The sequence below is a fragment of the Callospermophilus lateralis genome, unplaced genomic scaffold (assembly GCF_048772815.1).
Source record: "Callospermophilus lateralis isolate mCalLat2 unplaced genomic scaffold, mCalLat2.hap1 Scaffold_101, whole genome shotgun sequence".
Classification (NCBI taxonomy): domain Eukaryota; kingdom Metazoa; phylum Chordata; class Mammalia; order Rodentia; family Sciuridae; genus Callospermophilus; species Callospermophilus lateralis.
In genome coordinates this window covers 2,515,839-2,642,646 of record NW_027510272.1, presented here as the reverse complement: position 1 = coordinate 2,642,646, position 126,808 = coordinate 2,515,839, and the positions used below count along the sequence as shown (strand labels likewise).

General features: G+C 38.8%; 1 protein-coding gene, 3 long non-coding RNA genes and 2 pseudogenes across 4 annotated transcripts; 3 read left to right on the top strand and 3 right to left on the bottom strand.

Moving 5' to 3' along the window:
* Positions 1-18,503: 18,503 nt before the first annotated feature.
* LOC143639948 (uncharacterized) lies at positions 18,504-22,937 on the bottom strand. The gene is made up of 3 exons (XR_013154820.1): positions 22,860-22,937; positions 19,322-19,375; positions 18,504-18,589 (listed from the first exon to the last, which is right to left on the bottom strand). It is a non-coding gene; the product is annotated as an uncharacterized LOC143639948 (long non-coding RNA).
* A 3,203-nt stretch (positions 22,938-26,140) lies between these two features.
* LOC143639949 (uncharacterized) lies at positions 26,141-27,811 on the bottom strand. The gene is made up of 4 exons (XR_013154821.1): positions 27,754-27,811; positions 27,541-27,618; positions 26,466-26,535; positions 26,141-26,187 (listed from the first exon to the last, which is right to left on the bottom strand). It is a non-coding gene; the product is annotated as an uncharacterized LOC143639949 (long non-coding RNA).
* A 6,080-nt stretch (positions 27,812-33,891) lies between these two features.
* On the top strand, positions 33,892-79,360 carry LOC143639956 (protein O-mannosyl-transferase TMTC3-like; annotated as a pseudogene).
* Positions 79,361-87,129: 7,769 nt separating this feature from the next.
* On the top strand, positions 87,130-92,108 carry LOC143387588 (pyruvate kinase PKM pseudogene; annotated as a pseudogene).
* An 8,691-nt stretch (positions 92,109-100,799) lies between these two features.
* On the top strand, positions 100,800-110,658 carry LOC143639941 (nucleolar complex protein 2 homolog). Its single transcript, XM_077107964.1, has 18 exons — positions 100,800-100,834; positions 101,082-101,253; positions 101,337-101,462; positions 102,192-102,194; positions 102,275-102,392; positions 102,470-102,560; positions 103,888-103,966; positions 104,100-104,210; positions 104,726-104,842; positions 105,506-105,703; positions 105,867-106,006; positions 106,603-106,714; positions 107,701-107,802; positions 108,883-109,026; positions 109,146-109,259; positions 109,806-109,941; positions 110,203-110,295; positions 110,552-110,658. Exons 1-18 carry the CDS (start codon positions 100,800-100,802, stop codon positions 110,656-110,658), a joined length of 1,998 nt encoding a protein of 665 aa, XP_076964079.1.
* A 461-nt stretch (positions 110,659-111,119) lies between these two features.
* Positions 111,120-115,368, bottom strand: LOC143639950 (uncharacterized). The gene is made up of 3 exons (XR_013154822.1): positions 115,281-115,368; positions 114,673-114,723; positions 111,120-111,195 (listed from the first exon to the last, which is right to left on the bottom strand). It is a non-coding gene; the product is annotated as an uncharacterized LOC143639950 (long non-coding RNA).
* Positions 115,369-126,808: the final 11,440 nt, after the last annotated feature.

Sequence of the window (126,808 nt, the reverse complement as noted above, 5' to 3'; positions counted from 1 at the left end):
TGCAGGTCCCAGTGTGGTTAAACTGTGGGGATGGCACAAGGTCATGCAATACAAAACCTCCCTGCTGGTGTCCAGGCTGGTCCTGATTCAGACTTTTCTTGGCAGAGGCCCGACACCCTGGATAGGCCCCTTGTGGGTCAGATGCTGCCACTCCATGCACTGGACAGCAGAGGGCACCATGCATCCCTGCCTGGGACAACCACTGCAGGGCCTCAGCCTCAGGCTGGAGGCTCTGGCCTGAGTGTCACCTACCCTCCCTGTGAGCAGGACAGGACACACCCCAAATCATCCATTTAGCCTGCATGTGAGACTCCAACCCTCCTCCCAGACACCCTTGCATTTCTGACACAACCCTGGCGCTGGTCACTTGGCATACGGGTCACCTCTGGTTGAAAAATGGGAAGTTTGGGCTGGGTCAGGAAGAACAAAAATAGTATCAGTGAAGATTAATGGGTTTTTAAAGGGGGCAGCAGGCAGCCTTCTTTCCCTGCTGGAGAAATAAGTCATGGTTTCTGTCAGTCACAAGACCTGGCAGGAGACCAAAATTATATCCTCACCTGCAATTAAGGAATTTGGCTTAGGGGAGGGGCGGGAAATCAACCCTCAGCCTGCCTCTGAGGTGACCTGAGAACTGGGCAAGCTTCTAGGACTGGTCAAGGCATACTGCAGTGACCTCCGGTCCCTCTAAAGGGCACAGCAGACAGCGGTCCACAGCCAGAAAGGGGAGCAGGGAGCTCAAAGCCCCATCAAGGCTCTGGAGCACAGCTTTTCCCAGGAGGTCACACACCCTCTGCTGAGTCACAGGACGGTGGCTCCTCACCCTAGGAACTAGACAGGTTCAGGACTGTGGGACTCAACCTGCCCTGCTTCCCCAGGGCTCCTGGACTAGGACAACAGAGAACCACGTGTCCCTGGAGTTACCTCATGCGGTCCTCACCTGAGCAAAGAGTGTGCCATCCGATACCACAAGAGGGAGGAAGCAGCACCCTAAAGCACCAGGAGGGCGAATCTAACACCCCAAGTCCAAGGGCAGTGAGCGGGAGGGAGAGGCAGGCTGTTGCATGGCACACGCTCTGACCACTGACCCACAGAGACTGAAACGCCAGGTCAGCAGAGGGATGCTTGTGGGCACGAGATGCAAGGGACACACAACTGGAGGGACCGGCTAAGGACTCGGGCTGCAAGCGCAGCATGAAGTTCCAGGTCCCTGTGAGTGTGCCTGGCACCCATAATGCTTGCTCACATTAAGTGACGATTTTTCTAGGCCAAGCCTATGAAAAGTGGGAAAGGAGAAAACCCTCCCAAACTCTCCTGAGAAATAAGGAAACCCAATCGGACTAAACTAGAGCATTATGAAACTGAAAATTTCCACCTAGCGAGGACCTGTTCCCCCAACACAAGCAGAGATCTAGAAACGGGTGCAGACACGGGAACATGGCCATGTTCTCCAACCTTTGGCTATGCAGCTCCGGCTGTGCATGCAGGACAGAGAGGGGACCCAGGTTCCCTCTCCAGGGGTCACCACTGTGGCTCTCAGCTTGGGCAACAGTGAGCTCAGGTGCCCTCAGGCCCAGCCTGGGTGTCCTGCCCGGGGATCTTCCAAAGGAATGGAGGGTGGGGGGACACTGTGAGCCTCCATGCACATCCACCTCCTCCACCAGGCACGACAGGTAAAGGGAAGAGCCAGGTCCCTGGGGAAGCTGACTGAGGTGCCAGCGCTGAGGACACACAGATTCTTCCAGTCAGCGGGTCGCCATTGCTCTGTTCATGATCCCAGTGTGGTTCAAACACACTGTTTCTCTCTCTCTCTCTCTCTCTCTCACTGGGGCTTGAACCCAGGGGTGCTCTACCACTGAGCAACATTGCCAGCTTTTTTTTTTTTTGAAATAGGTCCCACTAATTTGCTGAGGCTGGCCTCAAACTTGTGATACTCCTGCCTTGGCCTCCCAGGTCACTGGCATTACAGGTGTGCCACACCATGGCCCAGAGGCCTAAGGTACCATCACTCTGCAAGAAGCTACAGTGAGAAGGGTTCTTTAGGTTGCCCTTCCCAGACAGAGCCCTTGACTTCAGGAGCTTTTTCCACACCCAAGAAATCCCTGGGGACAGAGGCTCTTCATGGGGACCGACAGGCTACACCTCTGTTATTTCAAAAATAGGAGGTATGAAGGGCCTGGAGCTCAAAGACCTGACATTCCTGCTTTGGGCCTGGCTGGCCTGGACATCTATCCTTCTTTTTGCCAGAACAGGGCCACTGGCCTGCCTGCCTCTGAGCTGCCTTTGCCCCCGAGGCCTACACCCCTTCTTAGTCCACTGCTCTCTGCCATCGCAGTGGATGCGTGAGATGGAGTTGTGGCCAAGGTGCAGCTGGTGCAGGGCCGTGAGGCCAAAGAGGGAGCCGCTGTTCACTTCCACCAGGCTGTTGTGCTCGAGGTGTCTGCAATGACAGTGCCCGGAGTCAAAGGGGTCCGACCTTTACCCAATACCCAGAGTGTGCCTGGTCAACGCTCCGATCAGACACGGTGGTCACACTGAGGGTGTAAGAGCACATGGGAAGCATGGAGACCCCCTGGTGTGCATACACATGGCGGAGAGAAGACAGGCAGACCCCAGTGGAGGGTCTCCAGGCCAAGACATACTCAGAAAGTTTGGAAGGGCAGGGGATGTTAGCCATAAGTCACTTTCAGCTAAGTCAAAGTGAACCAGGCAGATGAGTGGGCAGAGGAGCTCTCAGCAAGGGCAAAGCCAGGAGAGGAACAGAGAGAGAAGGGGAAAAGGGAGGCAGCCCTTATCCTCATCCACCTGAAAAAATCCACTGTGCCAGGAGACATGGCATTAGCTCTGGGGTCCAATGACTGTATGATTTTTGTTTTTCTGGTACCCAGGATTGAACCAAGGAGTGCTTAACCACTGAGCCCCAGCCCCAGCCCTACTTATATTTTTTATTTAGAGACAGGGTCTCACTGAGCTGCTTAGGGCTTTGCTAAGTTGCTGAGGCTGGCTTTGAACTCACGATCCTCCTGCCTCAGCCTCCTGAGATGCTGGAATTACAGGTGTGTGCCACTACTCCCAGCTCCATGACTATAAGATTTAAATCTTGATTTTGCTATTTTGATGGCTTAATGAGTCTGAACACCTGCGAAATGGAAATATCCAGAAGAATCCACCTCATGGTGCTGTATGGAGAGGGAATAGAGAATGTACCTCGGGGTTGTGGGCAGTGTGAGGATCTGGCTCCCAACATGCTCATTAAGTATGCACCGTAGGTCCCTGACTTACAGTATTCCAACTTGTGATGTCCACACTCTATGAAGGTGTGAGACTAACACACATTTTGCAGAAACTCCGCTTTGAATTCCGAATCTAGATCTTTCCTAACTGGTACAATCCTTTCTCAATGCTGGGAGTGGCAGAGAGATGGCTCCCCCTCACCCCTGTAGTACCCAGAGGAAACAACTGACACTCTACCATGTGTTGTGCTACAAGCTAGGATGCCCTGGGGACTAGGAATTAAGTGTATTTTCAACTTATGACATCCTCAGCTCACAGTGGGCATCTCAGGATATGACCCCAATGAATGAAGAGCATTCATGTGCCATTTCCTCACTTCTCAGAATCCTCACCAATGACAGCTCTGCCTAGACACCTGGTTTCTCTCATGGAAGTTACCGATGCACATTTTGCTCTTTTTTTGGTACCAGGAATTGGACTCAGGGGTGCTTAACCACTGAGCCACACCCCCACCCTTTTTTATATTTGATTTAGAGACAAGGTCTCGCTGAGCTGCTTAGGATCTTGATAAGTTGCTGAGGCTGGCCTCAAACTTGCAATCCTCTTGCCTCAGCCTCCTCAGCCACTGGGATTACAGGCACACACCACCATGACCGGCCCTAATTTGTATTAATTCGTTCCACATAAAAATGAAATGGTAGAGCCTCACACTGTTTTCTTCTGAACATTCTCTTAATCCTCAGACCATCATCAACTTAGAACTTCAGATTCTAAATGACAGACTTGAGGAAGGAAGAGTGTTCTGGAATATGCACGACAGAGCTCCAGCCCAGCTGAAGTGGCAAAGGAGGAGAAGCCACTAGCATCCTGGTCATGCAAAGCAGAGATGCTTCTGCACAGTACACTGTGGGTCCCTGAAGAGAAGAAGCCCACAGGGTCAGAGCCTCCCTGTGCACATTACACACACACACACACACACACACACACACACACCCTGCCGAGTTTCCCAGCCAGCGAGCCAGCGGGTATCTAATGCAAAAACATTTGCAGTCAGGGCATCTGATGGGATCTCCATATATGGGGCAAGCGCAGCGGGGGACCCCCCATGAAGCACACACATTCAGCTGCTGGCTCTAGTACTAGAGAGCCTCAGGAGACTGAAAGGACTCTGGGTGGCCTGGAGGGGCAGGGAAAGACACATGGAGCTAATGGGAAAGCCCTGGTTTCCCCCAACTATTTCTGGAGCATCTCGTGACCCAACCTCCTCAGCATCATGGAGACCTTCTCCGCAGACAGCCCAGGATCCACACCCCACTGAGCCTCAACAACTGTTCTCGTCAATTTAAACCAAATTTCCACTACTGGCTTGTTTTCTTGACATTTATTCTTCCAATAATAAAAAGAAGTCAAAAATCAATCAATTAATCAATCAATCAAGAGCCAAGCATGGTAGCACAGGGTTATAATCCCAGTGGCGTGGGAGGATTGTGAGTTCAGAGCCAGCCTCAGCAACTCAGCAAGGCCCTAAGCAACTCAATGAGACTCTGTCTCTAAATAAAATACAAAATACAGCTGGGGAGGTAGCTCAGTGGTTGAGTGCCCCTGAGTTCAATCCCCGGTACCAAAAAAAAAAAAAGCGAGAGACCATCATAAATCAACCACCTCGTAAGATTTAGGAGATAAAAATTGCCATCTCCTGCTTACCGCCTTTAGCCATGCTAACTTCCTGCCAAATTCAAGAAATGTCGAGGATGCCATCAAGCCTGAGGTACTTATTTTACGGGTACCTTTAAAAACAACACTAAAACCTCTGAGATAAAAAAACAGAATGAATGCAGCCTAAGCACTAGCCACGCCAGCTAACCAGCAGGATTCCTCATGTCATCGAGGAGGACACTAGCATAAACCTGCACGTCCATACTCAGTGGACCTCATCCCTGCAAGATGAGGTGGCCCACCGGCCCCAGACCCAGCTCCAATCTGCTTTTACTAGGTGTTGTCATAGGGGCATTAATTACAGTTCATGCAGAACTTTACTGGGGGCAAGGTGGGGGGGGGGAAGTAGGGGTTGCATTTGGTGCTAGGTCCTTGGGGAAGTTTGGCCCCCATAAAAATTGGGCTATAACCTTAATTAAAGTGCTGGTTTCTGTACTCACAGTTGTGTCAGCCTGGGTAACTTGAATGCTTTTATAGGAAGCTGGGTGATCCTGTTTTTGCTCAGGCAAAGAGTTAGCAGCGACCGTGATAGGCCATCGAATGCTCCTGACTCCAGGGATCCAATGCGATTGCTGGCCAGGTTGCTGGAAGGAGTCAGGAGAGAAAATGTCACAGCTGTAGGAGACCTTCCTCATTCTTTTACAGACACCAGACCCATCTGGATCCGAGCTGGGAAAACACGCTGCTAAGACACACCCAGAGGGACAGGTTTCCTGAGGAGATGTCTGTTATCAGGAGGCTTCAGAGCCTGCCCTGACTCCCAGATGGGGAAGCACTGCAGGTGGCAAGACTGTCCAAGGTCAACCTCCACTCAGCCCAGAGCACACAGCACCTGTGGCTAGTGGGCTGAAGAGGGCGGGAGTGACCGTCAGACACCTCCACCCCCAGCCCTCCTGCAAACCTGCCAACCTCAGGCCACACCTGGCCCGCCACCCAAGGCCCACAAGAAAAGCCCTACACAAAGCACAAAGTCAGCTCAGAGGCCAGGTCAGATTCCATTCCATGATTTGGGGAAACAGTCTTTAATCCTGAAGTGGGTCTCATTTTTGGACTTACATAATAAGTAGGTACAAGCCAATTCCTTTAAATGATTTTAAATACCCGAAAGAAACCCTCTAGAAAAATATGTGATAAGTGAAAATTACTTTCTATTTCACAGAAAGATTCTCCTCCATCTAAAATAATCCTGTGACCTTGTGGAAACAGTCCTGTGTTAAACACTTAAAGCACAATTCTTTACCAAATTCACCAGTACATTACTGCTTTGAGAGCATTCAATTCAACATCTACTATGTTCTCTAGATGTATATTCATACACTGGTTTAAGCCATTTGCAGAAAATCAACATAAACCCTTAAGAACGTTTGAACTGACATGCAACTTTAAGACATGTGAGTTTTAAATTGACAGATGTTTACATCTTTCATAATGGAAATTATCAGAATATACTCTGAAAGTTAAGTGATTCTTCCACAGAGCAAATTTAACTTGACCTCCTAAATGGTACAGATTTGACACACCATTTAGAAGGCTAAAAGAAATACTGATTTACTTCTTCTCTAAAGCAATACTGTTCAACAAAATTATAATGCAAGTTACACATGTAATTTTGAATTTTCTAATAACTATGCTAAAATGATAAAAATACAATTTTTAAAACATTTACTAAACATGTCAAATATCATTTCAACATGTAATAAATATCTTTAAAATATTTATTCTTTTACAAATTGTACTAAGTTTTCAAAATCCAGTAAGCATTTTACACTTACAGCATATCACATTTTCAACTAACCACAACATCCTGGTCCATAGTCAGAATGTGGCTAGTGGCTACACTATTGAGCAGTATACTTTTTAAGTAATATTTTGAGATCTGACATACCACTCTGTTTATAATTAGTTCACATTCATGTCTCCTTTTTAAACTGAAATGGCTGCGACTACAAATATAAGCAAAACTATTAATTCACTGGATAAATCAGGATCAGATCCCCCTTATCTGGGGATCTGGTTAACACACACAAGGTAGTAAATGGATTATTCCTTACTATGTCTCAGGTAGACTTCAGAGATGGTGCTGATCAACAAGAGCAAACACAATTTGTAGCCAAAACACAGGTTAAACACCAAAACATTTTTATATCAAATCATAACACTGCCTTAATTATAGCATCCCTTCCACTCTCATTCTTGAGCACATACTTCTATGCAATTTATTTATAATATTGCTCTCTAAATTTGATAAATTTTGTCAACCCTACAGTCACCATTCAAAAATAAACAGAACACTATATAAGACACAAATGAAAAAAATCAACCAGCTACTTTTAATACAATTTGTCAACAATTTGTTAAAATCTGAGTTCCACTGACTTTGATTCTTCTCACAATTTCAATTAATTTACTGCTAAGAAATTTCCCAAGTCATTAGGATATTTGCTTAAAATGTAAACAATTCCAACAATGTGCTTTCTAGAAAATAACAACTACAACCATAGCTTAGCACATAAAATTTGTCCTTTAGGCAAGTTATTGAATAAATCCAACAGATACAACTATACTCCTGTTTTACATTTTGTAACACCATATTCAACAATTTCTAAATTTGGAAAATCAATTCAGATTGCACACAAGCACTAACTTTAAAACTTAAAACCTTACAGGTTTCTACAAAATACTTGTGAATAAATATATTCCACAGAAAAACAACAGAAAAATCAACACCACTCAAACAAATCTCAGCAAGAAGCACAAGATCACTATATTCATAAGTACAGAATATATGATACATGCTAAGAGTATTTTTCTCCTAATTTAATTTAATTCACCTAGGCAATTTTTGTTTAAAGCACTTGCAAAGCTTTAAGGAAGCAAACATAGCTAGCTAGCCTCTTCTGCTGCACATACATACAAGGATAATACATTCATCTCCTGATATTATTCCACCATTTAGAAATCAAAACAACAAAATTTGATTCTTACCTGAAGTTAGGAGAGGATTAAGGGTTATTTCAGCTAGATCCTTCTGAATTCTGTTAGTGAAATGGGAACAGACAAAAAGGATTTGAGACAGTCTACAGAATAACCAGAAAATCAGAATGCCCTCTACCATCATGCAGGTAAATGCAAGGCTGGTTTTGCCTTCAGTAATGCTAACATGGCTGCTTCCTCTTTGTTCTCAGAGGCATAACCCAAACTCCTTAACAGAAAATTGCAGCTTTTTTCTCACTTGCTACTGTAAATAGGTAAGTCACTTACACCTGATTTGAGAAAGTCCTCCACTACTTCTAAACAAAAGGATATAAAATCTATTTTAAAACTCTTTTTACCAAAGAAATTCTCTTTTCAAGCTTATATGCAAATGAGGCAAAAACGGAAGGAGGAAAAGCACTAGAATATTTTTGACAATGACTTCAATCCATTTTTATTGTGGTAAAAATTAGAAAGCTATTGCAAAAGCACATTAATAGTTTTATCAATATTTATCTGTTTAAAAAAAGTTTAAAATTTACAAATATCTTTACCAATGAAAAACTTCCAAGGACTATTTTAGCAATCTTACTTAACCATTTATTTTCTCTGATCTTAGGTTCAGCACGTAAATTTAAATTTCATACTCTTGGAGGAAAGAGGGCCTTAAGGTAAGGGGAAAAAGAGCATTTCTCTGATTTTCTTGAAATTTACAATGTTTTCAAAAGTTGTTTAATGTTCTCTCCACAAGATTACAACACACTGAGAAGAATTTTAAATTATTTCAAAGACTGCTGCTATTCAATATAATATTCTCAAGTTCATTAGTGTTTGATTAATGGTGCAATGAAGGTGAAAATATATAGAAAAATAAGAACATGAATCACTATAAAATGCAATAATTGATCAGTTTTTATATTCTTTCTTTTAGTTGTGATCAATGAAAAACAACAAAACATCAACATTAAGTAATGCTATAGGTGTATTTTATGTTTGATACAAGAGTTCTACTCAATACAACCACTATCACTGATGGAGTCCCATTGATGGATTTTTTTTGCCATCATATAAAATAAAAGTCAGCAGGAAACAAATAATCTTGCACTTACAACCAACAAAATGTTTTTTCCTGCTGTTGATTTTCACTACTATGTCAAGAACATCCACGAGTTTTAAAGATGTGCAAAGTTTTAACAGCAAAGTGACACCTGAGATTGTTAATGGCTACTTTTCAGTTTTATTTGTTCTCACAAGAACAAGGAGGGATAACTATAACTACAAAAAAATTATACTTATTATGCAGGATTTAAAGACTTGTTTGTAAAACTAAGCAAATTTAAAATCTGCTTTCAAAAAATGCCAAGGCCTGACATTCAACATTTTTTAGCAAATATAAACTTTTTTGATCATTTCCTTTCATGAAAAGTGACACATTTCCTTTTATGAACCTGCCACCACAGATGCCTGGACTGACACCCAGGTGGACACGTGCTAATTTCACTCAAGAGTATAACTCACAAAAGGAAACATCCCCAATGTACCATCTAATTCAGTTTCACACATTTTCCTTGCCAACTCCTTAAACTGTCAGGATGAGAATTCAGTCTCTAGGACTCTTACTGAAATTACCAAAGTACAGAATAAGTTTGCTTAGAAGCATAATTTTAGTGAGGACGTTTTCATGCTCCCTAAAGGATGACAATTCATTCAAGTACAAATAAAATTGGTCATGAAGTATTTCTGGAGTATTGTTCTTGATGTAAAAATAAAAGCATCCAATTGCTTGGAAGACAACCTGACAATGTTACCTTTTAGCACTAGTGGATAACTTAGCAGTGGTTTTGCTAGAGAGTGTGGTGCTCTTCTTCCGATGGATGGCAGAAGGTTCTTTCTTCATGATCTTCAGGCTCTGGAACAGCAGGGTCTTGCTGGTCCAAATCTGAACTACCACTGCTGGTACTAGGGCTGTCATCATCATCGGACATTTGCTTATCACTGGCCATCTTCATGAAGTTATCACTTGGAAAACTTTTTTAAAGAGAAAAGGGAAGAAATGTTAATCTAAGAAATCAATCAACAGCTTTTCCTTATCTTAATATCATTCCCAAATTGTATCTTTATAAAAAGGCTTCAAAAGTGCTCGAATTTATGAAAATGTTACTGGGGATAGGATGAGTTTTACAATGCCAGCTCTCAGGGATTGTCCGAAATCACCCACTCACATTTTTTTCCATTCCTTGGATAATCTATCAATTGTCTACTTTCTCAGAAGGCATGAAAAAGATTTGCCGGGGAACTTAAGGCAAGGAGTATTAACAAAATATGACACAATGTAAATAACAGATTCTTATGAAAAATGTTAAAAAGTCACTACAGGTCTAAATATTCACAGACTGACATGGGTCAGAGCTACCAAATTCCCTTTCCCAGAGGAAAACATTCCCTGTTAACTGCTCATATGCTTATTTAAGGTGAACGTAAAACCTATGCACTAAAACCTTTAAACACAATACTGGGAAATTTAAAACTCAACTAACAAGCCTCCCTAGCTTTTTCCAGGGCCAGCAGTGAAGATTCATCCAGCTGCCACCATGGGAAAAGCAGAATCCAAACTGCACTTTCTGCAAAGCTCCCCATGTCACCAAGGTTCCTTGCTCAATCTTTACATCACGGGGGACATTTTATCCAAAATTAACGAAAAGAAGGGTAAAAGCCCAAGGAAAAACAACAAAGCCCCAAGAACTACAACAAATGACTGTGCCCTCATAGGAGAGCTGCTGCTGCTGTCGCTGCTGCTGCCGGTGTCCACGCAGCTCCGAGGCCCTTTGTGGGGAAGGCTGCCCACGGACAGAGGGCGGCCCCAGCCGCCAAATAACAGGAGCAGCCAAAAGGCCCCGCACCTCGTGGACACCGGTGGCGGGGATGCCTGGCGAAAACGTAGCTGCCGCTGCCGCCGCCGCCGTAACTGCCCACACCCCAAGACCCCATCTCCGCCGCCCTACCTTGCTGCCTGAAGGAAGCTGCTGCGCCCCTACTGCCCCCCACGCGGACCCCAGCCCCGCCGCCTTACCTCGCGGGAATGAAGCAGTGCCGGCACCGCCCCGGCTGAAGCCCACGCGGAACCATCCCTGCTGCCCTACTTCCTGGCGGGAACAAAGCAGCCGCCACCGCTACCACAGCCCTAGCTTCCCCCAAAGCCGACCTCAGTACCGCTACCTGAGAAAGAGGAACCAGGCGGAGGCCTGAACGAGGCGGCCACCTGAGGAGAAGGAATGAGGCGGCGGCCGGAAGGAGGCGGCAGCCAGAATGAGGAAGGCGGCCGGAACGAGGAAGGCGGCCGCCTGAGAAGGAGGAACGAGGCGGCGGCCGAGGCCGCCGGAGGAGGAGGAGGAACGAGGCGGCGGCCGCGGCCGCCGGAGGAGGAGGAGGAACGAGGCGGCGGCCGCGGCCGCCGGAGGAGGAGGAGGAACGAGGCGGCGGCCGCGGCCGCCGGAGGAGGAGGAGGAACGAGGCGGCGGCCGCGGCCGCCGGAGGAGGAAGAGGAACGAGGCGGCGGCCGGAAGGAGGCGGCGGCCGGAACGAGGAAGGCGGCCGGAACGAGGAAGGCGGCCGGAACGAGGAAGGCGGCCGCCTGAGAAGGAGGAAGGCGGCGGCGGCGGCAGGAAGGCGGCAGCCGCGGCCGCCGGAGGAGGAGGAACGAGGCGGCGGCCGCGGCCGCCGGAGGAGGAGGAACGAGGCGGCGGCCGCGGCCGCCGGAGGAGGAGGAACGAGGCGGCGGCCGCGGCCGCCGGAGGAGGAGGAACGAGGCGGCGGCCGCGGCCGCCGGAGGAGGAGGAACGAGGCGGCGGCCGCGGCCGCCGGAGGAGGAGGAACGAGGCGGCGGCCGCGGCCGCCGGAGGAGGAGGAACGAGGCGGCGGCCGCGGCCGCCGGAGGAGGAGGAACGAGGCGGCGGCCGCGGCCGCCGGAGGAGGAGGAACGAGGCGGCGGCCGGAAGGAGGCGGCGGCCGGAAGGAGGCGGCGGCCGGAAGGAGGCGGCGGCCGGAAGGAGGCGGCGGCCGGAAGGAGGCGGCGGCCGGAAGGAGGCGGCGGCCGGAAGGAGGCGGCGGCCGGAAGGAGGCGGCGGCCGGAAGGAGGCGGCGGCCGGAAGGAGGCGGCGGCCGGAAGGAGGCGGCGGCCGGAAGGAGGCGGCGGCCGGAAGGAGGCGGCGGCCGGAAGGAGGCGGCCACTTGAGGAGGAACCCGGCGGCGGCCGGAACCCGGCGGCGGCCGGAGGAACGAAGCGGCGGCCGGAGGAACGAAGCGGCAGCCGGAGGAACGAAGCGGCGGCAGGAACGAGGAAGGCGGCCGCCGGAGGAGGAGGAACGAGGTGGCGGCCGCAGCCGCCGGAGGAGGAGGAACGAGGCGGCGGCCGGAACCAGGCGGCGCCTACCTGAGAAGGAGGAGGAACGAGGCGGCGGCAGGAACCAGAACCAGGCGGCGGCCACCTGAGGAGGAGGAGGAACGAGGCGGCGGCCGCGGCCGCCGGAGGAGGAGGAGGAACGAGGCGGCGGCCGCGGCCGCCGGAGGAGGAGGAGGAGGAACGAGGCGGCGGCCGGAAGGAGGCGGCGGCCGGAACGAGGAAGGCGGCCGGAACGAGGAAGGCGGCCGCCTGAGAAGGAGGAAGGCGGCGGCGGCGGCAGGAAGGCGGCGGCCGCGGCCGCCGGAGGAGGAGGAACGAGGCGGCGGCCGCGGCCGCCGGAGGAGGAGGAAGGAGGCGGCGGCCGCGGCCGCCGGAGGAGGAGGAAGGAGGCGGCGGCCGGAAGGAGGCGGCGGCCGGAAGGAGGCGGCGGCCGGAAGGAGGCGGCGGCCGGAAGGAGGCGGCGGCCGGAAGGAGGCGGCGGCCGGAAGGAGGCGGCGGCCGGAAGGAGGCGGCGGCCGGAAGGAGGCGGCGACTTGAGGAGGAACCCGGCGGCGGCCGGAACCCGGCGGCGGCCGGAACCCGGCGGCGGCCGGAACCCGGCGGCGGCCGGAGGAACGAAGCGGCGGCCGGAGGAACGAAGCGGCGGCCGGAGGAACGAAGCGGCGGCCGGAGGAACGAAGCGGCGGCCGGAGGAACGAAGCGGCGGCCGGAGGAACGAAGCGGCGGCCGGAGGAACGAAGCGGCGGCCGGAGGAACGAAGCGGCGGCCGGAGGAACGAAGCGGCGGCCGGAGGAACGAAGCGGCGGCCGCCGGAGGAGGAGGAACGAGGTGGCGGCCGCAGCCGCCGGAGGAGGAGGAACGAGGTGGCGGCCGCAGCCGCCGGAGGAGGAGGAACGAGGTGGCGGCCGCAGCCGCCGGAGGAGGACGAACGAGGCGGCGGCCGGAACCAGGCGGCGCCTACCTGAGAAGGAGGAGGAACGAGGCGGCGGCAGGAACCAGAACCAGGCGGCGGCCACCTGAGGAGGAGGAGGAACGAGGCGGCGGCAGGAACCAACCAGGCGGCGGCAGGAACGAGGCGACCACCTGAGGAGGAGGAAGGCGGCAGCGGTGGCAGGAAGGCGGCGGCCGCCTGAGGAGGAGGAACCAGGCGGCGGCCGGAACCAAGCGGCGGCCACCTGAGGAGGAGGAGGAACTAGGCGGCCACCTGAGGAGGAGGAGGAACCAGGCGGCGCCAGGAACCAACCAGGCGGACTTTGCCGGCGCCGACCCCCGCGCCCCCGTTGCCTTATCTCCTGGCAAGAAGGAAGCAGCCGCTTCCACCGCCCACAGGAGCCCAGACCCGCTACCTACCTCGAGGTGGACCGAAGCTGCTGCTGCCGCTGCCGCCGACCTTGCAGATTCCAGCCTCCTGCCTGACCTCGCCGGGTGAGTAGTTTTCCTTGTGTATAACTACCCCACAATAGGCTTTTGTCATTTAAGAGGGCTGCAGGAAATCTTTGCCTGTTATATTTAGGAATACAATGACAAGGAAAGTGTTACTTAGAATTTTTATTTTATGTTTATGAAAGTGTGCTTTTTTTCCATGTAAGTTTTTATTAAAATTTTATTAAAACATTTTTATTAAAAATAAAATGTTTAGGTAGCTCATTAAAGTTATTACCACACTTTGAGTTCATTTCACATTGTAATAGGGTATATCAGGACTAAAATATTATATAATAAATCTTAATAACAGAGTAGTAAGATATTTTTTAAAAGTTTTGAATAGTTTCTCTTTAATTCCTGACTAAAACAATGGCTATATTATCTACATCAACATAGAAAAATAAACAAAATGATTCTAACTTTAACCCTTACTCTAATTTTTTTCTTGAGCTGAAACAAGAAATTACAAGACTTTCTCATAAACCTAGTAGTGGAAGTCACTAAATTAGACACAGGTGATAAAATAAACAAACGTTCACACTTTTAACTTTGATAAAAGGGATTAACAAATGAAAATCTGAGAAGGTTTTACCTGTTGTAGAGCCATAATATTACTTTTATCAGCATCAAGCTGGGCATTTTTAAGTTTTTCCTTCAGATTATGTAACATTTGCTGATATTCAATTATTTCATCATCTTTAGAAGACAATATTAACTAGAAATAAACAAAATATCTGTGACACAAAAGACAAACTATTCCTCACTTACGGTTAACACCATTAGCACATTTAAAAAAACATAGGAAATACAAATCTTTGAACAAGAAAGTATGACCTTAATTCTCTTTAATGTGAAGTTGAAATAAAAAAGATTCAAAAATGCACACTGTAATTTTTACATTTTCAGAATTCAAATTTTAAAAACTCAACTCATAATTCCTTCCTAAATCAGAACTTATATGTTCTTCCACATTATTACATAAGTTTTATACAACTTATCTATGAAATGAGCATTAAAATGCCACTGAGAAGAATAAAGTATCATAAAAGCGGTTTTTTTTCTTAGAGGGATTGAATATCATAAAAATGTTTACGCTAAATCAATCTGTACCTTTTATACATACCCAATAAAAAAGTAAGATTTTTTAAAAGAACTGAACAAGCTACTTCTAAATTTCATGTAAAAGTTGCTCGTAAAAGTTGCTCATAAAATTCTAAAAACAAAAAAACAATGAGAACAGCATTTACTTATACATGAAATAATTAAACAATAATTTTAGATAACAGGTGAAATTAATTTCATAAAAGAGAGTCCAAACAAATCTAAAAGTCAACAGGAGTTTTTGTATGGTAAAAAATGGAACTATATTTCAGTATGAAATGAAATATTCAAAAAATGATGTTTCAGTAATAGGTCTGTGGAATCCATATTACAATCTTTATACCAAAATGAATTATATATGCTTTAAAGACTTAAATTCGAACAAGGAAACCAAAAGACACTAGGAAAAAAAAGAAAAGAAATGAGAAAACAAGTACTTAGAAGCCTTTCTAATTATGACACAAAGGTCAAAAACCATTAGAAAAATCATAAATTTAACTAATTAATATTCAAAGAAATACCATTTCATTGAATAATTGTCACCACCTCAATAACATACTTGAGTAGTCTGTATATTCTAATCTTGCACCAAAGAAAGTTTAGTAATAAATTATTTCTAAGTAATACCAGCACATTTTTTGAAAGAAGCTTCACATATTGTTGCATCCCATTTTTTTTTTACAAAAATAATTTGGCATAAAGTCTGTGAAAATTATGCAGCAAAATATTGTACTTCATATTAAAAAAAATACTTAAGCCAATACATAAGCAACAAACTGGAGAAATATACCAGCAACAAATATCACAATTACATATGGCAATTTATTTTACCAACCATACTTGTATATTTAAAAAATAAAATACATACAAGGATATTTATTAAAACACTGTTATTAACAGTAAAAATTGGAAACCACTTAAATGTTACACACAAAGGAATCAATTATAAATACACATACGACAAAGAAAATTTAAACAGCCATTAAAAACAACAAAGCAATACTATATATACTGAGATAAAATAATTATTTAAAGATGTAAGTCAAAAAATTATGTTACACATATTATCATATGATTTCCCCACCAAAAAATTTAATTTCGTAAAAAAACAAACTAGTTTTTCCAAGAATTGGTCAATTATAGCTCACAGATAAAATCTGATACGCCACTTGTTTTTGTAAAAAAGGTTTCACTGGAAAACAGTCTTATTCATTGATTTGTGTATTGTCTATGGTGGTTTTCACATGTTAACAGCAGTGTTCAGTTACAAACAGACTAGATGGACTTAAATATTTACTCTCTAGACCCTTACATAAAATTTAGTGACCCCTAATTGATTTTTCAGGCCTCACTTCCATTGCCACTGTTTTCATTTAAAATACTTAATTATATGAGTTTCCTAGATGATAACCAATTCCCATTGCCAACAACATTTACATGATCCCTATTAAAAGCAATGACTCAAGAAGAGAGTTTTTAAAATAAGAATTACTCATTCAGCCATCTCATGTTTTTCAAATATATAACTATCAAAAATCCAGCTTCTGACATGGAAAGGCTCGGAATTGGTTGAGATTGGAGGGTGGTAAGGAGAAAGAGGTGAATTTTGAAAAGGCTTCCCAAGTGATTCTGATAGATCTCTTCTCCTACTCTTAATCCCACTGATTAACCCTGACTTGAAAGCACTCACTCAATAACAAATGAGCAAAGACTACAAAGCTTTTCTGAGACTCATAACACCATCAATTAAAAAATAAATAAGTAAAAAACTTGAAAATTTTATTAACTTATAAGTCCTTTATACAAAAATAAAACTTAAATTTAAAACCTAAAATAGAAAATGAAAATGCTATTATATAAGTTGAGAAAAGCACCTTCCATTCTTCTACTTTTGCATTGACAGCTACCATGATTGGATCATCTTCTTCATTTTTTTGCTTTCAGAAGATCTGTAAGTTCCTTCACCTAAAAGGTAACAATTATTTCAAGAAATGGTACTAATTGTTGTAACATAAATATATTTATTACATATGAATATTTATATATACTCAGATGTACCACATTACATAATCTATTACTAGAGTAGCCCGTAACATATGATGGTTTCTGTATCTTTATACAGGTTGAGCAATACTAATCCAAAATTCTGAAATTTAAAAGGCTCCAAAATTATACACTTTTTGGCAATGATGGAATGCCACAACTGGAAAATTCATGCTGAACCTCATGTGATACATGTCAATTGAAAGGCAAGTACACTAAAAATATTGCCTAACATTTTTGGGGTATGAAACATAAATAAACTTAATATTTATATGTGGATCTTGTCTCCAAGGTTTCTCTTTACACATATACATATATTTCAAAATCTGAAAAAATTCAAAATCTGAAACACTTCTGTTAACAACCATTTCAGATAAGGAATACTCAACCTATAGTTGCACAATTTTCTTTAATTACTAGAGAATTGTATTTTTTAAACATTATTCTACTTTTTAAATAAGTTTATGCCCATATAAATAGTAAACAATGTATTGATTTCTAATACATTTATATATATTTATATTCATTTTAAGATCTAAAGCTAAATGATATGACTTTCAAAAGTATCAAGGGAAAATTACCTATTAAGGTCTAAAATGCATAAACAGGACTTCCATCTATATGTTTATTAAAATGTCACTTACATATTCCTAGATGGCAAGAATTACAAGATGTTTGTGAGGGAAATTCAAAACACATATGGACAAGAATATCATGAGGACAACATATTACAATATTAAGAAGAGAGACAAAATTCACATCCTAGAAAGTTAAAGTGCTTCCAATAAACAGTAATGAAACAACATGAAGTTTTAAATAAACTATCTTGACAATAATTCTTACTTGAACTCTATAATGATCATTTTCTTTTTTTAACTGGTCCATTATATTATCAGTCTGATGAACAATAGCTTTCATTCTGTTATATTCATCGGTCATCTTTTCCATTTCCTGTACAGACTCTTCTAGGTTTTTTCTCATTTCTTGATTCTGAACTTCAATTTTCTCATTAGCTTCTGTTAAAAGTCTAAAAAAGTTTATGATTTTATTATGAGTTTATGATTATGATTTTATTTTTATTTTTTGGCAGTACTGGGGATCGAACCTAGGATCTTGCACATGCTGAGTAAGTGCTCTACCACTGAGCTAAACCCCCTGCCCTAAGAGACACTATAATTTTCAAAAAAGTTTTAAATAAAGTCAAACTTAATCTAAGTTAAAATTAAATGGAGACATTAATAACGCACTGCACAAAAGAAAATTCTTTATGTACCTTTAGGATAAATTGACATTAATCAATTAAATTACATTAAACATCAAGAATATTGTACACAGGATTTCAATTGTTCCCAAAATAGAAGATAGGCTTATACAAAAAGAATGAATGAAGAATTGGAACTTCAAAGATGCAATTTATTTCATGATTTATAAGTACATGATGGCCAATTTATAATGAAGAATTACATGGAGGGCTAAATACTAGATTTCATTATAGTGAAACTAAAGTTTATAAGAATAATTGCTTTAAATTGACTTTATTCATTTTACCTGAATTTCATCCAGATATTGGACAAGTTCATAGTTCTTTTTAGACAACTGTGATCGATAGTCACTGTCTTCTCCTCTTCTTGATAAAAGTGATTCTTTTTGTGAATCTATTTGTTTCTGGTAGTCAATAATATCCTGACGAAGCTGTTCATTCTGAAGGTAGATCAAAAACAACAGTCCTTTAAGAAATTATCCGAAACAACAAAACTATATCCTCTAAATATTGCTCTCAGAACATATCTTTAAATTTCCAAGGTTTTACCACCCTTAAAGCCTCACCTTTTTCTTTAGACGTTTGTTCTCCAGAAAAGGACAGAAAAAAGGTAATTAGGAATGAGAAAGGCAATATATAATTAAAAATAATAGACAGAAATTAAAGAAAGCAAAAATAAAGAAACTTTAGGAGATTTGAGTACATTATTTTGGATAATCAAAGAAAGTAAGAATATTAACTATCAAATGAAATGAAATATTTTGATTATGCTACTACATTAAGAATAAGCAATATACAAACATTATTTGGCTCCGAAGAACCAAATAATAATTAGAATTTACAAAACTTTGTGAGAACAAAAATTATTAAAAAATGCTGAATAAAATAAGAGCAATAAGAACAGAAATCCACTCCTATATTCAATTAGCAAATTAGCAAAGAATGGATTATTGAATAGAAAGCAGGATTTTCAACACAGATCTAAGAGATGAAAGACCTGACATTTTGATTTATCTTCTAGTTCCTTGACACAAAATGGTATCATAAGATCAACCAATTTAAAAGCATAAGTTACTTGGAAGATTCCATTTCTGTTTACAATATAAATTTATGTAAACTTTTTTTTAACAAGTATCTTTATTGAACCATCACAACTAAAATTTTTTACCAACCTCTCTTCTTAATTTGCTGTTTTCATTTTCTGCCTCCTCATTTCGAAGAGCCAACTAAAATGGTAAAAAAGAATAAATATGATAAAATTCAACAGCAATTTAATACAAAAACAAGTTTTTTTGGTTTGTCAATCTAAATTCTAAATCCTTTCAAATAAAGTAAAAAAAAAAATTAACTATAAGGACTTCAAATCAACCTAACACAAATAAGACAAAAATCTATTCAAACTAAGGATTAGAAAGGACAAGGAAGACTCAGGTTTAAAGATTTTTAAAAAACCCATGCAAACTTAAAAACTAACCAGAACAAACAAAAAAATATAAATTAGTAAATAAATTAAAAATTTTAAACAATTATTCTCCTTTTTTCTTCCCCATTCCCAAAAAATCTCTAATAAAATTAGTAGTTTTCTGCCAAAGATCATTATATTTTACTATTCTTCATGTCATTCATAGCTAGAAAACTCTTTGCTTCTAATTACTTAGAAATATATGTCAATGCATTAATAGTTAAATGAAGCAACCTGATATTAGACTGGCCTAGGCTAATATCTCTTGCCCATAGATTTCCAATAAAATGTACACAAGGCATTTAACCTCTTAAAATCAGTTTTTTCATTTCATATGCTGACATAAAACTAAATAAGATAAAGTCCCTTAATATAATACTCAGTAAATAGAATTTTAAAATAATATGTATATATCTATAGAGTTTTCTTCTTCACATCCAAATGATTTTACTTTTGTCTGTTTTGTTTTCTCAAATAAGCAAATATTATTATAATTGCCATGATAATTTTTATCACCTACTCTTCAATAAACAATCTGATACTTTACTTTTCTATTTTCTCCTTCTTGAGAAGACAGAATGATAACGTTGTACAACCACATTTGAAAATCTACAATAAATAATCAAATGCAGTGTGTGAAACTTAATGGAACCTTGGATACTGACAGGTAGGCGGGGGTGCTATGAGAGAGATATTATTGGTCAAAAGAGGAAATTTGATTATGTACTAAATTATAATACAGAATCAATATTAAATTTCCCAAGTATGATAATTATACTGTGGTTATGCAGAATATCCTTTATAACAGAGATATGCTGAAATGTTTTAAGTGTGAAGTTTCTACAATTAACTCTCATATAGCTCAGTAGAAAAAAAAAGGCAGTGAAAGAGAAGTATTTCTGTGTGTATAAAGACAATGAAAGAAAGATAAAGCTAATGTTCAGAGTTATCAACTGGTGAATCTATATGTGGGGACTATGGATGTTTATTGTTTTTCTTACAATCTTCATGAAGGTCTGACATTTTTCAAAATAAAAAATTTAAAGAAAGTTCATAATAAAATGCAAAGTACAATTCAGATCTTAGAAGTTTGCCTGTTATTATTATCCTTTTATTTTCATCTGAAAATTAAGAAATAAACTATTGTATTCTGAATTGGAAAATTTTAACAAGAGAGAAGTCAAGAACTTAATAATAAAGTATTAATGTTACTGATGTTTTTTCCCCCTCGGCCTCTCAAATGTCACACTCTTAATGGGATTTCCTTCAAAGTATCTATTCCTCTTTCATTGCTTTATTAGGCATTTCTGAAATCCATTCTATAATCACTTTTCTGGCTTTGTTAGTATCTGTACTGATGAAAATAAATCCTCATCATCTGCCAAATGTCTTTCATGAATTCCAGATCCACAAGTATCCTTTTTGAATATGAACTCAAACTTAATACATATAAAACTAAAATAATAATCTTGGCCAGGCAAGTGATGTACACTTGCAATCCCACAGAGGGATTACTTGAGAGGCTGAGGCAAGAGAATCAAATGTTACAGGCCAGCCTCAGTGACTTAGTGAGATACTGTCTGAAAACAAAAAAATAAAAAGGGTTTGGGATGTAGTTCATTGGAAAAGTATCCCTAGGGTCAATCTCCAGTAGAAAAAAAATCTCTAAACTCCTTTTGTGTCTCTTCTTAGTAAAAGGAATTATCTACCTACCTATCCAGTAGCCTAACACATAAAAACAGGCAGACTGTCCCATTTATCTGTCTTCTCCCACCATCATTCACCATGTGCAAATACATCTACTTCTCTCAAATATGTCTATGCATCTTAATCCCATCAGCCATTACCTTAATTAAGCCATCATTAGCATCTGCCTGAATTAACACAAATGTCTCCTTACTAGTTTTGGTAGTCTTCAATTTACTCTCCACAAAGCAGAGTAAACTTTAAAAATATATACCTGATCTTGATATCGTGTTCAAAAATTTTCCTTCGAGTACTTTTAGAAAAGATAAACAAATTCCTTAGGAACTGGCCCTTACTTCTTCAGAGGACTCTTGAGTATTAAAATTAGGAAGGTGGGATAATACAGTGGACAAAAGCACAGACACTTGAGTAGGACTGTCTAGATTCAAATCCTGGCTTTATCATTTATTGGCTCTGTAACCATGGGCAATTACTTAACCTTTATGTATCTCTTAATTTCTTTATTGGTAACGTGGTAGAAATGACATCATACGAGATAAATTATCAAATGAAGAATAATGAATTAATGAATAATGCATAATATATATGAATTAACATAATAATTCATAATTAATGAATTGATGTATATAAAGTACATGGCACTGTTTTATCTATATTCAAGCAAAAATGAACAATAGTAGTTCCAGAACATACTACATACCTTATATCTAGATCTCAAAAAATGCTGTATTTTCTACCCCAGAATGCTTATTCCTGTTGCCACATTAATTCCTACTTCAGGTCTCATATCACTTCCCAAATCTCAACACTGAGTGACAAATCCCTCCAGAGAGTATCCCAGAGTATTTTTTTTAACTTTATATATTTCCCTATGGTATTTTTATTATTGATTGTGAAAATCTTTGAGAGTTAGATAATAGAAACTCACTGGACTCAAGTAATTAGCAGTCTTTGCTATGCTGTAAATACTTAATAAATCTGAATGAATGGTTAAGGGCAAAGTAGAAACTGCCAAAGAAACCCAGTGCCTATTAATTTTTCACACAAAACTTCAAGATCAAAGCATCCATTTCATAAATATAATTCTAATGTCCTCAGAAATATGTGCCTCCAAATATAAAGAATTAATCCTCAAAGTCACTAAAGTGCCTGGTGTGTATGTGTATGTATACATATACACACACTTTTTTTTTCTTTTGGTACTGGGGATTTAATCCAAATCCAGGAGCACTTGACCACTGGGCTACATGACCAGACCTATTTATTTGTTTGTTTATTTATTTTTGAGCCAGTGTCTTGTTAAGTTGCTGAGGCTGGCTTCAAATTTACAGTTATCTTGCCTCGGCTTCTGAAGGCTCTTGGATAACAGGGATGTATTACTGCACCCAGCTTCCATTACATGTTAAAGATACAATGACAAAATGAATAATGATATAAAACCTTAGAGACAGTATTATCAATATTTTTAAAAAGCAAAACCAGATGTTCTACAGACATCTTAACTTGAACAGTTAAGATTCATTGAAAAAAACATGCCTTACTTGTTCATTAACTTTCTTCTCTTTTTCCAATTCCTTTTCCATGTCCTCCAATTCCCTATCTTTTTGTTCCAATTGTTTTTCAAGTTGCCGAATTTCATCACGTAAAAATCGAGTGTCCCGTCCACCTGCAGACTGCTGAGCCATCTTAAAGTAATAAACCAAATGCTTAAATTAATTGCATTATATTTGGGTGTTCAAGTCCATCAACAAGGAAATAATTATCCTTATTTACAATTTCCATTATGCTTCAGTACCATACATTTAGAATAACATTACTTAAAGAATAATTTTTTATTGTATTTTTAAAATTTTTTATTCTAATTTGTTATATATATGAGAGCAGAATGCATTGCAATTCATATTACATATATAGAGCACAATTTTTCATATCTCTGGTTGTATACAAAGTATATTCATACCATTCATGTCTTCATGCATGTACTTAGGGTAATGATATCCATCTCATGCCACCATCTCTTTTACCCCAATTCCCCCTCCTACCTCTTTGCCCTATCTAGAGTTCTTCTAATACTCTCATGCTCTTGCTCCCAACCCCATTGTAAATCAGCCTCCTTATATCAGAGAAAACATTTGGCATTTGTTTTTTTTTGGGATTAGCTTACTTCACTTAGCATTATATTCTCCAACCCATCCATTTACCTGAAAATGCCAGGATTTTATTCTCTTTTATTGCTGAGTAATATACCATTGTGTATATGTACCACATTTTCTTTATCCATTCATCTACTGAAGGGCATCTAGGTTGGTTCCACAGTTTAGTTATTGTGAATTATGCTGCTACAAACATTGATGTGGCTGTGTCCCTACAGTATGCTGTTTTTAAGTCCTTTGGGTATAGACTGAGGAGTGGGATAGCTGAGTCAAATGGCGGTTCCATTCCCAGCTTTCCAAGGAATCTCCATACTGCTTTCCATATTGGTTTTACCAATTTGCACTCCCACCAGCAATGTATGAGTGTGCCTTTTCCCCCTCATCCTCGCCAACACTTATTGTTGTTTAACTTCATAATAGCTGCCATTCTGACAGGAGTAAGATGAAATCTTAAGAGTAGTTTTGATTTGCATTTCTCTAATTGTTAGAGATATTGAACATTTTTTCATATATTTTTGATTGATTGTATATCTCCTTCTGAGAGGTGTCTGTTCAGTTCCTTAGCCCACTTACTGATTGGGCTATTTGTTTTTTTTGGTGTTAGCTTTTTGAGTTCTTTATATTCCCTAGAGATTAGTGCACTATCTGATATGTGAATGGTAAAAATTTGCTCCCAAGATGTAGGCTCTTTATTCACCTCACTGACTGTTTCTTTTGCTGAAAAAAAGTTTTTTATTCTGAATCCATCCCATTAATTCTTTTTTTTTTAAATCCCATTTATTCTTAATTTTAATTCTTGCTCTACAGGAGTCTTATTAAGAAAGTTGGGGCCTAATCCAACATGATGGCGATACGGGCCTACTTTTTTTTCTAATAGGCGCAGTGTCTCTTATTTAATTCCTAGGTCTTGAGGACCATTTTTTAAAGTCACTAACTTATTTACTCTGTGGTTCATGGGCAGACAACCCTTTAAGCACATCCTGAACCACTAAGCCACTAAGAAAGGACTCTTAATTTAATTACTTAGAGTCTGTTACAGCTACTAAAGCACAGGCACCAGACTAAACTACAAAGGCATAGAATGTAGGCAATGAATTATCAAGACATCTTCTAAGCCTTAGAGGTCTGAAACCAGGCTCCGATCCTCCTGCACATCTTAGTGCTCCTGACTTGCCCCCTCTCTCATACCTGGAGTATTTAGATCAGAACTGTTATCTGCACTGTCTAGTTCAGCAGTCTCTACCTACATTTGGCTAGTGAGCATTTGAAATTCAGCTGTGCACAACTAAAGAAATGAATTTTTAATTTTAAGTTTAACAAACATAAATGTAAATACATACAAGTGCTATATCCTAACGTACTGGACAACCAGATTTAGGTTAGCTTTAAAAACCTGCAGTAAACCAAATCCAGTTTGACTGATATTTCTATTAATTTTAGGTCTTGGCCCAAAACATCAAAATCACTGGTTATCTAGCCTGTCCCATTTTTGCTTCTTCAACATACACTTTTGCCATCTCTCTCCCATCACCAAATTTTCTTTCTTCCTCTCCCTCAAAAAGTTTTCCACTAAGGTTTCACTCAAGAAAAATTAATATTTTACATCTTCTGTTTCTTTACAGAATCCTCTTTTCCACCTTTTTATCTTCTGTGATTTGCTTCTCTTAGGATATTAATTTCGTTGGAACTCTTCTCACAGGAAGTTGCTGTTTCTTTCAAGAACAGATGTTGGTATTTTCCTAAATTTATTCTATCCTGCAACTAATTTCCATGTTATCATCCCTAACATTCCTCCACCATCCTGTAAAAACTCCAGCTGCTTTAGATGTCACAAGATACTATTCCATCTCTACATACTCACAATAGCAGCAAACCATCAAGTTCCCAGTTGATCCTTAAAATTCACTGGAATTTTATGTATGAGTTAACTCATACTCTCCCATCAAAAGCTGACCTAAGCAATTTACATATTCACATAACTTCGACCAGTCTTTTCTTTTTTTTAAACTTGTTTCTTGAATTCAGTCTGCCATACCTACAACAAATCCTTGTCTAAGCAGGAACATTTTCTCAATTATCCCCAACAGACCTGTCCTTTGACCTCAAAGGACTCTATACTATAATCCCTTGAATTTACTTCCCCTTTCCTATCTCTTGTCTTCTCATCTACAATCTCATCTACAATCTCTCAACTTCTTAATAAACCTACAAACATAAGACCTTCTGTGTACATTCACTCTTCCTTCCCTCCTAATACAAAGGAAGAGGGTCTTCCTCCTTTCCAAGTCAGTCCTTTGTACCTTCTCAGAAACCTTAACATATTTAGTTCTTCAACAATATGTTCATATTTTAGCACTTAGCTTTGTCAAAAGTGACTTCTACCATATCCTTTTGTCACTGTTCCTCAAACCTTCACATCCTCCCCTTTATTTCAATTACTAGTAATCTTCTGGAGTATTCTATAAACTAGAAGCTCCATCTAGCTCTTAAGTATATTTATATTTTCATAATTGGGTATTTAATTCACAACACATAAGTATTTATTACACTGAACAAACAACTGAGTACAATGTCAACTTCTTGATTTTTCTTAAGAAATAATAATCAAAAAATATTGAAATAATACAGTTAATGACAACTACTCCTTAGGAAATAAAAAAAGGACTTACCTCCAGTTCATTTTCCAGTTTCATTACTTTCGTTTTTAATTGATTTTCTATTAAAAAAAAGGCAAATGGTTCAACTGGTTAGATTTACCTCAAAACAAATTTTGAAATGCATTTCAATAAAACAATAAGATTATTTAAAAATATTACATTATAACAAGATTATGTAAAAGTAACCATTATATACCATATCCACAAAATAGATCTAGAAATGTCTTCAAAACAAATTTAATTTATTTATTTCCTAGAATATATTAAATTTGATTTTCTACTATTCAACAAATAAATAGAATGGTTAACACAATAAAGTTTTTCTCAAGACACTTACCAAATTTTGCTTGTTCTTCTCCAGCTTTTTCAACTTCTTCCAAAGCTAACTCTACTTCTTGAGCTTTCATCTAAATATTAAAAAAAATAAAGTTACTTGAATATACTTTTATACTAAAATGTGTTAAAAATAAAAATTGTTTTATTTGCTGTTCTAATCCTTAGTGCCTGCAATGGCTGGCACATGGGAACAGTCAATAAATGTTATTTGAATGAATAAATGAATGATTTTCTATCCTAAGGTTATAATGCATAGAGCTGCAACAGTTTGAAGCGTTTTTGATTCTTCTTTTAACCTCAACTCTTAAATGCAAGATTGAAACTTCTTCCTTTGAGATGTTTTCACAAATATTTTGTCTATTCAATTTTTTCTATTCTAGTTCACAAATTTATGTCTGAACTCCTTCAAGATCTTATAGCTGTTCAGTTCCAATTCCCTTCATTTTCTCCTATATAACAGCCAATTTTTTCTTTTCTAAGGCATATTTTTGTATCTTGTCAATTATGATTTAAAAACCTTCCTTGCCAGTAGCACACAGTACACCTTTAAGACCCTTAATAACCTATCGCAACCTGTCCATACAACATCTGCTTTCTCTACAACCTGCTACAAACTTCCTGCACTTGTTTCCTCAAATAAAAACATATTTCCTATTCTAATATTTACTTATAACCTCCAGCTTTAGAATCCTCTTAGCATCTCACCACTGCCTTTCACTTATCTAAAACTACTCCTCAGTCTTCATCATTTTACCAAATCTTCTGATACAACTTAAATCACCATTCCTTCCAACAAATCCCTACAACACTCAATGTCTGCATTTCTCATTTGGACTTCAAGATGTATGTTCTTATGTTATTTTTAAACATTCCTATTCCATTTTCCTAACACATTCTTTTAGGAAATTTAGAGTAAAAAATTCTCTTTTATATAAAATTTTCAATTCACATTTGTTAACTTATTTTTGAGTGTTGCTCTAGACATTACTAAGTAATTTCATAGAGATTACCTTATGTAATAACAGACACTGAAATCTAAGAGTCAAAGTTACTATTAAAATATACTGCATACAAACCTTCATTAATGACTGAGTAATTCTGAAAAGATGGATCACATTTTCTTGATTTTCATTTTTTAGGTCACTTACTTCCACCTAAGCAAACAGAAAAGCAACTATTTTATAACCTTTAAGCAAAATATAAGAAGTCTTCCAATTTTAGCATTCAATGATTTCAGAGGCAACTTAAATTTATCACAATTGTCTCTGTATCATTTATTTATTAACCACCTTGGATAAGGAAATCAATAAATTGTCTGCCAGTTCTTCTTGACGAGGCAGGTCATCTGGGTCAATTTTTATTATTTCTTTCCAGTTTATATTAGGTGACATCTTGAATTCTTTTATTGTGCTCCACTACCTGTAACAAAACAGGTGCGAATTAGCATCTTCCAGGTAAAAGGCAACATTGTGTTTACAGTATAAATGTAACTCTACAATGCTTTAGCAAAAAGCTATAAGGCCCTTTCATCTTAAAACATACAAGTATGCAAAGCAGCCTTGACCAAAAAGATAGCTTTCCGCACCGGCTAAATAAAACATAACTTCTTTGATAAAGCTAATCTAGGTCAGAACAATCTGAGTCCTCTTCTCCACGACCCCAACACGGAAGCTTGTGAGCACCCGATGGTGTTTGGAAGGATGAAAATGATCCCTGATTCTGAGAAGCAGGAATCGAGGGTTTTAAAAGTGCTCAAATGCGCAAATAAACAACTGAAATGAGTGAAGCTGTGCCACAGAAACGAACTGAGGCAAGAAGGCTGGATTGCAAACCAGAGGATAGAAGGGGAGGGGTGGTGGCCAGGCTATTGCATGGGATCTCAAGCTAAAGAAGTCACTTGCAAAGAGACTACCGCTTAAGAGGCTCCACCCACCTAGACCAAGCTTGGCAACCAGGTATAGTTCCTCATCCACCGCATCCACCACGACAGGCCCCTCCGTGGCCCGTAATGGCTCCTTTTCGCCGTCCCACGACGACTTTAGGTCCCGCCAACTGGTCGCGAGCAAGATAACGCGGCGGCGGGGGCTAAGCGACACCAGTCCCCACCCACCAAGGCCCAGTCCCCACCCACCAAGGCCGGAACAAGGCCCCGGATGCCTGGAGAGCCTACATTTTACGACGGTGGATGATGCTTTATGCTTAGTCTTCACGCCCCGCTCCTGGACTCCGGGTTGAGGACGCGGAATTTGACCAGAGTGAGGACTCGAGCTTCCAGAGTGCAGTTCTACCTTGCGACAGTGCATGCTGGGAAGTGAAGTCACTGAGAGGAGAAGATAGGGAGTTCCCGGCGTGCAATGCGGAAGGCTGCGACGGTACTGGGGAGACAGGGAAAGACCGGGAGGCGGGAGGCGCGGTGGCTGAAGTGTGTCCTCGCCGGTGGCCTGAAGGAGATAGAACATGACTGTGTCTTCGATGGCGTCAATCGCTGGGCCGCTCTTCTTGAGATTTCCCTAAGCTGTGCCCTGGTGGATCCGCTCCCAGGTGAGGTCGGGTTGTGGGTCAGTGGCTAGGGAGGAGTTGAGGGCTGCAATCCCGGTTTAGAGAAGCCCCAACCCTTGGGGCTGAAGGGCCTGACCCGGTTCTGGAGAGGTGGGAAGGCACCACCTTCTTTTTAAGCGCGTGCAAGGGGCGCTCAGGGTAGTGTCTCCTGTAGAAAACGGGTGGGAAAAGTTTTAGCTTCATTTAATATGGGATTTGTGATGCGGTGAAGTAGGGGCTGCGCAGCGATCATGGTTTAGGGCGAGTGAAGAATTCAGAGGACGCTGCATCCTCGACTCCACCGGTCTTATCCCCCCAGAGTACCTTTGCCTTCAAGGATTGAGGGGCTTCACGGAATGAAGACTGAAAAGGTAGTACGAGTGAAGGTTCTAGAAAGGAAAGGCAGTACTTATTTGGGCCACTGTGGGAGCTGGAAAGAGAAAGGCCCCCAAGATTCACCAGTACTGCTGCTGTCTCTTGGCTTGGTTCTTGAGGATGATAGTGCCTTCTCAGGTGTTTTACAATCTTACTTGTCCAAATTTTGATCATCTTGCTGCTTTCAACTATCTGTAATATAATAAGTAGGCAACTTTTCTTAGGAAGCTGAAGGCATGAAATCTAAGTGGCATTTCTAACTGTGTCGACCAATGTTTTCCCTTTCCATGTTTTTTAAAGCACATTTTTATGCTATAAATGACAGTAAATATTCCTTTCAAAAGTGGATAATAGACTGTCTCTAAACCGCGTGTTTGGGTAAAACAAAAACAGCTCAGGAAAAAATAAAAACATACCAATTTTGTGAATTAAATTTTTAAAATATTTATCAGATTTGTAGGAATTATTATGTATTTACTTTTATGAAAGATTATGTCAAATATATCATTTATTCTTTGAACCAGTCCAGTAAAATTAATATTTACATTGTTCTCACTTTTCATTTAAATGAAGAAGTTGAAGCTTAGAAAGGTTATTTCTCTGCTGTGACTTAAAAAATGTAATTAAGTACAGATCTTTCTGGCTAGAGGAATGACATACCGAGGCCTCCTCAGACATTCTGGAGAGCAATATTTGTGTACTTGCTCTTTAGACTTGCTGCTTTATTAAATATTACTCTCATTTTTTAACTTTCTTGCTCAAGAAATTGAATTGAATTCTTGAAACTTAAATAAGTATCTTTGTAATTTGGCAGAGATCAAAGTCAATATTTATCGATCACATGTAATGTCATGTATGTATTTACTACTGCATATTTCATATTAGGAATTTGTTATTTTTACAGCAGCACTTTGCTTTTATTTTCATTTATTTTCTTTTTACTCATGTATTAGATTTGTTTGTATTGGTCTTTTCTATCCTGCTTCCCTCACTTTCTCCTTAGTATTTATGTTCTCAACAATTCATATTGCCTGGTCTAATGGTAAGTTTTATTCTTATTTTTTTAGAAATGAGAATAGGTTCAGAGAAATTCAGTAATTTCCTAATAATGAATGAAGCTAAGATTGTAAATCTCAATGGCATTCAACTAAGAGCAAAGTCTTATCTTAAGTTTAATTCTTTAACTAATCCTAATATTGTTGAGTTCGTACACTGCACTACAGGGATACAGCAGTAATTAATTTTTCTGTGGTCTAGGTTCTTATGCTTTGTAATGTGTATCTAACTGTAAATGAGGAAATTTAACTCAGGGACAGTATAGGAAAAGGCTTAAAACTCTCCATTAATTTTCATCACTTTTTCTGCATCAGTTTTTGCCAACAGATATATTTATGTGACAATTTTGTAAAGAGCCTTGTTACAGGAACACTTGCCTGGACCTGCCTCTTTTTCCTAGGCTTTTATGAATAGTTTTATCTAGCCAAAATCACTTGACAAGAAAGCCTTGCCTTTTATAATTGCTAACCCGATTCTGTGTTCTAAACAACTTATGTTCCTTAGATGTTACTTCCTTTTTGCTGACTTAACAAAAATATAAATGATCTTTAGAAATTTTGTATACTATTGTATATAGCAAAGGCTTTGTTTTACCTTGCTTTCAGGGAGAGGAATAAGTTTTCAACAAGAAGCTACTTGTCTTCCTTTGGCATGAGTAGACTAGAAAGATTAATAGGGTTCAGTGTGAATAGTCATGGCCCACAGCACATGCCAGAAGAGTTTTTCAAAGTTTAAAATAATAATAAAACACAGTAGACTACTCTTATTGTTAGTGATGGTATAATAATGAAATTTGGGAGAACTAACTCAATTTCCAAAAAGAAAAAAATGAACTGGGAGGACTTAATCCTTTGTGTTAAGTATTGCCAAATTCATATAAAATTTTCCTATAGATTCATCTCCCCCCACTATACTATTAGATTTTGACAGAAAATTAGCACCAATATAATGTTGTTGGAAAAATTGTATTTTGAATTTTTTTAATGTATCTCATGAGTGATTATTAATTACAGTTGGATCTTACGACATTTCAGTTTTGTAAGTAATCTTAAATCAGTCATCCATTTAAACTACATGCTCTTACAAGTGTTCTTATATGCTAGTTAAAAAACACAAACACAAATTCCTACAACTAAAAGCAGTGGTCAATTACATTGTTATAGTATGGCCTCCAATGAATCATGTACATCTCTCCTCTATCCCCTTTGTAACCTCTTGCCATCACCTCAACCTTTATTTTGCAGATGATTCTTAGGGACTATATTGACTTCACAACTGAGCACATAACATACACTAAGAGGACCACCTCTCTCCCTTTTTCTCCTGTTCCCTTGGGGAATGTTTAAAAACAAGTTACAATTTCTCCCACATTCATTTTGGATTCTTTCCCACTTTGCTTTGCAGTTGTCTTTATCTTTACATATTTACACCTGCCCTTTTTAAAAATATCTTCACTGTCATTTGAGTGTGGGGTCGGACAGGAGATAAGGCAAATGCTTTTTTCAATCTCTCCACATTCTTCAAACAAAAGCATCATCAACTTTTTTGTGTGGATTAGTGGTGGTGTACAAGTCCATACCTTGAAACATGGTTAAGCACTTCTGGATTCAAGATGAACCCTATGTAATTTCTCTTTTAGTTGAAAACTGTACTTGCCCAAAGGATACAGCTGATTTCCCTTCTACTTTGTCAAAGAGGATTTTGCATTTTTTTTAAGTCTAGTACATTCTAAGTTCTTACTATCTGATCACAAAAATCCTTTAATTCCTTCTCATGTATTATACATTCTTTGTGTTTATGTATCCTTTTAAAGTTTACATCTGATTTTAAATCAGCACCTACTCTTCCTATACAGGTAGAACTTTTACTGCCGAATGAAGTTTTGATTTTATTTCATATTCTTCCTCTGACCTGGCCAGAACTCCAAAGATATATCTCAAATTTTAGATTGTTTGGCTCTGTGGATGGTGTATTTGTTTCCTATTGCTGCTGTAAAAAAATTATCAAAAAATGTAAGAGATTATTAAAACTCATTTTATTATTTTGTATTTCTGGAGGTGAGATATTCAAAATGGGTCTCAGTAGACTAAGATTGTGGTATCAATAGGGCTGTTCTCCTTTTACAGGCTCTAATGAAGAATATGGGCTTTTTGTTGTTTCTTTGTTTGTTTTGACTTTTTCACTTTCTAGAACTGGACCGTTCATTGGTTTATGGCCCCTAACCAGAAATCATTTACTCTGAGCTCTGTTTTTTGACTTGTCCATCTCCCTCTTTGACTTGTTAAGGACTCTTGCCATTATATTGGGACCACTCAGATGGATGATCTTTTGAACTTAAAATCCTTAAGTGAGACTTTAACACCTGTAAAGTCTCTTTTGCCACCTAAAAGGTTCACAGGTTCAGAGGATTGGAACATGAATAATTTGGAGTGTCATTATTCTGCCTCCTTCAGGAAGTAACACTAAATTAATGGTAATGACACATCACAGGCCAGATAATCCTATTGTTGTTTGTTTTTTGAGAGTACTTTCCAACTTTATCTTGATTATGAAGCTGATTTTTTTCCCCAGGTATCATCCAGTTAATATAGTTCTTTCTTCTCTAAACTATTCCTTCATTGAATCCTTTCTAAGCATTTTATTTTTATTAATCTTTTCTTGTATTTTATGTTCATTTTTAAAAAATTGTCATCTGTAAAACCTATTCGCCAGACTAAAAACTTTTGTTGTAATGGGACAAAGAAAAAAGTGATAAAGATCTGTGTCATAATCTCATATACCCAAAGGGCCAAGCAGATAATATAAGTAAATAAATCTGGGGAAAGACAGGAAGAAATAGTAGGACTGTAGTTAACCAACTACCATATAACTGACTTAGAACATTCAGGACAAGTATTTTTACAAGATTTTTGCCCAACTAAACTAGGTTGCAGTACCTCTGATTTAGATTGGGTTTTAGATACAAAGTACTAAATTGAAAGTTTCATTGACACTTTGGAAAAACCAATTGCTCATTGTTTTTTCAAGTATTTGTTTTCCCACAAAAATTAGGCACATCTGGAAGATCCATTGCTAGTTGTTTATAATTACCTTACATATATCTGCTTTCCAGGTGTTTTGACCTATGACAATTGATAGAGTTCATTATCCAGTTAGCTAGAAACAGATCAAAGATTAAGTGGTATGATAAAGAACTATACTAGGGGTATGAAAGCACTCTTGAAGAAACATTTAATTTTGCCCTAGGTTAGAAATATAAAGAGATAATCAATTTATGCTTCTTAGAGGTGAAAGGCATTTGAGTTGAGCTTTTCTCTAGAAGGATTAACATGCTTTATTAACACTCCTTACATATTATCCATCTACCAAATTGTGCTTACTTAAAAAATAAAAAGTGTTGCCTGTTTTATTTAATTTTCCCTGTTGTTGTTGTTTCCAGTTTTTGCCCAAAAGTTCTTGTGGAAAAGATGGCTGATATTAATCTAAAAGAAGTAACCTTAATAGTAGGTGTGGTTACTGCATGCTATTGGAACAGCCTCTTCTGTGGTTTTGTTTTTGATGATGTTTCAGCAATATTGGATAATAAAGACCTGCATCCATCTACACCTTTAAAAACTTTATTTCAAAATGATTTCTGGGGAACTCCTATGTCTGAGGTAAGTAAATACTTATTATATGAGACATGATTTGTACTTGTATTAAATTGGGCAGGAAGTTGAAGATGTGATTACAGTGGTATTTGATTCTTTTCTTGGCTGTATACCTTCATTTACTTTTTAAAAATATAATATGTGTATGTGAAAACCAAATGTTTAAGGAGAACATTAAATACAAGTCTGTTTCTGGCTGAGTAAGTCTCTTTTTTTTCTGTCTTGTTAAGTCAGGCAGAAGAGATGATTTGTAATTGTGATATATTTAACCATTTTAAAATATAGTAACTTCAGTATAAATATATTAGACTATAAGGGTAAAAATAATAAGTACATATGTTGCCGGTTTCACAAAATTATGTCATATCTCATATTTTGATTTTATATTCAGAACTTTAAAATTGTGTTCATTTTCCTGAAGATATTTTACTCTGCCTTTATTATGAAGGTCAGTGTTAGGCTATTCAGGATTAAACCCTTATCAGCTTGGGATCTTACAGATGATCTATTATTAGTTTTATTAAATACCTTGAGAAAAATAAATGAAATTATCTATCTAAAATGCCTATCATTTAGACTTTAAATAAATTGTTATTGAAACATATGTAATACTCTATTTGTTTCTTAGTCATTATTTGTAACCTCTTTTCTCATTCTCCAAATTTGAAAGCTTCTCAAAGGTGGGGCTGGGTACTTCATTACTTTAGTCATAAACATATAATAAATTTTTTATTACATAGGCTGACCTTATTTTCCTCCATCCTTCCTTAAAAATATTTTTTATATTAAGAGGAAAGTATGACCCTATTATGTCATAAATTATTTCTAGAGAATTTATTTTCCTCTATCCCTGCCCTTTATCCCCAAAGACTCTTAAAAATTTGTATCCATCTCCCCAACCTGTGCTGGTATATTTTATGATTTGAGTTGAGATTTTGTGGTTGAGATTTTGAACTGGAAGTTTAGCTGGCCAGATAAAGGAGTTCATAAAAAACTATCGTGTCATGGTGTTGATGCTGTTTTGTGGTTTTATTTTTTCAGCATTGCAAACTGAAAATTTGATTTTGTTCAGAGTGCCCAGAAGTAGGCAGACTATAAGAACTCATTAATATACTCAAACAGAATGATGAACAAACTAGAATAACAGTTTATTTATAATCAAGAATATAGTTTGAGGGCTGGGGATATGGCTCAGTGGTAGAGTGCTTGCTTTGTACGTATGAAACACTGGGTTCGATCCTCAGCACCACATAAAAGTAAATAAATAAAATAGATGTTTCTACAACTAAAAAAATATTTTAAAAAAGAATATAGTTTATTTTATTTATTCCTTTATTTTGATGGACATATTCTCTCCTATCCTGTAGGTAAATGTGACACTACAGAAAATTTTTTCTACAGATTATTGAGTTGTTATATGAGGTTTCACAGTAAGCCTGAAATTAGCACATCCAAATATCTAAAATGATTGATATTAAGTAATGATAGCTTGTAATGCCTGTGTACGTGTGTGTGTTCAGACTTAAAAAGAATTTTTTGCCAGGATACATTTAAAGACATATTTTGGGCTTAGGGAAATCTCTTGAGGAATGTGAATACAACTACTACCTTATTAGGGACCTTTGGATCACTGTGGATTATCACTATGGAAGATCATTATGGTTCTTAATGATTGGATTATATCTTTAGTGGGTCCATTGTATGATTATGTAGTAGGATCTGTTTGATAATTCAGTGGATCACAACATTGTATCCTGGAATATGTTCAAAATATTTTAAAAATCATTACCAAGGCTATATGTAGTTACTTAGATATTTTTCAGATTTGGATGTGTACATATACATTGGTATTTTTTATCTTCTTTTGCTTGTACACATGTGTGATCTTTTGGTGATTGTTTTTGTATGGATTTGAGTAGTTTTTCAGTAAGTTATCCAGGATGTTCTATGGTATAGCTACACTTTAGAACCACTGAGCTAATGAGCCACATACTCTTTTGGCATTTGATCAATAAAGTACCTTATATTAAGATAACTTTTATTATGGTAACCTCTGCAGAACTTTTTTGCCATTCTACGTTGAGGAACAGGGAGCTTATTCATTCATTATAGTCATGCTTGTTTCTGCTGTCAACTAAATATCAAAAGTAATTCAGTTTTTCTTTAATATACCTAAATTTAATAATGACCTGATTTGTTCATAGTGGCCTTAGCTATTTTGCATTTTCACAAAACCTGATGTCTAATAAGAAGATTATTATTTGTGATAGTGGAATCTTTAGTAGATTTCTAATGAATTATTTAAATAATTAGTTATATCAATTATAAACCTTTTAGTTGATCATTACCTGTAACATAATGTACATCTAATAGAACTAACCAAGCAATTATGTCTCCTGCAATTTAATTTATGTATATCTTTCTGCTTTCTGATTTCTTTCATGTGGCAAATAAGTTTTACATATTTGTCATACTAACACTATAGGTACTTAGAAGGTTTCTGTTGTCTTTTTCTGCTTTCTAGTAAAATTGTTAATTCAGCACAGTACCTTACAATTTTAGATGCCTCAGATTAAGCTTGAAGTATGTACTGGAATAACTAAGCAACAAAGAATATTCTAAATAGGTGGCATATCATAGAATATGTATGATGTTAAATACATCAATACAGCGATGTTAAAAATGTTCCTAATTTCAAAATAGAGAATGTTTGTTCTTTGTATCTACTGATATTCCTTAGTAAGGAAGAGTAAGGTTGAGTCTATACCTTTGTGACAGAGAAAACAGAATATCAGATGTAGAAAAGAAGCTAAGTGGGCCCAGGGTTGAAGCTCAGTGGTAGAGTGCTTGCCTAGCACATGTGAGGTACTGGGTTCAATCCTCTGCATCACATTTTTATCTACAAATGGAAAAAAAAACACCTTTAATTTAAAAAAAATAAAAGAAGCTAAATGTAAATATCCTTTACGTAAAACTAAAACCAAGTAAGTAGATAATATATATTTTTGAACTGTGTATTTTATTCTTAAATCTACTTTGATTTTGTCTTTTGATAAAAAGTGGTTTTGGTTGAATGTAACTTCTACCTTATAGAGAAACTAATTACTTGATTTCTTTTCAACAAAAATTCACCACAAAAGTTTTTATTCTATTCCCAAAAAAAAAAACAAAAAAAAAAACAGTTTTGCTGTTAATGTTACTCCCTGCATAATATTTGGATAATTTTACTTTAATATGCTCATATCTATCCATTATGGAAGTTTTTCATAAAATAACTTAAGTATCTTTTTGAATTATCATTATTCAAACTTAACTGGTAAACATTCTGATCTTACATTTCCTTTTGAAGATCTGGCAAGCAGTTGTATAACCTTTTGCATTGGTAATAGAAATGCAGGCTTTACAAAGAATCCCATATGACTAATGCCACCATTGTTCTACCTTTTTAAAAAATTTATGTTTTTAACAATCCACAGTCTGATAATCAATATATGAAAGGGAGGAATTCACCTTGTTTTTTGGAGTAAGGACATAGAAAAACAGAATATAAAGCCGTCTTCTATATATGTTTTACAATTTCTCAGCCAAATATGAATATCCTTAATAGTACAAGCAATGATTAGGTTTTGTAACCTGAAGGACCAAAGAACTTTAATAATTAATGGTTGTTTTTCCTTTTAGGAAAGAAGCCACAAGTCTTACCGACCCTTAACCGTATTGACATTTCGCTTAAATTATCTATTCAGTGAACTAAAACCCATGTCGTATCAAATCTTAAATATGATTTTTCATGCTGTGGTCAGTGTGATATTCCTTAAAGTCTGCAAACTTTTTCTGGATAATCAGAGTAGCATGATTGCTGCTCTGCTTTTTGCAGTGCACCCAATACACACAGAAGCAGTAAGTAAAACAGTAAATTGATTTTATTTAACTGTACATTGATTTTTAAAAATTATTTTATCCTACAAATCCCATATCATGATTATACTATCACATGTTTGCTGGGAGCCATTAGCCAAGTAGGTATGACAATTTCCTTGCCAGCATACCCCCATGTTTCTTTAGTGGAAGGACTCATGGAAATAGGACATTTTGCAGGACATTGCATGTAAGGTGACCTTGCTGAAGGACCAGGGCGGATCAGTGTTTAGGGTATTCCTGGGTTTAGGATAATCCGAGTTTAGGGCGTTCCCCATTTAGAATAGGGCGTATCCTGCTGCCTGAGTTCCCCTTGAGTTCTCACGGGATTCAGAATATATTTGGGAGACAGAAGCCCAAGTGGTGTGGATTTGGGCAGAGAACGTGGATTTCCCCAGAGCGTGTTTGTAGACAGCCGGTGTGAGATCAGGAATAAAGAATTGCTATTTGAATCTACAAAGCTGTGAGTGGCTCGTGATTTGTGCCCAGCCAGACTGTGGCACATGTTCAAGAAAAAAAATTAATCAGGATTTTAATCCAAGTATTTATAGACTGTTAAATTAGTATAGGTCTTAACTCCCTCAAGTACAAAATCTGCAAACTGCATCAACTTTTTACATTTAGAATAGTTTTGGAGCTATAACATTTATTCATTCAAGAATATATGATATGTCTAATCTCTTAACTTGAGTAATGTAGAGGTATAGTTCTTTTTCTTTGCTAATGGTTTTCTATCGATATTGATTTTAAATACAATTTGTCAACTTGTCAATTTTGTATTTTAAAGGTTAGAAAATAGTAAGGCAAATTCAAGGGCTGAGAATACATCAAAGTAGCTGAACAGGCATCCTAACAAATGATGATACTCAGGAGCTTTATATTGCTGTTGCCATGTGTTTCAAAATCATGAGCCATCTCTGCTATTGCCAGTATTATCCATCAGTCTCTTCCTACCAAGAAACACACAAGCTATTATTTCATTTTTCTTGGTTGCTTTAAAATTCCACATTTGCCTCCCAGCAAGAGCTAAGAATATTATGTTCAGTTGCTTTGTTACAAGTTTTCCTTCGAAGCAAAAGTTAATTTGTGTTTTAAAGGAAGATCATGTCTCTCCCATATAACTTCTTAAACCACATGGTATCTAGCCAAATAATTTTTCCATATGTTTACAAAAGGGATAGATTTGTTTTAAAATTTTATAGTGAGTTCAGAATGCTCCAAAGGAAAAGCTTTGAGAGTTTTATATACATATTTTTTAAAGGGTCTTTTGAAAATTTATTGTCCTTTTATTTTGCAGATTTATTGACATATGGCTTACTAAGTTTATGATACCTTTGCTTTTAAAATGTTCATATTTTAAGTAAATATATAAAAAGTACTTAGCTTTTTTAGAGAATTTTTCTGAATGTTGTTCTTAAATTTGTAAGATATTATCAGTAAAAATATGCAGCATCTCTACTAGTTTTACAACTTTCTGGGAATCTATAATTATTTCAAAGCAAGTTAAAATAATCATAAAAGAACTGTTAAAAAGGGTCACTGATTTCCATATATGGAAAATACATAAATTCACCATCTGAGGGCACTCAAAGAATGTTTACAAAACAGAAACATGCTTTTGAAGTGTTATGGGACTTTAGTTTCCAGCTTAAATGTTTGTTACTATTATATACAGTAAATTTTCAAGATATATTTCATTAATACAAACCCAACTCTTTCCCTTTTTAGGTAACTGGTGTCGTAGGAAGAGCAGAACTACTGTCATCTATCTTTTTTCTTGCAGCATTTTTGTCATATACCAAATCAAAAGGACCAGATAATACCATAGGTAAGTGCCTGACATTTGATTTTTATTTCTGTCACTATAAAACTGTATCAGATAAGTTTTATTTACTGCAAGTGCTTCTTATAAAATATTATTGCCACATTGGGTTTATCCGTGTGTATTGTTCTGCCTTAGTACACATCGAAATACGAAGTATATAACATTGCAAATATTTTTTTTAATTTATGTATATTTTGTATTTTATCATGAGCCATTAGGTTCTATATTATCTAATATTGAAAACCAAATTATATCCTATAAAACTAGGATATAATTAGAATCAGGCCAAATTGTTTTGTTATTTGTTAAGAACAAAACAAAACAAAAAGGTACCAATGCTTCAGTTAGGCAACATTAAAAGCCTGCTAGAGTTTGACTTTTATGTGTGTTGATTATACTTCAGTTATTTATTGAGCCCCTACCATGTGTTCTTCTTTGGAATGTATTTTGTATATATTAGCTCAGTAGTCTTAATGATGCTTGGCATCGTTAGAAAAAAAAGTTCAGGCAATAAAAATGATTTTTTTTTTTAAGAGCGCAGAAACTGAGGGCACGAAAAGGACTTCATGTAGAGTTTTTTTTTTTTTTTTAAGTTGTCAGTGGCCTTTATCTTATTTATTTATTTATTTATTTATTTATTTATTTATATGTGGTGCTTAGAATTGAACACAGTGCTTCACACATGCCAAGCAAGCGCTCTGCCACTGAGCCACAACCCCAACCCCTTCATATAGTTGTCTTAACTTTTATTTGATTAAAGTTTTTTTTTCCTTAGTTCCTAGGGGATTTTCTCACTATTGTCCCAATATACTCATGATAAGCATCCTAATTTTCTGTGTTTGAAAAATAAGGTTAAAAAACAATTTAGCCAAACAACTTAGTAACTTTTAGATATGTGATATGAATAGATTTGCCTTTTACTGCTATGTATAATACCTTCTTGAAATAGCTTGAGTGACAGCATAGCATAGTGGTAAAAGTATGGACTTGAGAGTATGTTTTCAAATTCCAGTTTCACCATTTATTTACTAGCTCTATTTACTACCTTGGACAAATTACCTTTGTGCTTTAGTTTTCTCATTTGTAAAATGTGGTTAATAATAACTTTACCTATGCAGTCCATCATCCAGTAAGAGGTAGTTCAGCAATTAATATGGAATTATAAAACAGTTTTATTAAGTGCCTCTAAAACAAAGCATGAATGATAGAAAAAATTCTGTGATCTTTAATACCATGATCAGGCTTTTGCCTACTTTTCTAACTATGTATCCTGCTGTTCTTTCTAATAATTTTACTCAGTTCTTTTACTGATTTTTTTTATTCTTCATAATTCTATTATTTTTTTCTAGTTATTTTGCCTTGTGAGTTCAAGCCCTGTGTTCTCCTAAAGTTATCAACCACTTGGCCTATAGAAAATGCCAAGACTGCTGTGTTTCTATCCTGTGATTTTTGAAAAGTTGACAGGAATTAAAACCCAGGATGGAGAGTTCCAGGTTCTCCATACCACTGTTGGTACATATTACTAACAGTTCTATCAAATATTCCCTAAAGTCTCTTAAAAAGAATTAGCACAGAAAAGGACTAGTCAACCATCCCTCTGAATTTAAGAGGAACTACATGGAAGTTACTACCTAAGGGTAATTGGTCACTTTGCCTCCCCACTTTTTTTTTGTATACAAGTTGTATCCCTCATCTATCCTCAGTTTTACTTATTTTTATCTTTTTTTTCCCCTCTTTAAATTTGTTTTTAACTGATGTATAATAAAAAATTCAAAATATTAATGGAATACCATGTGCTATTTCAGTACACATATATATTGGGTGATTAGGTTAAACATACCTATATTGGGAAATGTTTATCATGTCTTTGTGGCTGAGCCACAACCCCAGCCCTGTACTTTTCTTGTTAGACAAAAATCCTTTTGTCTAGCTTGTTTAGATATGTGATACACATTGTTATCTGTAGGCACCCTACTGTGCAGTTTAACACAGTAGAACTTCTTGGGTCTATCTAACTGCTACACCTCCCCCGAGTCTCCTCAGCCATTAGTAACCACCATTTCTACTCTCAATTTCCATGAGACCAACTTTTTTATATTTCAGATATGAGTGATACTATGCAAAACTTGTCTTTCTCTGCCTGACTTATTTCATTTAGCATGATGATCTCAACTTCCATCCATGTTGTCACAAAATACAGAATTTCATTCTGTGTATGGCTAAATAATTTCCATTTTTTTGCATATATGTACCATGTTTTATCCATTCCTTAGTTCATGGGCGCTTAGTTTATTTCTACTTCTTGGCTCTTGTGAATAAACAGGGGAGCACACGTGTTTCTTATACTTACTGATTTTATTTTCTTTGGATATATACCTAGTACTAGATTGCTGGATCATAAGGTAGTTCCTTTTTTTTTCCATTTTATTTTCTTTTGATAATGTTATTTTTAATTTTTGAGGAGCCATCCATACTATTTTCCATAATGACTGTACTAATTTACATTTTTACCAATAGAGTGTAAGGTTCCCTTTGCTCCACCTTCTTGCTGGCACTCATTATCTTTTGTGTTTTTCATAAAGGCCATTCTTCTTACTGGAGTGAGGTGATATTTCATTGTGATTTTTATTTGCATTTGTGTGACAATTAGTGATGAACATCTTTTCATATGCTTGTTATCCATTTGTATGTCTTCTGAGAAATGTTTATTTAAAATCTGTCTTAAATGTTTTTTAGTGGGGCCTTTTTATTTCTGACTAATTTTAGAAATTCCTTATATATTCAATATATTAATCCCTTGTCAAGTTTGCAATGTGTAGTTTGCAAATGTTTATCTATTTTGCTTTTGTTACCTGTGCTTTTGGGTCTTGTCCAAAAAATCCTTACCCATTCCAATATCTTAATGCATTTCCCCATGTCTTCTTTTGGTAGTTTCATAATTTCAAGTCTTACATGTAATCTATTTTGATTTAATTTGGCTTTTGTAACTGATGAAAGAGAGGAGTTTAGTTTCATTCTTTTGCTTGTGTATACCAGTTTTCCTAGCACTGTTCACCATGCTTTTTGAAGACTTTTCTTTCTCGACTGTGACGTCTTAGCACCTTTGCTGAAAATCAGTAAACTGATGTAGAAGTGACCCATGACTTCTGGGCTCTATTTCACTGCTGCACTGTCCTATGTTTCTTTTTTAATGCCAATATCATGCTGCTTTGATGATTATAGCTTTGTAGTATAAAGCCTCCTGCTTTGTTTTTGTTTGTTGTTGTTGTTTTAATCTACTCCTTACCACCATCAAGATTTCTGAAGTACAATATAATGAAAAGGAAAGGTGAAAGTAAACAAACAGATCTGTTAACCTCCTTTTTAGTTCACATTTTAAAACAATCCTCAACAGCTGTTTACCCAATTTAAATTAAACCATTTAAATCACGTGAAATATAAAAAAATTATTTGGATCTATTTTTTCATGAGCGCTCATCATATATGATATATGGACATACGTACATTCAAACATATAACACAAAACACAAGTGTGCACACATAATATAATACATACAACATATAACATAATAGTAAAGGCCTTATAACTTTTTACAGGTGAAATCTCCATTGCAATGTTTAAAAACTCTATAGTCAAAAAAATATAACTGATCAGCAAAACATTAACCTAGGTCTGTATGAGCTCAAAAAACAAAATAGAACTTCATGATATGGGAAAGGGCAATAATAAAATAGATATTGAAAAAAAGCATTCTGGTTCTGTCGCAGATGTAAGAATAACCAAACTGGAGTTCTGGATATCAGCTGTTATTTATTTGAGATTTTATCTCTGCAATTCCCACTAACCAATGTAGCTGCAGATTTCTGTAATGAAGAAGCAGATAATGATCCACTCCAAGGAGTAAGGAGAGACTTGGAGACAAATTTTTAAAAATTTCTCTTACATTCTACTTTAAATGCAGTCCCTAGTAATACCCATACAAGCATACATATTGAAGATAACCCCAAAGGCCTGAGAGTTTTATTTTTTAAATATGAAAACCACCTTTCCCTCTACTGAATCTTTTCCTGGGGTTGATGTGGGAGACCAACCTTAGACGTAATTGAGTCACACTCCCCGGCTGGGTGCTGAGATGCTCAGTCAGAAATGTGGCAGAGCTTTCCCCACCCTTCTTGGGTTCCAGGGTCGGTGTCTCATGCATAGGTGTGTCTTGCTACCGCCTCCAATGGGTGAAGCTATGCTCACCTGTTCCTTTGTAATATAATCCCTTGTCATGTTCAGGATAGAATCTTCCGTGGAAGTGCCTTGTGTGTGTCTCCTTCTCTTACTGTGCCCTTGGGTGTGGCCTACCCAGGTGTCAGTCAACCTGCTGACAGTGGACATCATAAAGATAGACTCAGCCCCCTGAAACCTGACCCCTTACCTCGTTTAAATGGCTTCTCAATAACCCATTTGACCAAAATGAAAACAAATTCGTGTTGCTTTTGATACCTTTGCCTTTCTTCCAGGTGGATGACACACACCTGTAATGCTAGCCACTTGGGAGGCTAAGACAGAAGGACTGAAGCCTGGGCAATTTAGAGAGACCCTGGCATAAAATTTTTAAAGATTTTAAAAGAGTTGGTGATGTACCTCAGATGTAGAGCATACCTGAATTCAGTCCCATTGCCAGAAAAAAAATTATATTAAGAAAATAAATAAGCAAAATTAGTATTCCTCATAATACCCATTTCTAATCTAAAAACATGTACTTTTTAAAAAATTTAATATTCTTATTAATTGTTGATGAATCTTTTATCTATTTATTTATATGTGGTGCTGACAATTCAACCTAGTGCCTCAAACATGCTAGGCAGATGGTCTACCACTGAGCCACATCCCCAGCCCTGTACTTTTCTTGTTATTGTTTGTTCTCTAACTATACAATGGTAAACTACTCCTTCTGAGTATGTAACTTTTTCCCCCAATTTTTACTATTTTCTAGAATAATGGCTCCTCATATGCAGTAGATCTTCTGTACATATTTGTTAAATAAATGAGCAAGTAGATGAATTATTTCAGATTCTAATTGAAAGGATACTAAAGCCTTCTTTGGACCTCTACCCGTTCAACTCCTTAGTTGGTACTTAGTACTCTGCAGTAAATAATTTAACTTCTGAGGCCACAGAAAGCTTCATTACCATATTTGTATTATGCATTCTGTCTAGTATACATTAAACCTGTGTAAAGGTTTTCAATTTGTAGTAATTCAAATAACTTCAAATTCTAATTATTCATGTCCAACCCCTTTTTGTAAACACAAATCAGTCTCCGTGCCTTTGCATTTACTTTTCTTTTTTTCCTTTGCATTTACTTTTGAGGTTTTGGCTCAAATGTTTCATCAAACATTGTCAGTAGCATTACTCATCTTTTCCAGTCTTTTTTATTTCCCTTTACTGTTTTTTTCTCTTTACTTTCTTCTTTTCTCTGTAACAGTTTACTATATTGTTATTATGTGTGTTATGTATTATTCATGTCATTACTTTTGATTGTAATTTCTCTTACCTCATGCCCTGGAAATGTAATAGATATTTAAAATGAGTAATTTAATAGAGGATAGCTGAAGCTACGTATAAACTATTTAATATTTTTAAATACCTACTTTCAATGCCATTATTTTCCACAAATTTTTAATACATACATAGCCCTTCTGTCTTACCTGCTCTGCATCACTCATTGGCCAAGCTTATTCTTATTTCTACTCCTTTATTTATACATCCTCTTTACCAGTTTTTCTCTTTTATTTATATTCTTCAATATTCAGCTTTACGTTCATCTTTTTTATGAAAAATCTTCTATTGATTTCTTTCCTTTATGAATTTTGAGTTGAATGTAAAGCTATACTTTAGACCTTGATATAATCAGTAACATTGGTATTGATGATTTTGGCCTAATGAGAATATGAGTTTGTCTTGTATTATAAATATTATACTTAGTGTCTTCAGGGTTTGGTTTGGTTTGGGTTTGGTTTGGGGAGGAGGGTGCCAGGGATTGAGCTCAGGGGCACTGGACCAATAAGCCACATCCCCAGCTCTATTTTGCATTTTATTTAGAGACAGGGTCTCCCTGAGCTTGCTTAGCACCTTGCTTTTGCTGAGAGCCTTGCTTTGAACTCTTGATCCTCCTGCCTCTGCCTCCCAAGCCACTGGGATTAGAGGCATGCCCAGCCAATATCTTCAGTTTTGGGGGTTTCATTTGGTTTTTTGTTGTTTTCCCTTTGAATAATTGTAGTCTGTAGAGTACATTCAAGCTTAAAACAATTTCACAAATAGATATATTTCTGAATTACGTTCTATACCAAAAGAAAATATATTAGATTCATGAATTATGTTCCTGTTCATACCTGGAGTTAATGTTTTTTATGGGTAAAAACTGAAGTTATACAATCATACTAACACTTTCAAACTGGAAAATAGTGGCATGTCATGTTTTCATATAAGAAGACTGAAGTTTAGAAAAGTTGTTCAAAAAGCAGTTAATAGTTGATACAGAATTAACCTTCATAGTTCATTGCTCTTTAATCACATTATTACTAAATAGCACATTCACTTAAAGATGAAGTATGTTTTCTATTTAAACAAAACATAGGTATATTCTATTGTATATTTTTAAAGAATGGTATTGATTTAAATGTTTATTAACCTGCTTCATTTACATTTTTATAATCCTTTTTTTGTGAGACTGACCTGACAGTTTTTAAAGTTTTTATTAGATATAAAAAAGTATATAGATACTTTATTGTAATTCCCAGGAATTTGTATGTTTTTTATTTTTATTTATTTATTTATTTTTGAATCACATCGGTTACAAATCCACGTTTTTACATATTGCCATACTAGTAACTGTTGTATTCTGCTATCTTTCCTATCCTCTACTATCTCTCCCCTCCCCTCCCGTCTTCTCTCTCTACCCCATCTGCTGTCCCTGTTTAATGTTAATCTTTTTCTCATGCTCTTCCTCCCTGCTCTGTTTTTAGTTGCTCTCCTTATATCAAAGAAGACATTTGGCATTTGTTTTTTAGGGATTGGCTAGCTTCACTTAGCATAATCTGCTCTACTGCCATCCATTTCCCTGCAAATTCCATGATTTTGTCATTTTTTAGTGCTGAGTAATACTCCATTGTGTATAAATGCCACATTTTTTAATCCATTCATCTATTGAAGGGCATCTGGGTTGGTTCCAGTCTAGCTATTGTGAATTGTGCTGCTATGAACATTGATGTAGCGGTATCCTTATAGTACACTCTTCTAAGATCTTCAGGGAATAGTCCGAGAAGGGCAATAGCTGGGTCAAATGGTGGTTCCATTCCCAGCTTTCCAAGGAATCTCCATACTGCTTTCCAAATTGGCTGCACCAATTTGCAGTCCCACCAGCAATGTACAAGTGTACCCTTTTCCCCACATCCTTGCCAGCACTTGTTGTTGTTTGACTTCATAATGGCTGCCAATCTTACTGGAGTGAGATGGTATCTTAGGGTGGTTTTGATTTGCATTTGTCTGACTGCTAGAGATGGTGAGCATTTTTTTATGTACTTGTTGATTGATTATATGTCCTCCTCTGAGAAATGTCTGTTCAGGTCCTTGGCCCATTTGTTGATTGGGTTATTTGTTATCTTATTCTCTAATTTTTTGAGTTCTTTGTATACTCTGGATATTAGGGCTCTATCTGAAGTGTGAGGAGTAAAGATTTGTTCCCAGGATGTAGGCTCTCTATTTACCTCTGTTATTGTTTCTCTTGCCGAGAAAAAACTTTTTAGTTTGATCAACTCCCATTTGTTGATTCTTGTTATTAACTCTTGTGCTAAGGGTGTCTTGTTAAGGAATTTGGAGCCCGACCCCACAATATGTAGATCGGAGCCAACTTTTTCTTCTATCAGACGCAGAATCTCTGATTTGATATCAAGCTCCTTGATCCATTTTAAGTTAACTTTTGTGCATGGCGAGAGAAAGGGATTCAGTTTCAGTTTGTTGCATATGGATTTCCAGTTTTCCCAGCACCATTTGTTGAAGATGCTATCCTTCCTCCATTGCATGCTTTTAGTCCCTTTATGGAATATAAGATAGTTGTAATTTTGTGGATTGGTTTCTGTGTCCTCTGTTCTGTACCATTGGTCCACCCGCCTGTTTTGGTACCAGTACCATGCTGTTTTTGTTACTATTGCTCTGTAGTACAGTTTGAAATCTGGTATCACTATACCTCCTGATTCACACTTCCTGCTTAGAATTGCTTTTGCTATTCTGGGTCTTTTATTTTTCCATATGAATTTCATGATTGCTTTATCTATTTCTACAAGAAATGCTGTTGGGATTTTGATTGGCATTGCATTGAACCTATAGAGAACTTTTGGTAATATCGCCATTTTGATGATGTTAGTTCTGCCTATCCATGAACAGGGTATATTTTTCCATCTTCTAAGATCTTCTTCTATTTCTTTCTTTAGGGTTCTGTAGTTTTCATTGTATAAATCTTTCACCTCTTTTGTTAGGTTGATTCCCAAGTATTTTATTTTATTTTATTTTTTTGAGGATATTGTGAATGGGGTGGTTTTCCTCATTTCTGTTTCAGAAGTTTTGTCGCTGATATACAGGAATGCCTTTGATTTATGCGTGTTGATTTTATATCCTGCCACTTTGCTGAATTCATTTATTAGCTCTAGTAGTTTCTTTGTAGACCCTTTTGGACCTTCTAGGTATAGGATCATATCATCCGCAAATAGTGATAATTTAAGTTCTTCTTTTCCTATCTTAATGCCTTTAATTTCTTTTGTCTGTCTAATTGCTCTGGCCAGTATTTCGAGAACTATATTGAATAGAAGTGGTGAGAGAGGGCATCCCTGTCTTATTCCAGATTTTAGAGGCAATGCCTTCAGTTTTTCACCATTTAGAATGATGCTAGCCTGAGGCTTAGCATATATAGCTTTTACAGTATTGAGGTAAGTTCCTGTTATCCCTAGTTTTTCTAATGTTTTGAACATAAAGGGATGCTGTACTTTGTCGAATGCTTTTTCTGCGTCTTTCGAGATGATCATATGGTTCTTATCTTTAAGTCTCTTAATGTGGTGAATAACGTTTATTGATTTCCATATATTGAACCAGCCTTGCATCCCAGGGATGAATCCTACTTGATCATGGTGCACAATCTTTTTGATATGTTTTTGTATCCGAGTTGCCAGAATTTTATTGAGGATTTTTGCATCTAAATTCATTAGGGATATTGGTCTGTAGTTTTCTTTCTTTGAGGTGTCTTTATCTGGTTTGGGAATCAGGGTAGTATTGGCCTCATAGAATGAATTTGGAAGTTCTTCCTCTTTTTCTATCTCCTGAAATAGATTGTAGAGTAATAAAGGTATTAGTTCTTCTTTAAACTTCTTGTAAAACTCTGCTGTATATCCATCCAGTCCTGGGCTTTTCTTGGTTGATAGTCTTTTGATGGCTTCTTCTATTTCCTCACTTGATATTGGTCTGTTTTGGTTGTTTATGTCATCCTGACTCAATCTAGGTACTTCATATATCCTAAGGAATTTATCGATGCCTTCACTATCTTCTATTTTATTAGAGTATAGGGTTTCAAAATAATTTTTAATTATCTTCTGTATTTCTGAATTGTCTGTTGTGATATTGCCTTTTTCATCCCGTAAGCTAGTAATTTGGGTTCTGTCTCTTCTTCTCTTTGTTAGCGTGGCTAGTGGTCTATCAATGTTATTTATTTTTTCAAAGAACTAACTTTTAGTTTTGTCAATTTTTTTGATTGTTTCTTTTGTTTCGATTTCATTGATTTCAGCTCTAATTTTAATTATTTCTTGCCTTCTACTGTATTTGCTGCTGATTTGTTCTTCTTTTTCTAAGGCTTCGAGGTGTAGTGTGAGGTCATTTATTTGTTGGCTTTTCCTTCTTTTAAAGAATGAACTATATGAAATGAATTTTCCTCTTAGTACTGCTTTCATAGTGTCCCAAAGATTTCGATATGTTGTGTCTGAGTTTTCGTCTTGAGTTTTCTTTCTTCTAAATGCTCTGGCCACTGTTTCGAGAACTATGTTGAACAGAAGTGGTGAGAGAGGGCATCCCTGTCTTGTTCCAGATTTTAGAGGGAATGTGCCAAGGATGTTTTGAAGAACTGGTTGTCTAGCTGCAAATTCTTTTAACTTTTGTTTTTCGTGGAAGATTTTTGTTTTATCTTCAATCCTGAAGCTTAATTTTGCTGGATACATGATTCTTGGTTGGAACCCTTTTTCTTTCAGCGTTTGAAATATGTTGTTCCAGGATCTTCTAGCTTTCAGAGTCTGTGTTGAAAGATCAGCAGTTATCCTGATTGGTTTACCCCTAAATGTAATCTGCTTCCTCTCTCTTGTGGCTTTTAAGATTCTCTCCTTATTCTGTATGTAGGGCATCTTCATTATTATGTGTCTTGGTGTGGATCTCTTATGATTTTGTACATTCGGTGTCCTGTAGGCTTCTAGTATTTGGATTTCTTTTTCATTCTTTAAGTCTGGGAAGTTTTCTAGTATTATTTCATTGAATAGATTGCTCATTCCCTTGGTTTGGACCTCTATACCCTCTTGTATCCCAATCACTCTTAGGTTTGGTTTCTTTATGTTATCCCCTAAATCTTGGGATGTTCTGCTCATGATTTTTTTCACATTCTGGCTGAGGTGCCAATGTTCTTTTCAAGTTGAAAAACTTTGTCTTCGTTGTCTGAAGTTCTGTCTGCTGGTAATAGTCTCATTTGACTTTTTAATTTGGTTTATTGTTTCCTGCATTTCCAGGATTTCTGTTTGTTTTTTATATCCTGTATCTCCCTATAGAGTTGATCTTTTGCTTCTTGGATTTGTTTATGTAATTCATTGTCAAAGTGATTTTTCATTGTCTGAATTTGCTGTATAATGTCTTCCTTGAGACTTCAGATCATCTGAAGCATGTATATCCTGAACTCTTTGTCTGACATTCCATCAGCTGCAGATATTACCTCATCTAATGTCAAATTGACCTGTATTTTTTGTGGTCCTGTCTTTCCTTGTCTTTTCATACTGCTTATGATTCTTTCTAGCTTTGTTTAACTGTTGTGTTCATGTTTTTCCCCTTATATATTTGTATTGTTCTTGTATAGCTCCAAAATCCCTCTTTTGTGGAAAAAGAGAACTGTTAACAGTTCCCAATATCAACAGTGCATTATCTAAGCACAAGTTTTCATTATTAATACATTTATAGTTAGATTCTAAGTCTATAGATATTGGTTTTAATTATTACTTAAGAATATATTCATTAGTTTCATAAAAGGCATACCATATCTGGTGGCATATAGAAAACTTAATTTCAGACGAAGGATGTTATACTTAGAGGGAAAGGAGTGAGAGTATGAGGTTAAACTAACTTAGCACCTTTGGAGAACTCTAATCACTAGACTGGTAATTTGTGGAAAAATGTGTAGACTCAACCTTCTATCTGTATTTAGATAGTTACCCTATGTATAAGAGAGCAAAAGTTAGGAGATTGAAAGTGGGATAGAGAGAATACGAATTAAAAAAAAGAAAAAAAATAACAAGGAAGAAAAGAGAAATAAGAGAGAAGGAAAAGGAAAGTAAGATAGAAATAAAGAAAAAAATGGGGGAAGGTGGGGTATATTCAATTCCTCTATATTATATTACTTTGGTAATTCGGTTGTTCATGCACAGTTCTTGGTTTCACATATGTTGAAGTTGTGGAAGAGAGAGAAGAAAAGAAAAGAGAGAAAGAAAGAGAAAAAAAAGTCTCTCAGAACACTATTTTCCTTGCTTCCAGTAGGTGGCGTTGTCTATTCCTAGCTTGAGCCTCTGTATTCAGGGTGGTGGGTATAGCCAGTGTGAAAGGAAATGAGCTTCCACCTGTATCTTCCCTACTCGAGTCTCTGAGGTAGAAACCAGGTGCCTGTACAGTTGTTGTTTTGCGTTGATAGCTACAACCCCCAAAAGCTTGTGGGAAATATTTTGAGTTATCGTAGCTAAGGGTTGAGGAGTTGTAAACCAGGTATCTGGGCAGTCGCAAAACTGTGCTGGTAGCCACACCCCCTTTGATGTGTTTTAAGGGTTGATGGGCTTCCTCCGGACTAGTACACGGGGCAGGGCCGAGCTTCCTCCTCCTGTCTGGCTTGGCGCTGGGCGGCTTCCTCCTCCAGTCTGGCTTGGCTGGCACCCTTGTCTGTTTTTTAGATTGATACATTTGTCTAAATTTATCATTCTCCTTTGTTTTAAAAATTAATACTTGATTGGCTTATTTTCATCTACACAGAAATTTTTAGTTAAAATTACATATCTTGATAAATCTTCAAAATTGCAAGATTTAAATACATTTTAAAATGTGAAGTATTAACCAATAGGAAATAACAAAAATGTTGATATGAAATCACAAGTAAAGTTTAAAGTATCTTTGTATGATATTATAAAATTATTTCATTTAGTTTTTTTTTTTTATTTATTGTTCTGTTCTTAAATTGCAGCTTGGACTCCAATTGCACTGACAGTGTTTTTAGTGGCTGTTGCAACACTGTGTAAAGAACAAGGAATAACAGTTGTGGGGATTTGTTGTGTGTATGAAGTATTTATTGCCCAGGGAGTAAAAAAAATAAACTTTCTTATTGCAATCTTTTATCCTAGTTGAATCAGATTTTTATAACCTTATTTTTTATATATATAATTACATAAATCAGTTTGCTTACCAATAATGATATCAAAAATTTGCAAAAGAAATTCTATAAAGAAATCAGTGGTAAAGTATAGTAATACTGTTATGGTATAATTTATAATTTATTATTGGATAAGAGTATTGGGCTCAATTTTGTTCATTATCAGTTCCACAAATTGTTCCATGTTGACTTTATATTTATACTTAATTTTTTATCTAATCTTGCATTTAGAAAGTACTGTTATTTAAAACATAATATATTGTTATTATTTAAACTTTTTTTCTTTTTCACTATACTTTTCCATTATTATGTAGTACTGCTGGACAGTTTCTCCATGGAAAGGGTAGCATTCCATTTTCTATGCTGCAGACACTAATAAAACTCATTGTCTTGATGTTCAGTACGTTATTGCTTGTTGTGATTAGAGTCCAGGTTATTCAGTCCCAACTTCCAGTGTTTACAAGGTATGAAATTCTGGTTCTTTTTTATTTTTAATCATTTTGCCTTTTTAACTTTGGACTTTAAGTGATCATAAATGTTTGGGAAAGTCTGATTTACACTGAATTTTTTTAGCAGTTTTATTGAGGTATAGTCTATATATTTTTAAAACTGCAGATCATGTTTAAAATATACAAATTCATTAGTTCTGTCATACTTGTACATCCAAGAAACCACCACATCAAGGATAATGACCAACAAATTAGTTAAGTATTAGGGTTAAAGTGGAGTCTTCTCTATCCTTAGTGATTTTTGTTTAACAGTTGTTGAGAGAAGAATATTGAGATCTCTACTGTAATTGTAGATTTGTCTTATTGCAGTTTTTTTCAATTTTGTTTCATGTGTTTTTTAAGCTCTGTTTTTAAGCGCATAAATGCTTAGGATTTCCACATCATCTTGATGAGTTAATATCTTTATCATTATTAAATGAGCTTCATTGCTAGTAATAGTCTTTACCTAAACATTCACTCTGTCTTATATTAGTTTGTCACTCCAGCTGGGCACAAAGGCACACACCTGTAATTGCAGCAACCTGGGAGACTCAGGCAGGAGGATGACAAGTTTCAGGACCGCCTTGGCAATTTAGTGAGAAACTATTTCAACATAAAAAAAAAGTACTAAGGATGTATGTGGCTTAGTGGTAGAGCTACCTACTGAGAAAAAAAAAATTGTCATGCCAGCTCTCCTTTATTAGTGTTATATAATACATATTTTTCCATCTTTTTTCTTTTTATCTATCTCCCCCTCCCCTCGTATACATATGTTTTATATCTACACATATTTTGTGTGTGTGTGTGTTTTGCTTTTTGGGGGGGGTTTGGATGTTTGAACCCAGGGACACTTTATTGCAATCTACATCTTCTGCCCTTTTTACCATTTATTTTGAGACAGGGTCTCACTAAGTTACTTAGTGAGTTGCTAAGGTTGGACCCAAATTTGCAATTCTCCTGCCTTAGCCTTCTGAGTCAGGAATTGCAGGCTTGTGCCACCAATCCTGGCTTTTTATATTTTAAAATAATTTCTTGTAGGTTATATATAATTGGGTCTTAATCATTGTTTTTTGTTTGATTAGATAATCTGAGGTGTTTAAAATGAAATATTTGGTCCATTTATATTTAATATAATTATCGATACATTGGATGTAAATCTTCTACCTTAAGTGTTTTCTCTTTTTCTCATCTGTTTGTTTCCTTTTTACTTTCCCATCTTCCTTAGAACTTTCCCTTTGTGCTGTTTGTATATATTTCCCTTGAGCATACATTTTAATGCATTGTTGTTACATTTGCTTTAGATGCTTATCCTTAAGCATTTCAGTGGTAAAAGTCTTTTATATTAACTCATGAAATTATTTTTTCCCAGGGCTCTGCATTCTGTTAGTGACATTTTTCCTTATCATGAAAGACTTGCACATTTCTTGGTATGCAGCAATAATTCTGTTAGCTTTTATATCTAAAGATGTATTCATTTTACCTTTTTTAAAAATTTTTTTTTATTTTTTTAGTTGTAGATGGACACAATACCTTTACTTTATTCATTAATTTTATGTGGTGCTGAGAATTGAAACTGGTGCCTCACACGTGCTAGGCAAGCACTCTACCACTAAGCTACAACCCCAGCCTGAGTGGAGAATACTACACTTGCTATTTCTCATTCAGTATTCTAAAAATATTGCCCTACATCTTTTGGCTTACATTTTCAGTAAGAAATCCTTTCTCATCCTGTATCTTTAGCCTTCTGTAACATTTATTATTATTATGTCATGTTAGTGGGGGGGTACGGCTGGAAGGTACACATACACGCGTGTGTATGTGTGTGTGTGTGTATCTGTTGTTAATTTCATCTAGTTATTTTTCATCTTAGAAACTGTTTTCATCTCTAGAAGGAAGTCTTGATTCAAATTTTTTTAATGTCTTTCATATGTCTACATAATCTATTTTGTTTTATTATCCTTCAATACTTTTTCTGTGATCCATGCCATTTTGATCAATTTATATTGAATAAATTTTCTTCTCATTGTGACTTTTATTTTTTTGCTTCTTTGCATGTCTGGTAAATTTTGAATAGATGCCATATATTAATTGTATCTTCATGTATTTCCATATAAATATTTTTGAGCTTTGTTCTGGGATACATGTAAGTTATAAAAAATGTTTTATCTTCTAGTCTTACTTTTAAACTCTTAGTGGGACCACAGCAGGCTTTAGAATCAGCTAAATTTGCACATTAACATCTTTCTAACTTATACCAATGACTGAATTACGAAGATTTCACATGGGTGCTGAGGGCATTTCTTCCTCTGTATAATTTTATGGGACTTTCATTTCTCATCCTGTTTCTTTATCCTTTTTCAAAATGTTCTTTCCCATTAGTTTTCCTAAGATCATTTTAACAGTCACAAAGTAAATGGCCTAAAACAATAGAAATGTATTCCCTCACAGTTCAGGAAGCCATACGTCCAAAATTAAGATGTTGGCACAATTGGTTTCTTGAGGAGGCACTGAGGAAGAATATATTTCATGCCTCTCTCCCACCTTCTGCTGATTGCTGACAAGCTTCAGCATTTCTTGATTTTGTAGCTGTATCACTCTAATCTATTCTGTCTTTACATGGCTTTCTTTCCCATGTATATCTATCCTCTCCTTTTTGTATAAGGTCATGGTCATTGGATTTAGGGCCTACTCTAATACGTCCTCATCTTAACTAATTACTTTGGCAAACTCCACACCCCCAAAAAAAGCCATAGTCTACAGTTTTAGATTGACATGCATTTGGGGGAGACATGATTCAGCGCACTAACCTTAGACACTTCTTCTCATCTATATTCAAGCAGGAACTCTTCAATACTGAAAGATAGTGGGGCCGCTCTGCAGTCTCTTAAGTTTTCTTATCATTTTTCTTCTCTCTGATATTCTACCCAACTAACTATAGACCCCTGAGCTCCTCAGGCTTCTGGTGTTTGAAGCTCCATCTTCTCAACTTCAGATATACCACTGGACTCAGCCTGAGTTCCATCATCTTCTTGCACCTACCTAGTGAAAATTTAATACCTAGATAGAGCTTTAAGTTGGTACAAGATGATGATTGAACTTAAGCTAAGTCCAGTGGTGTTCCAGCACATAGGCCAGGGTACTTTCCATGTCATTGCATTGTGGGCAGTGAATAGAATAAATTTTTTTCAGATAATTTTCTAAGTCCAAAACTTTATAGTGTTTTCACATAATTAATTGACCTCAGTATTATTTTTTATTTAAAGAAGAATGACTTCAACTTGCAGAATTTTTAACTCAAGTCGAGCCATATAAAACTGAACTCATTCAGGTATAACAGTATTGGAAATGGATTAAATTGTAGATATATATTTTTATATATCCTTTAGCCCTTAGTTTCAATGTTTTTATTCTGATTATTACTCCATTTAGAGAATTTAAATGAACTGTTTTCTGTGTCTGTTTCTACAGTCTGAAATGTGGTTTATATTGTCTTTGTGGCTCTTTGTGTCTGGAACATGTACCATTAAATATATATTTTCTAAATATAAGCATTTAAAAATATGTACATGTGCATTTATATGAATTTGATTCTGTTACACTACCCTATGAAACTGATTTTAATGATTTGTTTTACGTTGATTATAATATGATTTGATCTATTTTAAAGTTAACTTTTTTTTTCTATATCAGCTATCCTAAATATAGGAATAAATATAGGAAAAAAGCTTTGTATTCATTTATGCCAAATTTTTTGAAAGTTAAAGTACTAACAAAATTTATTATTCTTCATATGTATAGAGATTTCAAATATGAAAATTTTAAAAAAATTATTCAACATGTGCTTTTTCTCAGTTATTTAACATTTTAAGAAAATCAAGTCTAAGGGGTAAATGTTGTTTGTTTTTTTTAATTATTTAAAAATGACATTGGGTTTTTATTGTTATATTTTAACATTGCCAAAAGAATTGGAAGATAGATAAAAACATACAAATCAAAAGTTTTTCATTTGTAATGTACTATTTTAAAGTAATTTAATTTACATCAAATAGTCTATGCTAATAAAATACATAATTAACATATGATGAAGGGGTTAGGGAAATAGCTTAGTTAAAAGAGTGCCTTGCCTCACATGCACATGGCTCTGGATTCAATCCTTAGCAGCACAGGAAAAAAAATCCAAAAAAAAAGTGTCAACTTTCAGAGAAACTTTCAGATTAATAAACTAATATATATTTTATTAATATACTAGGAAAAAAAGTTAGAACACAACTAGAATGTTACATAAACCTACACAATTACAACTCTCTACTAGAAATTTAGTTTTTAGTTTCCTAATAATCAAAGCAAGGATGGTTAAGTTAGGAGGTAATATAGTTTTCTCTGTCCATGAAAGGAAAAAAACAAATTTTGTGTAGAAAACTTAATTTTTTTTTAATAAAAATTAGCATTTAGCTTTACTAACTACTAGCAGTTCTCTCTAAAATAAATGTCTTATGTAGGGAAACATTTAATGAGATTTAGTGAAAATAATTCTACCAAATGTCATATTGTAGTATGAATTATTCTAATAATAACTAGAAAGAGATGACCTGCTTATTCTTCAAGTAATTCTTCATAAATATCACTTCTCCCAACTAGACATTTTATATAATTCAGATAGTTTGAATTTTAGTAATGATTTTATGCAATATTCAATATTTTATTTATATATGTTGTAGAATAAAATTTGTGTTTAAAAAGTGTTTTCTTATAAGTAGCTTTTATTTTTTTAATTCTTTATACAGGTTTGATAACCCAGCTGCTGTAAGCCCAACTCCCACAAGGCAGCTAACTTTCAACTACCTCCTTCCTGTGAATGCTTGGCTTCTATTAAATCCTGCAGAGCTATGCTGTGATTGGACCATGGGAACAATACCACTTATAGAGTCATTTCTAGATATTTGAAATCTTGCTACTTTTGCTTTCTTTTGCTTTCTGGGGGCTTTGGGAATATTCAGTCTCCGATATCCTGGTGATTCCTCCAAGACGGTTTTAATGGTAAGAAACTTCTTTCACTTTTTCTGCAATGTTGCATCCAGTTGATTGAGACTATCTTTAATTCATCAAAGACATCTTTTTAAAGCAGTGTCTTTCCTTGGTCAACAAATACGTTTAATTTATAAACTTATTTTAGTTTATCCTAAAATTATAAAGCAAGGCACGTAATTTTCCTAATTAGGTGGAAACTAAAATCAAGATGTGTCTTTTTTTTAAGTTCATTTTCCTCTCATAGAGAAGAGTGTCCTATGAAATATGCAGCTAGAGAAATATATGTTAAGTTCTCATTAGCAAAATATTCATTACTTCCTGAGATAGCTCTTGCTATCTTCAGAGAATCCTGTTTAGTTGGAAAGGTTTTGTTGTTGTCATTTTTCTGAACTGTTTATTTGTAATTTTCCCTCTCTGCCCTCAGTTCTTCCTCACTCTAGTTATTTTCCCTCTTCCTTTTAATTATTAAAGACAGTAATAATCTATAACATTTTCTTAGCATTTACTACAGATTAGAAAATATAGTGCTTCAAAAATATTTCATTTCTGGCTATAGCCACTAAATGCATACTAGGCAGCACTTTATACACAGAATATGATAATAAGAGGAAATATAAGGTCCCATTTCCAGGGAGCTTGTCTTCTAGAGAAATTTGAAGCCAGTGGCTGAGAGAATATAAGATTTGGGAGAGATCGTGTTTACATCATCCTTGGACATGTTGAATGTGAGGGTTATTTAAAGCATCCTAGTATAGATTTTGAACAGTACTTCATGTCAAAAAGAGTTGCCAAAGTTTAAAATAAAATTTTTATTCATTAGCATAGTGGTAATTAATTGAAACCAGAATGTAGGTAGGATTGCATTTAGAGAGATTATAGAGCAACCTTTGTCAACAAGGATTTTTTCAGTTCAAGAACAGTTGCTAGCTGGTACCATTGTAGATGCGTACAACAAAAGTTAATTCATGTTCATTATAGATGCCTTAAAGTATCTGATCTCATTTCACCCCTAGAATAGTTAAGGTGACTGAGTAGAGTGAAAAGAGAAGCCTACAACTAGATCTTAAGCAACTCCCATATTCAGATTTTGAATAGGAGACAGACCAAGGGAACAGAAAAGTAGGAAAGTATATTAGAAAAGACAGAATGTTTAACTCTTAACAGACACTGTTGAATAGAAAAGTGAGCTCTGTTTGAAAAGTGATGTCTCTTGGATTTGACCTCTTATAGATCCATTAGTTAATTAAATGAAATTTATTTCTGTGGAGTGACTTGATTTGGAAATACAAAAGTAAAAATAATATTGGTGAAAAACTTGATTGGTTGATACTTAGAAACATTTTCATTTGAGTACTCAGCTATCTTTTAGAAGTTAGGAGATATCACTAATGAGTTAGCTTAAAAATAAAGTTGAAATGTTGATTAAATCAGTTTATACTAGCTACATGTTACTGTGGCTCCAAAGGTGGAGCTTAAAAGATATATTGTCACTGAGAAAATTTTTAAGGTTGGATAAGAAAGAGCATGTTTAAATTTTGCTACAGAGGATATAGGTGATTAGAAAAGGTTGAAACAAATGGTAGAAGGGAAAAGCAGAGAAATACCAAACAAAAGTTTGACCTGAAATAGAAGGAGGGAACTCACAGGAAAAAGGGAAATGGGAATGAATATGGATGTTAGTAGGTTTAATAGCAAGAAATTAAAGGAACTTTTCTCTTATGGCTTTACCCCTCTCTGTAAATTAGTATGGTTGCCTGCTGAAAGTAAAATGGGTCAAAAGATTGAGAAGAGCAATCAAGATTCAAACATTCAGAGAGAATAGAATAACACCTGTCAGAAACCTAGAAATTCTAAGCAGTCTTAAGAATCAATTTGAGGCTGGGCCTGGTAGCACACCCTATAATCTCAGTGACTCAGTAGGCTGAGGCAGAAGGATCCGGCCTCAGCAACTTAGCAATTTAGAAAGACCCTGTCTCAAAAAATAAAAAGGCCTGGGGATGTAGCTCAGTGGTTAAGGGCCCTGGGTTCAATCCCTGATACCGAAAAAAAAAAAAAGAATCAATTTGAAGTTGGTGGTCATGAATTTATGAGGATGTTAATCTAGTCAGCTTTGGGACTTACTCAAGCTGCTCAAATACAAACAGCATAGATAAATGTCAGAATTATTCAAAATTGGGGTTCTGATAAAATAAAGATTGAAACAAAAAGGAGAGATTGAATTAAAGCTTGACAAATAAAATGATGGTATATGTAATATATGCTAGATTTTTTAAAAAAGAGAATAATGCCAATGAAATAGATTTATCTAAATTATATATTATGTACATTTAAAAAGAACAGTTGTGACCTTAAGTATAACTGCTTTAAATGTGCTCTTTTTTAAATGGTATTTTCTGAAAATCTCTACAAAGGAACAATAGAGCAAAGATATAATTTCAACAACAGATACCATGTTAACTCTTATTAAATAAGATATCATGTGTGTCACAACAATTTAAGTAGTTAGTCTTTTTTCACTTATGAAAAAATAGTCTCAAGGTGATAGAGTAGTTTACTTTCTATTACATAAGAAATAAGTGATAGGTTGATTTCAAACTCGTAGCTCTTTCTGTTGTCCTTCCTTTTCAAGACAGTGTATGTTATTAGAAGAAAATTAAAAATTATTCATAATTAACTAGATTGGCATACATTAGAAAAGAGCATTAAATAGAACTTGATAGAACTTATAAGTTTAGTCATTAGACTAACATTTACACATTTCTTATCCTAGAACCAATAAACTTTTCCTGAGAGATTTTTTTTTTGTAACTTATAAATCAGTCTAAGATGCATCTCTGAATGAATTTAACACTTTTAATTCCTACAAATGAAATTGCTTTAGAACAACCATGAATTAATGGGAAATTATTTTTGTCAAGCATATCTAGGAAGTGAAAAATTATGTGCACTCTAAATACTTTATGTTTTTATTTTAATAATACTGAAATTTCAGACATAAATTAGTGTGATACATAGCAGCTTGAGAATGGTACTTTTCCTCAGATTCAATATTACGTGAAGTCATAATATATGAAAGAATATTCATGCAGAAAGTATTCTTTTCTAAGTATATGCATCTCTACATCTATATTTTACTAATAAAGTTTGATAAGGAAGAGACAGTTCTTTGCATTAGAAAAGATGCAAACTTCTGAAGCTGGAGATTAACTTATTATTTATTTAGGTACTGTGAAACAAATCAGGGAAATAACATAGAAACAGATGCCCATAGAAAGATGTCCTGATGACAAACTTAAATCCTTTCACAAGTTTGCTAATTAATTTTTCACAATTGTACAAATTTTTGTGGCTTTATAATTAAAAAAAAACACATTTCATTCCATATTCACAAGGGCGATAAATCTGAGCATTTTTATGACATTTTATCTCAGTATATGTATTATAATTTTAGAAATTCTTGCATAGAATAAAAAGTCTTCAGTTTCCAGTATTATGTGGTTTCTTAGAGTAATAAAGTTACAAAAACATGTATGTTATCAACTTGTGTAATTTTGTTGAAAATTTTTTAACATATTTTCCTATCAGTTTATTTTGGCCATATGTAAAACAAGTTAGATGTGTAAACATTTTTTTAATTTTTAAAAAGTTTTTTATTCTGGTAAATTAAATTAAATTTTGTGTTCTGCACCATTTCCTCTTCCCCCAGCAATTATCATTCTACTCTCTTCTGACTGTGAGATTTTTTTAGATCTCATGTATAAGTGAAAGCATTTGTCTTTCTGTGCCTGTCTTTATTTCATTTAATATAATCTCCTCCAGGCTGGTGTATGTTGAAATAACAAGATTTCCTTCTTTTTAAGGCTGAATAATATTCCCATTATACATAAGTACTCTGATTTTTTAAATCTGTTTATCCATTCAATTCGTTTGATTGAATGTGATTCCATTTCTTGCATATTGTAAATAATACCACAGTGAATATGGGAGTGTATATGTCTCTTCAACATAATAATTTCATTTCATCTAGATATATACCCAGTAAAGGGATTGCTGGATCATATGATATTTCCATTTTAAATGTTTTGAATAATCTCTGTACTCTTTTTCATAATGACTATGTTATATTTTACATGCCCACCATCAGTATGCAAAGTTTCCCTTCCCATCCCTACCTGTGTGTATTTTCTTTTTTTATATAACAATCATTCTAACTAGGCTGAGGTGATATCTCATTGTGATTTTAATCTGCATTTCTTATTTTGAGTATTTTTTCATATATCTCTGACCATATGAATATTTGCTTTTGAAAAATATATTCAACTCCTTTGCCCATTTTTTAATTGGTTTATTTGTTTTCTTACTATGAGTTGAATATGTCATTTTAGAAATATTTTCAAAAAAGTTTTTTTTTAAAGAGAGAGTGGAGAGAGTGAGAGAGAATTTTTTAATATTTATTTTTTCAGTTTTTCGGCAGGCACAACATCTCTGTATGTGGTGCTGAGGATCGAACCAGGGCTGCACGCATGCCAGGCGAGTGCGCTACCGCTTGAGCCACATCCCCAGCCCCCAAAAAAGTTTTTTTTTATTAACAGGATACGCCTAGTTATTCAGTTTTCACATAAAGATGTAAATATTTACCATTGATCATTTTTTTTATATATTTCACTAGGCAAGTATATTTCTCATAGAAAAAAGACAGTGAAAAAGACTTCCATTGCATCTTGCTTACATACATCCTGATGTTTATACCACCCCTAAATTGTCTTCGTACTGTTTAAATTAGTATTCATATTATCATTTTTAAATGGTCCACAAATGCATTCATCCAAATGAAATGATAAAATTTTGGATTTAGGTATTGAGTGTTTAGTTTTTTAATTTAATAAAATTAAACTATCTTTTTCTTTCTAGGCACTTTGTTTAATGGCATTGCCATTTATTCCAGCATCAAACCTTTTTTTCCTGTTGGATTTGTTGTTGCTGAGTGTGTACTGTATGTTCCTAGCATGGGATTCTGTATTTTGGTAGCCCATGGGTGGCAGAAAATTTTAAACAAAAAGGTAAATTAAAATGTTTGTTCATTTAATGCTTGCTAAATATAGAATTAAATGTGACATTAAAGTATTTTAAATCTGTATTTTGTTCAGTTTTGTAAATTATACTTTTTTAACCTTTTGGGTTTTTTCATCTTACTGTTTTCTTCTCATTGTCTATGATTCAAGTTAGGAAAGCTCCACAGTACCTACTCACTCTATCTTCTTCCCAATATTTATGTAATTTTATTTTACAGCCTGAGGCAGAACAAACTTGAGTCAGACCCAATTGAAAACAAGGGTATTATTGAAACTGAAGTCACAAATGACCATTTCCACTTCCATATGCAATGAACATATAGTCATCCTTCTTAAGGGAGTCTTATTGAGTTCTCAATATATATAAACTGCATATAATAGGCAATTCATAATTTCTTGCTATCACTATCTTCATCATAAGCTTAGTTTCCTAGTTGCCTTAAACTATTAAGGAACAGTATACTTAGAAATGATTATTGTAATAAGTTTTAACCCATTGTCTATATATATCACTAAAATTGTCAAAACAAGCAAATTGTTAATGGTTAAAAACACTAATTTTAACAATATTAAATTTAGATCTGCAACTTGAAATAGAAATGCTTACTTCTCTCACTTTCATTTTCTAGTCACCTAACCCAAAAAATTCTGATTTCTCTTTTCATTATTTTTCTAGCAAATTATCTCCAAGTACTTACATCCAGTCAACATTTTTATTTTAAAAATTTTCCCTGGTTTCTCTAAAAGGTCTTCTGATTATCTTCACTATCCATTCACTTCTATCCAGTTACTCCTTGCTGTATGTGCTCTTTGAATATTTATATTTTTCAGAGTGATAGCCACTTTCGTTTTACTGCACATCCTTCATAGGTAATTTCACCCGTATCTACAGTTTTCACCACCATCTTTCAAACCTTTTCTCTTACTTTCTACCCATATATCCAAGTATACTCATTACTGATTTTTGATTACCTACCATCTTCCAAGAGTCTACCCTTTAGATTTATTTTCTCATTTAATCTTAGTACTTCCTAACTTTATTTTACAGAAGTGCAAATTGAAGCTTATATAAGTTACTTGAATTATCCAAGATCACATAGCTAGTAAACAACAGTCTTGGTTCAGATTTACATCTTACTGCTTCCAATGACCATTTTCTAAATGATTCATACTTTTTAACTCTGGTTAAATGAATCTTTCAAAATACAAGAAATTGAACCATGGTATGGGAGCAAAAACACAAACTCAGATAACATTAATACTAAATGGAATCATAGAGATTAATGATGTATAACCATCTTTGTATAAATGAGGAATTGAGTCTCAAATAGCCTGAAGTTGTATATTGTATAAATAATTTGTATCTATTTTATTAGGAGTTAATTTTACTATGCCCTTTAATAGACAGTTCAGATTTTAAAGTATAAAATTATTCTAAGAATGTTGTAATGGCCTATGGTATAATTTTTAAGCAAAACATACTTTAAATATAGCCAGGAGGTAAGATTGACCCTTTATAAACACAGCCAGTATTCAAGTTGTAGGTAATGGTACCAAGGATGCTAAATATATAAAGTCACAATTAAAACTAGATTTATCAATTTACTGTCATTCTGAAAAAAGCTTTTGAAAGAGTTAAATGTCAGTATGAAGTTGGTCCTCTATATCTCTAGGTTTTTCATTTTCAGATTCAACAAACCACAGATTTAATATATTTCAAAATAAAAGTCACATCATTATTGACATGTGGGGACTTTTTTCTTGACTCTTTATGTAGCATTTACCTTGTATAGGGTATTATAAGTAATCTAGTGATGATTTAAAGTACAAGGTAAGCATAGGTTATATTCAAGTACTACAACATTTTATATAAAAGACTTGAATGCCTCTGGATAGCTGGGTAGGTAGAACTATTCCTGCACAGGAACAACTGTGTCATGTAATTTAACACTGAATTTCATATTCATAATACTTTTTTTTGTGTTGGTTCTCTACAAAGTTGGGTGAATGTTAGAATTATCTTTAGGAACATTATCTTTAGGAACATTTAGCATATGTTTACCTTTCCTATAAAGTTAAATGCTTTTGATGATATGATTTTTTTTTTTTTGGTCTCTTAAACAGTGTATTTAAAAAACTGTCCTGGGTGTGTCTATCCATGGTATTACTTACTCATGCCTTAAAAACACTCCACAGAAATTGGGATTGGGAGTCTGAATATACATTGTTCATGTCAGCCTTAAAGGTAAAGTATGGTTCAGAATCACAGGAAAGTATGTCATCAGTGATATATATAGAGAGAGGTTTTTTGTTTGTTTGTTTGTTTTTTAGCCATTTCTTAGCTGTTTTTATTTTAATCAGACATTAACTGTCAATATTAAGTCATTTACCAAAAAGTTATTGAAAATAATTTGTTCTTTATATTATTTATGGCATAAACAAATTATCTACATAGTACATGGCTGTATATTCAAAGAGTATGTTAATATTTCTTTCAGTGCTACATACATGTTGGAGTTCCACATGATAAGTAGTACTGAATTTCATTGGTTCTAAGGGTACACATTTTTTCCTAACCTGAATACCTGGAACAAGCATAAATCTTATGTTGAAAGTTATCTCTAAATTAATTATTGACTTTTTTTTTCTTAATGGTTCATTAAATAGTGGTGAGTTCTATAGTTGATGTGCCTTAGACTCAATGAAATAAAATAACACAACAAACAAAAATAGAATCCTGCTATCTAAAAGATAATCAATGGTTACTAATATGGAAAAGATCAGAACTGATAGAAAGTAGTGGTAAAGCATTTCTTATAGAATGGACAATAAATATCTTAAAAAAGTTCTTTTAAAACCACAAATTTGTTTTCTAAAAAAAGTTCTTTTAAAACCACAAATTTGTTTTCTATAAAGGTTATCAGCAAAGAATTATTTTAGCTCTTCCTTATCAATGCCCATCTTCAAATCTCATAATTCTTACTTTATTTTGTCTATTTCTTTATTCTCTTTTGCCTAGCTTTATGGAATTGCTGACTGTACATAACAGATGACTGTCCTCTGGACCACAATAGTAGTTCCAGTAATTCCACTTTCTCCCTGAGCTCTGCAGACAAGTGAACCTTGAGCCCATATTTTTTGAAAATTTCTTTATTCTCACTCTCAGAACAATGGTTAAAACCTATAGTCATGGTTATAGATCAGTGGTAGAGCACTTGTCTAGCATGTGTGACACACTGGGTTCGATATTCAGCACCACATTTAAAAAGTAAATAAAATAAAGGTATTGTGTCAATCTACAACTTAAAAAAAATTAAAAAAAAATAAAACCTATAGTCATAATTGATAATTCCTTGGTTGGGTATCATCCTTTGCCTGCAAGAATACCTTGCACATCTGAGAACTCTAAAAGCACACATTGACTCAGAACTTAGGGTTCCTTTTACCATAATAGAGTACTTAAATAGCTTTAAACATGTTAAGAATAAAAATAGTCATCAATACAATGTTTTAAGAACATTCTCATATTCTAATACCTTCTTTCTTGAAGGAATATGAATAGAGTAGAAATTTTCACACAGCACTATGTTTTGATTATGTAAAATTATAAGTACAATTCTAATAACATAAAATAGGTGAAATTAGACTTTTGTGGTTTTAGTATATCATTAGGGGAAGAAGAGTAAATATGGTGAAGCAGTCTTCATTTGATTTCATCTCCAGGAACATCTCTATGAAACAATCCATTCCTAATAATACACCACTCAAATATCTGTGTGATTTGGAGTCATTTTTTAATATGTAATTTACTTCATTTTAATTGTATTTAAGGTAAATAAAAATAATGCCAAATTATGGAATAATGTGGGTCATGCTCTGGAAAATGAAAAGAACTTTGAGAGAGCTTTGAAATACTTTCTACAGGCGACTCATGTTCAGCCAGGTAAGCATTATTAGTAAACTGATGAATGTTTTTTGTTTTTTTGGGTTTTTTTAGAAGGAAAACAACATTTTGGGGGGAAAACATTTATATTAGATATTTGAGAATTTTTTCTTTGTTAACATAGTTGTTGGATGACAGTGAAATGTGCTTTTTGATGGAGTGCAGGATGCACAAGCTTGGTAGAAGTGATTTTAAGAGAGTAGAAGAAGAATTAGAGAGAATTCGGAAATGGAAGAAAAAAAGTACCTTTGGGGCTAATCCAGTACAGTTGGGGAAAGTATTAATGCCACGTGGAAAGACAAATAACTAGATGATGATATTGAATAGATGAGAGGAAGGAGCAATAGGGACCCAGTATCCAGATAGGATCTGGTGATGAGGATTTTATTCAAATTGGTACTGATAGTAAATGTGGTAACAGAAGGCACAGTATATGGATGTGGAAAGAGGCTAGAGAGTAGATGACAAGGAGGAAGTTTCTGGAGTTTTCTTTTGTTTGTTTCGGTTTTCTCGGTGAAATAGAAGGTAAAATCATTAGTAGCGAATAAAAAGGAAGAAGTGTTTGGGATTTAAGAACAGGAAAAGATATGAAATAGTGATCCAAGAATTTGCTTCATAAACTTAATGTATGTATGAATCAGAGAGTTTGTTATAAAGTATATTCTGATGAAGAGTTAGATAGAGCCTAAAATTCTGCATTTCTCATAAGTTCCCATTGATGTTAGTCTACAAATCACACTTAGAAACAAAGATCAAGGAAACTAGGAAAATAGTTTCCTATTACGTAGATTAGGAAAATAGAGTATAATTACCAGGCAACTCTGACACCCTACTTTAGATTAGTATTAATTTAAAATTAAACCAGTTGGTGTAGTTACATGTTTTTCTCCTACTACTTTTTAGCTACAGTGGTAATGAAGAATTCAATTCAAAAGAGTTAAAATTTTGTCAGACATGTATAACTAAGCAAAAAAAAAAAAAGAATAACGGAGTGATTATAATGATGAGTTGCAGAATTTAGATTGGTTTAGAGTAGATGAGAAAGTTGGTAAGTGGTAGTGAAATAGTTACAGGATCAGCAGATTACAGTTCTGAAGAATGGATGGTCTAAGTATCAGAGTGTAGCTACAGCAGCAATATTTTCAATAGGGACATGTTCAACAGTGTAGAACTTTATTATAGTATATGTACCAAATGTGATCCGTACCCACCAATGCCATTACTTTCAATTCAGAGTAACTACCAAAAATAACCCACCACCTTAAGTGTCCTCACAGAAGTATAGAGTGCTGGGTACTGCCCCCAGTTTTTTCTAGGAGGTATGATTGTGTCTGTTGGAGCAACCTAAACTGGTAGAAAGAGGTGAAAATCATGGGAAGAAAGGCATCAAGGCCACAATATTAAATCTGTATAGATTTTGAAATGGCTAAGAATTTTGACTGTCATGATGTTGGAGGGAGCAATAGGAACCCAGTAGCTAGTATGTACACTATAATATGCACACAGGGACTAGTGACTGCAACTCTGAGGGATAATGTACAATAGAGTTCAATGGCCTGATGTTTAGACAAGAGTGATTTTTAAAAGGAGTGATAATTGTCTGCAAGTGGCATCAGGGATCAAGGAGAACATCTAATCTTCTTCCAGGCCCAGTGTTACAAAGGATAAGAAAAAGAACTCAGTCAACACTTGGAATAGGTAAAAGCAAGGTAACCTTGTCTCCAAGACAAAGCCAAGTTTCAATTAGAGAAAAATTAACACAAGATTATAGAAATGGAACAATTGGTCTTTCCCTCCAGTTTTATCTCCTATAACTCTTTCATCAAGATTAGTTTTTCTTGAAATATAGGGTACACATACTGTTCTTCTACTTTGGCTCTGTTTATATTCTTCTTATTTTTTTTATTTTATATATGACTGTGTAATGCATTACAATTCATATTACACATATAGAGCACAATTTTTCATGTCTCTGCTTGTATACAAAGTATATTCACACCAATTTGTGTCTTCATACGTGTACTTTGGGTAATGATCTGTTTAGATTCTTCTTGAACCTTCTCTCCTTTCTCCCTTTCCTCCCATTTACTTTCCAGCATATCCCTGCTAGACATGAGTACTAATGATCTTTTATAACCCATTTTTTATAACCCTACAAAAAAATAGGCTCTTATTCTAAATTACCTTCCCATCTTTCCACCTAAAGAAAGTATTTCTCATTTAAAATCCCTTACAACTACTCTTTTTTTAAATATATTCTCTGTAGTGCCATATTTTATTATTGAAATGTTAATTTGCTCAAAATATTTATTAAATTGCATGTAAAACATTGGATTTATCTTTTTAACTCCTACATTATCTTGTAGCATCCTATACACAATCAAGAATCACTAAATGTGGTTGTTTTAATTCATTACTTTTGAAGTCTTTTAGATTCATTCTAGGAGTTTTTAGAGAAAATTTTGATGTCAGGTTACACATACTTTGAGACTCTTATTTAGACCCCTTCAGCCAAAGTTTTTCTCATTTTTAAATTGGAATAATAATTTTTGTCTCAGCATTGTTCTGAAGACTAAATGTGTATGTTGATAAATGTGCATAAGTGCAGTTTAATCTAGTAAACAGTGTATTTAATCACAGAATGTTGCAAGTATGGGCACTTAGTTTTAAATAATTTTCTCCATCATTATCAGTTGTCACCTTTATAGTTTTTTTAGATATACTTGCTGAACCTCTCTATGTATGACATTAGTATCACACTTTCACAATTACTGTTTTAATAAGTCATAGACTTGGGAGGACAGGTAATCAAGTTTATTAGAAATATTTATGAATAAAAAAGCTTATAATATAAGTTGAAAGTGATATTCAGAGGCTTCTTATTCTTTGTGTGGTTTGGTTTGTTTTTTGCTATGTTCATAGAAATTTTGACAGATGAAGTGACATTATTTCACTGTATTATGAATAGTTATTGGAGTTTGGGAGAATGTAACCAAGATAGAGCTAAAAAGAATGACTCAGATTTTGTCCCAAATGACTGAATAGTAACAAGTATAGAGATGATCATTTAAGCCCTGAAATAGCATTAAGTCACACAGAGTAGGAATTCATAACATCCTAAGGCTCTTTCAATTAAAAAAAATGTGAAAGCTTTTGTTGCATACAATGGGAATAAATTACATGATAGTCTTTGATCAGACCACATGCATGTCATGTTAGATAACCAATTTATTTTTCTTGTTTTGGTAATTGCAAGTGTATTTTTAACAATCCCAGTTCACAGTTTTGTAAATAAAGTTACAGTTACTTGTAAATCCTTTTAAAAGTCAAGAATAATCTACCCTTAAGATACATCAGAATCCTCCAATTTTTTTGTTTTGTTTTGTATTGTTTTGCTGAGAGAGCATTGATTTCATTTTTATCTAAGTAAAAATCTTTGAAACTGTTTAATCAGAAAAGATAGTGGACCTGTTCCTTAACTTTGATATCATCAGGATGGGAATAATTTTAAAAGAGTTTTAGGAGTTTCCATCTGCTTATAAATTTTATTTTTAATTGACAATTTTGTGGACAGGGAATAGTGGGAAGCAAAATAGTTTGGACATCAGTGTGAGAATTCTTGATTGCATTCTTTTGGCTAAAGCATTAGCAGGCATACACAGTTGCCTGATAATTTGCCTTCTACATCACATGTAGACAGGATGACTGAGATCACATGCAAGCCCATGGTGCTTCTAATAACTTGTCATTTAAGAGGAATGGTAAATGAAAATTAAATTTCACAGTATCTACAATTGTAATGTCATATAAAAAATCTGTGGTTTCTAAATGACAAAGTCAAGGTATTGTTACTACTTATTAGGATTTGCCTATGTTTCAAATTGAAGGAAATTCTAATTTACTCATACATGTTAATGAAAATTAAAATGTAATTACATTCTCTTCCAAGTTCTTGGATGTCCTGAATTCTATCCATGAGTCACTTGGAAATGAAGAAGTACAAATAATTATACAAACAACTCTTTCAAAGAGATTTACTATATAAAAGAACAGAGATTTTAGCAGTATAAAGATAGTATGAGCAGAGTCACATGGAGAAAATGAACATGATTCAGTGTGTAAGTAGATTGGTTGGTCTTAGATCAGAGAGGAGGTATAGAAGGGAAAACTGAGTATGTATATTCACACAGATTGGTTGAGAGCATCGATAATGGGATGAGTCATAAATTCCTCTCTGTTCTCATTTCCCTGATGAAAATAAGTTATTAGAAATTTGAGGAGAAAGAAGGAATGAAATACTACCCAACTAGGGTTCTGAAAAAAAATGAGTTTATTAGAAAAACAGTTATTGACAGACTGAGAGTATATTTAAGATTTATAATGTCCTCATTTACATTGAATTAAAAGCAGACTAACTTATGCTATGCTTGATTTGAATAATTTACTCAGATAAACAAATTTGTACTTTGACTTCTCTATAGCTCCTTAGTTATTTAAATATCTTTGATTTTTTTCATCTTCTTGCCTTTTTTTGAATTTAAATTTACTTTAGAAATAATACTATTCCCAAAATCCTTTGGGATGTTTTAACTTTATAACTTATAAAATCTTCTCACAAATTATGTCATTTTTTAAGTCTTATTAAGTAGCCATTTTATTGCTAAAGGATATCTAATTGCTATCTTTTGTTCTTTGAGAAAATGGAGCTACTTTATTATAATATCTGAAGTCTGCATTGATGGCAATAACTTCTTATTATTCCACCTAATTCCGGTGGGTTATAATTTGTTTTATTTTTTTTATCTTAAGTAAATAACCTCTTTCTTTTCTAAACCTGGTTGAGACTTATTTTAGTACAAGTACTCTGCTGACCTCATTATTTACATTTTTCTTTTTATACATTTCCCATTTAACTTTTTGTTAGATTAAATTCATTACTGTATAACTTTTTCACGTTCTATATATCCTTCGTTTTTACTATACATGTTTCTTTATAACAAAAACTGTGGATTTAATTGATGTTAAAATTAAAAAACAAATCAGTTCTATAAAAGCAAAGATTACCTACTGTGTATTTTTATACACACTTGATAATTAGATAATTTTTCACTCCTGGCTCTAAAGCAGAATTCCCTTTGAAACTTTTTAAAAACAGGTATTCTAGTTTGCAAGTAGGATTGCAATGACTAGTCTGAAGTTTTTTTGTTTTGTTTTTGCTTTCTTAACCCTACTGACTCCATAAGACTGGGTAGTACATCTAAAATGAAAAACTCCCTTACCTCCAACTTTATCCCCCAGTTCTCAAACCAAATTTATACTACATCTGCCATTTTTTATACAGTACACACAGTTGCCAACCTGAAGCATAATGTAGCAAGATCTTAGGACTGTTGCTCTCCTCCTAGGGGAATACCCAAAATAGATATGCCTTGGCCCCTATGTGTCCTGGGAGTTGCAGTCAGAGAATTATTCCACAATTGCAAAATCGTCGGTGTCACAGGCAAGTAGTATTCACCAATTGAAACCTTGTCATGTCTGTTAGATATTCTTGTTGAATAAAAATTGTCTAATTTAAGATCTCTCTTCCTTTTATCTTTGTTCCAAACCTTTGAAGTATTTACTGGGAGGTGTATCTTTTTAAAACTAATATGCATTGTGTCCTCATATTTTTCTTTCCCTGAAAAAAAATTGATTTTATTTTTCCATTTTGAAAAATGAGGCATAATTTCCTGGCATTCCAAAGTTAACATAATCTTTTTGTAAGTTTTTAATGAATTATATAGTGTTGTATCATCATTTAAGAGAGAAGCGCCACAGCATCTTATGTAATACTGTTTTCCTGTATTCCATTATTCTGTCATTACAGTCACATTCACACAAATTTTTAAAAAGCTTATCACAAAATCCTTTTAGTCTCTAACTTTTATACATATTTGTTAGCTATAACACTTGAGCTAATTCTAGGACTCATGATGATCCTTTTCACTTGCAGAATTGAACCATATGTTTTTATTGAATTCCAAAACTATGAGATTAAGGAAATAGAAATAAGCTTTAGTATAAGATAGTAAAATATAGTGAACAATGTAGTAAGGTAATTTCATCATGACCTATGTTGTCCTAACCCTTTAGAGAGTGATTGAAATAGATTTTTCATGTTAAATACATTTTCTGCATTCACATTGCTATACATGATTTTTTAGTATACCATTCATCATAAGTTATACCAAGTTATGTTAAAAGAAGTTCAGAGAACCAGGCATGGTGGCATCTTCTGCCTATAATCCCAGCTACTCAGGAGGCTGAGGCAAGAGGATCATAAGTGTGAGCCAGCCTCAGCAACTTAGTGAGGCCCTAAGCAATTTAGCAAGCCCCATGTCTCAAAAGTAAAAATAAAAAGGGCTGAGGATATGGCTCAGTGTTAGTGCCCCTGGGTTAAATCCCTACTACCAAAAAAAAGAAAAAGAAAAAAGTTCAGAGCAGAGAAAAAGCAAGATCTGTTTCCCTCTTTTGTATTTTTTACCTAATTTATTTCTAGAAGCATGTCTTCTCAGTAACCTTGAATACTATTATACCTCTCAATGAATGATTTTTTTTCTTTTTAGATGATATTGGAGCCCACATGAATATTGGAAGAACTTACAAAAATTTAAATAGAACTAGAGAAGCTGAAGAATCTTACATGATGGCTAAATCACTAATGCCTCAAGTAAGTTGTCATAATTTAATCTATTGTTTCATGTCTCCTCTGTGTCCATGTTGAATAGTATTATTTGGATGGGAAATCTTTTTCTTCAGTTTGTTCATATAAAATGTAAGGTGTCTTACAGAATTTTCTGTTTCTATAGAAAGTGTTATAAATGATTACATTTACTTTTCTAGCTAACTTGATGTTTAATTATTTTTATAGTCTATTTATAGTCTTTTATAATCTATATGAGGAGGATTTTGTATACTTTAAGCAATAAATTCAACATTTTTCCTATCCAAAAAATGAAAATGTGATAAAATAGAATGTCTCTGTTGCTAAATTGTTTTAATCACTTGTTAGAATGATACAAGCAGAAAATTCATCAGATATAACAATATAGTATCAAAGATGAAAGATCTGTTTAGAAAACAATTTGTGCTGCAGATTTCTCATTAAATAGCAATATTAATGATTGGATACTTTAATAAGTTTTCTAAAAATAAAGTTGAACCACATATCCTGAGGATTATTTCAATTCTGAAATGATATGTTAAATTTATACTTATAGGTTTTTTAATCAGATAATTTATTGTGTTCGTTAAAAAATTGGATCCATCTATATTATATGTAATGACCTTTATTTAACCTGAATAATCAACTGACTAGAACATGTATTTATCAAACAAGTTAGTTTTTAGTATAACTCTGAAATAAACTGAACTGTCCTCGGGAAATATTTTGCTGACAAAAAAAAATGACAAAGTGTACAGTTGGACTGAGAGGCAGGAGATCTGGGTTTTTTCCTGTTCTGATGCCAGTTTTTTAAGAAATCTTTGTCCTCTAAAATATCTGATTTATCTGACTTTAGAAAAAGTAGAAATGAATAAAAAGCTATCAATGGTTGCATTTAGCTGGCATGAATGAAAAATTGTCCTTTAATGCCACAAAATTTTACATTTTATGAATATTACACATGTTCACTTTCACATTTTTATATTTAATTTGATACATTAGTAAAACTGGCAGCATAATGTTACTGTTTTCTGTATTACTTTAAATAAGCCCCTAGGAAAACTTACTTTTTATCTTTATTTGGTACTGAAATATCAAATAATGAAAATGCCTTTTCTTCTAAACAGATTATTCCTGGTAAAAAGTATGCATCTAGAATTGCTCCTAACCACATAAATGTTTATATCAATCTGGCCAACCTTATCTGAGCAAATGAGTCCCGGTTAGAAGAAGCAGATCAACTTTATCGACAAGCAATAAGTATGAGACCAGACTTCAAACAGGCCTACATTAGCAGGTATCATAGTTCACTTTAGAGCCATCAATGTAGAAGATTGAAGCTGTATCTGCATGTACATCTTGACTAAATTTGGCATGTTTTTCTTTTAGTTACTTGACTCCAAATACATAGAGAGATTATAGCTTATTTGAGAATGACAATCAAATTTGATTAATTTGAAATTGACAAGGGAATCCCTTGTTTTGAAATAGCTAACTTAAGTTTTATATGAAGGAAAGGGTAGAAAAAGCTCCTTCTGTTTCATTTTCTTATCATCACTGAAATCTTTTTCTTTTTTTCCCATCTAAAATATCTAGAACTTATATTTTCTATTAGCACCTTCTGTTATTCAACTCTCAGAAACTTTCTTAAGTAAATTTTGAGATTTAACTGGTTATTGATTTCTTTAACCACAAAGAAACCTTGGTAGTTTTCTAACATCACATGTTCAGTCTTATGTACTTTCTCATGTAGGTGTTATCATTTGTATACTTTGGGGAAAATGACTGTTAAACTCTGTTTTGCAGCCAGACTAGGAAAACTAACCACTGTTTTTATAGAAAAAGTGCATTCAGAATTTAACTTTTTGAGATATAATTTATTTTTAAATTGGAGGCTCTCTTTTTCAGCCTTATCCAGTATTCATTGTCATGTGTTCATCCATAAAGAATTATTCAATAATCTCTGCATTTAAAAAATAACATTTTAGATTAATTCTTAGAAGTTGTTTCAGTGAAAATATTAGTAAAAATATTTTTGAGCAAAACTAAATTTAAGTTCTCTAGCAGTAAATAAAACTAGATTAGAAAATTAATGCAATGATTTTCTAACTGATCCCCAATTCTAGATGTGTTTCTTAGTTATCTGCAGGTGGCACTATTTCCCTTCTACCCTACAAGATCAACTTTTTTGAAATTCCTTTTTTCTTTTAATGTTCATTTTATAGTGTACTTTTAAGGATAGTAAGTTAATATAAGGAGTTACAAATTTCAAATGCTCTGTTCATTTGTATAGTGAGATTTGTATCATAGATTTGAAAACTGTATTATTTTTTTCTACAATCACATTTATTTTTCTTTTTCAAATGCTTTCTTCATTATCTGAAAAATTTACTGATCTCCCACACTTGATTATTATTACTTGATTAGACTCATTTTTCTAATGTAGTCAAGTCTGTTTCATTTTAAGATATATTCAAAGAATAGATTTTCTCTGTTCCCCTTTTTTGAGTGCCTCTCCACATCTAACCTAAAGTCAAGCATACGTTTTCTTTCTGTAATAATATTTGAAAATATATCCAGCCTAATTTGCCGAACTATGGAGTTCAGACTTGAGAGCAGCTTCAAAATGTTATTTTTGTTTTTGAAGAGAACTTTTAAGAGACTAAATTAAAAGAAGTAATGAAAGCTGTATGTGGAAAGGCTTCAAACTTGTAATAAATGGTGTCTACTAACTGACATATAATGTTTTACATAAACCTCATGTTTGATTTTTTTACATAGGGGAGAATTACTTTTAAAAATGAATAAACCTCTCAAAGCAAAGGAAGCATATCTTAAAGCACTAGAACTGGACAGAAATAATGCAGATCTTTGGTACAACCTGGCAATTGTATATATTGAACTTAAAGAACCAAATGAAGCCCTAAGAAACTTTAATCATGCTTTAGAACTAAATCCAAAGCACAAATTAGCATTATTCAATTCTGCTATACTAATGCAAGAATCAGGTATGTTTTCTCAATATTTCTATAATTATAATTTGATATACAGTAAAACATTAACTTAAACTTTATTACCCATAATAAACATTTTGTAGAGGTAGTTTATAACAAAATTGTATATAAATGGCATAGTAAGAATATTTAAAATACTTGAATTTTACTTTAGACTCTTTTTCAAGTAAAATGCACTGACATGAGAATACTAATTATTCATTTTCCAGTATGTGTTAAGACTAATTTTTAGGCAGTGTGTTAAACAATATCTAATTAATGTGTTTGTTAATTTATTCATGTAAGCATAATATAATGCCGCAGTCAGGCTGCAGCAAAATAACCAGGGGGTGAGGAGCAACTTGTGTGCATTGTTACAGCAGGAGTGTAGCCATTTATTGTAGGACAGGAGGGGTATATATACATTACACACAGCTTATCTAAATTAACATAAACTAGATACGGCGGTCAACCAATAAGGAATCTCCACACTTAATGGCTCGCTGGCATTACTTCACATTACTTCCCTCTGGCAAAATGCCAGGCGCCATCTTGACTTGTTTACAGATCCTAACAATATAACCTCTTTAACATAAATAACATTAGAGTTTACTTTGATTTACAAGATAAAATACTTATATTTTATATATCTAGTTTTGCTATTTTTGAGGTATTATTATAATTTCCTATATTTCCTACACTCCTGCAAAACTAAATTATTAATCACAATAATTTTCTATCTTTTACCCATATGTTGTATAGAAATGTTTGTTGTCCCTCTCAAGGCAGAATATATGATTATAATCTCTTTAAACTTTATGTTGGAAAGATCTTTTTATTTGTAATTGCTGTTTATTTCTTAAATGTTTTTCTTAAAACATTTACAAAAAGGAAAGAATCATAAAATTATAATATTTTTAATATGCTCACTTTGACCAACAGATTCTATTTACTAAGTTATAAATAAAGCTACTCCCAACTTCATATAGCTATATTAGTAACTGAAATCTAGTGATTTATTTTCAAATTTTCCATATTCATCAATGTATAATTTTTAGTAAAACTAATGGTTTGTAAAATAATGATCATGAAGGCTGCTCATTATACAATATAAGATTGCACCCTAAAGTGTATAGTTGTAGAACTGAAAAAAATCTTATTTGCAATAGAAATTATCTCAGTAAGTATTTGTTTTTCAGATCCTAATTTTAAAGCCTAATAGATATTGTTTATTTTTGCCCTTGAAATTTCCTAAAAATTTTGAAATAATATGCCAGAAAACTGAGTTAATAATTCTGAAACATTTTTAACAATAAGTTACTTTTTGCTGGGCATTTTTACATATATATCATAGTAATTCTTGTAAAATTCAGTAAGTTAACCCAGAGACGTTAAGTAACTTGTTCAGTATATAAAATCATAATTTAAGAAAATCAAGATTGATGTCTTTTTTTGGGAATTCATACAAAAAATTCTGTATTCTTCCTTTGATATTTCTTTGTAGTTTCTTAACTTTGAAAGGATTTTTTTCCCTTTTGGCTTCTGAAGCACTCTTACTACTTTAAAGGAAAGGAAATGATCTACCATTAAATATGTCAGTGTTTCAAGCATATTTTTCTTTTCAATGAAGAGAGAGATTTTTTGCTTTTAGTTTTTTATTTAAGGTATAGAAATTAGTTGCTTTGGTGCTATCTTTTTTAATCTAATTAAATATTTGAAAATGACTGTGTTCTTTAGATGCAATTCATTTGATGATGATATTTTATTATCTTTTTTAAAAAAAATGATTCCTAGGTGAAGTTAAACTCAGACCTGAAGCTAGAAAAAGACTTTTAAACTACGTAAATGAAGAGCCACAAGATGCTAATGGCTATTTCAATTTGGGAATGCTTGCCATGGATGACAAAAAGGACACTGAGGCAGAGATTTGGATGAAGAAAGCTATAAAATTACAAGCTGATTTCAGAAGTGCTTTGTTTAATCTGGCTCTCCTGTATTCTCAGACTGCAAAAGAATTAAAGGCTTTGCCAATTTTAGAAGAGTTACTGAGATACTACCCTGATCATATCAAGGGTCTCATTTTAAAAGGAGACATTCTGATGAATCAAAAGAAAGATATACTTGGAGCAAAAAAATGTTTTGAAAAGATTTTGGAGATGGATCCAAGCAATGTGCAAGGAAAACACAATCTTTGTGTTGTTTATTTTGAAGAAAAGGATTTATTAAAAGCTGAAAAATGCTTGGTTGAAACATTGGCATTAGCACCACATGAAGAATATATTCAACGCCATTTGAGTATAGTTAGGGATAAAATTTCCTCATCTGGTTTTGTAGAACAGCCAGTATTCCCGGCTGATAAGACTTCAGGTGAAGAAGGAGACAAACTTCCAGCTGAAAATATAAAAGAAATCAGAAGTGAATCCAGACCAACACAGATAATGAAAACAATTGAATCTAAATCCAAAAAACAATTAGCAAAAAATGCAGACAAAGAGACCCCCCAAAAAACAACAAAAGACATCAAAGAAATTGAGAAGAAGAGAGTTGCTGCTTTAAAAAGACTAGAAGAAATTGAACGTATTTTAAATGGAGAATAGCATTATTCTTTATAATGTGACATTGGTATCAAAAACATCAATATATATCATGTGATTGCTTGTACTGGGAGCTTTGAAAAATATCAAGAATATGTAACAGTCCATCATGGGCTGCCTCTACATTGGATCAAAATAAGATTTTTCATTAAAGACCTGTCTTACCCTAAGATATGTGTCATATATGATATGGCAGAAGTTTTTAGTTTTGGTTAACAAATCAAAAATTTCAAATTATAGCTGATCAATTTGTGACTTTGATTATAGAAGGAAAATTTTTCTGGCAGAATAATCTTTACTACTCTGACTTAAAAATAGTTTGAGGCCTGAATGATTATGATTCTTCGAGGATAAGTTCATTCTATGAACTCCCATTTATTAGCCACTTCATTTTTCCTTTACCTGTTGAAAACTGGCATTGGGTTAAAAACATTTTTTGAACACATTTTTTTTCTTCAATAATTCTTTTAAATCAAGAGATTTTTGCACTATGAGAGAACACTGGGTCTTTATGTTGTATTATTTGGTTGACTTTTAGAAAGAATGCTGGGTAAAACATTTTAGATGAATTATGACATGTTAGTTTAAGAATAGTTTTTCTTAATTTCATACTTGTTCTTCATTATACAATGCAGTTTTGAAGCAGCTGAAGTTACACACACACACACACACACACACACTCTCTCTCTCTCTCTCTCTCTCTCTCTCTCTCTCTCGATGGTGCTCACATATACTGTATTTTTTTCCACATTGAGCCACTAAATCATGACTATTCTGCAGCTTTTAATCCCCAAACTGTTATGTTTCTTAACATTAATCATTAATCATATTGAGAAGCTCCGATAATTCTTAACTTTAGACTTCTGAGTAATAGTAGACTTCTCTTTCATCTTATTGTTAGCTCTCTAGTTTTATTGAATTTAATTTTCTGTTTTCAAAGTTACACCTTGATTATTCTTACTTTAAGCCACTAAATTCAGTTCCTTTTAACTGAAAACAATGTGACAAAGTTTATTTTTAAGCACTAAATTCTTGATATCTTGTGGTATATATATTATTAAATATTTATTTTAACTACTGAGTTTCATAAAATTGTTTTAAGCTGTCTTAATTCTATCAAATATGGAAAACAAATTGTTTTCAAAACAAAGCAATTTGTTTTCTAGTGTATTTGCATATATGAGCATTTATTATGGTTTAACTAAAATTGCATCATTTGGGCCAGTTGTCAATTACAAAATTATCCTACTAAATAATTAATAAATTTATCACCTTGGTTTTAGCAAATTTAAACCTGAAAAATGTGTTACATTAAAAGTAGGTACAAATTAAAAGTTAAATATATTAATTGAAATCTAATCTTTTTTTAGTTAAAATACATTTTAAATGAGTTTTATAAAGTAAGTTATAATTTGAAATGTTAAAGCTCAAGAAAGCTGTCATTCTGGGATAGTAACTAATTTCTAATTATGTAGTATTTCAAAAACTATTTTTTAGTTCCTTTGAGAAAACTAATTTCTAATTATATATGTCTCAAAAATCATATTCCTGTAATGTTTTTAAGAAATGTTTTATAAATAGGTCACAAGAAACATAATCTGCATTAAAGACCCAGTCTTATTAGGTTCCCAGAGGATCTGGCATAGATTTTTCTAGGCAATTTAAAGCAAGCATGGATGCCAGTGCGTATTAATTCTTGACCCAGGAGATTCTATTAAACATTAAAGCGATATCTTATTTCAGTTTATAGATTATGATTTTGTGACTTCAAATAGAAGGTAGAGAATACCTCATGTAGTATGATTTGAAAAATGAAATTAAGTTATTACATTCTGTCCATTATATCTTGAGAATGTTTCTGAGGTGATCTCTTCAATGATAATTTTAAGTGGAGGACATTTCAGGAAAATAAAAGGAAATCTTTTGTGACAACAAAACAATTATATTAGCATTCAGAGCAAATGTCTGTCACACAGGAAATACTCATGTATTTGAATTTTAAATTATTTAAACAAAATCCATCCTGAGTAATTAATAATTATCAATTATTCCAAATCTAGTTTCAATATGGACCCCACCCCTTGTGACAGAGTCATGCTTCAGTTTTTTCAAAACTCCATTTGGTTCTAATTTGTAATTAGAGTTAAGGACTACTGTTCTTAATTAGTTCTGGAAAATCTTTTTGCCTCTCCTGTGTTAACTTTTTAATTTAGTTAACACTAAGGAATATGTTCTGATAAATAATTTGTTTTCTTTGAAAATTAAATCTTAAGTTTTATCATACTTGCTTATGTGTAAGATTATTATTTCTTACATATAAATTCAAAATAAAAATTCAAACTGTTCAGGTGAGAAAACATAATGGATTCTTTTTCCTCTAGAGCTTCCTTTTTGAAGAGTTGAGGGTGGGGACATTTAAGACCAGTTCACTAACCTGTGATTCAGAGTTGTGGACATTTGTTTGGAAGGGAAATCTTATCACAAGCTGGTGTGCTGGTAAGTGGATGGAGTTTTAGTTCTACTATTTTATAAAATAATCTACACCCCAGGAGTTCTAGCAAAGCTTTGACAATCCCCAGAAGCAATACTGTGTTACTCCACTAATTTTCAGAAGATAAAATTCAGTTTCCCAAATTGCTCTTCTATGAGTTTCCTTATTAACATTTGGAATTGGGAATTTTGTAATGATTCCAGTGAAGTAGTTTTCTGAAGTTGATGATGTGGAGAAAAAGAATGATGTAATTTTGTTTTACAATTTTGTGTTTACTGTTCTGTAAGTATGTGAGTTACACAATTCTAATAAAACCTCATGACTTTTCATTACATCTAAATTGAACTGTTTCATGTTATAGAATGCTTCTTTAATGAAAATATTAAGAAAATATATAGATTTGTATGTCAATTTATACTTCAGAAATCCATATATTGTCATATTTATTTTTTAAAAAAATCTAATTGCATGAATATATGTATTTTAAATAAACACACACCCCCCAAAAAATCTGATAACATGGTCCAAAGTTATATGTCTGGGAAGCTGTCAGCGATCCATGCTAAGGGTTCAAATGAATGCAGTTTAAAATTGTATGTATTTTGTATTACTATTGTGTCTCTGTGTACCCTATTTCTAAATATAAGTATTAAATTGGTACTTTTTAAAACCTTAATCTGACTTGCATTTCAGTTTTGAAAAAAAAATAGAATATTGTGTTTAGAGGTTTTTGCCCTGATGAAGAAAGAAGAGTTGATATTAATTTACTACCAATGATATGAGAAAACCACATGAAATTAGTGTCTTCCATAGTTAATTCTCATTCAAAGGGGACAGAAAGCAAAGAAAATGAAACAGATAAACTTGGAATTTTGTACAAGTTTAAGTTCTGTGTCTGCACGGGTTCAAATTCTGCTATCACAATTTGGGGGAAGTTGTTTAACATGTATACACTCAACTTCCTCATCTGCAAGTTTGGAAAAACACTTCCCTTATAAAGTTAGTAAAGGGATTTATATAATTTATAAATTAATATATTCAGGAAACTTAGAACAGCTCCTGGTACATAATTACTAGTATGAACACATGGCATAAACGTTCACATTTGATAATTTTTGAATTGATCAGTGCTAAAAGGAAATATCAAAAACACCAAGATACCAGGGATGGTCATGATCCCAAAAAGAGATTTAAAGATCTATTGCTTGTACATACATGGCATAAAATAAATGTGGGATTAAGTTTAAGTGAATAAATGAGAACTAAGATACTTGAAATGTTGCTACCTTGCTCTTCTGCTCTTCACTGCCATCAGGGTACATAAGAGAATATTCAAGAAAACTACGTTTGGATTTCAGACAAATTCACATTCTTTGGAACCTAACTTTTTTCATCAATAGCATTTATCAGGCTGTCAAAGCAAAACATTTCCCATTAATAGCATTTACGTTGTAAAAGAATCTTGCATCATTCTGCTTAGAGTAAACTAGCCTTCAAAAATGATCCTAGTTTGCCCTTTCTAAAAGATTTTATTAATCAGAATGTATTTATTCCTGCCCTCTTTGTGGCTTTAGTCTCAGAACGAGAAAGTAGACATGTTAAATGAATCCATGCTGAAGTGTGAGTGATAGTTAGATCTTATTTGCCATTTCATAGACTATTTCAAGTAAACTTTATTTTGAACAGTTGCAGGCTGGAGAGTGGGAACTATTTTAATGATAGGGAGTTTCTCTGCCATTCTTTATTTCTAACCAAAGAATCAGGCTCAAAAAGTTTTCTAACTGTAACAAGACCACTTCTGACCAGTCTTGTTTTGAATGGACCCTGATAGGCCTGGTAACTTATCTTTGAGAGTGGAATCAAAGTAACTCGACCATCAGCAGAGTTATTATATATAGTAATATGTATTTATTATATCCAATACAGATATCTGTAAATTCCTGGCATGTACATATATAATATGTGATCTCTTTATGACCATCTGTCTGTGAACCTAAAGTTTTTATAGGCTGGCTTCTTTTTCCTGCTTACCGCTAATGTTTTCTCTCACCTTTTTCCTCCCCCCCCCACCTTCTTTTTCTTCACAGAATAATAGGGGCAGCTATATATATTCCAAATGTTTAGCCCCAATTTTCTCCAAGCCCTAAAACCATGAATCCAATGGTCTACTGATCACATCCACAGTTATCTATTCCCTCCTTCCTCTTCCAGACCCACAGCCAGTGAACAAGTCTAAGAAAGAAGGAAAGAAACAGAAAATATATACAACATAAAGCAGAAAGGGGGATTAAGGGAGAGAAAGACCAAAGGGATCAGAAAGCTTGCTAATAATGTATCCACTCAAAACAAACTAAGTTAAACACATCATTGGAGTAAATAAACATGATTATGTGGCTTAGGTTGAAAAATACTACCAAAAAAATCAAAGAATATAGCTTTTAAACCATTAGAGGAAAACTATTTGGTGGCCTCACTAGTAGGGAGAAAGGCAAAACAATACTACAGTAGATGTTAGACAATTGCTAATACAGCAGCAATCACAAAGAACCTAAGTGGGTTAAAACTTCTTGGAAATGATTATATTTACATTATATTTAAACTATGATTAATATAATTATAAATGCAAGGTCCAACAATATGTATAAAACACACTTGAAAAGTATACAGAAGTTAATAAAAAATGTGACCACAAAGTATACCAGAAAAATATAAACCTAAAGCAAGCTAGGGCAGCAATTTTAATATATGAAGAATGAAATTTAAGGCATAAATGAAAAAATGATGTGTATTGGTGGAATAATAGAACAACAAAATTATGCCCATCTAAACATGCATGCCATCTACTAATACAACCTAAAAATAAAACAATGATAAATAATACTACAAGGAAATAGATAAACCAGAAAATGTTTAGATATTTTAACCAAATTAATGGATCAAGAAGAGGAGAAAAAAAAGCCACAAGCTGATATACTAAAGACTAAAACATAGTTAAATCATTATTAAATACATTTGAACCATAAATGTACAGAATTCCACATTTGACACAAAAGATGTATTCTTTCCTAATAATATGGAATATTTACAGAAATAAACTATGTATCAGTCACAAAGAAAACTTTAGCAAATTCATAGGAGTACTAATTTCTTTGACCATAAGCATCAACATTAGAAGTCAAAAAGAATGGATCAAGACTTGTACTTCAAAGTGGGATGTAGTAGGTGCTGGCAGGCCAACATACTCACTGCTGTGACCAGTGCAATGACTATTTTAAAACAGGAACAAAAAATTTAAAAAGATAAGTTTAAAGGCATATTTACAATATCTTGGAGAGCTGTGAATGAAAGTAATGATAATAAGAATCACAAAAATTAAAAGCCAACTGACGGAAGAGTCCTTCCTAGAAGAGGTATATCCAAGTACTTTCTTCCCTTGGAGCATTTGTAAATTCTGGATGTAGAATGAAATCTTCACTAACTCATTACATAGGGAATCAACTCTGGGAAAGAGAAACTCAAAACCATCTAATCACATGGGAATAGAATTGTGTGTTGAAAACTAGAACAAGCCGGCACCATGGAGCACGCCTATAATCCCAGCAACTTGGGAGGCTGAGACAGGAGGATCAGTTGTGATCCTCAGCAACTTAGTGAGATCCTGTCTCAAAATAAAAAAGGGCTGGGATGTGTTTCTATGGTTAAATGCCCCTGCATTCAATCCCCAGTACTAAAATAACAACAACAAATCCCTAATACCAAAAAATAAAAATTAAAACAAACAAAAAAGAAAACTAGAAGAAACCAAACACAGGGCTGCTGCTTCAATTAGATACATGCCAAGTTCTGCAATGACATGGGAGATTGGTGGACTTGGCTAAAATGATAGAGTAAAATCTCTCATCTTAGCTTTGTTTAGATTATAAAATCCTATAGACAGAGAGCATCAAAAAAGTAGACTAATAAAAATACAAAAAAAATTGTATATTAGCAATGAAATACTAGAAAATGAAGTTTAAATGCCATTTAAAATAAAACCAAATACCAAGGAATACATCTAACAAAAGATAAGTCAAGATAATTATTACCTTAGGAATAGAAATGGGTGGGATATTTATTGGGAAAAGGAATGACGTGGGGGCAGTCAGTGTTCTGGTATTGTTTCATTTCTTGATCTAGATAATGTTTGAAAAGTAAATTTATTGGTTTTGGAAATTCATTCAAGATATGTGCTTTTTTTCTGGGTATATGAAAACTTCAAATTGTTTTAACAATTATAAAATGTATTCTTAAGGAAATGAAAAAAACACAATAAAAGAATTCTATCTTAGATTTTTAGTAAATAAATAAGTAGCAAATAATATAGACTTAAAATAATGTACAACAAAATATTAATTTTTAAAATACCTTGAGATATCATTTGAATAAAATGACCTGATTTTGTTTAAAATATTAAATCATAACATACCTAAATCTATAAAACAATTGTTGAAAATTTTGCATCAAATGTATCTATTATCCATCCCCCCAAAAAACTCCTCTTGCTCTTTAGAATCCCTCCATCTGACCACACTCTTCCTCAAATCACTGATCTACTTTCTTTTTCTGTGGGCATTAACTACATTTTACATTCATTTACATTTTCTGCAGTTTTATATAATGGGATGATTATTTTTTTTTGTCTTTCTTACCATCTGTTATGGACCCAATATTTGTTTTCCCTCCCCCAAATTTATATATTGAAACCCTCAACCTAAGTGTGGTGGCATTTGATGGTAGAGTCTTTGGGAAAAAACTAGGTTTATATGAAATCTCAAGGGTGGAACCCTCATGATGGAAATAGTGATATTTTTAAAAACAGTGAGACCAGAGCATCCCCTTTTTCTCTAGTATAAGGCCAAAGTTAGAGAGCAACCATCAGTAAACTACAAGAAGGCCTTTACCAGAAACTAAATCTGCCAGCATCTTGATCATGGACTTTCCTGTCACCAGAACTGTACCAGAACTGTGAGCAATAAAAGTCTGTTGCTTAAGACACCCAATCTGTAGTATTTTGCTTTATTAACCTGAGCTGACTAAGATAGAAATTGAGATCAAAAAGTGAAATACTGTTAGTGCAAATACCTAAAAACGTAGAAGCAACTTGGGAAATAAGTAATAAGTAGGGGCTGGAAGAGTTCTGAAGTGTAAGGTAGAAAGAAAAATGGATGCTAAGGGTGATTTTGGAGAGGGTTTTTAGGAAGAACAGTGGAGAGCTGGAGAGAAAGCCTACATCCTAAGTGCAGAATTTTGGTAGAAATATGGAGAGTAAAGACCATTCTGGTAAGGTCTTAGAAATTAGGAACATGTTATTTGACAATGGATAAAAGATGGCTTGTTACACTGTGGCAAAAAAAAAGACTGAATTATATTAGTATCCTAATGTTCTAGTGTTTTTTGAATAGGAACAACTTACTAGAACTTACTAGTGACCAAATTAAATATTTAGCTGAGGAAAATTCTAAAAGTGTTGAAAGAGTAGTTGGTTCCTCTTGATTATAATATATCTGGTGATATAGTCTTTAGGTATAGTCTTAACTGGATTGAATCTGATTAGAAACTTTTGATCTGACCTTCCTGTATTTGCATATTTAACATTTCTCCAGGCTTGGAAGATTTTCTGCTACTATTTCTTTCTCTTCTTTTTAAACTTTTATGACTCAAACATTTGCTCTTTTCATACTGTTCCATAAGTCTTGTAAATTTTCATAATTTCTTTTCATTCTTTTTCCCCCTCAGTCTTCAAGATCATAAATTCTTTTTTTCTGCTTGACCAGTCCTGCTGTTGACACTCTCTATTGAGTCTTTTATTTCATTGAATATATTTTTCAACTCCAATTTTTTTCTAATTTATCATCATTATCATTTGACTCTATTCAATTTCTCTTTCTGGTCAACTACTGTTTTTCTCAATTCATTGTATTTGTTCTCTGTCATTTCTTGAAGATTGCTTTGCTTCCTTAAAAGTTATATTTAAATTTTCATTAGGCAGCTCTTTCATTTTTCTTTCTTTTGTATCAGTCACTGGCACTTTTTATCCAGTTGGTGGTATCTTCTTCCCCTGATCTCAATCCTTGAAGTAGTGCATCAATGTATGTGCATTTGAAGGTAAATTATTCTATTCTTCATGATCTGGCTCTATCTGAGAAAGCTATGCAGGCTTTATGGCACTATATGACCAATTTCTAGAAGACAAAAATCTAAGAATGATTTCTAGGTATAAATACTCGGATTCTCAATTATATCCCTTCTGTATAGATAAAGTAAATGGAAATAGATAAAAACTATGTCGAGAATTTGAATAAATCGTGCTGCTAGAGAAATCCAAAATCTTACAAAAAAAGATGTTAAGATAGCTCAAATCTTGAAATACTTCTCAAACTCCAGAACCTGGAGTTAAAAGAAGTACACTGATAAACATTATAGGATGTATAACAGATATGATCATGAAAAACAACTGTGTTAACTTAAGAGACTGAAGGGTCGAAGCAGTGCCACCTAAACCATAGATATTACCTGACATCAACCTTGACTAATAATTCAAAGGATAGAAACAAAGAACTGGTACAGGCAAAGTCCAGATTTTAAAGTTTCCTTACAACAAGAACAATTGATCCAAAATATTCCACTATAGCACTTTGCAGGTACAGAATCTCTGTATACAAGGAGATCTGCCAGAAGTCATTCATGCCCTCTCTTATCCCCACCAAGAAAAAGTGGTCTACTAATCTGCCTTTAACCATTTTCTTATCAATAAAAAAAGAAATATTCTCTGAAATATATTTTACTTCTAAGTCAAGTTTTTTTTCTACCTGTCATATAAAATATGGCAGTTGTTTTTGTACTAGCAACAATTTTATCTTGTCTTCCCCAAATGACAGCTTAGGAAAAAAAAATATGCATTGAATGAGATTTGGGGATTGATTAATTGTGCTATGTAGTATTTGTTCTGTGGGCCCAGAGGAATTAGACATAAGTCTGATTGAGAGGACTGTACATTTAACAGATATCTTTGATTTAGAGTTGTGAATAAAAAAGGTTCATGTTTTTGTTTTGTGTTGGGGATTGAACCCAAGGCCTTGTACATGCTGGGCAAGTGTTCAACCACTGAGCTACATACAACCCTTTTCTTGGGTATAGAAAATGAGTAAGACCTTGAATGCTATTTCTTTGGGAGAGGAGAAAAGGCATGAATCTGTGGAACATGACACATGTATATAACGTAGACAGAGACACTTTTGAAAGGTATATGGGTGGGAAGATGGGGTAGCCAAATGAATGGATATTTCCTGAGTTGTTTATTCTCTGTTATCAATTTATTCTACTTCCAGTACCACTTGGAGAGTCCTTCAGTAACCTACACTGGATGGAGGCATATAATTCATGCTGGAAATAAGTATATTACATTTTTAGCTATTGTCATTTATAAATAATCCCATAAATTTCTTTGTGACATGATTAAAATTAGTAAGAGGCTGAGACTTCCCAGAGTCCCTTGGTCTTCTCCCGTTGGATTTGATTGAGAGGCAATCTAAGTCTGTAGTAAGGGCAGCCATCTCCACAGAGGGAAGGCATAAAATCTAATAGTAGAGCAGCATGATGGATGAACAGAAAGAGAAGGTTCAAGTGAAATCGTTTAGTTCCCAATTAAACTGTAGTAGAAGTCAAAATCTGAATTTTAGAGTTAGAAAAGACAATTACATACCTTTCCTCCTTAAACTCTTTGTATTGGGTTTATTGTCCTATGAAAGTGAATAAAACCTACTAACACATAATTTTTTTAAAAAATTTAAATACATTTCCATAGCTTTATGATTCAAGAAAAACTTCTTTCAAAGCAACATGTTGTTTTTCTGGTGTCTGACATTAAGCAAAGACAGATTGGAGACAGATAAGACTGCACAACAGGAGGGAGAATCCAGACCTTTTTTTTCCCCATATTTTCTAGGTTTTATATAGTGTTATTAAAAATACACACTAAAAAATGTCTGATTAATGCGCTTTAAGGTCCTCAGTGATCTTTCTCCTGTCTTTTCTCCTCCTTTCTTCTCCTTATCCACTTCAATCAGTCACTTCCCATTTTTTTCTGCCTAGAATGCCATCCTCACAGGAATCCACATATGTCCCTAAGCTTTATTTCTTAATGAAAATCAAGTACTATATACAATATAAAATTTTTTTTAAAGAAACCATAAGGATAAAGGCAATGAAAGAGCTAATAAGTGACTGTAGGACAGAACATAATAGCAGATGGGTAATCAATTCTTTATAAAGAATTATAAAAATTAAAAAGGGAAATAAACTAATTATCATGGAAGTAATTTATTCATGTCCTTTGGTTAGGGCACTTCTGCTGGGAGCCATCAGCCAAGTAGGTATGACAATTTCCTTGCCAGCGTACCCCCATGTTTCTTTAGTGGAAGGACTCATGGAAATAGGACATTTTGCAGGACATTGCATGTAAGCTGACCTTGCTCAAGGACCAGGGCGGATCCGTGTTTAGGGTGTTCCCCCTTTAGAATAGGGCGGTTTAGCATAATAGGAGATTAGGGTGTTCCCCCTTTAGAATAGGGCGTATCCTGCTGCTGAGTTCCTCTTGAGTTCTTAGGGTCAGACAGTATATTTGGGGAGACAGAAGCCCAGTAGTGGATTTGGGCAGAGTGTGGATTTGGGCAGAATGTGGATTTGGGCAGAGAACGTGGATTTCCCCAGAACGTGTTTGTAGACGGCCGGTGTGAGTTCGGGAATAAAGAATTGCTGTTTGAATCTACAAGCTGTGTGGAGACTCGTGATTTGTGCCCAGCCAGAGACTGCGGCACACTTCCTTACTCCCATTGATGTTCCTGGTATCAGCACCTAGGAGGGCAATTATGACAGATTTTGGAGATTTTAGAGAGTAAAGGGATTATAATACATAAAATGAGTTATTTTTAAATTTTTTATTTGTTTTAATTAGTTACACATGGCAGCACAATGACCTTGACATATTATACATTTGAATCAGATGGGAAATAATTTCCTCTTTTCAGAAATCTATCAGCAAACACATTTGCTTTGTATTATACATAAAGTGATATAACTCAAGTGTTTTTAAATTACTATCTTATATATCCAACCAAAGGACAGGATTCCAATCTTATAAGGTATGCTCAAGAATATTATCCAAAGTATATGGAAAAATTCCCTCTTGAGACTGAAATTAATAAACTAAACATTAACAATGAATGAAACTAGTCATCAGTAAATGTAAACTAGACTCAATGAAAGATGCTAAACATATGTTGCTATTAGAGCAAAGTGTCTTCAAAACCAAGTGAAAAGCTAAGGATGTTTTTAAATGTTCTTGATAAATGTTAAGATGATTGTAGGCTTAATTGATTAGGTACTGAGTTGCTCAATCACATACCTGTAGATACTAACCATTTCAGGCATGTAGAAGGCACCCAACAAATATTTTCAAGTGATTGAATAAAAATCTTCTATTAGATATTTTAAAGAACTTAAAACTACAAGACAATTAAAACTATCGGTATAGGAGTGAGGGCTCCGGAGCTTCCTAGCTGTATTTGCAGTGAAGGCAGAGCTGGACCATGCCAGAAAACCTCAGAAGACTCATAATGAAGCTGGGCTGCCTCCATTCAGACCCAGTGGCTGCACATGGTTACAGCTCACATGCTCACGGAGCACATGTGCTGCCTGGATGTTGACTCACGGTCCAGAACATTGGCATCATTGTACCATCATCCCAGCTTCCCAAACAGTGGAGATGAAAGGAAATGATTAAGTCTGGAATGAATGTGGGTTGTCTGACTAGTCCCTTGGACTTATGAGTGCCATGCAGAGATGATCATGAATGTGTGCTCATCCACAGAGAGCTTTGTTTTTTGACCCCATTCTCCATCAACCAATTGCTGTGGCTTTGGACATTAAAGGACCTGAAATCCCAACTGAGCTCATTAAGGGCAGTGACATCATGAAAATGGATCTGAAGAGAGCTGCTCTCAAGATCACTCTGGATAATGCCTACATGGGAAGTATGACCAGAACATTCTGTGGCTAGACAAGAAGTGGACAGCAAGGTCTATTTGGATGAGGGACCTATTTCTAGTAAGATGAAGAAAAGTGCTGTCTTCCTGGTGACAAGGTGGAGAATGGTGGCTTCTTGGGCAGTAAGAAGGGTGTGAGCCTTCCCAGGTGTCCTATGTTTCTGCCTGCTGTGAAGAATACTGAGACTTCCTGAATTTGGAAATGGAGCAGAGGATGGAGGAGAGAGAAAAGATAAGAGGGGTTTATTTTAACTGATAGTTTCAGGCTAAACCAACAAAGAAACAAACAAACCAGAAATCCCTGTTCCACCTTCCTTTTATGCATGTTGAAAACTAGCCATCAAGACTCACTGTGCTCTGTTTGCAAAACTAACCAACCAACAAGCAGCAAGCACTTCTCCTGGTAGGTTATCCTCCTATCCCCACACTGTGCCCACTTCACGTTGTCCTGCCTTCACATCCACGGCCAATGTAGGTTCAGTGTAAGTAGTTTATGCTTTCTTTTCCTCAAGGTTTTATTATATTATACTCACTTCTAAGATCCATTGAAGATTTTTTCCAAGTGCTATTTGGTCATGCTGCTAGTGGCTTAGGGAATGGGCCGTAGGACTAATCTTTTATTTGGGCTAGGATCTGAAACAGTTTTAATAAAGCCCTGTTATTTCTTGTTGTGTCTAAATTTGTTTTAACATGCTTAGAAAAGATTATCCAGGATCTGAATTTTGGGATAGGGCAGGATATAGATGTGGGGTAGGGAAGGATATAGAGGCCCCCACTTTTGATTGAGAAGCTCTACCTTGTGGTGCCCATTACTAGCAGTCCCACAGATGATACCACCACGGAGACTTCCTTCAAGTGATGCAGTGGGGTTCTGATCATCCTCATCAAGTTTGGCAGGTTCACTTACTAGGTAGTCAAATACCACCCATATGCGCCCATCATTGCTGTGATATGGAATCACCAGTCAGCTCACCAGGCCTACTTGTACCACAGCACCTTCCCTGTGATGTGTAAGGACCAATTCCAGGAGACCTGGGATGCAGGTGTGGCCCTCTGGGTGAATGCTATCTTGAATTTTGGCAAGGCCAGGGGCTTTTTCAAGAAGTAAGATGTGGATGTTGTGCTGATGGGGAGATGCCCTGGATTTGCCTTCACCAACACCTTTTGTGCAGTGCCTGTGCTGTGACAGACCTGAGCCCTCGTCTAGCTTCTGTCCCATATCCTCACTCCAGTCATCCACTAGGCCAGCAATATCTGCGGTGGGTTAAGACACCAAAGAAGATTAACACTACTGTGACTCATGTCAGTTTTAGCTCTTCTTCATAAGGTATTGGACCACTTTCTGTTGTTAGTAATAAAATACCACAGACTGAGTAAGTTATAATGAAGAGATGGTTTATTTGGCTCATGGTACTGGGCTAGGGTGGAGTAGCCAGATCCAGTGATGGCTTTTTTGGTTGGTGGGGTCCCCAAGTAGCAGAAGGTATCACATAAGAAACAAGGGAGAATAAACAAGTGCCCTAATGAAACTAGTTTTTAGTAATCCATTAATAATCCATAATCCATCAACCTACTAACCTATTAATTATGTGAATTAATGAGTCTCTTCATGAGTGCAGAACTCTGATCACCTCTTAAAGGTCCCACCTGGTCTCTCCACTTAATGTCTCATAATGGGAATTACATTTCAAGTGAGTTTTAGAGGGAACAAGTCATATTCAAATTATGACATATAGTTCAGCCCAGACTTTAGGGAGCTCATTGTTATGATTTGGATATAAGGTGTCCCCCAAAGGCTCCTGTGTCATGTAAGAACATTCATAGTTAAAAACACTGGATTGTGAGAGCTATCACGTAACCCGTCTATCCTAGTTTGAAAGGACTACTGTGTAACTCTTGGGCAATATGGTGGAGAGGCAGGTGGGTCACTGGGGCCATGCCCTGGAAAGGTTCATCTTCCCTACCCCCAACCACTCCTTCCCAGCATCATGAGCAGAGCCCCATTGTTCCACCATGCCCTTCTGTCACATCACTCCGTCTCATCTGGGACCCAGAACAATGGAGTTAGCTGACTATGGACTGAGACCTCTGAAATTATAAGCCAAAGTAAACTTTCCCTCCTCTAAGTCTTTCTTTTTGGGTATTTTGGTCATAGTGATGAGAAGCTCACTAACATACTCATCATGTGGCTCCATCCAGGCAAGGGCCAGTGGAGGAATATAGGAGTTAAGGCTCCTAGAACTTTCTGTGAGAGCATGATAGCTTTCTTTCCTTTGTGTGCTCTGTTCAATTCCTGCAGAAAATGTATACTCAGAGAACTCCCAACACGGGCCTGGGTCAGGACATTGCCAACTACAGTAAAGGACTGAGGGCATGGGTAAGTAGTTTCAGTTTAATCAATTCCAGTTCACTTAACTCTGGCCTTGACCCTTGCTTACTTCTCCAGCCCCTCAGTCTCTTGCATTCCCACCTGTGTTCTCCTGCTCTGGCACTGCACTCAAACATCACTCAAAACAGACTCCACCATCCACCTTCCATTTTATTCACTGTTAAACCCACCTCCTGCCCTGTTGCCATAGTGTACGTGTATGTTAATAAACAACAGCTGAGGAAAAAAACAAAAAACAAAAAAACAAACAAACAAAAAAAAACCCAGCAGCAACAACAAAAACTATGACATGCGTGCAAAAACGGATTATACTACTTTATGAAAGTAATAAACAACCCAGAGCCACACCCTCACATAAAAATAGCAATGCTGTCATCTATTGATTATTGTGAACCAAACATTGAGCAAATACTTTAATTGTATTATCTTATTTAAGACAATAATCTAGCACTGTTTTCATCTTTTCCCTTAAGTAAAGCTAAGAACTGAACAGGTCAAAGTGGTGAAAACTGATTTTCTTAGATACTAAATCCAGTGGATTTACCCATTCTGCTATACTGACTTTAGTCATTTAAAATGTGATAAAGGTCACTTTCCTTTTTTCATAAGGAAAGACTGATTTCCAAGGAATGATGTGAGGACGATTGCTCAAAGTACTTTGTCATATCACTCATCAAAATTTTCGTCATTATAAACAGAATCACTAAGTTAAAAACACTTTGATGGATTTTACTACCTAAAAATTAAATGTTGTACTTAACATCATAAAGAAGAATGAAACTTGGAAGAACACTTGAAATATATATTGCCTCTGAAAGTTTACTCCCCTAATTTTAAAAACATTCTTGCAGCTAGAAAAGGAAAGAATACTGAAATAAAAAGGAAGCGATAAATAAACTCCTCAAAGATTTAAAACAAATGACTGAGAAATATAAAAACCTTTAGCCTCAGGAGTAATCAAAATGTACAAAATAAAATTACAATGAGATTTTGAAATAGTTAAGGATTTAATGATAATAACACCAAATACCACAGACATTGGAGGAATATACATGCCCATAAATGTTAATAAGGATGCAAAAGGATGAAGCATTAAGAAATAGAAAATGGGATCATTTTAGTTAAAAATATGGAAACTCCAAAATCCATTGATTCTATTTCTGTGAATTCATCCTAAATATGTAAATATGTAAAAATATAAATGCAAAGACTATCACCTTAACAGCACTTATGATACTAAAAAAAATTAAAAATGTTCTGAATTTACTGGGAAGACATTTGTAGTATATTGTCAGATTACAACATGAATAATGTGATTACTTGAAAAGCATAGTTACAAATGCAATACACACATAATGGATATATTTATACTTATTCCAATTCTTGAAAAAAGTACCTTTTGTTAGCCATCAAAATGTGTTTATCCCTCAGAAGACAAAACTGCAGATGATTTTTATTTTCCTTATCATTTATCTATATAGTATCATTCAAAGATAAATAAATAATTTCTGATAATCAAAGAAAAAGTAAGAAAAAGTAAAATTGACAAAGAGAGTAAGTTTACACTCACCCCACTCCAAATCTGATCATGTATCCAATGCCTGGCTTCTGAAACCTCTACTGACTCATTTTTACCTATATATAAAAACTCAAACACTTATTTTGGCTTCCAAAGTCATTTCACATCTGGTCTTACATAAAACCTTGACTTCATTAACCACCTCCTCATCCCATGGGCCTTTTAAATACTGTGGGAAAATACCACCCCCCCCCCTTTTTTTTTCTCCGTAGCTGAAGAACCTTCAGTCTTATTCCTCTAGAAAACATCTCTTCCATGAAGGCTTGGTCCCCTAAAAAAATTGATGCTTTCTGAACTTTGCTTTCACAGCATACTTTCTAAAAAAAAATTTTAAAATTTATTTTAATCAGTTATACATGACAGTAGATTGCACTTTGATACATCACATATAATGGAGACCCACCAGTTGTATAGTTATATGTGTACATAGGGTAATAATGTTTGGTTCATGCTACTATCCTTCTTACCACTCCCCTCTTTTAATTCCCCTCTACTTAAAGTACCTCTATTCTTCTCTAACCCTCACCCCCATTGTGAATTAGCATATACATATCAAAAAAACATTTGGCCTTTGTTTTTTGGGGGGATTGGCTTATTTTGCTTAGCATGATATTCTTCAGTTTCATCCACTTACCAGCAAATGCCATACTTTTAAGTTACTTGCTAATCATCTTCCTACATCCTGTCACATGCTTGTGGACCACATGACCGCTCTGTTCTGCTTTCCCTTTCAGGAGTCAGAGGAGCCAGCCTTAGACAAAGCTACAGGTTAGATGGATTAAAGGAAAAATTGGCAAATGACTGCAAGAGAGGTGATATACTGTCATCACAGGCGTAATTAGGTATCCTTTATAGAGTTTACTCATTATGATTAATAATTTGAGTGAAATCCAAAATGACAATTTAAAGCCCTTTCTAAAGCAACATCTCCTAAGAGCCTGTACTAAGGAAAAATTTAACAAAAAACAATGAATGAGGGAACAGTTGAATAGATAGATCAATTGGTAGATATAGATGGTAGATACCAATAGGTCATAGTGTGTCATTCTTCATAATTATGGACTTATAGAACTATGGTTATCTACTATTCTGAAATAACAATAGTCTCATTTGAATTCCTTTTCTGAACAAATTTAAATGTGTTGGGTTTGGAAAGACATTTTCAAATAACATGGTAACTGGGATCAATTGGTAGTGGCTACTTAGGTTCCTATAATTGCTCATCCTTATTCAAGAGAAAGGATGTTCATAACAGTTGGCAGTTGGCAAGGGATAAAAGGGAATAGCAGTACATGTCATCCTTTAGTGTATTGACCTCTGAAACACTTAGATAATGGGAATTTAAGAGTTGCAGGACTGTATAAACTTTCTTCTGCTGCTTCTTAATTCCTTGATTTCTGTCTCTTCATATAGGCTCTGTGTTCTTGGACAGCATCCCAAAATGATGTTTTTCTTCAAGTCAAGTTCTATATAAACTCATGTTGATAAATTTAAACACCTTTAGCCTTTAGCTACTTCCACATAAATAAAAAGATTGGGTTAGTGTGGTTCATTTTAATGAGTAAGGAGGCAAAAATCACTTAAAGCAACTTCAGTTTGTTCTAGTGACTGGATTGCAATGTTTCTCGGCTAATGCTATAACTTGGCTATCAGCTTATACTTATGAACCATTTTAAGAATAAGAAATTTGGGAAGTTATTTGGCTCAGGGTATGAAAAACAAGATGTCACGCAAGGGCTTGTTAAAAGTTCCACCATGGCAAATTCAAACATATACAATATTATTAACTGTGTCTTGGCAGCTCATTTTCTTCTTATAAACAGTCAAAAAAGCAGCTCTGGTTTATTTAATTCCCAGAAAAGAAAAATTGGAACCATTTAGCCTGCTTAATATCAAAACCTACCTGACCCACAAAAGAATCAAGAGGAATTTAGCAGAACACTTCATTTGAGTTACATCATCCCATACACAGACCCTTTGACCACAAATAGAACTTTTAAAAAATCTCTAATACAAATTTCATAGTGTTCATGTCTTTTATTATTTCTCCCTCTAATACTCTTTCTCTGGTTTCTTTTTTTACACCACCCTTCAGGATTTTCCAGGAATTAATTTCTTGTTCCTTTCTCCTTTCTCTTAACATTGATCTTCTTCAGAAGTTTGCCCAATCTTACAATATGAATCAACTTCATATTGACCCATGGCTAAATGTCCATCTTAAGTTTCAAAATCTGTATTTGTCTATTGTTCAATCATACTCTATCAAAAATATGAACTCTTATTTTTCTTCCCAGCTTTTGTAATTTTGTAGTGAAATGAGACATTAGAGAGGAGAGGAAGGAGTGGATTATAACTCCATGTTAGCATTAGATAATGGTTTTCTCGGTTACCTCTTCCAGGAAACAATCATATTTCAAATGGCCAAAAAACAAATTAAAAAAACTTAGAAAGGAAGATGCTTATATTGTCACCCATGTAATTTGGTGACAAATATTTTCTACCTAAACAAATAGTTCATGGTTAGATTAATGGTGAAGGTTTAAGTCATCTTAGAGGACTGGTAAGGGACACATCTGTCTCCTCCAGTATCTTTTCAGCACATCTCTATTTGTATCACACACCTGGCAATCTAATTTATTTTAGGGAAGAGCTACCCACCTCTTGTCCTTTTGGATTAATCATATGTTACTCCTCTCTTTCTTCCATGTCATTTTAGTTTGCAGTTCTGGAATGTTGTCATGTGGTAATTCTGTCATTTCACTTGCACTTTTCTTGACTCCTCTTAGAGTCTTTAAACTCTTCAATGACAAAGAACACGTTTTCTGCATTGTCTTACAATTAATAAATGCTCTGCACAGTACAGATCTATAGACGTTTTGTGTTTCATTCCTGAACTCAATCTAGGTAACATGGATTCATCTCTGTGTAATAGGCCTGCTTCTGAAAAACACAATGAGGAGCTCCAAAAGCAGAACGATACTTTCAGAATACCATGTTATGTTTGTAAATAGATAGACAGATAGATATACAGAAATCAAAAATCTGAAAACGGTCTGGAAGTGTACATTTCAATAACTTACAATGTCAGTAGTGTGGGATTAATAGCAGATCAAGAAGACTGTATCTGCATGCGAAATGGTTCAATTTTTGAAAGAGTTTTTTAAATGAAAATGAACCAAAAATTTAAAGGGTTACAGTAAGTGTTGAGGAGTGACTTGGCAAAAGGAGCACAGAGGTGAGAAAGAATTAAGTAGAGTTCAATAGAACCAGGTATAATTTCTGTACACATGACTCCATGAACAGGAGCAAAGGGGACACTTAAAGAAATCATAGGACTAAGGAGAGATCAGGATTAGGAGGGTTTGTACTAGTCTAGAAATGCTGACCTGAAAACCAACTAAAGTTTTCAACTCCTTCTTTTGAGGAACATTAGCTGTGCTGTGCTTTTCAAAAATGACTTGTCATAACTGATTTATGCCCACGTTAGCAACTCTTCTGAAATTACTTTGAAAGTAGACTAATGTGAGAGTTTCTCTTTAGAGATAATTCAAATTACTTGCATAGGAAGTGGCAGCAGGTCTGGGGATGTTGTAGCTCAGTGGCAGTGACCTTGCCTAGCTTGGGGCTGGCCTGCCATGGACTTTCACCCCAAACACTTGCAAGAAAAGAAAAGGGAGGGAAGGGAGAGAGAAAGTTGGAAGGGAGGAAGGCAAAGTTGGAGGGATGGAGGGAGGTAGAAAAGAAGGAAGAAGAAAAGGAGAAAAACCAGGAAGGGAGGAAGGAAGCAAGGAAGGTAGGAAATAGGGAGAGCACAAGGGCAGGGAAAGGACTGAGTCACTCAAACAAAAGGCAAGGGACACAAAGACCAATATAGGCCATAAAAGCTGTTTGAACAGTTTAGTCAGCTTTAGAATTTGAGTGACATCAAACTGAATGTTATTATGACTGGATGGAATCTTCCTACTAACCCCACCTTGGCCTGGCCTAAACCAAATCAAGGGGTGGGTGGCATGGAGAGGAATTCTCTCTGGCTGGAGTGGGAGGGACCTAAACCTGTGGCACTTGAGGATGCACTGGGTAGGGAAGGGGACAAGACTCCCCTGATGGGCAGTTGAGCACAACAAGGCTCCTGGGAGCCTTTGATCATGGCTCCCACCGCCATACGCCCACCACCCACCATACGCTCAGCCCCTGAAGGGGATCACAGTGGTCTGCTCCGTTGCCTGGTGCAGGTTTTAGTTCCTGACCAAACACCTGAGTGTCCACAGCCTGTGTTGGCCTGCCTTGGCAGGCTGTGGTTGTGGTGGCAAGAGCCAAAGCTGTCTTGGAGTGATGGAGGAGCCAAGGGCTGCCTCTCAGCCATACTAGTGGGTGGTTCTGGAAGAAGCACCCAGGGTTGTGGCAGCATTGTCCGAAGACATGAAGCCAGGCCATCTTCCTTATGGCTAACTACAGTAACAAAGCGGATGCCAAGTGGCCAAACTTGGGAGGGCGACAGCCTGAGTTTTGAGTGACAGCCCGAAGGGGTAGGCTGTGTGGACAGTACAGCAGGAACGGAGAAGGTCTTGAAGTGGGAACCCATGAGGAAGGGGTGACTGGTAGGAGAAGTGGGAAAGTAGTTGAAGATGCACCCAGAGGGTGGGTGATGAAGAATCAGGTTAGATCACCCAGTAAAATGGGAAGTTTCCTCAGAGCGAGAGCTGTGAAGCAACATCCTGTGACATTTTTTAAAAGAGGGAAAAGGTCACTCCGGTTTCTGTGCCAAAAAGGATCATAGGTGAGGAGGGTGGGAATGGAGAGGCCATTATGGTGATTGAGAGTTGAGAGATGTGGTGGTTTGCAAGGTGACTTTGGTGGTTTTGAAGATGTTGTTGATGAGTTCTAGGGACAGGTCTTTTGTGGGGACTGCAATAGAGCATGGTGCCAGCACAGCAAGTCTGGGGAGAGCCCAGGTTGAGTGTCTGTGTGCTAGAGATAAAGCAACGGGGAGAGGCTTCTGGTTACAGGAGTTCAGAAGAGAGTTATGTTTTCTGAAAACTTAACATTGTGGGAAACCTCCTGCTTGTTGTTGATGGCTGCTGTGCAGGGAGCAGAATAACCCTGTGGTCTCTCTGAGGAGGCCCACAAGTGGCTATGCAGACAAGAAGCCAACCCCCTGCTGGTTTTTCACTGGCTTACTGACTCCTGCCTTCTCAGTAGGCATAAAGGCAGTGCCTCTGAGCACAAGGACCAGCTCTCTCGGCTGAAGGAAAAAGATCCAGAATTCTACAAGTTCTTGCAAGACAATGACCAGAGCCTGCTAAACTTTAGTGACTCAGACATCTCTGAGGAGGAAGAGGAGCAGTTTCACTCCTTGCCAGGTGCACTGGAGGTGAGGATAGCACAGACCTGTCCAGCAGGGCACCTGTGGCTTCTACACCCTCCCCCAGCATGACTCTTCTGTATCTGGTGTAGGAAGCAAGCGAAGAAGAAGACGGAGGAGAGGATGGGGACAGAGTCCCTGGAGGACCTCAGCAGAAGAAGAATGAGTCTGTTCCTGTGACCCTAGCCATGGTGGAGAAATGGAAGCAGTCTGCAAAGGTGAGAAGAAGGAGTGTGGTCTGAGCAGCTGGACCCCACCACAGGCCGGAGTCTCTCCCTTGTCTCATTGAGGTGCTCATGGCTGTACAGGTGGGAAGAGCCCTTCTCTGAACAGCACACAATGTCCACATGTGTAGAGTGCTAGGAAGCCCTGGTTGGGATTCTTCAGTCATAGTTCAGCTTTTCTCTCAGGGGCTCTGCTCCCTGAAGTAAAGCCATTGTGGGTGTATCTGTTAGGTGTGTCTTGGTGTAGTTTCTCTTGCTTTATAGTGGGATGCCAACAGATAGTTCGTAAAGAAAAGATATTTAGTCCTAGGAATGTAGCTCAGTAATAGAGTGCCTGCCTAGCATGTATGGACTCTGGGCTCAATCCCCCAGCACTAGGAAAATAAGAAAGAAAGAGCAAGGGGAGGGAAGGGAAGGAGGGAGGGAGAGAGGAAGAAAGGAAAGAAAAGAAAGAAAAGGTGTTTACTTGGCTCAGAGTTCTGGAGGTGGGAAGTACAACAGCATGGTGCAGCATCATCACATGGCTGGTGAGATAGCAAGCTTGCTCCTCCAACTCAGGACTTTCAGACTTTTCCCCTGGGGCTCCTGAGCTGGGCTCATTCCCTTTCCAGGAGGATTATAGACTTGTCTCTATTTTAGTTGCCAGAACACGGCTTAGTGGTGCCGCCCCTACCTCTGCCCTATTTCTGAGGTTGTGGGGAAGGATCTCTTTTCTCTCAGGAGCAGGTTCTTGGAGTCAGTTATTTCTTGCTCTGCCTTGTGCAACCTCCTGCTCCCCCAGAGTTATTGATCTCTTGCTCCTTCAGCACCTCACTCCCAAGCTGTTTCATGAAGTGGTGCAGGCATTCAGAGCAGCTGTTGCTACCATCCAAGGAGACCAGGAAGGTGTTGAGGCCTGCAGGTTTCAGGTTACAGACAGCACTGGTGAGCAGGGTCTACAGGGCGGGTCAGGCTGGCTTACGTGCTCTCCTGTGAGTGACATCTGTGTCCCTTCCTCACAGTGTTCAACGCTCTTGTCACCTTCTGCATCAGAGATCTCTTTGGATACCTACCTAAGCTGCTATTTGGAAAGGCCCCAAAGGATACCAGCAGGTGAGAGAAATAGGGTGATCAGAGCTCTGCTCTGCAAGAGAGGACACTGTCCCCAGGGCCTTGGCCCACCTAGGACAGAGCCATGGCAGACTTTGGGGGCTCCTGAGAAGGAAGAGCAAAAGAGGCCTTTGGGGGATGTACTCTTGCCAGTGGGGGTGGCCCCACTCCTTGCCTTTTTCTTCCAGAAAAGAAATTCTATGCTGAGAATTTCTTGAGAGCATGGTGTGTGCTTGTTTTTTTTTTTTTTTTTTGGTATTGGGTGTTGAACTCGGGTGCTTAACCACTGAGCCACAACCCCAGCCTTATTTTTATATTTAGAGACAGGGTCTCACTGAGTTGCCTAACGCCTTACTATTTCTCAGGTTGGCTTTGAACTTATGATCCTCCTGCCTTCACCTTCTGAGACGCTGGGATTACAGGCATGCACCACTGTGCCCAGCGTGTGCTTGGTTTTAATCTTAAATTTTCCCAGGGTTTGGAAATCCAACTTCTGTCAGGACAGCTTTGAAAGAAAGCAGAAAGGCTCCACTGGGCTGTCAGCATCATGAGGGGTTGTAGGAATACCTTCACTAGAGCATGAGAGTGTTCATGTGTGTGTAGGCAGTGTAGACTGAAGGGGTCAGGTGAGGAGGGTGGAGGACAAAGCAGTGAGATGAGCAGGCAACAAGACAAGTGGTCCATGCAACTGGACCTTGGGGAGCAGCAATAGGGGATCCACAGCTGATGCTGACTGAAATGCCAAAAGGGAGCTGAATGGAAAACTCTCAGGGCCCTGCCTTTGGTCCTTGGTGTGTTTAGCCAATTTCTGTGAACATCAAGAAACTTACAGGAACCCGGCTTTTGTTGTCAGATGTTCAGTCCAGAAGATTTAAGGGTCCAGAGTTTTAGGGAAAAATGTTTGTGAATGTGCATGGTTGGGTCTTCTTCCCAGTGCGTAGGGGCCAGAGCCACCAGTCTGCACCAGTGAGTGGTGCCTGGTTAGGTCCAAAGGTCCTGAGTGCTGCTGAGGGTTGTGGTGTGACGGGGCCAAGGGAACCCAGAGGAGGCTGGTGTATGAGGGATGCAACTGGGGCTTGGCCCTTCTGGGAAGAATAGGACTCAGTATATCAGAGGGCAGTTGCTCTGCTTTGGCTGGGTGGGTGGTCTTTGGGAAGGGCTGGTGCTGCTTTACTGGGGGGTGGGCAGCTGTGTCTGTCAGCTGCACAAAGCCCCTCAGCATTTTGTGGAGAGAGGTGGGAAGTCTTCTCAGGGCAAGGTATGGTCTGAGACTCACAGAGGCAGCCTTGAGTCTAAGCTGCAGGAATGGGGATGTGTTTGGTTTCTGCAGGATGCTGCAGCCGTCCAGCAGTGCACTCTGGAGGAGACTCCGTGTGGACATCAAGGCATACCTAAGTGCAGTCATGCAGGTGCTGTTCCTGAGGGGAAGGAGCATGGAAGCCCAGATCACAGTCGGGGCCCTTGCCATATTGGGTGGTCCAGTGTTTTTTGTGCCTCAGACTCAGTAAGATAGTGCCTCACAGCCCCCTTCTGCTTCCCTAGCTGGTGACCTCTCTGGCAGAAGCTACTGTGTCAGCGGCTGTCCTGCAGCACATCAGCAGCCTTGTGCCTTACTACCTAACCTTCCCCAAGCAGTGTCGCATGTTGCTCAAGGTAAGCAGGCCCATCACGCTCTGTTGGTGTGGCTGGTGGTGCACACAGCCACCCCACAAATACATCCCATTCCTGTTCAGGGCAGAATTGTCACCTGCACCTACACTGGCTTCTGGCCAGCTCCTTTCCAGCCCTCTTCCACCTGGGTACCTCATCTAGGGCATCCCCTGACCCAGGCAGGCCAGCATAACTCGGTGATGTGAGAACAGGTTGCACTCAGGCATCTGTGTCCTAACAAGTTTTGAGAGCTGGATTCATTATACATTCTCATGCACACCTAATGGTAAAGGCAAGTTGTCACGGTCTTGCCTCTACAGGGCATGACATACTGTGTTCTGTGTTTTGGTGCCTCTTACTATTTTGCTACCAGCTTCTCCTGATGTGTTTTGGGAAGGGCTGTCTTCAAGCAGTAACACAGGAGCCTCTGGCTTGGCTTAGGGAGGGGAGGCATGTGCTGGGTCTAGGGGTTCCTGGGTGAGAAGGCTGGGGCAGACAGTGACATATTCCCTTTTCAGAAAATGGTGGTCCTATGGAGCACGGGTGAGGAGTCTTTGCGGGTGCTGGCTTTCCTGGTCCTCATTAGAATCTGCCAGCACAAGAAGGACATCTTCTTGAGCCCTGTCCTGAAGATAGTGTGGGCCCTGAATCTGTCTTGGGAATCAGCCTGAGGGCCTAACAGGCTGCCTTTTTGGTCAGTGCCCATAGCTGGGCCCTGGCATCATAGCTCAGGGCAGACTAAGGTCCCTAGATCCCATTCCTCACCAAGAATGTAGGAGTGCTGACAGACACAGGAACCCTCAGCCTTCTGGGCTCTACCTCGACTTTGCTTCAGATAACCGTCCCCAAGGGGGAACATCTTGTGAGTGGTTGAGAACTTCCTACAGGAAGAATAGAATAGGTCTGAGGTCACAGCCAGCATCCAAACCCTGCTGTCCAACTCCAGACCTAGGGGGCCCCATCTGTGTGCAGGGACCCTCTGAAACCCTCATACTGGCCCAGCGTGCAGCAGGACTTAACTCACTCCCTACCCCTCACCACATACCTTCCCTGCAGGGTCCCTCTGCATACCTTAGACTGTGTAAGTCTGACAAGCATATGCTTGGGCATATGCATGGGGCTGAGCAGCATCAGAATCCTGAGGAGTTGGGGGTCTGTGCAAGGGGGTCTGCAGCCATTGGCTTGGCTGTAGTTCCTGCTTGAGGCAGCAGTTCCAGGAGAAATGTCTAGGTGTTGGCAGATGGCTTGGAGCCAGGTAGTGGGTTTTCGGGTGCTTCTGACTGGAGTCTCTCTGGCAGCAAATGTATATCACGTATGTGAGGAACTGCAAGTTCCCCTCTCCAGGCACTCTGCCCCTCATCAACTTCATGCAACGGACATTGACTGAACTGCTTGCCCTGGATCCCAGCATCTCCTACCAGTACGCCTTCCTCTATATCCGCCAGCTCACCATCCACCTGCGCAGTGCCATGACTATGGGCAAAAAGTTGCACACAGCCATCCCTCCAGACTTGGGAGCCTGATCAGCAGAGGGCCTGGGGGCCTCCTTGAATCCAGGCCTAGCACCTTGGTGGATGTGATGGGTGGGCACACTGGGGAGGGGGCACACTTGGCTACTGTCCTGGGTGCTGACACTCAGGCAAACTCTGCTCTGACCAGGACACGTACCAGTCAGTGTACAACTGGCAGTATGTCCACTGCCTCTACTTGTGGTGCTGTGTCTTGAGTACCCTTGGCTCCAGCGAAGCCCTTCAGCCTCTGCTCTATCCCCTCTCACAGGTGGTCATTGGCTGCATCAAGTGAGTTCATCGGGCAAGTTTTTGGCCAGTAATGTTGTGTCCAGGGTCTTTGGGTCTTGGCAATCCCTGTTGGGCTTGCAGTCAAGTTCGCTGCAGAGTACTCTGTGCTCTGAGGGCAACAGTGTGAAGGCCTTTTTGGTTTCTTGTGAGGTGCTTTGTGCCAGTCTGACCAGGAGGGGGCATCTTTGTCCTGAAAAGCATCCTCCTGAGCTTTGGCGATTAGACTAGGAGGGAAGGTGGAGGTCCAGGGGAGGGAGCCCTGAAAGCAGGGAATGGGGAAGAAAGGGAGCCAGGAATGAACAGCCCCCACCCGTGTTAAAGTGTAGTGAATATGAAAGCTGCATGGGTGTTCCTCTGATCCCATCGCTGAGGAAGGAAGCAGATGCTTAGACCAGTACCAAGTTCAAAGTGTTTTGTGGTAGGTACCCTGTTCTGTTTGGGGGAGTGTGATGCTACTTTCTGTGGGCATTGTGACTCCTCACCTGGCTGGAGTGACAGGAAGGCCCTCCTGGGGGTTCAGAGGCAGTGGGTAGCCAAAACTGGTGTTGAGTGATGACTTAACCAGCCTCTGCCCCTTCCCGCCTTGCCCCTCCCAGGCTGGTCCCTACTGCCCGCTTCTACCCCCTGCGCATGCACTGTGTGCGTGCCTTAACACTGCTGTCAGAGAGCACCGGCACCTTCATCCCAGTGCTGCCTTTTATCCTTGAGGTGAGTGGGTTCTGCAATCTTGGTTCAGGGTGCTTCAGTTCTCCTGCCTGCCCCTGAGTCTGCTGTGAGGTCCACATCACTTCCCTGAGCTTTGCATGGGTTCAAGGAGCACATTACTCTGCTCAGCACTTTACCTCCTAAGCTGGTTGTGAGTGTCAGTCACTTAGGCTCTGAGGGTTGAGCCTGAGGACCCTGGGTTTGCAGTCAGGGAACAGACTCTGGCCACAGAGATATTTGCTCAGGACTTCAGCGGGCAGGAGAGCTGGTCTTCAAACCCAGGTTTGTGGTTTCAGAGCTTTCAAGGCCCTGCCTAGACCACTATGTGCACTTGAGCACCAGTGCTGCTCTGAGGGAGGCAGGTTAGTGTAAGGTTAGGCCTTAGCCCACAGGATGTTCAAACACTTGCTGTCTCCAGGTCACAAGAAAAGGGAACCCATGCCTGTTCCCATTCCCTTCCACTGAGGCAGGTTGCTGTTTGTGCTTTGTGAAGCTGTTGTGGAAGCCACATCTGTTTCCCTGTGACAGCCAGGTGTGATTCCTAACTTCCCCTGCTGTGACCTCTCTACCTTGGCACCCCACTGAGGGCCTCCTACCCTGACAACTGGCTCTAGGTGCCTCCCCAGTCTCTTCCACTGCTGTGGCATGGTTTCTTTTTCTCCTTCATCCTGGACAGTGCTCGAACACTGACCCTGCCTTGGTTTATTGTAGCTGCACCTTGTGGGGCCTCCCATGCCCAGATGTAGGTTGAGAAGGCAGATCACAGAGGCTGAAGTGAGCAGGGCATCTTGACCTTCCTGGTTCCCTGGGTTGGAGACCAATGGATTCATAGTTTCATCCCCCATGAGCCTGAGTGTGGCTGGGAGGCTGTGGACACTTCCTTGTGGCCCCCACCCTGGACCTGGAGCAGACTCATCAGCCTGAGTTGGAGGACTCTGAGCATCTGAGCCCCATCCCCTGATGAGCTTGGTCCTTCCCTGCCACCTCAGGATGGCCTAGTGGAGCAGCTGTATGACCTCATGCTGGAGTACCTGCAGGGCCAGGCCCACAGTATTGCCTTCCCTGAATTGGCACTGCCTGCTGTCTTACAGGTGTGTACCCAATGGTTGGCTCCCTCCCCAAATACCCTGGGGGCCTGCTTTATGATGCACTTTGATTATCTTTTAATGGACACAGTGCCCTTTGTACACAGGGACTGAAAGGAGGTGTCTTTGTCCCAGCTTCACAGGGCTAGTAGCAGAGCCTGATCCTTTATGGTCTCCACACAGGCACCGCCTTGCAGCTGGACCCCTTGGACCATAATGTGTGGTACTGGTCATGGGGGTGTAGGAGATTATCAGTCACTCAGGAGGTTGGGACAGGTCTGGATGGATCACCAAGGATCCTAGCAACATGTTGGTCCACTGAAACACTGTCTAAGCCTTCCAGGGACCAGACCAGCTGCCTGCAGAAGTCTTTACACTGGGGTGGGCTGGTCCCTGACTGATTTCCTGTGTGGTCCTGGGGCTGGGGTGGGGGTTTCTCTCTGCTTCTCCCATGAGAGTATGGCTCTCTGCCTGCTGTTCCCTGACTCAGGCCTGCACCTCTCATGGGGGAGGGTCAGTGCTGCTGCTCACAACTGAGCTGCTCTGAGGCCCATCCAGACAGGTTGTGTGTGTGTGTGTGTGTGTGTGTGTGTGTGTGTGTGTGTGTGTGCAAGGCTGCACATGAATAGTCACTTGCTGTCGTTTGGCACTTGGCTGTGGCCTGGGTCCCAGATAGGAGTGCCTGGCAGTCAGGAAGCCTCTGCTGCTGGATTCAAAGGTCTCAGGGATAGGGGACTAGAGTAGGGGTAAACAGATATTTTCAATAAGTGTTCTTGGATTTATGGTTGCATGGTTTCTCAGTCTGGCTACTGGCCTTTGGCCACAGTACAAAAGCAGCCACAGAAAGCCCATTGCATGTGAGGGAATGAGTGCAGCTGTTGCCAGAAGAGCTTTATTTACAGAGATGGGCAGGCTGGAGAGCAGCCTGATTTCATCTGTGGCCCACTGTCCACTTGTGTGCAGTTGGGCTCTGGACCTCCCTGGAGTCGCCATGACGTTTTGATGGGCCCTGGACTTCCTTTGGGGTGCAGGGTATCCTGTCTGCCTGCTGGGTTGATTGCCACCACCCCCCCGCCACTTCTGCAGCTCAAGTCCTTCCTCCGGGAGTGCAAGGTGGACAACTACTGGCGGCAGATGCGCCAGTTGTTGGAAAAGGTGCAGGAGAATGCGGAGCACATCCACAATCACCACCAGAGGGTCTCTTTTGGTGTCTCTGACCAGCTTGCAGTGGTCAGTAGGGAACTGGTATCTGGAGTGGGGGTGGTGCTGCTTGAGGGCACTCATCAGGGAATGGCTGGGTTTGAGGTTTGCCCATAGTGGGACATGATTCTGAACTGCCCCACTCCTAGGATGCTTGGGAGAAGCAGGCCCGAGAAGAGGGGACCCCACTCACCAGGTACTATAGCCACTGGTGGAAGCTGAGGGACCGCGAGATACAGCTGGAGATCAGTGGTAAAGAGCGGGTACATCTGGGGTGCCAAGGGAGTGGGTGGGTCAGCTAGATTCAGATCTTGCACATTGGCATGACTTTTAGGACCAGGCAGAGATTTGATTGGGATGACTTTGGTGGTGGTGTGGGTGGGGCATGGGAGGACTATGGCTGTTTGAGGAGGTGGTGATCCTATGGGGTAGTGTCAGGAGTTGTCACAACCAGGCATCTCCCAAGGGTAGGGGCCTTGGGGGGAATGGAGTGGCTTCACATATTTGTCACACAGGCCAGCCTGTGGACCCCAGGAAGGCAGGTAGAAGGGCTTTAGCTTTTGACTCTGGGCATGGCTGTGACTATGAGTTGGGGTGACTTGAGAGACTGCTTCTTGAAGTAGCATGCCACCAAGGTGCTGGCTCTCCTGGGAGGGATGCTACGGATGTGGGAGCAGAAAGGTTGCCAAGTAGCAAGTGGCCAAGCAGGGTGCTCCTGAGGGCTGCTGGAGGCTTATGAGGGAAATAGTGTTGGCTTCTCTGAACCCCCTGCCCATGCCTACCTACTCCTCTGGTTCTGATCATTCCAGATAGAAGATCTGAACTTCCCAGAGATCAAACAGCGGAAGATAGAGGACAGGAAGGATGAGGGCAGGAAGGAATTTAAAGACCTCTTTGACCTGGACAGTACTGAGGATGAGGAGACCACAGACTTTTGGGAGAGAGGTGGGGGCTGCCCCTGCTGTAGCATGTGCTCCTGGAGATGGGGAGGGTGTGGATGGCTATGGGACCTCACAGCCAGAGGGGTCCCCACCTCAGTGTTTTCTGTGCTGATTGCTAAGCATCCCTACTCCTAACTACACTGTTTGATCTTCCACCTGCAAGTGGAGAGACGGGTGGTCCTCTTGCTTGTGGCTTACCCTGCTGTGGACCTCTGCTGGTGGTCACTGGGTGGGGGGCTCATCATGGACTCTTCTCGGTTCACAGAAACACCTGGGTCCCTGAGAACTCGGCAGGGGCTCAAAGTGGAAGAAGTTGATAAGTACTACCAGGAAGAGGAGGATAGCAGCAACTCAGAAGGTGAGTGGTTCTTGGGGCAAGGGATCTGATCCTTAATCCCATCTGGCAACAGAGCCATGGGAGGGCAGCCCCAAGCCCCGCCCACTCCTCCCTGGGGTGCTCAGCCAGCTGCTCTGTTCTCATGGGCTCTAGCAGCCAGCTTATAATGCACCAATAAATTAATTAATTAATGCTGTGATTAATTAGTGATGATTAACCTCCAAGACTGGCTTCCTCCCGATAAGCAGAATTTATGTGGCCTTTTCTGTCCTTGCAGATGGAGGCCCAGACGCAGAGGCGGGGCTGGACCCTGGTGAGCTGTGGCACCTGGCCCAGGGGCCCCAGGATGAGCTAGAGGATCTGCAGCTTTCGGAGGAGGACTAAGGGTCTCCTGCAGTGCCCCAAAGGCCCTGAGGCCAGTGTCTGTGCAGCAGGAGGGCAGTAGACAGTGGACAGGGCTTTATTGTCACAGCACGACAGACCAGATGAACCAAGAGCTGTGATGACCTGGGCAGCAAGAGCCAGCCCTATGCAGGAGGCTGGTCCTGCTGCCAGGTCACAGCAGCCTGCTCCAGAGAGGTGGCTCCCTGGTTCCTCTACTCCTTTGTCTTTGGTTTGTCTATGGACCTCTGCATTCACTCCCAGAAAGTCTTCAAAAACTCATTCAGTCCTTTTAAGTCACATTTTTTCCTTTTAAAAATTCTGAACAGACACAGGGAGGGTGGCTGTCCCTAGGCAGAGCTGCTGTGGCCCTGGCAGCCCCATCATCGCCCTCAGGACCCATGGACCTCCTCACCTGTGGGTCCCAAGCCAACCTCCAAACTGCCTCTCTGGAATTCACAGCGGCTCTGGTGCTCGGGCATAACGAGGTGACGGCTTCGGTGCACACTGGATATGAGTGTGGGAAGGTCACTGTCCTGGCTGCAGCAGAGCAAGACAGAGGATGAAGCCATGAGCCTTGGCAGTGCGACCTGAAGAGCATGAGTACAAGGGTGCTTGGGGCTGAGGACAGCGTGCACTGAGCGTGGTGATGTGTGTGCATACCTCTGTGGGCTTGGGATGCCACACCTATGCACACTCACTAGGCAGGCCAAGAGAAAGCAGAGACATGGCACCTAGACCCCACTACAGCACCCAGCTGGTCTGTGCAGAGCCAGAGCAGCCCCTCCCACCTTCCTCTCTCCAGAGAGGCAGCTGTTCTCAGCTCCCTGCCTCAGAGGGAGGACAGGACGGCCTGCTGTCTCACAGGACAGGCACATAGAGGGCACACTGCCACCCATGTGCTGCCAGCTCTGAAGCAAGCACCTGGCACGTGCCACTTTGGTTAAAACTTGCAACACCCTCTCGGGGCCCTCATTTCTCCAAATAAGGAAACTGAGGTTCAGACCAAAGTCCTGTAGCTAAAAAGACTCTGCCCTGGAATGGTACCTGTGGCCCCAGGAGATGCACTGGCTGGCTCAGGACACCTGTGATCCCCAGGGTGCACCCAGGCCTGGCCTTGGAATCACCCTGCATGTGATTCTTTGTCCCTTCTCCCTCCTGATGAGCCCTCACCCACAGCCCCAGAGAGAAGAGGGAGGAGAAAGTGGGGCACCCCTGGGGTTATGTGAGCAACCCCATCATCAACAGAGAAGGAGGGGACAGGAAGTCAAGGCCAGCCAGAGCAGGGGCAGGGAAGCCCAGTGCCCCAGCAATGCCCTCCCGGCCCACCTGTGGTGGAGCAGCCTCTTCAGCAGCACTGACACTAGCAGAGCCTCCTCACAGTGACCTAGGATCCAACCCTGAACCTTATTAAATAGCCCCCAGCCCGGGCTGGCAGGAGCCAGGCTAATCCAGGCCAGGCCCTAAGCAGATCAGTTTCAGCACCAGATACCCCGGGGCGGCCCCAGAGCCCCTAGGAGACCCATATGTAGATTCTCCCCTACCCCCGTGAAGGTGGGAGGCAGGTGGGGGAGTAAGTACTTTATGGGATTAATCTCCCGAGGCTTATCCCCCATCATCCTCACTGATGTGGGGTGTTGGACAGAACTGCTGTCCTCAGCATGGGGAAAGGGCCTGGGCTGGCCGGGTACAGGGCTGCAGCTGCCATGGAGCTTCTCCCCACAGTGCACTGGACACTTCCTGCTTCCAGGGACTGGAGAGGTGAGCACAGTAATTTCCTGTGAGCCCTGGCCTGGACCCCCAGCAGCACCTGCATCTGGGACCAGCCTCAATGACAGCTATCGGCTCTGTCTCACTTGGGGGTTACCCGGGCTCTCGAGGTGCAGGCCCATCGGGGCAACCCTTGGCTAGACAGGACCTGCCCTTGCATTCCACACTCAAGTCCCTGCCTTGGGGATTCATTCCTCAGGTCCCAAGATGGGCCAGTCCTGAAAACCTGTTCTGGTCACTCAGTTACTCACTGAACAAATTATGCTGGGTTCATTAAAAAAAAAAAAGCCAAGAGACTCACACACAGGCTGGAGAGTTGAGAGCACCTGTCTTCACAGTTTGGGGCCACTACACACAGGCAAGGCCTCAGCAGGCTGCTGTGGCACGTGGGGAGACTGAGGCAGGGTCAGGAAGACTGCAGGGAGGGTTGTGAGGAGGCCAGGAGAAGGGCGAGACCGACTCCCTCCTGAGGGCCTCCCCACCCCAACTCTCTCATGTAGCCTTCACCAGCTGGGGGGCCTAGAAGGTCAGGGACCTAGCAGGCCCTCTTTCAAGCAATGCTGCAGGGGCACCACAGGGCAGAGGGGCCCTGGGCCTCTACCTGCAGCCAGCAGCAGGCATCCCCAGCAGGATTGGTCAGAAGGACGAAGAGGACAGACAGATGCAAGAGGCAGACAGACCAGTGAAGAGTGACAGATGAATGGGGATGGACAGACAGTTGGGATGGGACAAAGACAGTTGGTGACCCAGTGTGAGGCAGCTGGCGGTCCACAGCCCTCCTTGTCCAGACACTGGGGGCTGCTAGCAGACGGGATATGATGGGCTGTTAGTCCTCTGGGGTGTGCTCTTCTCCAGAACCGTAACCTTCCCTTTAATGAAATCCAGAAAGTCATCCTTGCCCCTCTGGATCCTCTGTGGGACCAGGGTATCCACTAATGCAAGGCCCAGGCTGCAGAAGCCAGTACTGGTGAGAGCTCAGCATGGGACTCCTGGGGCCTCCCCGCACCCCAAGGCCAGGTGTACCCCAAGGAGATGCAGGTCTGGAGGGGAGGCACAGCCATTGGTTTTCCTTGCAGGCCTTGCTGGCAAATTTATCCTGTAGCGTCCAGAGTAAAAGGCTCATAAAATGTCATAAATGTTCATGATGGTTCATAAAAATGATCAGTTGAGCTGGCAACTCCAAAATGAGGTGGAAATAAGTTTAAAGATGTTTTTATTGTAATTCGGCTCCAGGATCCAGACGTTCTTGAAGACATAAATAATGACACCACTGGCAGAGATTCAGGAAAAGCTGCCGTCCTGCAGCTGGGCTGGGGAGGCCAGGCACCCACAGCTGGAGTCACAGAGGCTTTTCCTGCCCTTGGTGCCCACTGCTCCCCATCAGGCCCTTCCTGTGGTGCTCCCCTTGAAGCCCCGGGGAAAAACTTGGCCCCAATAACCAGAAACCAGCCCCTACCCCTTGGGAGCAGGAACTGGGTCCCTGACACCTGACCTCCTCCTCAGGGGCTTCTTTTTTATCCTTTATGTCTTGGGTTCACAGGCCCCAGCCTGTTTCCATAACCCAAATCCATGTGAGGAAACCACAATCTGCCAGGGTCCCCAGAAGGATCTTTCCAAAACACAGACCTGGTCACTCCCTGCTCAGGAACTTTCTGTGGCTTGCTCAGCTTGGAGAACAAAGCCCAAATGGTCCAGCGGCTAAGGTGCAGACCTTTTAGCATCCCATTGAGCCAGACCTGCAGAGTTCCCATTCTCCTCCCTTCCATCCCATCCTTCATCCCTCCACAGCTTTGCAGACCACCTTTTCCCAGTGAACTCCTATGCATCCTTCAAGAACCTGCTCACACATCACCATTCTCACCTCCTGGTGGGTCTCTGGGAGGGTGAGAGGTGAAAATTACAGCCTCATCTTAGAGATGTTGGGCTCCAATGGACAGTCCAGTGGTGAGGGTCATAGCATGCTTTGTCTCCAGGCTGCCTAGAACCCTGCCCATGCTGTTGAGGCCTGGCACAAGTCTGCACTTGGCTGAGATGGGCCTCCTGATCTCAGTTGGGCACCATGCCACCTACCTTCCAGGCCAGGTAAGGACCCACATCAAAACCAGCCAGGCAACCGCATGGCCCCCACTGGCTCACACTGACTGGGACAGAGGACAAGATAAAAGACCATGGGCAGAGGAGGGAGGCAGGGTGGGTGGGACCAAGGAGTAATGGCAACAGCTGCCCCTGCCCAAGCCAGGCTCCTACCTGCAAGATGTCTCTCGGAAGGAGATGTTCACATCCCAGTGGGTGTGGACTCTACCGGGAGAGAAAAGAGGGTTAGTGGCTCCATTACTGGCATAGAGACAGCAGCGGGGTGTGGGCCTGACTCTTAACATCCCACCAGCCAGAAGCCAGGGCAGTAATGAGGGTGGCACCTCATGCCCAGTTCAACCTGGTGGCAGCTTCCACTGAACAAACCCAAGGGCTTGAGATGCTCTGGCCTCCCAGAGATGAGGAGGAGCATCTGAACAGCCCTGTGCATCACCAGGCACCACAGAACCCACCATCTGATTCACAGACGCCCAACCCCTAGGTGCTGGCAGGACGAGGCCCATATCAGGAAACAAGCCTCTGGGAGGTTGTGGGTGTCAGCCCAGGTGGGTACCGGACCTTGGGTCTCTCTGCTTGCCAACCTCTACCCAGAAGTGACCATGGCATGGCTGAGGCAGAACAAGGTGCCAGGGAGCCAGTTCAGGAGAGAGGACAGCTTCTGCCTGTACCCCCGCCCCACAGCAGCCTTCCAGAAGACCCCTGGTCTTGGCGCCCCCTTCCACAGGAGCCTGAGCCTCCTGGCCCAGCTCTGGAATAAGTACCTTCTCTTCATGATCTGGACATGCGGATCATCCTCCTGCTTCAAGCCTGGCTGCCGTCCACAGGCTGGGCCACCTCCATCACTGTCACCATTACTGGCAGAAAAGCTGGGGTTCCATTCCTTTCTCAGGGAGCGTGCAGGGGGCAGGGGCACTGTCCTTTTGTCTGCCAGCTGCCCCTGGTTTTGGGCAGGAGGAGGAGAATGTTAAGGCTAGGCTAGACATCAGCCTCCTGGGCCTGGGCCAAGGCCCAGGGGCCTCATTGCTGCAGGCACAGCCTGTGAGGACAGGAGAGTGTGGGCTGTTCTGTATGCCCAGCCTGAGTGTGGGTGCCCACACTGTGGCAGGGAGCCCTGGGGATGCTTGAGCTATGACCCGCAGCTTTTTCCCTGGGTCCCCAGAGTCTTCTGGGATTGTGCATACAGCCTGGGGCAGGGATCATGGGGCTGGTCCTGGTGGGTGTGCAGTCAGGGAGCAGGTCCCTCTAAACGTGTCTGGCTGACATCCCATCTCCTCTGTCAGTCCTGAAAACTGACAGCAATATCAACAAGCAAAGTCACTTTTCTTTTTCTTTTGCAGTGCTGGTGAAACTAGGACCTCACAAAACACTCTGCCACTGAGTGGCAGCCCCAGCCCCTCTTTGCTATTTTGTTAGCACCGTGAAGAGCTCAGCTCAGGGGAAATCTGTCTGAGACTGTTGGTTCCTTGCAAAATGCTGGTCTGGGAGCCACAGGCCGCCTGAGAGCACTAACAGCCCCAACCCTTTGTTCCCCAGCCCTGATGGCTCATTTCTCTCCTCAGCGCCCCCCTGCACCATGTGTAAGTGTGTGGCGCTGTGTATGCTCAAGCTTGGAGCTCTGCACCCAGCTCACACATTTCTGCACAGAGCGGTGGATATGAGTGTGTGGCCCCAGTCCTGGCATTTCTCAACACTTCCTGGCTCCAGGTCCTGCTGCCCCAGGGAAAAGAAAAAAAGTCATTGATCATTTTCCAGTGTACAGAGGTTTTTTCTTACTTGGTTAAGAGGCTGCTGGCTCAGAGGCTGCATGGGCTTTCAGAGTATCTACTTTCCTCTCCTGTTCAGTCCTCCCATTGCCAGAAAGAGCTGATCCTCACCACACCCATGAGCTTAGTGAGGAAGGGGTCAAGGAGGCTCCCTGCCCCAGGTCATCCAGGATCCTGAGGTGGGCTGCTGCATGGAGTCCTGTCCTTGCAAGGTCGCTTCTCTTCAGATTCAGCACCACATCATCTTCGGATGCCTGGCTCTGCCCAGCTCAGTGCTCCCTCCCCCAGCTCTGGGAGCCACAGTATCCCCCACACCTGCCCTCACACATCTGCTGGGGTCTGCCCAGGATACCCTCTGTTTCCCTCTGTAACATGGTGAATGAAATAGACCCAGCAATATAAGAGCACGGTGGCATGGGGCCAATGGGTTTTCAGGGCCAGCCCACAGGATGACAGGGTCCAATGACAGCAGAGCACAGGGAGACGGCAGTGGTGACTGCCCACCTATGCCTGGGTGTCTGTCAATCCATAGGTTTGGTATCATTTTCAACACCCCTTGGCCCATGGCTCTGCCTTGTCCAGCCTGCCAAAGCCCAGTGCCAGGCATCTGGAGATGAGCTCTGCCCTTCTCCTCAGTCACCTTTCAGCCTTAGGTGAAATACTCTCTTGAAAAGAAAAGGAGTATTTTCTCAAAGCCACCTGCTTCCCCTCTTTTGTGGCAGAAATACTCCCATTCAAACACAAAGTAGAACCCAGACTAGGAGTAAACATCTCTCTGCCTCTCATCTGTGGAAGAGAAGAGGGGGACACAGAGTCTATAAGACTGCTACTTGGAAGGGGACCAGGACTGGCTGGCTGGGAAGGAGCCCAGGCTATATGCCAGTCTTAGCCCCATGAGGCACAGAGCTGGGCACAGGAACTTCCAGTGTCTGGTATGCCCTGAAAGCACCCTGGAAGGATAGGTCTGGGGTGGCTCTTGGGGGTAACTCTATGGGGGAGCATGCTGAGAACCCAGATGGCCACTCTAACCCTGCCCAAGGATGGGGAACACATGCCCCCCCACCCCGATACATCAGAGACTTAGCTCCCCACTGCTCAACAAATTTGAGAACCTGGCTCCTAACCAATAATTGACCCCTTCTGAAATGGTGAGAGTGGGTTCCAGCATGCACAGTCACATGCACACCTTATTCTACCCCTGGAGTATCTGTGACCATGAAGTGCACACACCTTTGAAACTGGCCACAAGGGTAGGTGGAGACAGTCTCTGTGCACCAACAGGTTGGGGCTAGAAAGGGGATCCATGGAGATACCTCCAAGGAAGCGACCAGGCACAGAGAGGCAGGCAGGCCCAGGTCTGAAGCGCCCTTCATTCAGGGCAGGTACCAGGGAGCTTCAGAAGGGTAGCAGCTCCATCCCTCTCTGAGCTTCAGATTGCCACTTGAGGTGATGGCAGATGTTGAGCTCAGGCCACCCTCTTCCCCTCTCTTGTGGTAGGCCTCAGGGGTGGCAGGTTGGAAACTGTGGGGCACTCCCATCCAAACAGAAAACAGAACCCAGACTAGTCTGAGGTGGGCACCCAGAGGATCCTGTCCAGTTCCAGCTGCCTGAAGGGGTGCAATGATGGAGAGGGACTTCAATCTTTTGCCCAGTAGGTATGTGACAGTAAGCAAAAGGTGTTTCTACACACCTGCTTGGGGAGCTCTTTTACAGGTGCCCTGTGCTCCTGTAGACTCAAGTGTGTATGGCGGGCAGCTTGAGGCTGTGACCATGGCAGACCATGTGTGGGCTGGGCCTGTGGCTCTCCTTCCCCAGCCAGCATCCATGTGTCCAAGATTTCCCAGCCTGCTCAGCGTGCACCCTGCAGAGCCCACGAGGAAGCCAGGATACCCCACCACCAGGTCAAAGGGAATAAACCCAAGGTGGCAGCCTGGGCCCTCTCAGGACCACTGGTACCTCCACCCCTCCTGCTCCTTCCTATAAGAGGGTGGATCTAGGAACAGCAGCCTCCATCCCCCATGTCCCTAGAGGTACCCCACAGGGGGAGCTTCCTCTCTAGAGGCAATTTCCTTTTCAGATCAACCCTCTACTCCTCACTGCTTGGAGTGTCATACCTGCTCCCCAGGCCAGTGGGGAGGCCATAGATTGTCTACCTTGGGTGGGGCTCTTGCTTTCTGGACACCTACAGGCGAAGACCCTGCCCCACCCAGGCTCCATGTCATGGACCCTCCGAGGTCCAGACCCTTGCAGGGCAGCACTTCAACATTAGGAGCACCAGATGTGCAACCTGGCCAGCCAACACTGTTACACCTCAAAAGAGTCCTGCCCCAGTACCTAGTACCTCTCTCTGCTGAGCCAGACCGCTTGGTGATCTCCAGCCCTGGGACAGGGAAGTCCCCAGGCCCAATGAATGACAATAACAGTGGGAAGACCCTGGAACCTGGAAGGCTGGAGAAGTAGCTCCAAGACACCCAGGAGGGAGGCTGCTCAAGAACAGGCAGGACCCGCCCTTCATCCAAACAGAAGAGGATCCTGTGACCCCGGATTCCCACTCATTCCCAGGAACTGTCTGGAACAGCACAAAGCAACCCCACCCACCCCATCTGCCCTGGGAGGATTCCCTCCAGCCTGCCAAGAGGGCTGAAGTTAGGACTCCCGATCTCAGAGATCACCAGGCTCTCAGGGGAGTCCAGACGTCCCAACCCAGCTCCTTCCCAGGTCTCACCACAGGCGAGGATATTGACAGCCCGGGCAGTCGCAGATTGGAGGATGCACCTGCAGAATTCCCTTGGACATAAGCGTCATCAGACTTTTCCCTGTGAGGAGAGCTGAGCACAGCTGGTGAGGGGCAGTCAGGGCATAGATGGAGCCTCTGGGGCGCAGTCACCGGCAAAGCCAGTCCCCACTCCCGGAAGGTGTATGAAATGCACAGCAACCTTCCAAACCCACTGTCGTCCAACTTCGGAGCCTGCTGCCCGCCCCACCCTCAAGGACGAGAAGGGGATCTGCTGGGCTCTGAAACTCAAATCCTGGGCGAGGCCCTCCCCTGGTGGAGGGCGGCTTCCTCTCAGCCCTGGCGCCCCTCCTCCTGCCCCACCCTCTCTTAGCCGGTCCCGCCCGAACTGTGGCCAGGCAGTGGAAGGTTGAGCTAGGGAACAGGTGAGCGGCGGCGCGGTCGCGACCCAGGCCTGCGTCAGTCCCCAGTGCAGGAAAGGGCAGCCACTGCGGAGCCTGAACTGCTAAAAAACCAAACGCTACCGGGTCCCAAACTTCCCAAGACCCTCACCGCGCCAGACGGTCGCCGCGCTTATCAGGTGCCCCTGACCTGGCTCCCAAAGGTGTATTGTCGCACCTTTGGAGTCACCATCCAAACAGGCTGCTCCAGGTCTGGCTGACACTGTTCCAGCTCGCGCGCCCACTCCCCGCCCCACTCCCTCGGCCCCACCTACCCGCGCAGCCCCAACCAGTGTGCACTCGCACCCCGGCCAGCATGGGCACCTCTCCACTCGAGCGGAACCAGTGGCTCCGAGCCTGGGGAGGGAAGGCGTCCCTCCCAACCCATCTCCCGACTTCATGTAAACTTCCTCTGGGCCTGAAGGCCCAGGGGCTTCACAAAGACCTGCCGGACTGAGGGAGCGCCCGCTCCTGCGTAGCTCGGGACCCCAGCACTCTGTGGCCCGAACTGGGAGGACAGTGGAAGCCGAGGGCGCTCCGCGGTGTCCACTGCGGGGCGCTCCGCGGTGTCCACTGCGGGGGCAGGCGGGGTGTGTGGGTCCCTGCAGCAGCTCTGGAGCTTCAGCGCCCTCTCTGGGCCAAAACCAAGTCTCCCCAGTGGCAGAGCGAAGGGCTCCGTCCCGCGGGTCCCGAGTAGCGAAGGAGAGGGATGGCGGCTTGCGCCCCCATGGCGGCCACACGTTTGTGGCGGATGCTGCACTTCCAGTCCTTGGCCATCTCGCAGCCGCTGAGGAACTGGAACTCGTTGGGCGTGAGCCACTCCCCGCGGTGGCGGATGGACGGGCCTTTGCTGCCCTGGCAGAGTTTCCGTACCTAGAGCAGAGCACGGTTGGCGCCGCACTCCACCTCCATCCACGGCTCACTGTTGTCCAGCAGCGGCTGGAAGTCCGCAGCCGAGTGGAGCTCGAGGGCTAGCGGGTCTCGGGGCAGGTGGAGGTTCGGCGTGGCCTCGTGCAGGCTAAGGTAGGCGAGCGGGGGCCGGAGTGGTGGAGCCAACAGTGCTTCATAGCCTGCAGCAGAGGCTGGCAGCGAGGCGGCCGGGGGCAGAGCTGCAGCGGCGGGCAGCGGGGTCAAGTAGCCCGGCAGTGGAGGCAGAGGCAGCGCGGCCAGGGTCGGGTGGAAGGTGGCCAGGGCCAGGGCCAGGTCCTCGCGGCCCGGGAGCTCCTTTTTGACCGCCGGCATGGCGCGCAGGTGGCCCAGCAGCCGGCTCTCGGTCGCCGGCGCAACTTATTTTGGCCCTGGCTGGAGTTGCGTCTCCGCCCGCCCTGAAGGCGCCTGGCCGCGCTTCCACCCCGCCCGCTACTGCGACCTGGCACCAGAAGCCGCCGCCGCCGCAGCAGCGCAGCCGGCAGGGCTGCCCCCGCCTGCTACCCAGCCTGCTGGAGGGGTCTAGGCGGACCCAGACATGGCATTCCCGGAGCTGCTATTGATCACAGACCGACTCGCCCTGCGCCGCAGTGCCCCGCGCTGGCGCTCAGTGGGGCGTCGGGAGTCCACTGGAGCCAGCGCCCTGGGGCAGTCCTGCTGCCCGCTGTGCAGGGCAGTGAGGAGTCGCTGAGTCGCCAGGCCTGCTCCCCGCCCTTCCCGGGGGTCCCAAGCTCCCGCCCGGGCCCGCCCTGCTGCCCAGCCGTGCACCCGCGTCCACTTGCGCGCGCCCGCCTGGCGGGGACTTGGGAGACTCCCGCAACTTGGCCCATTTAAACAGCCCCGGCGCGGCGGGCAGGCGCGGGCTCCAGCGGGGGTTGCGTGACGGTCGACTGAGTTTGTGAAGCGGGACAGGGCTGCACCCCCCCCCCCCCACCTGGGGTCAGAGCAAAGAAGGGAGGGAGACCCTGGGGAATGCACGCGAGCCAGATGGGGCACCAGGTCACTGTTGGGTCTCAGGCTTGAGTTTGGGACCCCCTGTGGGGCAGCTTGGTTGGTGGCTTTTCCCAGGGTGGATGATCCAGCTTCCCTGGCCCCTCCAGTGTGTGAGCCTGTGGCTATGAGTAGGAGTGTTTGCAGGGTGCTCCTCTTCGTGTACACAGTGTGAGGTTGTGGATTTGTGGAGAGTTTGAGTTCTGTGCATAAGGATAGAAACTTCCTGTAGTGCACTTATTCACTCTTGAGGTTTTTTTTTTTTTTTTTTTTTTTTTTAATCATCCCCATTTTATAGATTGGGAACCTGAATCAGAGAAGCCAAGGAAGCTCCTGATGACGCACAGCTGTTTTAAATCTAGGATGTCTGCTTTCAGGACAGTATCAGCCATGGTGTGGGGCAGGAGTAGTTGACTGAATCAGAGTGGGGATGAGGAAGGTGGACAGCTGGCAGAATGAGTGTGCACACCACTACATTCTGTCCCCACTAGAAGGGGGTCTGAGAAAGAGGCTTCTGATAGTCCATGCCCACTTAGGCGGTCTGGGGGGAGGTCAGTCTGGTGATCAAACTTCTGGTTAGTCCCCCCCCACCACCATTCTGCATGAACTTGGAGTTTCTTTTTAGGAAAAGAAACTGAGAACTGCCCTGGAGCTTGGAGCTGGTTAGAATGACTTGTCTTTGGTGTGTCATATTAGATGCACCAGAAAGTGGTCTCACATCCCAACACAGAATCCCAGCCCTGTCCCTGACCCCCTGAGACACTCCAGCAGGGCATCCCTGGGAGCCTCAGGTGGACCACAGGCCAAAGCAATATTATCTCAGAAGGGTTTTATAACAATAGGAATTGATCAGTTGAACTCACACTTAAATGATTTAGTTCATACTTTGTACACTGTAGAAATAAAAGATATAATTTTAATTTTTTTCTGTTTCTATTAGCTTGAATATTCCAAAAATCAGTTTGGAACTTTTCATTTTCTACCTTTAAAGCAAGAAATATATTTATTTTAATATTTGATTCTTGCCACCTAAAAGACATAGGGTGCAGTGAAATCTTTGTAATGAAAAGATATAATATGCATATTTCAAATTTAGTCCACACAGTCCCAGGAAGAATTTAAACTGGAGGACCTGAAGAAGCTAGAACCAAGTAAGTTTTGTTTTATATTTTTTAGTGATATTCCTTTAGGAAGAGTTTTATCTGTTGTGAATATTAAGATTGTTTAGCACAGAAAGTGATTGGATTTATTTCTCTTACTTTTTGGTGCTTTTAAAATTCCTACAATATTTGCATTTTTAATTAACATTTGGATTTAATCTTGCAGTATGGGCAAAGGCACAGTGTGAATAACTGAATGAATGTAAGTTAATGTAGCCTTTTTTAAATTTTTTTTTTAGTTGTAGACAGATACAATACCTTTATTTTATTTTTTTGTTTTTATGTGGTGTTGAGGATCGAATCCAGTGCCTCACACATGCAAGGCAAATGCTCTACCAACAGAACTATAACCCAGCTCCTGTACTCTTTTTTTATTGAGATAAGATTGCACATCTAAGTGCATTTATGTGACTAGGGAATAGTAGATTTTATTTATCCAACTAAGTAAGATTTTTAGGTAGGGAATCATAAAATCAAAGCATTTTCAAACAGAAAGGAGTCTCAGACTTGTGGTCACATTCTCTATTGAGGAAAGACATGAAATGATTTGTTTGCCCTGTTTCATTTAAATCCCCAGTAACTGAGCAGGGTCTAAATCTCAGAACATTTGTCAGTCTATCTCAGTTCACACTAGTGCAATCCTTTTAATGTAAACATGCTTTGAGTAAGAGGTAAAAAATTAAGAACTAAAGAGGGCCTTGCACAGTGGCGCATGCCTGTAATCCCAGCCGCTCGGGAGGTTGAGGCAGAAGGATATCAAATTCAAAGCCAGCCCTAGCAAAGCAAGGCACTAAGCAACTTAGTGAGACCCTGTCTCTAAATAAAATATGAAATAGGGCTGGGGATGTGGCTCAGTGGTCAAGTGCCCCTGAGTTCAGTCCCAGTATCCCCTGCCAAAAAAGAACTAAATAGAATGTTCCTATAAATTCCACAAACTGCCAATATCTAATTCATTCATAGCAATTCTAACAAAGACATATATTATTGAGATAGCTGAAATGTGATTGTATTGCAAATCCAGGGTAGAAAAAGGATTCTCAGAGTATACTAAAGAGGATCTGATTTTCTGTTGTTTGGGTTGGAAAAGAGAAGTTAACAACAACAGACAACAACAAAGGAATGCGTAACAGATTTGTTGTGATTCTGGTGGCTTTTCCACAGTTTTAGATGATCATATTTCATTTCTTCAGAACACCATCCTTCTGAATATGGCAAGCATTCTGATGAACTCTGTCATTTTAATAGTTTTGGTTACTTTATGTAATCCAGATCATAAAGTTTTTTTTTTTTTCTTGTGGTTCTGGGGATCAAACCCATGACCTCACACATGCTAGGCAAGGGTTTTACCACTGAGCTACATCTCTAGCCATAGATCATAAGAGTTGGAGATGTTATAAGAGACACACTTATATTCAGAAATAGTTCTTATGCCTATATCCAATGTATATAAGGATACTAATCAATGTAATATTTCTCACAAATTTTTGGTTTTTTTTTGTACCTAAAACTTTATTTTTCAATAGCATTAAATACTTTGTATATGATTGAGATATAATTTATATAAAGCACAGTTCACCAATTTAACATATCCTATTCAATTTTTTTAGTAAATTGGAAGAGTTATGCAGACATCACCACAATCAATTTTAGGACATTTTTATCACCACAAGAAGAAACCCTATTCCCATGAGCAGTCATTCTCTTCTTGCCATCCCCCTAAAATCCCTTCCAATTCCCAGCCCTAGGAAACCATTAGTTTGATTTCTGTCTATAAATTGTCCTATTGAAGACATTTTATTTAAATGGACTCATATGATATATGATCTTTTATGACTGGCTAAATATAAGATTATTTTGAGAAAAACACATTGATGGCTTTAAATAAAAGGTTGCAACAGTTGTTTATACAGTGGTTCTACTGAAAATTATGTTTGTGTGTGAGTGTGTGTGTGTGTGTATGTGAGAGAGAGAGAGAGAGAGAGAGAGAGAGAGAGAGAGAGAGAGAGAGATGATGGTGGGAATTGAACCAAGGGCTTTGGGCATGTTAGACAAGGGCTTTACCTGTAAACTACGTCACCAGCCCTCAGTTTTTTATGATAAAAATAATTAGGATTTTGGCTTTTTATTCAGTCACTATTTCCTATTAGTTGTTTTGTTTCCAAACAAAATTTAAGAATCTTATAGATACACAGAGTGGCTGTAAAGACTGTGGATGTTTATCTCATATATTTATTATCTCTTCCTCTGAGCATGCTCAAGTACTTCTATTGCCTCACAAGATCTTTCATTAATTGCCCCTTTTTTTTAGAATAGCATCTATATGCTAAGCACTCGAATCCTCTCAGTTTCATTTTGCTGAGGACAACACCGACAATAGCTTGTAAATCCCAGGAATGAGTTTTAGGGTCACCTGGACCGGTTCTTTCACTATTATTAATACCTGTAGTGGTGCTGTACTACATCATTCCTAAGTACAGCTCTCCAGTTCAAATTCCTAAGAAATTATTGACCCATGTATTAGTCGAAGATCAGGTTAAAATCTATTACTTTTTCGGCTTTTTAAAAAAGATTTGGAGTAGAAATGGAAAGAGTATTTTGGAGATTCACTTTATTATACTTTTTATAATGTTTTTCATTTGTACTTTTCCCTTCTTGATAGTTATCCTTTTAGATGATTTTAATTTGCTGTTGCTTCTCAAAGAAACATAAACGAGTATTTCAGTAGGGTAGACTCTGTGATTTGGAATTTATCCAAGCAGGGCACTTGTTGTGAGTTAATTATTGAGTTGGAATTAAATATTTTCTACAAATTGGTATTTAGTAATATTTCAGATTAAGTAGACTTATTCAAGCTTGCTTTTTAAAAAATTAAGCCTCTTCTAAGGAAAACTAGTGAATTATAACTTTTAATATGTTGAACTTAGCTGGTTTCCTTTCTTTTAAAAAAAAAGTTTTTTTAAAATTTAATTTTGTGCGTGTGTGTGGTGCTGGGGATCAAACCCAGGGCATTGCCCATATAAGGCGAATGCTCTGCCACTGAGCTACATCCCTGGCTCTTGGCTGGTTTATTAGGCTGATGTATTCTTTACTTCAACATTTTGAAATCTTTTAAATTCTGTCTGAAAATACTAAAACTATGATTGTGAAAGTCTGAGCCATTTTTTCTTATGTTAATTGCAGTAATGTACTGCTGCTTACTCAAGCATATCTCCCCACCACCACCCTGCAAAATTCCCTTCTATTAAGCCACCCTTCAAGGCTTCACAGAATCCCACCTCTCCCTGAAAGCTTTCTCTGCTGTCTCTATAGAGGCATAATTAAACTCTGCCTCCTCTCCTGTATAGGATCATTTTAACTATCCATTGTCAGACTCTCACATGTGTTATTTTTCACTTGTATTTGTTTCAGTCCTCAAAGAGATTATGAATGGACTCTTCCCCCACCCCAGAGCCTATTGAATGCTTTAAGTGCAGTATGAACTTTGCAAGATTGTGTTGAGTTAAATAAATTTGAATGTTTTGAAGGAATCTTTTCCTATAATTTAAAAAAATAACCTTTCAAAATTGAGGCAGCTGCCCATTTTTCCTACCACAAAAATGAAACACGTCAGTCACAAAAGCAGAATGCATTTTGATATTTGCCTGTGTGTCATCTTTTGAGGATTAGCTACAGGAGGTTGGTAGGTCCGTGCTCCAAGAGAAAGGCTGGGAGTGATGAATTTTCCATGGTGGAGTAGCATCAGATGTCTGCCATGTAGTGATCCAAAGTGTGTAAGTCCTACCAAATCAGCCCATGAATCTCCAACCCATGATATGCTTCACACTTATGATAATATCTTTTGTAAAATTCAAGCTCCTCTTCAGATCCTCCTAAGACATCATTGCTAGAATTGGTAGAAAGAAAACTCTATGTAAAGTTTAAGCTATTTTAAAAGAACAATAGAAGCTGTTATTCCATAGTTGTTGAAAATGTAAACCTATACTACAGTTATAGAAAGTAAAACATAATTTGTTTTTTTAGTTCTAAAGCTATTCACATAAATTAAATGTTTGATGATACTTTAACTTGTAAAAATAATATAACAAAGCTATTATTCTAAAGCAAATACTTCCTCTTCAGAGCTTTGATACTAAAGAAAAGAAAATACTATTTAATTATTCTGTTACAATACAAATGCAGGATAACCACTGAGCCACATCCCCAGCCCTATTTTGTATTTTATTTAGAGACAGGGTCTCACTGAGTTGCTTATGCCTCACTTTTGCTGAGGCTGGC

Bases quoted from the DNA above. Each gene is read 5' to 3' on its own strand.
- LOC143639941 (XM_077107964.1), top strand. From the start codon at position 100,800: ATGGTGCCAGCACAGCAAGTCTGGGGAGAGCCCAG. The intron at 102,393-102,469 runs GTGAGCAGGGTC...CCTTCCTCACAG, and splicing joins TCAGGTTACAGACAGCACTG to TGTTCAACGCTCTTGTCACC. The intron at 109,942-110,202 runs GTGGGGGCTGCC...CTCGGTTCACAG, and splicing joins CACAGACTTTTGGGAGAGAG to AAACACCTGGGTCCCTGAGA.